This window comes from Hyperoodon ampullatus (genome assembly GCF_949752795.1).
Source record: "Hyperoodon ampullatus genome assembly, chromosome: 7".
In the NCBI taxonomy this organism is placed as follows: Eukaryota; Metazoa; Chordata; class Mammalia; order Artiodactyla; family Ziphiidae; genus Hyperoodon; species Hyperoodon ampullatus.
Genome location: NC_136920.1, coordinates 2,874,903 through 3,012,738, shown reverse-complemented (window position 1 = coordinate 3,012,738; position 137,836 = coordinate 2,874,903). Strand labels below are relative to the sequence as shown.

The 137,836-nt window shown below is 57.2% G+C and overlaps 6 protein-coding genes across 10 annotated transcripts; 4 read left to right on the top strand and 2 right to left on the bottom strand.

Moving 5' to 3' along the window:
- Positions 1-663: 663 nt before the first annotated feature.
- On the top strand, positions 664-3,629 carry HRAS (HRas proto-oncogene, GTPase). 4 transcript variants are annotated; one of them, XM_079708802.1, is made up of 6 exons: positions 664-787; positions 1,993-2,154; positions 2,322-2,500; positions 2,591-2,750; positions 2,841-2,922; positions 3,264-3,629. In XM_079708802.1, the coding sequence occupies exons 2-5, from the start codon at positions 2,044-2,046 to the stop codon at positions 2,901-2,903; spliced, it is 513 nt and encodes a 170-aa protein (XP_079564928.1). In that variant the 5' UTR covers positions 664-787; positions 1,993-2,043; the 3' UTR covers positions 2,904-2,922; positions 3,264-3,629. The 4 variants fall into 4 exon arrangements, with proteins under 4 accessions (XP_079564928.1, XP_079564926.1, XP_079564927.1 ...); XM_079708800.1 differs by lacking the exon at positions 2,841-2,922; XM_079708801.1 differs by lacking the exons at positions 664-787; positions 2,841-2,922 and adding an exon at positions 1,718-1,842.
- A 43,508-nt stretch (positions 3,630-47,137) lies between these two features.
- On the top strand, positions 47,138-55,145 carry RNH1 (ribonuclease/angiogenin inhibitor 1). Its single transcript, XM_079708511.1, has 10 exons — positions 47,138-47,164; positions 49,657-49,762; positions 52,346-52,516; positions 52,771-52,941; positions 53,390-53,560; positions 53,641-53,811; positions 53,904-54,074; positions 54,328-54,498; positions 54,678-54,848; positions 54,938-55,145. Exons 2-10 carry the CDS (start codon positions 49,677-49,679, stop codon positions 55,023-55,025), a joined length of 1,371 nt encoding a protein of 456 aa, XP_079564637.1. The 5' UTR covers positions 47,138-47,164; positions 49,657-49,676; the 3' UTR covers positions 55,026-55,145.
- Positions 55,146-56,646: 1,501 nt separating this feature from the next.
- On the bottom strand, positions 56,647-85,131 carry PTDSS2 (phosphatidylserine synthase 2; the record flags this gene model as incomplete). Of its 2 annotated transcripts, none has more annotated exons than XM_079708110.1 (12): positions 56,647-57,401; positions 57,522-57,707; positions 57,795-57,940; positions 58,014-58,128; positions 58,499-58,617; positions 58,740-58,853; positions 59,648-59,698; positions 59,939-60,091; positions 65,704-65,771; positions 70,011-70,093; positions 77,815-77,916; positions 84,950-85,131. In XM_079708110.1, the coding sequence occupies 12 exons, from the start codon at positions 85,129-85,131 to the stop codon at positions 57,242-57,244; spliced, it is 1,479 nt and encodes a 492-aa protein (XP_079564236.1). In that variant the 3' UTR covers positions 56,647-57,241. The 2 variants fall into 2 exon arrangements, with proteins under 2 accessions (XP_079564236.1, XP_079564235.1); XM_079708109.1 differs by having other exon boundaries at positions 59,939-60,073.
- A 13,398-nt stretch (positions 85,132-98,529) lies between these two features.
- On the top strand, positions 98,530-115,294 carry ANO9 (anoctamin 9; the record flags this gene model as incomplete). The annotated part of the gene is made up of 23 exons (XM_079709446.1): positions 98,530-98,637; positions 100,245-100,319; positions 100,427-100,552; positions 100,738-100,883; positions 102,051-102,097; positions 102,226-102,284; positions 102,366-102,439; positions 102,674-102,808; positions 103,480-103,576; positions 103,684-103,744; positions 103,831-103,913; positions 104,046-104,150; positions 104,240-104,401; positions 104,487-104,523; positions 104,755-104,866; positions 112,544-112,601; positions 112,702-112,799; positions 112,941-113,068; positions 113,143-113,295; positions 114,041-114,188; positions 114,763-114,864; positions 114,936-115,029; positions 115,151-115,294. The coding sequence occupies 23 exons, from the start codon at positions 98,530-98,532 to the stop codon at positions 115,292-115,294; spliced, it is 2,352 nt and encodes a 783-aa protein (XP_079565572.1).
- A 3,204-nt stretch (positions 115,295-118,498) lies between these two features.
- Positions 118,499-124,654, top strand: SIGIRR (single Ig and TIR domain containing). The gene is made up of 10 exons (XM_079708607.1): positions 118,499-118,680; positions 120,387-120,549; positions 121,438-121,636; positions 122,143-122,276; positions 122,375-122,515; positions 122,913-123,056; positions 123,346-123,448; positions 123,513-123,663; positions 123,847-124,036; positions 124,336-124,654. Exons 1-10 carry the CDS (start codon positions 118,630-118,632, stop codon positions 124,497-124,499), a joined length of 1,440 nt encoding a protein of 479 aa, XP_079564733.1. The 5' UTR covers positions 118,499-118,629; the 3' UTR covers positions 124,500-124,654.
- An 849-nt stretch (positions 124,655-125,503) lies between these two features.
- Positions 125,504-134,551, bottom strand: PKP3 (plakophilin 3; the record flags this gene model as incomplete). The annotated part of the gene is made up of 14 exons (XM_079708185.1): positions 125,504-125,886; positions 126,073-126,160; positions 126,262-126,454; positions 126,675-126,828; positions 127,124-127,309; positions 127,393-127,563; positions 127,638-127,755; positions 128,177-128,351; positions 128,641-128,845; positions 129,563-129,686; positions 129,775-130,406; positions 130,512-130,588; positions 132,751-132,946; positions 134,471-134,551. 14 exons carry the CDS (start codon positions 134,549-134,551, stop codon positions 125,851-125,853), a joined length of 2,436 nt encoding a protein of 811 aa, XP_079564311.1. The 3' UTR covers positions 125,504-125,850.
- Between the last annotated feature and the right edge of the window lie 3,285 nt (positions 134,552-137,836).

The following is a 137,836-nucleotide window of genomic DNA, read 5'->3' as shown; positions in this document are numbered from 1 at the left end:
TGGGAGCCGGGAGGAGCCCCTTCCGAAGCCACCTGCACCTGACCCTCGTCCCGGCAGCCCCTCCGCTTTTCCCCGGCCTCGGGTCCGGGGGAGTCTGCGGTGCTGACCCCGTGGGCTCCACCCTCCCTGAGGCTCAGCCCTCGGGCTGTCCCCTCCGCTCCGGAACCCCTATGGTGTGCTGCGCGGAACGGCGCAGGGACGGCCTAGGGGGGCGTGGGCGCAGCTGTGCGCGCCGTGAAGGTGCCCAGGGGCCCGGCGCTGGGCTCCAAGAGCGGCGCAGGGGCTCGAGTCGGACATCGGCGACCCCGCCCCAGTCCACACCCGGCCGCAGACCCGCTTCGCCGCGGGGTCTCTATCTCCCCGCGAGTCCCGCCTGTTCCCGGGAGAGTCCGGGCAGTCTCCGGATAAGTTATCTCCCCCGGACCCCATCCCTAGCGGAGCCAACCCCTCAGGCCACGGCCCACGAGGCCCAGCCGGGCGGGAACCGCCCTCCGCGCAGCTCCCGGAAGCCCCGCCCGGCCGAGGCCTCTGACGGGCGGGCCTCTCGGCCAACCGGGGTGGGGCAGAGCGGGGCCCGGCGCGCGCGGCCAATGGCAGGCTGTGCCGGGCTGACGGACGGCCGCGGGGCGGGGCGTGCGCGGCCCGGTCGGTTGTCCGCCGCCCGCAGCCCGAGCCGCACCCGCCGCGGACGGAGCCCATGCGCCGGGCGAGCCCAGTGCCCCGACCCCGGCCCCCGCCGCCGCCCCCGCCCCGGCCCCGGCCCCGGGGGCAGTCGTGCCAGTGAGCGGTGAGTGCGGCGGGGGTGGCGAGGGCCGGGCCGGGCGGGGGGCCTGCTGTCCTCGCAGGGCGCGCGGGGGCGCAGGTGAGCCGCGGGCGGCGGCGGCGGGCGGGGCGCTGCGGCGGGGGTTGCGGGCGGCGGCTGGTCCGCTCTGCCTCACCCAGGCCAACCCCTTCGGCTCCGTGTCCCGGGCCCTGCCTTCCGGGGCCCCACAAGTGCGCTGGGTGTCCCCGAGCGGAGGCCCGCCCGTCACCATGGCGCTAGGCGGGGTCTCCCACCCGCCAGAGACCCAAGGACCCCTGCGAAGAGCTCGGGCACCGGGCGGCCATCACATACACCAGACGAATCTGAGGTTTAGGAAGTCACTGCCCACTGTCCCCACAAGGGCATCCCTTCTTTAACGCTTTAAGCGTCACAAATTGAGGGCACCCCAGCTAGGGGCCTTGGCCCCAGGCCCTTTTCCTTTCTCACCTGTCTCCTTATTTCCACACCTCCTTTGGGTCTTTTCCTGTGATCAGCTTCTGCTTCCTGGAGCCCTGGCCCCCTGCCCGCCTCCTCACCTTCCTTATGCTCTCCAAAGTTCTTCTGGCAGTGGGGCCCCGTGGGTTTCCCTTTATTTTTCCTTTATGTGGATTTTTTTCTTTGGAGCGTAGCCCGAACCTGCCAAGGCAGGGGGACTTTCTGTCTGCTCGTCATCCTGTGCCTGGAGCAGTACCTGGCATGCAGTAGGTGCTCAGTGAATACTTGTCAAATGCACCAGCATGCCCGGGGGTGGGGGGCCCTGGAGCCGGTTGTCGGCTGCCACCAGCCTGTCCGGGCATGCTGCTGTGCCCGCCACTGTGGCAAGGCCTGTTCTCATGGGGGCGCTGGTAACCTCAGCCCACGGCGCTTCCAGTTCAGGCTTCTTGCCTACCCAGCAGCTTCTAATTCGGGTGCATGCTTGGGAGGCGCTCTCAGCTGTCAGCCCTGCCTCTGGGGCGCCGGCTCCCTGCTTCTCTCACACAGTCATTAAATGCAGCTGGAGGCAGGACCCCCATCCCACCTCTGGGCTGGAGGTGCCACAGGTGAGCGGCTGGACCACCATTCTGGCTGCCGCCCCTGTTACCTGGATGTCCGGGCCCAGAGGGCAGGCCGGGCCTGGGCAGGCTGGCCCAGGGAGCTCAGTGGGCCTGCCCTGTGTGGTCTGGCCGTGCTGAGTGCCGCTTCCTCGGCAGGTGGGACAGGCGACCACTGCAGTGCCTTGTGCTGTGGTCCTTTGAGGAGCAATGACGGAGTATAAGCTCGTGGTGGTGGGCGCTGGAGGCGTGGGGAAGAGCGCCCTGACCATCCAGCTCATCCAGAACCACTTTGTGGATGAGTACGATCCCACCATAGAGGTGAGCTGGCCTGGCCCCTGTCCACAGCCTGGCTCCTGACACGGGCTTGTCTTCTACCCGCTGTGCAGGAGGGGGTCTCTTCGTCATAGGTCTTGGGGGGCACGAGAGGAACGAGGGAGGGTCCCGTCCCCGGAGGGCCTGCTGTTTCTAAGCAGTGTCCTCCCCAGGACTCCTACCGGAAGCAAGTGGTCATCGATGGGGAGACGTGCCTGCTGGACATCCTGGACACAGCGGGCCAGGAGGAGTACAGCGCCATGCGGGACCAGTACATGCGCACCGGGGAGGGCTTCCTTTGTGTGTTTGCCATCAACAACGCCAAGTCCTTCGAGGACATCCACCAGTACAGGTGAGCTGCCCGCCAGCCCTCAGGGGCCTCCAGTCCTCCCTCAGGGGCCACGGGCAGCCTGCCCGCCGGCTCACGCCTTCCCCCTTGCAGGGAGCAGATCAAACGGGTGAAGGACTCGGACGATGTGCCCATGGTGCTGGTGGGGAACAAGTGTGACCTGGCCGCACGCACCGTGGAGTCTCGGCAGGCCCAGGACCTCGCCCGCAGCTACGGCATCCCCTACATCGAGACGTCGGCCAAGACGCGCCAGGTGAGCAGGTCCCCTGCCCCCGCAGCTAGCCAGGGCCCCGCCCCGCCCCGCCCGGGAGCCGCACTCACTGCCCCCTCTCCCTTGACGCAGGGCAGCCGCTCTGGCTCTGGCTCCAGCTCCGGGACCCTCCGGGACCCTCCGGGACCCCCGTGACCCAGCAGCCCCTCTCGCTGTAAGTCTCCCCGGATGGCAGGGCAGCGAGGGAGGCCAGGGCCCGGGTCTGGGCCGACACAGCTCCCGGGGGAGGTGGAGGTCCCTGGAGAGAGCTGCCCTGAGCCAGACCGGAGCGGTGACCCTGGGGCCCCCACCCCTGTGCCCCCAGATTGCCCCACGGGTCCTGGTCAGCGGGCCATGGGGGAGCTGCTGAGGACAGGCCTCTCAACGGGGTGGCCCCTGGGGCCAGAGAGGAGCAGGGTCCAACTCCCCATTTGCGGGGTGGGGTGGAGAAGGGGCTGGGGTTCTGCTCGAGGCCGAGGCAGTGGTCCCCCCCCTGAGCTGGCCTCTTCTTCCCAGGGCGTGGAGGACGCCTTCTACACGCTGGTGCGCGAGATCCGGCAGCACAAGGCGCGCAAGCTGAGCCCGCCTGACGAGGGTGGCCCGGGCTGCCTGAGCTGCAGGTGCCTGCTCTCCTGACAGCGGCGTGGGCGCGGGCCGTGGAGGTGCTGGCTGAGACGCGGGCTGAGGACGCAGGGAAGGAAGGAAGTGCTGCCAGAGCCTGGCCAGCCCAGGTCGGTGGACAGAGTGACCGCGGGCCTCCCGGGACGCTTTGCACAGACTGTCATGAACTGACGCCGGCGGCCCCCCGTTGTCACTCTCCTCCAGCCCCGTCCTGGCCCACTGGGCACAGGCTGAGTCGCAGTAAATTATTTCATGTCTTGACCCTGGCATTTGGCTGAGGCCGGGAGGCTGCGGTGCGAGTGACGCCCCAGGAGGCATGCGGGAACCTCAGCTTCGTGCATCCGGCAGCTTCTCTGCCTCTGGGGGCCCTGGGTGCGTCCTCCGGAGACCTCTGGGTGCTGCGAGAACCAACCCATCTACCACTTAGCACACGAAACTTTATTCACCTTTAACCGGCAAGGGGGGAAACTGAGACCAAAGACTGTCCCTTCCCTGGGAGGGAGGCCTTCATAGGGAATGGCTGGGGGGCGGGGAGCTTCTTCGGACTCCGGGAGGGGTCGTATCTCCTGAGTTTTGGGGACCCTGGAAGGCAGTAACTGACTTTGGCAGAGGGAGGGACACAGCCTGTCGGGTCCAGCGGCGCCCTCTGCTCTGCCCCGTGGGGACCAGGTGGCTGGCTGCGTGGGGTCTGGCGTCTGGCTGGCCCTGCCTCCTTACGTGTGTGAGGGTGGCCCGCTGGCCCCTGCCATCCCCTCGTTGGAGGTGGCCTGTTGCTCCCAGGGCCACCTCAGGTCACCAAAGCGGCCTGTGGGGCCCATCCAGGCCCCAGGTGGCCACATGCAGCTCCGAGAGGGCTCACCTTGCCTTGGGCAGAACTCTGGATGGGCCAGGGCGGCCCCTTTAGTCATCATCCCAACTGTCGGGGTGCTCACAGTGCCCTTGCCTTCCTGGGGCCCAAATCAGGCCAGGCCAGGCGCTTCTGGGTCAGGGCCCTGTGCTGTGTGAGGGGGTCCTGTCCTCGAGAAAGGCCAGCGTGAAGAAGTACGGCGTGTCACTGGCTTCCCAGGGCCTCGGGGTCACTGTGGTCACAGTCACCTTGTCCTCTGGAGGCCCCTGAATGTCCAGCTTTCTGGTGGACGCAGAGGTTGGGGGGGTTGTGGGGACGTGCGGGGCTTGCTTTCGGGGCACTGCCCCGGCTCCATCGTGGCCGTGCTGGTCACTGCCCCGGGAGGGGTGCTGGCTGCAGTTGCCACTGGGCAGGAGGGGTGTCGTGGGCCTAGCAGTGCCATCTTCAGTGGGCTGGGCAGAGCCAGTGGCTGGGACCTCAGTGGGCTTGCAGGGCCATGCCTGTCGTGTGGCCCTGGGGGTGGCCCAGGCAGGTGTTGAAGGGGAGAGGACCCAGCATTCCAGCTTAAAGCCGATGTCTGGGGGCCACTTGCCTGTGGCCTCATGGTTCACTGAGAGGCTTGGGAGGGAATCCCATCCCTGTGGCCGCAGCCGATCCTGAGGACTGTCCTGGGCTGGGGACAGGCAGGCCAGACCCGGGGCCTCCGGGGCCCCCAGCGGGAGGCCTGCGGCCGTGGCCCCCTCGTGCCGCTGCTCTTTGACCTTCAGGATGGCCAGGCCAGGCGAGGGGCCGGGCTGCTTGTGCTGGGTAGGTGGGCCAGGGAGGGCCAGCCCATCTTCTCCGGGGAGCGTCTTGATGCTGGGAGCGGTAAGGAGAGGCCTGGGGGCTGGGGCAGGTCGCTCCAGGCCCAGGGGCCTCGTGGGGAACTCTTCAGGTTTGCTGGAAATGAACAGATCAGGTCAGCTTCTCGACCAGGCCGTTCGGGCTGCGCAGGATGGGCCCGTGGGACCCTGCATGGCCGCCCCAGCGCAACACGGAGAACAGCTCTCCAGGCTGCTGACCCCTGGCTGTCCTGATGCCCAGCCCTGGCCTGGTCGGCCGAGTCTTAGAGCAGAAGAGCAGATGGACGGGGGTGAGGAGGAAGGCCTGGGGCTCGCCCCACCGCTCCCTGCCCAGAGGGGGGCTCAGGAGGAGACCGCTGCTGAGTGCACCTGGGGGAAGCAGGTCCCACTTCATCCTGCGTAGCTCGGCCGTCGAGGCCTGCAGCTGCCCGAGCACCGCGTCGTCCTCCGGGGCCCAGGCCCAGGAAAGCGTGTCCTGCAGGAACTCCTGCAGGCCTTCCAGGGGCAGCCTCAGGAGGTGTTCTGGGGTTGCGGATGCCATCAGGCCAGCGGGGGCCCCACTGGGAAGACTCAGCCCCCCACCCTGGGGCACCTCCCGTGGGCGGCGGCTATGTTCCGCTGGGCACCACACCGGGGGGTCTGCTGTGCCCGGGAGAGCCACGGGCAGGACCACTGCCAAGGGCGTGCTCCGGAGGGCGGCCTCTGGCCTCCTGTGCTGGCCGGCCTGCCTCCTCTGCGGCCTGCACTCCATGCTCGGGGACCTTGAGGGCTGTGTACACCATGGCCGTCGGCATGTGCTTGCTTTCCAGGATGTAGGCGTCCCAGAGCTTCAGGGTGAGCGAAAAGGGGGTCTGTGGGGACAGCAGGCCCAGGAGGGGCAGCTTGAGTTGGGCACGGTGGTGGTCCCAGCACAGGGTAAGAACCCGCCTCCGGCCTCCGGCCCCTGCAGTCGCCCAGGCTGCATCAGACAGGCTCCTGCAGCTCCTCGTCTGGCTGGGCTTGTCCCGGTGGGGCTGTGGCTCCTGGACTCAAGGTCCTGAGGGCCTGGCCAGCACGAACCCTAGTCTGGGGGCAACAGAGCCGGTCCCACGCTCGGTGGGAACACCTCAGTGGAGCAGAACGCTGGCTTGCCCACCCCCGGGCTGACCCAGCCTTCTGATGGGAGCCAGAGCAGAAACGGCTGGGACTTCGAGATGCCCTGCGCCCACCAGGAGGGCTCTGGGCTGCCCCCGGACGCCCCTTGGGAGGGGCATGGCATGTCTGGGGGGTGGGGCTGGGTCCTCCCCAGGCATCAGGAGGGGGTCAGGAAGCACCTCTGGGACTCAGCCTTCTGGGCAGCGTTGCCCAGTCGATGAAGCACTGCAGGAACCACTGGATGGTGTCAATGCCCGTGGACGTCTGTTCCTCGTCTTGATGGAGGGCACAGGGGCTCGGGGCCTGCATGCTCGGCTGGAAACCTCCCTATTTCGGGGTGCCGGGCAGCCGCCCTCAGGGCCCAGGTGGCCGTGCTGCCGTGAGCCTGCTCGGCCCGAGCTCGCTGCTGATCCCCCCACCGCAACTGCCCGGGAGAAGGAGAATGAAGCCTGCAGGAGGCCAGGCCCCCCCAGTGGCTGTGGGACAGCGCCTCTGTGGGGGGCGGGGGGCGATGCATCTACTCACCAGGTGTCGCTGCAGCTGGGGGAGGGCTCTGCCTAGAATGTTCTCTTCATGGACCTGGAGTCTCAGCAGTTTTGGGAACCCGGGGATGAAGAATCCCGAGGAGCCCCCGGACCCCCACAAGTCAGAGCCGTGTCCAGCGAGGGTGGAGTACCACAGGCGCCCCCGGTGGTGACCCCAGCGTGCAGGGCCCTCCCTATCCCTGGCTGGACACGCCCTTCCCAGGCAGGACAGCCTGAGAGGCCGGGGTGGCCAGGGCAGAGGCCCTGCTCCCGGAGGCCCAGCTCGGCTGGCGCCCTGGGCTGAGGGGTGGGCAGGCATCCGCCCTGGCACTTGCCCTGGCCGCAGCGGGGGATGGGGGACCCGGTACAGAGGGACAGGGAGTGCGGCCCACAGGGTGGGTGACGGGGGTGTGCCTGGCCCTCTCCTAGGCTTGGCAGCCAGGCTGGGGGCACGGGAGGGGGTGTTGCTGCCAGGGCTTCGTCTGGCCGTGGGCTCAGAGGACGCTGGGTGGTGGCAGGTGTGAGGCAGAAGGACCAGCAGGGAAGGGAGAGTTGCCTGGACGAGGCCAGGACTGAGGGCCGTGGCTCTAGGACCCGGAGGGCAGCACGGGGAGCCAGTGCCCTTCGCTGATGGGGACGTGGACTGGGCCCAGGTCCCCGCGAGCCCACTGCTGGGGGAGCTCTGCAGGGAGACCCCTGGCCCTGAGGCACTCCCAGCTGTCCTCGGTGGTCACCTCCATGCATGGCGTGTTTCTCGTCAGTCATCAGCTGGACCAGCGCCATCAGCAGGATGGCCATAACCTGGTTCATGCCCTGGCAGTAGCCTGCCTCTTGCAAGAGCCAGGTGTGCATGGAGGACCCACCCAGAGGCCCCCTCTCCCCCCACGCACACTACCACCTCAGCTCCTGGATGGGCTCCCGCCTGGCCGAGCCCACACTGCCCTGGAGGGGCCACCTGAGATGCCCTCTGGGCCGGAGAGCCCCTGAGCAAGCTCAGGCGCCAGCACCACAGCAGCCCCGTGCCTGAGGCTCTGGGCGCCGTCCTGGGTCCCCTTTCCCAGACGAGACGAGGGGGGCGACGGGGCCCGGCACAGTCTGGAGGTCCTGCCGTGAGGGCAGGCCTGGGGGGCCTGACCTGGGAGAGCACAAGGCCAGGGGGCTGGCCCAAGACCCCACTGTGGGCAGCCCGTGGAGTCCTCGCAGCTGGAGTTCGAGGGAATGTTCTGGAAAGAGCAGGTGGAGCAGAGCTGCCTCCTGGGGGCCCCACAAGAGTTCTGATTATTGGGAACCGTCGTCCCTGCCAAGTTTCTGATTAATAATACAGCATTTTTAGGATCAAAACTCAAGTTTCAAGGGGAAAGTCTACATGCAATGAAATATAAATATCCCAGGTATACAGTTCGACAAGTTTTTATTTTCTTTATTTTTTCAGTTTGCACACATTACAGTTCAGTCTCTGGGACGTACAGCCCCTTGGGTTTTCGCACACAGGCAGGGCCGCCGCATCCGTGCTCCAGCCTAAGATTCCACCCCGTTAGCCCTGGCAGCCACTGATCCTCACCCTCCCGGGGCTGTGCTTTTTCCAGAATGCCCTGTGAATGGAATCATATGTGGGTCTGGATTCCTTCACTTAGCAAAATATGTCTAAGACTCATCCATGCTGTTGAGTGAATCAATAGCTTGTTCCTTTGTGTCCCTGAATCAAAGTCCATCTCATGGAATCCCCCAGTTTACCCATTCCCCCGATGAAGATGATCTTGGTTGCTTCCAGTTTTTAACGATCACGAACGGAGCAGTGAATATTGCCTGCAGGTTTTATGTGGGTTTAAGTTTTCAGCTCATTTGGGTAGATACCAAGGAGCATCATTGCTGATCACATGGTGAGAGTATATGTAGTGGGTTTTTTTTGGCTGCATTGGGTCTTCATTGCTGCAGCATGTGGGCCCTAGAGCACATGGGCTTCAGTAGTTGTGGCTCATGGGCTCTAGAGTGCAGGCTCAGTAGTTGTGGCGCACGGGCTTAGTTGCTCCGCGGCATGTGGGATCTTCCCGGGCCAGGGATGGAACCCGTGTCCCTTGCATTGGCAGGTGGGTTCTTAACCACTGCGCCAGAAGGGAAGTCCCAGTATGTGTAGTTTTGTAAGAAACCGCCCAACTGTCCCCCACGGTGGCTGCACCATTTGCATCCCCACCGGTGCCGGATGAGAGTTCCTGTTGCTTCACGTCCTTGCCGGCACTTTGGTTCTTACTCTGCATGAGTCCTTAACTAGATATATGATTGGCAAATATTTTCTCCCACTCTGTAGCTTTTTCATTCTTTTAACAGTGTCTTTTGCAGAATGAAAGTTTTACATTTAGATACAGTTCTTTCTCTCATAGGTGTCCTCTCTCTCACCTGACCGGCCTCTTTCCCAGTGTCCATGGCCTCACCCCATCCTGGCGTTCTGGTTTTCTAATGCAACAAGTGAGTTGCCCTGCAAACAAGCCAGAGGTTTAAGATGGAACCAGAAGTTGGGACACAGCCATGTTTACTCGTTTGTGTATCCAGCAGGCTGTGTTCTCAGACAACAGTGGCTGGGCCTGAAGTCTAAGATATTTACAATCTGGTGCATTATAGGAAACCTCCCTGAGTTTGTGCCCAGGCCTGCAGATGGGCAGGGGTGGTGGGACGGCGGGGCCCACCAAGCTTATCCTCACACCCTGGGCTCCTGTCTGCGTGAGGCCTGCAGCCCGGTGGCTGTGGGGTGATGGAGGTTCTGAGGGCCAGCGGCGGCTGACTCGCCCTGGGCCCGGCCTTGGAGGTCAGCAGAGACACAGCCACACTCTGGGCCAAGGCAGGCATGGGGCCTCCCAGCTTCGGACCCGTGGAGTCCCCCCGGTAGAGGAATCTCGTCGTGAGAGGAGCATGGGAGGTCCAGGGCGACCACTCGGGCAGCACAGCCCACGCCTGCCTTGATGCTCCCAGCGCCGTCTTGGCCAGACCCCTCTTCTCTCCGGGGTTAGGGCTCTGAAGAGCATCTCTTGGTCCAGAGTGAGCTTGATCTGTTGGCTATTCATGTGCGCCCCGAACCTGTCACGGCAGAACCTGCTCTCCTGCCCACCCACAAGGTCTCCCCGGCCGGCAGGGTCTTTGCCCCATATACCCAGTTACCCAGATTGGAACAGGTTGTTCAGAAAGGAGTGAGGCGTTGGGAGACCCGATGTCAGGGCTCCCATTTGGGTTGGATGTCAGGGGATTACAGTAAATGCTTCAGGTGTAGCAACAGGGTCAAGGTCACGCATAAGAATCCCTGTGTCGTAATGTCCCGTCCCGCCCCGCAAAATCCCGCTCAGCTTTGGGATCTTAGTTCCCCAACCAGGGATCAAACCCTGGCGCTCGGCAGTGAAAGTGCCAAGTCCTAACCACTGGACCGCCAGGGAGTTCCCAAGAATCCCTGTTTTTTTCTGCGGTACGCGGGCCTCTCACTGCTGTGGCCTCTCCCGTTGCGGAGCACAGGCTCCGGACGCGCAGGCCCAGCGGCCATGGCTCACGGGCCCAGCCGCTCCGCGGCATGTGGGATCCTCCCGGACCGGAGCACGAACCCGCGTCCCCTGCATTGGCAGGCGGACTCAACCACTGCGCCACCAGGGAAGCCCAAGAATCCCTGTTTTTAACATGCATACTGAGAACCTAGGGACGGGGTGAGGCCAGACATCTTGGGTTCTCTGTAAAACACCTGTGCTGGTCAAGTGTGTGGTGAATGCAGGACACAGGACAGGACAGTGTCGCTAGTGTTGGACCCGGGGGATGGAATTTGGGGGTTCGTCACACTTAAAAAAAAATAAATGATGGAAATTGTCTAAAAGAGCAGAAATATAAACTAAAGACATCCAGATGGGGCGTCATGTTGACCCCGGCGACCCGCATTCGTTCCATTCGTTCCATCTGGGCTCGGGTCCAGCCTGGTCTCTGCTGCCTGGAGCCCCTCCCCTCCCGCGGGGCCCTCTGGGGCCTGTTGAGCCGGTCCAGACTCTCCCCTCGTGCCCCCCACCCCCACCCCGTGCCCCCCACCGCCGTCCTCGCTCCTTACGTGCCCCCTCGCGCCCCCTCGCGCCCCCTCGAGGCTCAGCCGGCACCGACAGGCCGGCGGTCGGGCACCCGCCATCCCAGCTTCAGACCCAGGTCCACGGCCTCCCCCCGCGGGGCCCCGGGGACCCACTTGATGCCGTAGCGCTCCCGGGACATGATGTGGTTTCGGAAGGTGCGGTTCCCATCCAGGTCGATCTGCTTTATGTCCTGGGAGTACAGCCGGGCCTGCTGCTTCGGGCTCTGTGGGCGGGGCCCAGGGGCGGGGCGGGCGTCAGGCGGAGCCCGGACCCACGGCCACCACCGCCGGACAGAGCGGGCGCTGCGAGGCCAGCGGAAACTGAGCTGTTTCTGCAGAAGCCTCGTTGTGCGCGTTTCTGAAGCCAGGGCGGGTCACGAGTGACGCCCACGTCCAAGGCCCAGACCCCCGCCCTTTAGGGAGGCACCGTCCACGCCAGCCGGACCCCTCCTCCGCCCGCTGCATGGGGCCTCCCAGGATGACAGCATCCCCGGGAGGCGGCTCCCAGGTACGTGGGGAGGCGGAGAGGGCGGTTGGGCCTCTGTTCCTTGACCCCCGCCGGAGTCCCACCGCCAACAGGCGGGGACACGAGGGGCGAGGCGGGGCAAGGCGAGGACAGTAAGGGCGGCTCACTGCCCTCCCCCCTGATCGTCACCCACTCCTTGTTTCCCAAGAGTGAATCTGGCACCACCCGACTCAGGGCCCCTGGGGACGGGGGCGGGAGGGCTGCTGGGGGCTCGGGCTCCCAACACCCAGACGCTAAAACAGACCAGGAGGAATGCAGAGCCCCGCGGCCCTGACACCCCCCTTCTCAGACCCCTGGTTAAGAAGGCGAAAAACATATCCTGGGGCTCCCCTTAGGCCTAACAGACACGCATGTTTCCCGTTTCAGAGCTTTTTTTTTTTTTCCCAACTTTTTTTTTTTTTTTATTAGTTTCTGCTTTATAACAAAGTGAATCAGTCATACATATATATCTGTTCCCACATCCCTTCCCTCATGCATCTCCCTCCCTCCCACCCTCCCTATCCCACCCCTCCAGGCGGTCACAAAGCACCGAGCTGATCTCCCTGTGCTCTGCGGCTGCTTCCCACTATCTATCTACCTTACGTTTGGTAGTGTATATATGTCCATGCCGCTCTTTCGCTTTATGTTCACACAGAGGGACATTCTTGACCTTCGCATATTATCTTCATCTCTGTATGTATCTGCCTGGTTTCCGGGGGCCCTTTGAGAGCTTCCAGGCTGAGCGTGACGCTGGCTGTGGTCCCACAGTTAGTGGGTGTCCACCACGTTCTTAGCCTCTTAGGTTACCCGTCCTGGGGTTGCCTGTGGAAGCATGACCACTGTCACATTTCCCCTGCTGGTCTTACTTGGTCTGGGCACACAGAGTGCCCTCCCCGGGCAATGTGACCTGGGGGTACCCTTGGTGGAGAGGGGTTGCTGAGCGGTGGAACAGGCCAGGTGTAGGGACCTCTCTGGGGTGAAAAGACCTGTTTCTTGTCCGGATTCAGTCCTTCTGTTCAACTGAATGCAGGCCTGTCGTTCATCTGGTTTGGCTTTGCTTTCTCCTTTCATGGCTCTGTGGGTGTCTCCTTGCTCTTCTCCCCCTGGTTTCCATCCCTTGCTGTGTGACTCTGTCCCCCCAGCTGTCTGGGAGGGCTTAGTTTGATTCCAGGTGGCATGTGTCCATATCTGGACCCAGTGTCTGCACTGGGCCAAGTGGGATGGGCAGCAGGGGGGTGGGTGGGGCCTTCCCGGCAGGCGGGCCCCGGGGCCTGCAAGCCTGGGAGGTGCTAGGAAAGCGCTGGGGATGGGCGAGGGGTCCGTGAGGCCCAGCCCCCCAAGCTCCTGGTGTCCTGGCCTGTTGGTGCTGCCCCCGCACAGGTGGAGGGGCCGTACCTGGTCATCCCTTTAAAAAAAAAAAATTATTTATTTATTTTTGGCTGCTTTGGGTCTTCGTTGCTGCGTGCAGGCTTTCTCTAGCTGTGGCGAGCGGGGTCTGCTCTTTGTTGTGGTGCGCGGGCTCCTCGTTGCAGTGGCTTCTCTTGTGGAGCACGGGCTGTAGGCGCACGGGCTTTAGTAGTTGTGGCATGCAGGCTCAGTAGTTGTGGCTCGCGGCTCTAGAGCGCAGGCTCAGTAGCTGTGGCGCACGGGCTTAGTTGCTCCGTGGCATGTGGGATCTTCCTGGACCAGGGCTTGAACCCATGTCCCCTGCATTGGCAGGCGGATTCTTAACCACTGCGCCACCAGGGTAGCCCTGGTATTTCTCTTTGTTCTCCGCCTTCACCTTCTCCATGTCCAACAGCAGAGACCATACCTGACTTCGCACCTGTGGGGGGATTCCTTTGTAGACCCACCGGCGCATCTCCGGGAGAGAAGCCAGCTGTGAGACAGGCGCAGGGGATGCCAAGGAGGAGAGAGTGAGAGGCGTCTGGAGGATGCTCCGGAGGGGCTGGGTCTCCCACAACTAAAAGCGGGCCGTGGCCCCACTGCTCCCTTCCTGCGGGGTCCCCGGCTGGGCTGGCTGTGGCCCTGGCATTGGATTCTCCCCGGGCCTTGTGGGGCACCCAGCCCAGCGCCCTTCAGGGTCAGGATGCTCAGCTTGCTACCTTCTCGCCTCCCCGGTATTTACTCCAGTTCCTCAGCATCTTCACCCACTTGTCAGCTCGCCCGATCTCCTGGGCTTTTTGCTGGAAAATGGTGGTTTTGGCCCAGCTGCCAGCTTCCTAGGTTGGCCCTGATGGGCGTGAACTCAAAGGGGCCAGGAAAGGCACAGACCCCTCAGCCTGAGGACCCCTCGATGGCTCTGGGGTCAGGGCAGCAGAGAACCGAAGCTGCACCCACAACGTCCTCCCCCCTCCCGCTGGTGCAGCATGGACGGCTCTTACCCTCACCGAGTGGGTGCTGCGGCCGCCAATGCTGAGGCCCTGGGTGCTGAGGCTACGTAGCTCCCCTGACTGGAAGGCAAGAGAAGCAGAGTGTGAGGACCTGCACCTGGCCGGGTGCCCAGAAGGCCCCACCTGCCCCCATCGACCCCCAGGTCTCAGCCCAGGAGGCTGCGGAGGGGAGGGCTGATCCCAGGAGGGAGCTGGCTCAGGGATGGGCTGCGTCCCCACAGCAGCCCCAGGATGTGCCCCTCCTCCTGCCGATGCGGGTCACCCGCTCTGTCCTGTGCCCTCCCGGCCCCTGCCCTGCCGGAGAGCAGAGGCCCCCGCTCAGTGCTCTCAGATGAGTCGCTCCCCAGGGCCTCACCCTGCTCCAGAGTGGACGCCTCTGTCCAGGAGCCCAGCACCCTTAGCCCTGCTGCAGGCCAGCTCCGTCCAGGTACATGCACGTCTTCTCCTCTCTCCCCCACCGTGGCCTGGCCTGGCCTTCTACCCTGTGTCTCCTCCCAGCCCCAGTCCGAGGGGTCAGGTCGTCTTCAGCTGCAAACTCCGCCTGCGTCTGTCACCTTCCCGTGAGCTTCTGAGGCCGGTCATGCCTACTCCCCCTGCCCGTCCCTCCAGCGCCTGAGGCCACACCTCTCACTGTCCTCCGGGCCCGGAGCCTCCGAGACCTATGGGCCAGGCGCCCCTCACCCTGTGGCCACGCTCTGCAGAGTCTGCTAACCAGGCTGAGCCTCCCTCTGACCTCGGAGGCAGAGGCCAGGGCCAGGCATGGAGGCCACGCGGCTGAGGCCCAGGCCTGGACCAGCGCCCAGCTCTGCCCCCGCCGCCTCCCCGAGTCCTCTCAGCTCCAGCCCAGTGCAGACCCTGACCCGCCGTGGCCACCAGGGGTCGAGGCCCTGAGCTGGGGTGATGGGTCCCGCCTCCAGAAAGGTCTCTCTGCAAAAGAAAACCTGCCCCGAGACGGGAAGGAGGGGCACCCTGATGCCTCATGGCAGAAAACCTAGCCTGTCGGCGACTTTGTACAGCGAGCAGTCAGCATCCTCCCCAGGTTCCACTGGAGCCCCTGCCTGGCCCTGAAACCCAGAGAGGCTAGAGGTGTAGCCAAAGGAGGGGCAGGACACCTCCCCTGCCCTGTGTCCCAGGAGCACAGCACGAGACTCACCTGCCCGAGTGGGAGCTGCCTGGGCCTCACCTGCTCGTAGCTGGCTAGGATCCTGCCTGGGCCACCTGGTCCCACTGGCTGTGACCCCCACCCAGGCCATACCCGCCCCTCCGGGTGAGGGCACCCACCTGGGTTCCGCCTTCTCAGCCTGGGCCGGGATCCCCGCCTGGAACATAACTGCTCCTGCTGCTGTGGTTCCCACTGGGCCGCACCTGCGCATACCTGGCGATGAGCCTCACCTGGGCCTCACCCGCCCCTCCTTGGCTCTTTTCCCACCAGGGACATATCCGCTCCTGCTGGCTCTGCTGGCTGTGCTGCCCCACCTGGGCCTCACCTGCTGCTGACTATGATCCCTACCGGGGCTGTACTTGCTCCGACTGGTGACGATACCCACTTGGGCCTCACCTGATCTACCTGCTCTGATCCCCGCCGGGCCTCACCTGCCTGTCCTTGGCTCTGGCACCTGCCTGGGCTGCACCTGCTCTTCGTGTTTACCATCTCTGCCGGGGTCTCACCTGCTTGTATTTGGCTGTTATTTCTGCTCGTTCCAGGGCCAGCAGGGTCTCCGGCTTCTCCATGTCCGACGCTGCAAGACAAAAAAAAAATCCAAATACTCCAGTGTGCTAAAGAGCTTCAGAGAGCCAGCAAGTTGAAGTTGGCTCCTCGTCGGCAGCTCCCGTCTGTCTGATCAGAGGGGAGAAAACCACGCCGCCTGGGTGGGTGGCATCCCGGTTGGCGGGTCATGGCTTGTACCCACACCTCCTAACACTTACTTCCACTTCCAGACTCCCCTCCAAGCCGCCTGGGAAATCCTGTCACAGTGAGCTGAGGAGGAGCAAGAAGGGGGCCAGGAGGCCCAGGCGAAGTGCTGAGCTGCGCGCGGTGAGCTGTGATCCTGGCCTTGGGCGCTGAGGAAAGGAGGGGGGGCTGCCGGCTGCAGAGGGGCTCCTGCGGCTTCTGGGAATCACATTTTGCTTAAGCATCAGAAGCACGAGCAACAGGGGACTTCCCTGGCGGTCCAGTGGTTAGGACTCTGTGCTTCTACTGCAGGGGGCACGGGTTCCATCCCTGGTCGGGGAACTAAGATCCCACACGCTGCATAGCATGGCCACAAAAAATAAAAATAAAAAAGCACGAGCAACAGAAAAAAATTGATAAACTGGACTTTATCAACACGAAAAACTTCTGTGCTTCAAATGACACCATCAAAAAAGTGAAAAGACAACCTACACAATGAATAAAAATATTTGTGAATCACCTATTTGATAAGGGGCCTAGTATACAGAATATATAAAAACTCCTAACTCAATAAAAAGAAGTAGACCAATTACAAAATGGACAGAGGACATGGATAGACCTTTCTCCAAAGTCTACCCAGCTTCAGAGACAAGGCCACAGGACACACCACTCCTCACCCACGGAATGGCTATTACCAGTAACACGAGGATGTGGAGAAATTAGAACCCTCCTGTACTGTGGACAGGAAATACTGATTCGGGCTACAACATGGATGGAGATGATGCTCAGTGAAAGAAATTGGATACAAGAGACCACAGTGATCCCATTGATCTGAAATGTCCAGCATCGCCAGATCCATAGAGACAGACACTCGATCAGTGGTCCCCAGGGCTGGGGGCGGGGTGAGGGGTTTCTCTGCTGATGGATACGAGACTGTTACGAGGTGGTGAAATGTGGACACAGTGGTGAAGGTTGCACAACTTTGTAAATACTCTAAAAACCACTGATTGGTGTACTTTTTTTTTTTTAATTGTATTAGTGCCAAGACTTTATTAATTTATTTTTTCTGTGTTGGGTCTTCGTTTTCTGTGCGAGGGCTTTCTCTAGTTGTGGCAAGCGGGGGCCACTCTTCATAGCGGTGCGCGGGCCTCTCACTATCGCGGCCTCTCTCGTTGCGGAGCACAGGCTCCAGACGCGCAGGCTCAGTAGCTGTGGCTCACGGGCCTAGTTGCTTCGCGGCACGTGGGATCCTCCCAGACCAGGGCTCGAACCCGTGTCCCCTGCATTAGCAGGCAGATTCTCAACCACTGCGCCACCAGGGAAGCCCTGATTGGTGTACTTTAACAGCTAAATTTGGTGATGTGTGAATTGAAGAAAAAGAGCTCTCTGAGCCCGATTCCCCAGTCTCAGCCCCAGGAGACCCTGAAGGTGGCAAGGGCGCTCCTGATCAAGGGCGGCCCTGGGCTCCTGCCTACTAGGCTCCTCCCAGGACCGGGCGCCCACCCAAGATGGCCCCACTCGGGAAGCAGAGCAGGGATTGGGGACTGGGGGTCTCTAGGACGAGATGCTCACACCTACTCCAGTTCACTGAACTCGCAGCTGGTTCTGGCTGGTGAATCAGCTCAGAGACACCGCAGCTGATCAGGAAGGTGTGGCTTGGAGAGAGGAGGACACGTTTGACCTCAGGCAGCCTCTGTGCTGCTGAGACCGTCTCTCGGTCCACAATTCTGAACAAGGCAATGGGGGAAGGGCCTCACTGTCCCCATTCACGCAGAAGGACCCCCTCGTTCCTGGACACTTGCAGAAGGCCCAGCCCATTGGGAACATGGCTGGGATGTGTTGGGCCAGTGACACGTCAAGAGGACTTGGGACAGGGCACTGCCCAGGATGAGGCCCTATATCCCAGCCTGGCCCACGGGCCGAACACAAACGTCCTCACCTGGCAGTGCCCCTGATCTGGGGCACGATGGACAGGGCACTTCGAGGACACAGGGCACAAGCACAGGGCTTGGAGAGGGTGCCGGGCTGTGGGGCTTCCGAAGCTCTGAGCACCTCCCCGCACCCTGCCCTGCTCCGCTCGCCTCCCCTCCATCCACACGCCTCCCCTCCCCTCCCTCGCACCCCTAGCCTTCACCCTTCACCTCCTCCTGCACCGTCCCCTCCTGCCCGCTTCTTGCATCCCTTCTCCATCCTTCCCCCTCCTCCATCAGCTGCTACACTGTCCCCACCGGCCACTTGCCTCCACCCGTCCTTCTCCTGCATTCTCCCCATTTCCCGACACCCAGACCGACCCCTCAGCCGCTCGGCCACCCTCCCCTACTGCTCCTGCGTCCCGCCGCCCTCCGCTGCTGCCGCCGGTCACCTGTCCTGTCCTTCCCCCTCTTCCTGTCTTAACCTCCTCCTCCCTCTGTCACCCTGCATGCATCTCCCCGCTGGCTCCGTCTTCTGTCCGTCTCCCCCTGCTCATCCTCCAGCATCCTCTCTACCCGCTCCTGCTCTCCCTGCTTCTCCTCCGGGCCAGGTGTCTAAGCCCTGACCTCGGGCTCCTCACATGGACACGGCACCTCTGGTAGCAGCCCTCCCCCCACAGACCGATTACGGGGCTGGATGCGCCCAGCCCATGGTCAATGCTGGGGGGTCAGCGTCATCTTGGCCGCATCCCAGGAAGGATGGAACCGCCCATCTGGTGACCTCTGCCCCCAACGTGGCCACAAGGGACGAGGGTGCAGGTGATGCTCACCTTTCTGGCCTCTCAACTGCTGGAGTGACGCCTGGTCTCTACAAATGGACTGGGGTCGGGTCGGGTGGGCTGGAGCAGGGCGGTCGGGCGAGGGTCACACGAGGGCTCCCAACTGCCTACGGACACGAAGCAGAGTGGGTGCCGGGCAGCAGGCAGAACTGCGGTGTCACTGCCCGGGTCAGAGGTCAGGATCAGGACCAAGCCCTTTGCCTCAAAGGTCTCTTGCCTTCGGAGGAGGGTCCTGTCACCATGCAGGTCTCACCCGGGAGGCCTGGCCGTCTCCCGCCATCCCTTGGCCCATCCTCACGGAGTCCAGCCAACCCGCCTCCAGATGGGTCCTGTATCACAATTGTCCACTCCCCCTCCCACAGCATCACTGAGTGTCTTTTTCACCAGTCTTTGAAATCTTCATGATTACCTTCAAGGTGTGTCTGTTGTTAACGGCTGTGAATGTGCATTTCATGGGTCCATCAGGATATTATTATTATTATTATTATTATTGCGGTACGCGGGCCTCTCACTGTTGTGGCCTCTCCCGTTGCGGAGCACAGGCTCCGGACGCGCAGGCTCAGCGGCCATGGCTCACGGGCCCAGCCGCTCCGCGGCATGTGGGATCTCCCCAGACCGGGGCACGAACCCGTGTCCCCTGCATCGGCAGGCGGACTCTCAACCACTGCGCCACCAGGGAAGCCCCATCAAGATATTATTAAAGTCCCTTCCTGACGGGCACTCATGCTTTTCTGATCTGGCAAATGCAGCCGGAGGGCTCCAAGCTCATGCTCTTCCCACCTGGAAACGATGCTGTCTGTCCCCTCCGTGCTCTTAGCTTTAACAGTGTGTTCATGGTGCCCACTCACCCCCATCCAGAGCCCTCTGAGATTCCTCGACCTGCAGACCTTCCCTCATAGCTGGGACCTGGATCACTGCTGAACTGAGAGGTGCACGGTGACATTGCTTTGGATTCAACCTCCATATCTCTTAGGAGTGAGATGAACAAGCATATTTGATCATTCTCTCCTTTTTATTGTGAACTATCTGTTCATATCATTTCCCATCTTTTTGCCATGTAAGAAATTGGTTTGTAGGGGCTTCCCTGGTGGCGCAGTGGTTGAGAGTCCGCCTGCCGATGCAGGGGACACGGGTTCGTGCCCCGGTCCGGGAAGATCCCACATGCCGCGGAGCAGCTGGGCCCGTGAGCCATGGCCGCTGAGCCTGCGCGTCCGGAGCCTGTGCTCCGCAACGGGAGAGGCCACAACAGTGAGAGGCCCGCACACCGCAAAAAAAAAAAAAAGAAATTGGTTTGTAGAAACTCCTCACCCGCTAAGGACATTAGAACTGGAAATATTTTCCCACAGTTTCATATTTTCTTTGAGTTTGATTGGGGTCCCCCCCCTGCCAGGCAGATACTTGATTTTCATGTGGTTGAATTTGTCCCTGTTTATAAGTGGCATCTAGGATTTTGTCTGACTTAGGCTTTTGGTAATTACGGCAGCACGAGAGTACACTTCACCTATGACTTGTAGCTGGTGTGGCTAGGCCCTCTCTCACACTTCTACAGGGTTTTCCCAGCTGTTCTTGTTCAGTTATTTTGCACGTGAGCTTTTGAATCAGCTTGTCTGAGTCCTGAGGCAGCTGACCGACGTTTTCCCTGGGCCCCTGCGTGTCGTCGACTCGGGGCGAGCGTGTCCTCACGGCGGGCCCCCGGCCCGGGGGTGGACAGGCCTGGCGTGGACGCGGATGGTGGCGGCCTCAGTGATTCCCCCCTGTAGCAGTGGGGAGGGGTCGGCAGGCTGGGCACATGGTCTTGTTCCTGCAGGGAGGCGGGCTTTGGGGGTCTGTAACTTATCGGACACTAAGAACCTGCTAAAGGAGAGCAGCATGAATAAGGCCCTGCGTGGGAGCCACGCCAGCCCCCGCGTGCTGTCGGCCTGGCTCCACCACGCCACCTGGTCCAGCTGTGGCTCCCGAGGAGGCCTGCGCGTGTGTGTGCGTGGTGGACGTCCTGGTCCTCCCCTGTGTCCGTGGCATCTCACACTGTTGCCCCACAGCATGAGGCCAGTGCTGGAGCTGGTGGGTGCTCCCTGGCGTCTGCCCTCTCCCTCCGCCTGGCTGGGGCTACAGACAGAGGCGCGGGGGCCCGGGCTCTTGGACTGCCCAGAAGGGCAGGAATCAACAGACCGTCCTGTCCCTCGCTCCTGCCTTCCGTCCCAGCGGGCGGGGCTCTGAGGCGGAACCCTCGTGACGGGAAGGGCTGGAGCCCAAGCTGGGGCACCGGGTGGACCAGGCCCAGGAGTGGAGCTGGTGGGGGGCTGGGCCATGAACTCCCCGCTCACCGTCAGCTTCTGCCCCGCAGTCAGGGGGTCAGGTGGGGCCCCACTGGAAAGGAAACGAGAGAACTGGGACTAACCGCGGCCTCGGCCGGTTCTGCGACCACGGCCCTCCCCCTGCGCAGCCCCGACCCACGGGGACTGGCCAGGCAGCCACGGCCCAGGTCCTTACCCCCCAGGGACAGGGATCAGGGGTGGCACCCCCAGGGCCCAGATCCTGCTCAGCCGGCCCCCTCCTGCCTCCTGTTCACGCCCTTGAACCCTTAGCCTGGCCCCAGCACAGCAGCCGCCTTGGCCTGGAGACCAAAATACATTCTAATTCCCCTGAGACTTCCTCTTTCACCTATGAACTATTTAGAAGTGAACAGGTTAATTTCTAAGTATTTGGAGAGTTTCATGGTATCTTTCTGTTAGCAATTTCTAGCTTAATACAATTATGTCATACTACATGTATGATTTCAATTCTTTTTTTTTTTTTTTTTTTTTTGCGCGGTATGCAGGTCTCTCACTGTTGTGGCCTCTCCCGTTGCGGAGCACAGGCTCTGGACGCGCAGGCTCAGCGGCCATAGCTCACGGGCCCAGCCGCTCCGCGGCATGTGGGATCTTCCTGGACCGGGGCACGAACCCGTGTCCCCTGCGTCGGCAGGCAGACTCTCAACCACTGCGCCACCAGGGAAGCCCGATTTCAATTCTTTTAAATCTACTTAAATTTGATTTATGACATAAGACAAGGTATAGCTTAGTGAATGTTTCATGTGCACTTGAAAAGAGTGTATGCTGGGTATGTGTATCTGTATTTATTTACACACACGTACATGCATATGGGTATGTGCATAGATACATATACATGTTTATGTGTATAGGTACATGTACTCGTGTCTGTACACACACAGTTGGTTGACATTGTTGTTCTGTTTATATCCTTCCTTATTTTCTCTCTACCCGTTTACCAGTCACGAAGACAGGAGCATTGAAATCTCCAACCATAATTGTGGGTTTGTCGAATTCTTCTTTAAATTCTATCAGATTTTGCTTCCAGGATTTTGAACCTCCAATGTCAGGTGCATACACACTTAGAACTGTCATGTCTTCTTGATAAATTGGCCCTTTTATCATTACATAATGTCCCTATTTATCTCTGGCAAAGTTCTTTGCTCTGAAGTTGACTTTGATATTAATACAGGCACTTTGGTTTTCTTCATTAGTGCTCACATAGTATATCCTCTTCCACCCTTTTACTTTTAAACTCACACTTGAAGTGAGTTTCTTGTAGACAGTACATAGTTGTTTTTTTCTTTTAAGTATTCTGGCAATCTCTGTATTTAGAGATTTTCCATGTATAGAGATAAACAGTTAGTGTTACTGCTGTAAGGCAACAGTATGCAGTTTTCAAAAGCAGGTGACAGTCTGTCAATTACTGTGTTCAGACCATCTGCACTCAATGTAATTATTGATATGTTTGCATTTAAGTCTATCATTTTATTATTTGTTTTCATTTGTGCCTCTGTTTCTTGTTTCTCTGCTTACTCCTTTCTGTCTTCTTTTGGGTTATGTGAACTGTTTTAGGTATCCCATTTTAATTGCATTTTTTATAATATCTCTTTGTATAAACATTTTAGTGGTGGCCCTAGGGATTACGATCTTGTATCTCTACTCTAGGCCATTCATACAACAATCAAATATAGGTGGGTTAAAATCCTAACTATAAAAAGCACACTTTAAAAATGTTTAGAAGCTGAATCCAACAACACATAAAAAGGTTCATACACTGTGATCAAGTTGGATTAATCCCAGGGTCACAAGAATGGTTCAACATCACAAATCAATCAATGTGATACACCACATCAGCAAAAGAAAAAACAAAAACCACATGATCATCTCAATAGATGCACATAAAGCATTTGATAAAATTCAACATCCACTCATGACAAAAACTCTCACTAAAGTGGGTATAGGGGAAACATATCTCAACATAATATAAGCTATTTATGAAAACCCACAGCCAACCTAATACTCAGTAGTGAAAAGCTGAAAGCCTTCCACTAAAATCTGGAGAAAGACAAGGATGCCCACTCTCACCACTTCCATTCAACATAGAATTGGAAGTCCTAGCCACAGCAATCAGACAAGAAAAATAAATAAAAGGCTTCCAGATTGAAAGGAAAGAGAGAAAACTGTCACTATATGCAGATGACATGACACATTATATAGAAAACCCTAAAGACTCCACACAAAAACTATTGGAACTGATAAATGAATTCAGCAAGGTAGCAGAATACAAGATTAATATACAGAAATCTGTTGCATTTCCTTACACTAACAATGAAATACCAGAAAGAGAAAGCAAAAAAATTCCATTCAAAATCATGTAAAAAAAAAAAACACCCCAAAACAAAAAACAAGGGACTTCCTTGGTGGTCCAGTGGTCAAGAATCCACCTTCCAATGCAGGGGATGTGGGTTCAATCCCTGGTTGGGGAACTAAGATCCCACATGCCGCGGGGCAATTAAGCCCGTGCGCCACAACAAAAGATCCCTTGTGCCGCAATTAAGACCTGACACGGCCAAAAAACAGACAAGAAAACAAAACCCAGGAATAAATCTGACCAAGGAGGTGAAAGACTTATATGCTGGGAACTATAAAACATTGTTAAAGGCAACTGAAGATGATGCAAAGAAATGGAGAGATATCCCATATATCCCATGCTCCTGCATTGGAAGAATTAATATTGTTAAAATGGCCATACTACCCAAAGCAATCTACAGAGTTAATGTGATCCCTATCAAGTTATCGATGACATTTTTCACACAACTAAAACAAATAATCCTAAAATTTATATGGAACCACAAAAGACCCAGAATTGCCAAAGCAATCCTGAGGAAAAAGAACAAAGCTGGAGGCATAATGCTCCCAGACTTTAGACAACACTACAAAGCTACAGTAATCAAAACAACGCAGTATTGGCACAAAAACAGACATACGGATCAATGGAACAGACAGAAGAGAGAGCCTAGAAATAAACCCACACACCTATGGCCAATTAATCTTTGACAAAGGAGGCAAGAATATACAATGGGAAAAAAGACAGTCTCTTCAGCAAATGGTGTTAGGAAAGCTGGAGAGCTACATGTAAATCCATGAAGTTAGACACTTCCTCACACCATACACAAAAATAAACTCAAAATGGCTTAAAGACTTAAACATAAGACATGACACCATAGAACTCCTATAAGAGAACAGAGGCAAAACATTATCTGACATAAATCATAGTAATGTTTTCTTAGATCAGTCTCCCAAGGCAGTAGAAATAAAAGAAAAAAAATAAACAAATGGGACCTAATCAAACTTATAAGCTTTTGCACAGCACAGGAAACCATAAACAAAATGAAAAGACAACCTACAGACTGGGAGAAAATATTTGCAAATGATGTGACTGACAAGTGCTTAATTTCCAAAATATACAAACAGCTCCTACAACTCAATATCAAAATAACAAAGAACACAATCACAAAATGGGCAAAAGACCTAAGCAGACATTTCTCCAAAGAAGACATATAGATGGCCAACAGGCGCGTGAAAAGATGGTCAACATCACTAATTATTAGACAAATGCAAATCAAAACTACGAGTCACCAACTCACTGTGGTCAGAATGGCCATCATCAAAAAGTCTACAAATAATAAATGTTGGAGAGGGTGTGGAGAAAAGGGAACCCTCTTGCACTGTTGGTGGGAATGCAAATTGGTGCAGCCACTGTGGAAAAGAGTATGGAGGTACTTTAAAAAACTAAAAAAAAAGAATTACCATATGATCTAGCAATCCCCCTCCTGGGCACATATCTGGAAAAGATGAAAACTATAATTTGAAAAGATACATGCACCTCAATGTTCATAGCAGCACTATTTACAACAGCCAAGACATGGAAGCAACCTAAGTGTCCATCAACAGATTAATGGATAAAGAAGATGTGGTACATAGATATACAATGGAATATTACTCAGCCATAAAAAAAAGAATTAAATAATGCCATTTGCAAGAACACGGATGGACCTAGAGATTATCATACTAAGTGAAGTAAGTCAGACAGAGAAAGACAAATAGTATATGATATCACTTATTTGTGGAATCTTAAAAATGATACAAGGGCTTCCCTGGTGGCGCAGTGGTTGAGAGTCCGCCTGCCGATGCAGGGGACACGGGTTTGTGCCTCGGTCTGGGAGGATCCCACATGCCGCAGAGCGGCTGGGCCCGTGAGCCATGGCCACTGGGCCTGTGCATCCGGAGCCTGTGCTCTGCAATGGGAGAGGCCACAACAGTGAGAGGCCCACGTATCTCAAAAAAAAAAAAAAAAAAAAAGATACAGATGAACTTACTTACAAAACAGAAACAGACTCACATAGAAAACAAACTTATGGCTACCAAAGGGGAAAGAGGGAATGGAGGAGTAAATTAGGAGTATGGGATTAACATATACACACTACTATATATAAAACAGATAACCAACAAGGACCTACTGTATAGCACAGGGACCTATATTCAATATCTTATAACGATCTATAATGGAAAAGAATCTGAAAAAGAATATATATGAAAATACCCTTAACCTCACCAACTGAACGCTGAAAAGATACCATTTCATATTCTTAAGACTTGGGTGGGTTGTACACTTGAAACTAACACAACATTGTAAATTAACTGTACTTCAATTAAAAAAACCCAAAAAAACAAAACTTGGGTTGTGGGAGACAGACTGTCAAACCAGTTACTGGTGAAACTCTGGAGCAGTGAGTAATCTTCCGCCCTAAGGTACAGGAGGTGGTTCTTACAACCACTCTAGAGGGTGACTGCACAAGACTGCTCACATTACGAGCCAGCAAAGCACCTCCCCCAGTGAGCAAGAGCACAAATGGTAGAATGCATCAAAGTGTGTTTGCAGAAGCACTATTTGCAACAGCAAGAAATCAGAAAGGACAGGTCAATGAGTAGGTAAATGTTGGTATATTCATGGAATGGAATACTCTGCAGCAGTTAAATGAATAAACTACATTGTATCAACATGGACAAATCACACCTCAGATTTGTGTTTTTTTTGTTTTGTTTTGTTTTGTTTTTTGCGGTACGTGGGCCTCTTACTGTTGTGGCCTCTCCCGTTGTGGAGCACAGGCTCCGGACGCGCAGGCTCAGTGGCCATGACTCACAGGCTCAGCCGCTCCGCGGCATGTGGGATCTTCCCGGACCGGGACACGAACCCGTGTCCCCTGCATCGGCAGGCGGACTCTCAACCACTGGGCCACCAGGGAAGCCCACGCCTCAAATTTTATTGAATGGAAAAAGCAACTTGCAGAAGGATACCCACCATATAAACTTTATACATTGTTTGAAATATGCAAAATAAGTCTCTATCTTTTAGGAATGTAAACTTCTGTCATTAAAATAATACATGGGAATAATGAACATTAAATTCAGGTTAGTGGTTACCGTTGGGGCAAGATTGCAGGATGGGACTGGAGAGGCGGTACAAGGGACTGCAAGCATATTTTTATTTATTTATTTATTTATTTGTGTGTGTGTGTGTGTGTGTGTGTGTGTGTGTGTGTTTATTTATTTATTTATTTATTTTGGCTGCTCTGGGTCTTAGTCGCGGCACGTGAGATCTTCCTTGTGGCATGCGGGATCTTTAGTTGTGGCATACAGGCTTCTTAGCTGCAGCATGCAGACTCAGTTGCTGCATGCATGTGGGATCTAATTACCCAAACAGGGATCGAACCCAGGCGCCCTGCACTGGGAGCCTGGAGTCCATGCAATCATATTTTTAAAGGTAGGGGGGTCAGTCATGAGTGTTCATTATTTTAAAACAATTGTATGTATGGAATATTCAATATTAAAACACATGTGTATGTTCATACAATACATATATATGTCATATATATATACATATATATATATATATATATATATGGAAACACCAAAATCTCAGGAATTTTTACTGCTGAGTAACAGGATGGCTGTGGGTGATTTTTACTTTTCTTGTTTACACTTGTATGCATTTTCTAAAAATATCTTCTAGAATGTTCATTATTCTGATTATCTGAAGACAATGTTTTTTGACTAAAGGAATGTTCTATCACAAACAGACATTATGTTTCCTTTTCTCCAGCACTGTAACCCTGGCTTCAGTTCACCACTCAGGGCCGAGCGATAGCTCAGCCGGTTTACAAAGGCTCTGCTCCTTCCATACAGCCTCCGCCTGTTTGCTGTGGTTTCTGCGCTTTCCACAACCAGATGGACCTGGGAAATGTTCCCAAGCGTTCCCGAATTCCCTGAGCAGTGGGCTGGGCCACACGCAGAACTTCCTGCTCACAAGGACCTGCCAGCCTGTGGCCAGAAGGGAGAGTGTGCAGGAGCCCTCAGCCCAGAAGAAAGAGGAGACAGTGCGACAGAGAACAGCTTCACTTCGTTATTGGTTACACCGGCTGCAGCTGCTTATGGTGTCTGTTTCCCCCAGTACGTAAGGCTATAATAGATCCTCTACACTTAAAACTAAACCAGCGTTTCACATGTGTGCTTGTACGCGTGTGCACACACACCAGGAGGAAGTCTAGACTGCTGTCTGACAGGGTGGCCAGGAGCCCTGCGGCCTTGAGCTCGCCTGTGCTTCCCTGAGCCGAGGCGTGCCATGAGCACAAATGCGAAGTGGATTTCAGAGACTTGGTGTGACTCAGGATGTAAACGATATCACTCATAACTTTCAAAATATTGATTACATGTTAAATGATGATAGTTTGGATATATTGGCTTAAATAAAATAATTGTCAAAATTAATTTCACCTGTTTCTTTTTATTTACATCTTTTCTTTTAAATGTTTCTTGTTATCAGATGTAATGTCACGTGTGTGGCTCATGTTCTAGTTCCACTGGACGGAGCTAGTCTGGAGTGTTAATAATAGTGCAAAGTGCCAGCAGGATCCCCTGTGGGTTGTAAGATCACAGGCTTTTGTTGATATTACCGTTTTGCTTCTCCGTATTTTCAACTATTTTACAACGAACTTTATTACTTAGAAAACAAAAGTAATGAAAACAAAAGAAAACCACTTTTGACAATTTCAGGAGAGGATTATTTCAACATAGCACCAGAAGGCTTGTGTCATGGAGTAGGTTCTGCTACGACGGGACAGGTTGGTTGAGGAGGCCACCTGGTCACTTGTGTCTCAAGACAGCCATTCCTGCTTTTCTGGCAGTGTGGCTGACTGAATGTTTTATTGCTGAGAGTGTAGTAAAGTTTCTTTTGGCTTCTCAAATTATTACTGTAATGGTATGTAAACTTTTAGGATTATAGTCAATCTGGGAAAATCTTAGTCAAGCTTCTTTCATCTCTGAGCTATAGTGTCTTAGGTTTCCCTGTGGCCTGGCCACCTTGGGTCACCTGGGAATGGGTGGGTCTCTGTGTGCATGGCCTCTGTCTGGCACATCACAAGATTCATGTCCTAGTGTCAGATCTGTGAAGAGCCTAACCCTGTCCCCAGCTCGCCCACGTGACTTGCTGGTCACCAAGCATCGTAAGTCCATTCACAGCTTCTCTTTGAAGTTTGCCTCTTCCTTTTAGTGAATTCTCTTGTGACGAGATGAGAAGAATTCTGTGACAAGTCACTTACTGATGCTGGGATAATTTCTCTTGATTCCACTGCTTAACTTTATTGCTTTTGTTTCATATTTGATTGATTTTTTTAATCTGAATTTTCTCACAATTCTTTAATAAATAAACTTAGATATAGTCAAAGAAGGTGCCCTTCATATTTGTCCAAATCAGCATGTGCAATATTTATCTTGCTTCAGTGGAACATTCCAAAAATGTCTTTCCAATTGCAATTAAAAATGGATATTCCTGGGGCTTCCCTGGTGGCACAGTGGTTAAGAATCTGCCTGACAATTCAGGGGACATGGGTTCGAGCCCTGGTCCGGGAAGATCCCACATGCCGCAGAACAATTAAATCCGTGCACCACAACTACTGAGCCTGCGCTTAGAGCCCGCGAGCCAAAACTACTGAAGCCTGAGTGCCCAGAGCCCATGCTCCACAACGAGAGAAGCCACCGCAATGAGAAGCCTGCGCACCTCAATTAAGAGCAGCCCCCGCTCGCCACAACTACAGAAAGCCTGAGTGCAGCAATGAAGACCCAATGCAGCCAAAAATAAATAAATAAAAATTTGAAAATTAAAAAAAAATTAAGTTGTTCCACATTCTGTATGTAGAGGGCAAAGCTGAAGAATTAAAAGGAAAAAAAAAAAACCAGCTCTGGAACAATTAAACACCTGTATGTAAAAAAGTGAAACTAGACATAGACTTTACACCTTACACAAAATTTTTTCAAAATGGATCTTAGACCTAAGTGTAAAATACAAAACTGTAAAACTTCTATAGGAAAACAAAGGTGGCCTTGGGTTTAGCAACGCATTTTAGATGCAACACCAAAAGCACAATTCCTGAGAGAAAAAAATCAATAAAAATTATTGACTTTATTAAATTATGGACTTTATTAAAATTAAATGCTTTTGCTCTGTGAAAGACATTGATAAAAGAAAGAAAAAAGTCACAATTAGGAGAAAATATATGCAAATCACATATGAGATAAATCACTTGTATCTGAAATATACAAATAACCCTTAAAACTCAACCAGGAGAAAATAAAACTCCCCAATTAAAAGATGGACAAAAGATCTGAACACACATCTCACCATAGAAGATGTACAGATGCAAAGATGAAAAGATGCCCAGCACCATATGATTAGGGAACTGCAAACTAAAACAACACCTGAGATGCCCTACGCAGCTGTTAGAATGGCTGAAATTTAAAAAACTGACAGCAACAAATTCTGAAAAGGATGTGGAGCAACAGGAACTCTCATCTGTCACTGGTGGGGATGCAAATGGTGCAGCCACTTCGGAATTCAGTTTGGTGGCTTCTTACAAAACTAAACATACTTTTACCATTCGATCCAGCAATCGCACTCCTTGTTTACCCAAAGGAGTTGAAAACTTATGTCCACACAAAAACCTGCACATGGATGTTTAGAGCAGCTTTGTTTATAATCATCAAGAACTGGAAGTCCTCAAGATATTTTCGCCAGGTCAATGGATAAACAACCTCTAGTACATCCCTAGGGTGGAATACTCTTCAGTGATAAAAAGGGATTTGTATGGAGGAATCTGAAATGCATCTCACTAAGTGAAAAGGCAAAACTACAGAGATGCCAAAGAGAGGAGCAGAGAGGGGCAGGACTGAGTAGTGAAGTACAGGGGATTTAAATTTATTTATTTATTCTTGGCTGCATTGGGCCTTCGTTGCTGCGCATGGGCTTTCTCTAGTTGCAGTGATCGGGTGCTACTCTTCGTTGTGGTGCTCGGGCTTCTCATTGTGGTAGCTTCTCTTGTTGCGGAGCATGGGTTCTAGGCACATGGGCTCAGTAGTTGTGGCTCAGGGGCTCTAGAGCGCAGGCTCAGTAGTTGTGGCTCACAGGCTTAGTTGTTTCATGGCATGTGGGATCTTCCTGGACAAGAGGTCGAACCCATGTCCCCTGCATTGGCAGGAAGATTCTTAACCACTGTGCCACCAGGGAAGTAACCAGAGGATTTTTAGGGCAGTGAAACTGTTCTGTATAACACTAGAATTGTGGTTATATGACACTATACATTTGTCAAAACCCATAGAGCTTTAATGTATGCAAATTAAAGAAAAATCATTTAGGAGGTGGAGGACCCCAGGAAGGAAGGCAGACTGTGACAGGAGAATGTACCTGCCTTACAGCGTGTGAAGCCCCCTCACGGAGGGGCCGGATGAAAGGTGCTGACCTCAGTCACTTTGGAAATGAGTGGGGTCTGTAGGCCTGAAGCCAAAGGATGTGCACACAGCTCTGGGCTCTAGTGGTGAAGTTGTTTCCCATGGGGCATGGGTCAACAACCGTGTCCCTGCTGTACACGTGCGCTGGGATTGAACAGGAAAGCACACGGATGGTGGGGGCCGGGAGTCTCACCCCGGAGGAGTGGGAGGTTACAGGCGACCAAGGGGAGAATGATCCGTGGATAACAGATGCTGGTTGGAGACATCAGTGAGAACTCACGTTCGTTTAATGTAGAGACAGGTGGTTACACACAGAAATATTTGTAACGTGTGTGTATGCAAGGTTGGCACGCACGTATCTTGTTGCTCTGTCGGCCGAGAGGGCCCAGAGGCTACAACACCCCAGCAACAAAAGCACACCCAGCTAGTTGGTCATCACGTAAACTCTGGTGTGAATAACAGACTCTCCTACTACCCAGAAGATGTAAGGATTTAGAGTCTCCATCGCAGGAATCCAGGACAAAGGCCAGTCAAATTCTTTATTATTCAGCAAACACAGGTGATAGAATTAATAGAGACACTCAAATCGTCATTTATAACTTCCAAATGGTCAGAAGAGAAGTAAACAGACACAGAATATGAGAGACCTAAGAGAAGCTTCTAGTGACAAACTAGAGTCTGAGGCGAATAATGCACTGAACAGGAGCCGGGGAGATTAGGCATTCCAGAAGAAAAGGTAAGTGGAGCATCGGGAACGGTAAGAAGCTGAGTACTTAAAAAAAAAAAAAAGTTTACTTATTCCTCTTAATTTCTTTGAAATACACAGTACTGTTTAAGATAAAAATTATTACATTTTCTCATGGAGTTTCTTATGTGTGTATATGTATTACCTATGACAACTAAAAGTCACAAAATGGGGGTAGACATAATCCTATACAGTTGTTAGTTTTCCACATTTTAAGTGACATGTTGAAATACGAACTCTGCAAATCTGAAAAAACTTAAAGATGCATATTTGAAACCATAGAGCAAACACTAAAAAAAGGAAAGACATATAATTAAAAGGCCATTACATAAATAAAAATGTAAAAAATATTTAAATAATCAAAGACAAGGCCAGAATAACAAATGAAAAATAAGAGCTTTATTAATTAAGCTATATCAATAATTACATTAAAACACAATTATTTTAGGCACGGTTTGGCTGAATTAATTTTTTTAAAAACCCACAATAATTGGGACTTCCCTGGTGGTCCAGGGGTTAAGACTTAGGCTTCCAATGCAGGGGGTGTGGGTTTGATCCCTGGTCAGGGAGCTAAGATCCCACATGCCTCACGGCCAAAAAACCAAAACATAAAACAGAAGCGATATTGTAACAAATTCAATAAAGACTTTAAAAAAATGGTCCACATCAAAAAAATCTTAAAATAAATAAGTAAATTAATTAATTTAAAAAAAAAAAGAAAAGGTAAGTGGACTTGAAGACATAGCAATAGAAACAACCAAGGATACGACATGGAGAGAAAAAATGGAGAGCGCACCAGTGAGGTGGAAAACAATTGCCAGTTACATGCACAATTGGAATCCCTGAAAAAATGCGGGGGTGGGGGGGTGGATTGCTTGAAGAAATAGCAGCCAAATTTTTCAAATTGATGAAAACTATAAACCCACAGATCCAAAGGTGCTCTTTCAACACCAAACACAAGAAAAGGAAAAAAAAAAAATGGCACTGAGGGCTTCCCTGGTGGCGCAGTGGTTGAGAGTCCGCCTGCCGATGCAGGGGACGCGGGTTCGTGCCCCGGTCCGGGAGGATCCCACATGCCGTGGAGCGGCTGGGCCCGTGAGCCATGGCCGCTGAGCCTGCGTGTCTGGAGCCTGTGCTCTGCAACGGGAGAGGCCACAACAGTGAGAGGCCCGCGTACCACACACAAAAAAAGACCCTGAGGCAATCATAATCAAATTGCTTAAAACCAGTGATAAACAGAAAATCTTAAAAGTGGCCAGAGAAGACACATTGCACACAGAGGCTGACAAGGAGGAAGGCAGATTTCCTGTTGGAGGGACAGTGGGCAACTTCTGTAAAGTATTGAATGAAGAACACTGCGTCACCCCAGAATTCTTTACTCAGCCAAAATGTCTTTCAAAAAGAAGGCAAAATAAAGATATTTTCAGATGAAAGCATTCATCACTAATAGATCTGCACCATGAGAAATGGTAAAGGGAGCCCTGCAAGTGGAAGAATCAGGTCCCAGGTGGACTCTGGGCCACAGCTCAAGGGGCATGACCTTGGCGGGGTGTGATCTCACGGGGGCAGGATCTCAGGGGGCATGCGCTGGGGGGGGGGGGGGGAGGGTGTCCACAGGCAGGGACAGGGGTGGCAGGAGCAGACGTGCTCCCTGGTTCCCCATGGGGGTGGGCGGGAAAGCACTCAGTCATCCCATGAGAACAACAGCACCTCCTGGCACAGCTCACGTCATTGTGCTTCTCAGTTATGGCGTTCCTCACAAATTGAAGGTCTGGGGTGACCCTGCACCCAGCAAGTCTATCAGTTTCATTTTCCGAGCAGCCTTTAATCACTTCATGTCTGTCGTCACATTTGGTAATTCTCACAGTGTTTCAGCCTTTCTCATTATTATTATGTTTGTTATGGTATCTGTCATCAGTGATCTTTGATGTCCCTACTACAACTTGTTGAAGGCTCAGAGGACGGTGAGCATTTGGGGGCAATAAAGTATTTGTTAAGTAAGTATGTATGTTGTTTTTTAGACATGATGCTATTGTACACTTAATATACTACAGTATAGTGTAAACATAACTTTTCTATGCACTGGGAAACCAAGAAATCTGTGTGACTCGCTTTATTGTGACCTTCGCTTTTTTTTTTTTTTTTTTTTGCGGTACGCGGGCCTCTCACCGCCGTGGTCTCTCCCGTTGCGGAGCACAGGCTCCAGACGCGCAGCCCCAGCGGCCATGGCTCACGGGCCCAGCCGCTCCACGGCATATGGGATCCTCCCAGACCAGGGCACGAACCCGCATCCCCTGCATCGGCAGGCGGACTCTCAACCACCGCGCCACCAGGGAGGCCCGTGACCTTCGCTTTAATGCGGGGTCTGGAACCAAAGCCGTAGTATCTCCGAGGTCTGCCTGTATAGGTTCTTTTTGTAAATGCCTTTTATTAGTTTGAGGAACTTCTATTCCTAGTTTGCTGGAGGTTTTAATAAGGTTGTTGGGTTTTGTCGAATGCCTTTTCTGAATCTATTGAAATGATTACATGTTTTTGTCTTTTAACTTGTGAATATGTATTACATTTCGTCATTTTAGATGTTGGACCAGCCTTGCATTCCTGGGTTAAATTTCAGTTGGCCATGATTTATTTATATTTACATTTGTGTCATGTGTCGTGTGTGTGTGTGTGTGTGTAAATGCAACACACCTAGAACAGCCTCGACAACTCTGAAAAAGAAGACTCAAGGGCCTCCCTGGTGGCGCAGTGGTTGAGAGTCCGCCTGCCGATGCAGGGGATACGGGTTCGTGCCCCGGTCTGGGAGGATCCCATATGCCGCGGAGCGGCTGGGCCCGTGAGCCATGGCTGCTGAGCCTGCGCGTCCGGAGCCTGTGCTCCGCAACGGGAGAGGCCACAACAGTGAGAGGCCCGCATACCACAAAAAAAAAAAAAAAAAAAAAAAGAAGACTCAAGTTAGAGGATTGCAATACCCGACTTCAAGACTTGTTATGAAGCTACAGGAATACAGACAGCATGGAGCTGGTGGAAGACGGAGACACAGGTCAGTGGAGCAGAACAGAGTCAGAAACAGATCCTCACACACACGTGCAGTTGATTTTTGACAAAGGTATAAAGCAAATTCAGTGAAGAAGGATAATTTTAGCAATAAATAGCACTGGAATGAGAGAATATCCACACCAAAAAATCTCCAAATCTGGCATCACCTACAAAAATTAATTCAAAATTTATCATAAACCAAAACGTACACCTAAAAGTATAAAAATTCTATAAGAAAAGAAAGGAGACTATCATCACGACTCTGGGTGAGACAAAGAATTCTTAGATAAACACCAAAAGTGTGGTACACAAAGGAAACAAGCCAATAAACGGGGCTTTATCCAGACGCGGAGCTTCCGCAGGTTGAGAGGAAGGGGCCGAGCCGCGGCTGGAGGGAGGTTGCAGCCGCACCTCAGGCACGGGCTGGCGCCCCTGCACCCACCTTGGTCCCGAGGGCACAGATGGGAGATACCCCCGCCCTACACGTCGGCCTTGTCTCAGAGTCACCCTCGAATGTCTTCCTCAGCCCACGGACCCCCATCTGCTCTGCCCACCCCCCAGGTCTGGGCCCCCAGGCCCTCTGGTCTCCTCAGGGGACACAGGGACGACAGCCCGGCCTCCCGTGACTGCAGCCTGCGCTCCCATCCTGGTGCCTCCCCATCGTCTCCCAGGGGACAGTGTGGGTGGCCCAGCACGGCCGGAGACCAAGCCTCGGAGCCAAGGAGGTGAAAGGGACAGCGGTCAGACCCAGGCACCTGCTCTCTGCCCTGCTGCTCCCAGAGCCAAGGCCCCCAGAAAGGCAGGCTGAGGCTTCGGAGTGGTGCTCAGGGGCTGCAGACCCGGCCCGAGGACCCCCTGATGGCCCGAGGAGCCTGCCAGCCTCTCAGGGTCCTGTTCCCTAAAAGCTAGCTTCCTCCATCGAGGCCTCTTCATGCAAAATCAGTAAGAAGAAAATGGATAAAAGAAAAATGAATCAACAGAAAGACAAGAAAATGGAACGAACAGTAAAGTATCTTTCTGGCCCACCTGAAAAAAAAACCCAAGGGACCTATTTGTTTCCGTCCCTCTGTCCCCGTGGATGGCGACACACAGTCACACGTGGGCCGAGTGCCCTGCGCGATCTCTGTGGGCGGCAAGGCCCTGGCAGGCGTCTGCGATCAGGGACCCAGACTTAGAGCAGAAACAGGGCTAAGTGTGCACACACCCGCAGGTACCTGCACTTGCACACACACACGCATGTACAGACACCTGCAGGTACCTGACAATTTGTAACAAGCACCACAGACAGGGGCTTAACAGCAGACGTTCAGCTCCCATTTGGGAGGCTGGCATCCCAGATCCAGCGCAGCTGGGAGGTTTCACTTGGGGGTCACTCCTCCCGGCTTTCAGGAGCTGCCAACCCACCCCACCCCAGCCTCTCTTCCCGTGAGGGCCTTCCTGACCTCATCTTACCCTCATCGCCTCCAAGGGGCCCTGCCTACAAACACCATAACATTGGGGGGCAGGGCTTCCACATATGAATTCTGGGGAGACACACGTGTGCTCACACATGCACATGCATGCCCACACGTATGCACCCTCCTACACTGACTGCTGTGTCCTCCTCCTAACAAATGACTGAGAACAAGCCCTTTCCTAAGAAATTCTATCTGGGTGCTATCACCACAGCTGAGCCTGGCCTTAGCCTCCAAAACGCTCCTGAACTTGCAAGAGACTGGGGTCATGTCAGGGTCTCATAAAAGGGGCAGAACGAACCAGCCTCCTTAACCTCCACGCGGACTCCTTGAAAGACAGGCTGCCTCCGCTGCGAGGGCGCAGACGCGACCCCCAACCCTCAGGCACCGTGTGGTCCTCCGTGACACGACACCCTCAGCCTAATTCGCCAGGAGCCCTTGCGTCCGATGACTGATTTCAGGACAACCGGAGCTGTGACCACAGCGGCAGGTGGCACTGTGACCTACCCCAGTCACAGGACAATTGTGGTCCTGAGCACACAAGCCACGCCGGCCACTCAGAAAACCACGAAGCATGGACCAGGGTCACAGCACACTCTTGAGTCAGAAACCAGTGTTTCTCAGATGAGATGGATTTCTGCAACAAAAGGCGAAAACTGACGCTGTGTTAACGTAAACGCAGCAGTCATGGCCCTGCCACTCAGCCTGCACGGGCTGGACCTCTGCCTGCTTTCCTCCCCTGTAGGCCTGAGGGCTCAGGAGGGCTCTCTGTGAGTGGAACGGGGGTGCAGCTTCAGGTGTAAAGAGCTCAACCAGCCAGAGGGAAGCGGGGGCGGTGGAGGGGCTGTGGGTGTGGACGGTGTGGGAGAAAGGTGTGTAGGGCAAGCAGGGCAGCTGGCAACCAGAAAGGACCTCTGGGGGCACCATACGCACAGGGTGCCTGCGTTGAGTTCCGCACACGCCCCGACCCTCTCCTCCATCTTTCGATAAGATCTGCATTCCTGGCCGAGAATAGAGTGCCCGACTCCAGCACAAAGGGGACCTTCCTGCCTGGGCCCAGTGTCGCCGTGGGCCCTCCTAGGCCTGCTCCGTAAGATGGGACAGAACGCCCTGTGGACTCTCCCAGATCTGAGGCCACCCACTCCCTTTGGCAGCCGAGCAGCGGTGCCTTTTGGGAGTGAGCAGACCAAGGATCCCTCCTCAGCAGAAGCCACAACAATAGAAAGCTTCTCAGTCTCAGAAGAAGAAAGGAAGATAGATGAGAGTTCTCGGAGGGAAGCTGACTGCAAACTGATGCAAAAATGGAAACCGATTTTTTTTTCTGATTATAAAAATCATAGGGCCTCCCTGGTGGCGCAGTGGTTGAGAGTCCGCCTGCCGATGCAGGGGATACGGGTTCGTGCCCCGGTCTGGGAGGATCCCATATGCCGCGGAGCGGCTGGGCCCGTGAGCCATGGCTGCTGAGCCTGCGCGTCCGGAGCCTGTGCTCCGCAACGGGAGAGGCCACGGCAGTGAGAGGCCCGCGTACCACAAAAAAAAAAAAAAAAAAAAAAAAAAAAAAAATCATACTATTACTTTACAAGAAAATCAAACAACTGATGAATAGGCTTGATTGCAGACAGAAATCAAGAGGACAGTCCAGGGCTGCCCCTGGCGTGTTCATCAGTTGGAACGAGACTATATCACAGGTGAGCTGAACATGCGTGGAGGTGGGCATTGTCAGCCTGCTAAGGAGTCAGACATTCTAGGAAAATAAATGAATAAATAAAATGAAAGAAGCTCCATGAAGGGAAAGTTTCACCCTTAAGGAAAAAGAACCCAACATACTTGGGATCTGAAAAAAATAAGACAATCCAAAAGGTAATGCCCCACTAAAGACAACCAGGTTAGTGGTCTGAGGCCGAGGCCGGGGTGCGTCTTCTCTGCGCACACGTGCAGCCCTCAGCCACGTGTGCCAGACTCGCAGTAAGTGCTCAGAGATACTCTATACAGACCCACAGGAAGGTGTATGCCTTCTGCCGAGGCAACTGGATTTAACACTTTTTTATATCATTGGCATTTATAACGTGTTATTGGTTATGCCCGTGCATTTTTGAATCATTGTAAATTTGGGAAGTGCTCTGTCAAGTTTCTTCCGTGTATGAGCTCCCACTTTCCTGTGAAGTGACGAGTCTTTGAAGATCTTCAAGGATCTGTGGACAAGGCGCTCTGAGCCATCAAGGCCGTCAAGGCCCTCGTGGTGCCACGGCCTCACTCCTCCTCACGATCGGATCTGGGAGGAAACCACCTCTCTTCTCTTATTCTCCCGTCTCCATTAATTGAATCACCTGACCATTCAAGAGCCTGTCCGTGACTCTGTTTGACATGCTCTCTTCCTCTTAATGAACGGGGTGATCTCAACATTCTTCTGCTGTATTTCGTGCCTCAATATCTGAATAATTTCTGTTGATTTCAACGCTCATCTCCAGCACTGTTGTTTCATATTTCATTATCTAAAATTTCCCCCAGTTCTTTAACAAGTAAATTCAAGGTGGGGGACTTCCCTGGCTGGTCCAGTGGTTAAGACTCTGTGCTTCCAATGCAGGGGGTGTGGGTTCGATCTCCGGTCGGGGAACTAATATCCCACATGCCACACAGCACAGCCAAACGATAAATAAATAAATAAATAAATAAATAAACAAACAAACAAATTTAAGGAGGCAAAAGTCGATGTCCTTCATATTTGTGCAAATCAGGAAAATATAATTTTTTACTTATATTGAAATATTGCAAAACATCTGTCCAAATGCAGTTAAGATGGCATATTCCTAACTCAGGTCTTCCACAGCCAGATGCCAGGTGATGCCCGCAGCTGCCTGTGCTCCTGGCCACAGGGGCGCATAATAGGGAGATACTGGAGTGGGAAGAGGCTGATTGAGTTAAAATGCTTTGTTTTGACAAATCTTACAACACATGTTGAAGAAACCCACTGCTAGGGTCCCTCCTGACGCCTGGAGGGGCTCAGGTGAGTGAGGGGTGCCGGGCTCCACACTAAATTGGCGCCCTCCCCCAGCCCCCGGACCCTCGGCAGCTGACCCTGACCCCTCAAGGAGCCTTCCATGGTTGACCATGAAGGTAGGGATCTGTCCAGAGTCGGCTCTGGTCCCCCTCCCCGCGGCTTTAAACACCCACCAGGTTGCCATGGCCTCCCTCCACCCAGGCATCTCAAAGCTGTCAATAAATCCCCGGGTGTCTCATGGGCACCCCCAAATCCACATGACTAAAATAACTCCTCCCGCTGCAAGGTGGTCTTTCCTCAGCCCACCCCCGCATAAGCTGCCCTACTGTGTGCTCAGCTACTGAGGCTGACGCTGGAGTGACCCTCCTCTCACACCAACAGCCAGCCTGTCACCACGCTCGTCAACTGTGCCTTCAGAGCACTGTGACTCCTGCCCTTCTCTTCCCACTGGACACCCTGGCCTGACCACCTCCATAATTACCCCTGATGGGTCTCCTGCTCTCGGGACAGAAACTAAGCCCTGCTCCAGGGGCCATGAGGCCATCCACACAACTTGCCGGAACTAAGGGGGCTCCCAGGTATTGGGGGCTCTGAGGGGATGGAGGACTGCAGGGGATGGGGGGGCTCCAAGGGGAGGAGGGAGCTCCAGGGGAACATGTGTGCGCCTCGAAGTCCGCGTCGGGGGGGATGCAAGAGAGGGAGTCTTGCTCCACTTGGCTACTCCTCCTTTCTGCCTTGGACCGTGGGCCTGTGGTGGAGCTTCCATGGCCATCCTACAGCTGCCCCAGCCCTGAGTCACTACGGCAGCATGGATGGTGTCCACCTCTGACCTAGAAGAGGATGCTAAACGCCCCTTTGGGTAAGCCTCTGTGCAGTGGGCATTCTGTGACGTTAGCCGCAGTTCAGGATCTGGCCAGTGTGAAGGCAGAACATGAGCCTCAGAGAGCACCGCCCCCCATTCTGCCAACGCCGCCGCACCACTAATTCCCTTGCGCTCAGACAGCCAGTCAATTTAGCCAATTCATCCTCTTCCCCCAGATGTGCTCCCTTGCCCCACGCTCCCCCCACCCCATCATGCGAGGGCTGCGGGTCATCCTGGACACTTCCTGCTCCTCCACCTCCGTCCCCTCCCACAGCGCCCCTTCCAGGGAGCCCCAGCCACCCCACGCCTGGCTCCCCTCCCTCCCCTCCTCCTTCCCACCCAATGCCAATTTGGGGGGCTGCCCTGATCCCCCACGTGGCCCCCTAAGTGACCTTCATCACGGCCATGCTGCACCTGGAGCCCAGGGTGGTCTCTGTGCCACTGAATAAGTGGGCAAGTGGTATCTCAGAGCATATCTCATTTCAGTTAAAAAAGTAAATCAGTGTAATATTTCTCACACATTGTGTGAGTTAAAATGCTTTGTTTTGACAAATCTTACAACACATGTTGAAGAAACCCACTGCTAGGGTCCCTCCTGACGCCTGGAGGGGCTTAGGTGAGTGAGGGGTGCCAGGCTCCACACTAAATTGGCACCGTCTCCCAGCCCCCGGCCCCTCGGCAGCTGACCCTGACCCCCCAAGGAGCTGTCATTAACAGCTAACTCCTGTTAATAAGGTGTCATTAACAGCTCCAGGAAATCCTTGTGTCTCTTTTCTAGTCTTCTCCCCAAGAGGGTGGGGTATTTCAGCCTGCATACCTGGTGTCTATTCTGAGTTGCTAACTCTAAATCAGTAACTCCTACATGCAAAGATAATGTGGTCATATCTATTCTCAGGAATATTTCTGTGCTTCCCAAGGGCTTGGAGTATAAGCCCAAGTACAGGTTGCATTTCATACTCTTGAAGAGGGAGGTGGCCCCATTTCCTGGGATGGTGGAATAGAGGGTTCAGGTCAACCCTCTGCTGAGAAATAAAGAGCCGGGAAGAGTATCAAGACAAAACCCATACACCTCTTAGAACTCCTACCAAGACAGTGAGGAATTGTGGGGCTAAGGCCCAGAAGAGGGCTCAGTCTGAGAGACGAGTCACCAGGAGTGTCTGTTGATTTGGAGACAGCAGCTGTGAGGCTGAGAAGCTGATCAAAACTTGCTACAGAGCCCAGGGGCTGTGGTAAGAAGGGTGGCCAGTGAACCCTTTAGGTTCGGGTTGGACCCTGGAAGAGCTACACACTAGAGCTAGAGTGAGCAGGAAAGAGATACGCCCCCGTAAGAAGCAAAGATCAGCTTCAAGCGATCCCAACCCCTGTCAGGATGAAGGTGACCTGACGATTGCCTGTGCTCCTAGCCTGGCAGTCTGCTCCAACAGAAGATAATATCATCAGTGTGTCATCCAATCATCAAGTTCTTTATGATTTCTTAAATATAAAATGTGCAACAGTCAATCAAAAGTAACCAGGCATTATCAGGAAATAAGATGTGATGAAGAAGAACAGGCAATAGAAACAGACCCAACAGAGGTGCAGATAATGGAGCTATTAGACAAGGACTTTAAAAGAAATACACTTGGACTTCCCTGGTGGTGCAGTGGTTAAGAATCCTCCTGACAATGCAGGGGACAAGGGTTTGAGCCCTGGTCCGGGAAGATTCCACATGCTGCGGAGCAACTAAGCCCATGTGCCAAAACTACTGAGCCTGCGAGCCACAACTACTGAGGCTGCATGCCACAATTACTGAAGCTTGCGTGCCTAGAGCCTGTGCTCTGCAACAAGAGAAGCCACCTCAATGAAGAGTAGCTCTCGTTCGCCACAACTAGAGAAAAGCCCGCACACAGCAACAAAGACCCAACACAGCCAAAAATAAATAAATAAATAAATAAATAAATAAATTTATTATTAAAAAAAAAAAGAAATACACTTAATGTACTCAAGGAGTGAAAGGCAAGATTAACAGATGCGGGGAGGGGGAGACCTGGAAACAAAAACAAACAAATGAAAATTCTAAAAGAAATAAATAGAATAACTAAATTCAAGGACTCAATGGATAGTTTTGACAGCAGATCTAAAGATAAAGAGAGAATCGGTGAACCAGAAGGCAGGTCAAAAGAAATTATGTAAATCGAAACAGAGTCAAAGGATATAAAATCTAATAAAAAGCATAAGAGACATGTGGGTACAGTGGAAAGATCAAGCATATTTATTTATTTATTTATTTATTTATTTATTTAAATAAATAAATTGGGTTGGGTCTTCATTGCTGCATGTGGGCTTTCTGTAGTTGCGGCGAGCGGGGGGCTACTTTTCATTGCGGTGCATGGGCTTCTCATCGTGGTGGCTTCTCTTGTTGTGGAGCATGGACTCTAGGCACGTGGGCGTCAGTAGTTGTGACATATGGGCTCAGTAGTTGTGGCACATGGGCTTAGTTGCTCTGTGGCATGTGGGATCTTCCTGGACCAGGGCTTGAACCCGTGTCCCCTGCATTGGCAAGCGGATTCTTAACCACTGCGCCACTAGGGAAGCCCTCAAGCATATTTTTAATTGTTTCTAGATGAAGATCAGAGAGTGAGGCATCCAAAATATCTGAAGAAATAAGAGCTGAGACTTTCCTGAAACTGATGAAAGATATCAAGCTACAGATTCTAGAAGCACAGTGAGCAACAAAAGGGATAAATACAGGGAAAAACACATCCAGGCACAATATAGTAAACCTGCTGACTGAGAATAAAGAGGAAAGCTTTAAAGTACCCAGGAAGACATGTCATCTTCAAAGGAGTGACAATAAGAGTGACAGAAAGTATGGAAACCAGAAGACAATGGAATAACATCCTCAGAATGCTAACAGAAATAAATGCCAACCTACACATCTATACCCTGTGAAAATGTCCCTGAAAAATAAAGAATGCACAGAAAAATTTCCAGAGAAACAAAACCTGGCAGAATCCAGTTTCCTGGATAGAAGTTTGAAAATGCTGGGATTGAAGAGGGACCAAGTTTGATCCCTGGTTGGAGAACTAAGATCCTGCAGCCATGCAGGAAAGAGAGAAAGAAAGGAAGGAAGGAAGGAAGGAAGGAAGCAAAGGACTCAACCAGGTGAATCAGGTAAGTTCAAAAATAACAAGAATGACATAACTTCCAGTGAATCCCAAAGGGCCCTCCACTGTGGCCAGCAGATGTATGGTGGTAACCTGCACCCTCAACTTTGTGGGGTGTCTTAAAATTGACAAATACGGGTGAGAAAATGAGGGGAAAGGCACTTCCAGACCTTCCTTCCCCTCCTCAGGTGTTTTATTCAGCTTTCAATTTTATGTCATTTGGCTGGGCACCACTTGTTTCATTCAGTCTGTGGACACCTGGCCACACCCCTCACCAGCTCCAGTCCCCGCAGGTAACCCTCTCTGGCCTGGCCTTCCCCTCCCGAGTTTCCCTCCATCAGGGATTTCTGTCTGTTCTACGCATTGTTGAATCCTCAGCACCTACAACACAGCCAGGCACACAGGAGTTAATAAATATTTACGAAGAAATGCATTTAGGTGAGGCACGAATTGTTAACATTCAATGACAATATTAGATGAATGAAACATCACCTATAGATTACAAACGTTGCCTTAATTAACAAAGTTGCCACTTCCGAAACCAACTGTCTGTGTCTGTGTCTGGCTCTCCAGCTCTAGTTGTCGGTGCTCGCAGAATCCCGACACTCAGACTTTGCTCCAAGTCAGAGAACCGACCCGCTGCCCGCCACGTTAATGTCACGGCCCGGGCCCTGCGAGACCTCATCCTCACCGGGTCCGACTTCCGAGGCCCACCTACGGCACGCGCGGGTCCGCCCATCAGTTCCAGCCGGGCTGGAGGCGGTGAGGGCACCTTGCGGACCACCGCTGGCCCCGCCCCACCCGCAGGCCCCGCCCCACCCGCAGGCCCGCCCCTGTCCGCCCGCCCACAGGCCCCGCCCCTAGAGGCCCCGCCCACCGCCTGCTGCCGCGCCGCAACGAGGCCCCGCCCCACCGCTGGTCCTGACACCGCCCCCCGGTCGGAAGTAGGCCGTCTCCCTCCCCGTCAACAGGACGGGGACGGTTCGTTGTCGTGTCTAGGTCAGTCACTCCCTAGGTGCGTCATCGCGTGGGCCAAACAGACGGCCGACCGGTCCGGGGTCAGTCCTTACCTGCGCCGGTCTTGGTCGGGCCGCGCGTGGACGCACGCCGGGTGCCACTGAGGCCACGCAGCCCGGGGAGACGCGCGCTCGCCAGCAGGGGGCGAGGGGTCCGCTGGGCCGGGGGCACCCCAACTCCGCGGGCCTGGGGGGCGGGGCCTGTCGGGGGCGGGTCCGGTGAGGCGGGTCCGCGCGGGCCGAGGCCGCGGCACCGCCCAGGGAACGTCGGCGCGCTCCGATGACGTCAGTGCCTCCGAGTTCGCCTCTGCGCGTGCGCGCCGCCGCCGGCCGTCCTCCCGGGGCACGCTGGGACCTCCGGCGCGGGGCGCTGGTTCTGCGCCAGCGTGGTCTGCGTCTTGGTGGTCCGCCCTTTGGCGCCGAGCAATCTACACCAGCAAGGGCTGGCTCAGCCAGACTTTCCTTCTCAAATTGAGTAACCCCCGACCTTATTCCCCAAAAGAACTGATCCCCAAGAAGGACAGACAGCCCTGGCAGAGAGCACTGGCCCGGGTGGCGCCCACAGGGTGCTGGGCCTTGGGATGGCCATGTGTCCGCCCTGCAGTCTGTCCCGCTAGGTCACCCGAGTGACCCGGGGGAGCTGGGTGGGCAGCTCCTGTGGGAAAGAGAAGGACATAAGTGGGACAGCACCTCGAGGGCCGCGAGGTCGGGTTGTCACAAGGTCTGGCTGAGACAGTCTAAATGTCAGCTTGTGGAGATTGGTTGAGTAGATTGAATACACTCGAACAGTGACACACAGTGTGCCCACTAAAAGTTAGCTTCCATACATATGTATTCACGTACGTGTATATTCGTGTATACATTGTATACATATCTATTCTTAGGTGAGAAATACAGCAGCTCCCTAATTCATTAGTTTCTTACTGCTACTGTAGTAAGTTGCTACAGACTAGATGTTTTACAATTCTGGAGGTCAGAAGTCAGAGATGGGCCTTAGGGGGTTAAAAATCAACGTATCCATAGAATGGTTCCTTCCAGAGGCTCCAGGGGAGAATCTAGTTCTTGACCTTTTCTAGCTTCTAGAGGCTGCCTGTCTCCATCTTCAAAGCGCAGCCACTCCAACCTCTGCTTCCATTGTCACTTCCTCTCTGATTTTGACCCTTCTGCCTCTCTTTTAAGGACCCTCAGGATTACATTGGGCCTATCCAAGTAATCAAGGACAGTACCCCCATCTCAAGATTCTTAACTTTGTCCTATCTGCAGAGACCCCTTTGCCATCTATGGTAACTATTGACAGGTTTGGAGATTAGGATGTGATCATCTTTGGGGGCCATTATTCTGCCTACTATTGCTTATATTTCATTTTTATTTTTAAAACTGTGTATTGTGTGTACAGGAGGAGTAGGGGCAGATACACAGGTGTCAGATCATTTGTCTCTGGAAGATGGGCATTCTTGGGCCTTTCATTTTTTTTTTCTCTCTCTTCTGGTTTTTCTACAGAAAGCACATACTGCTCCTGTGATGAAACTCATGTTAAAGTTGGTTGGCATGCTCTGCGGGAGCTCATGGTGTCGGGCGGGTGTGGGTGTCTGTGCCTTGGGGGCCCAAACCTGCGAAGCCACTGGTCTCTCCAGGACCCCTGGCCCCACGTTGGTGGCCCTGACCCCCTTACAAACTACACAAGCAAGGACTGGCCCCGCTGGATATTCTCCCCAAGTTGAGTAACCCTTCCTTTATTCCCACAACGAACCAGCCCCCAGGCAACTGGTCAGCTCCCTGAGGTTTCTTTGTTAAATTTAGAGATCTTGGTTGGTTTCAGTAACTGACCATCTGGGCCACATGTGCTTTTCTCTTCTGCTGTGAATTCCCGCTCTGATGTTTTAAATTTACCAGTAGTGAGCCTGCGAAACCCTAGGCCGCCAACCTTGACCCCAGTTAAAGCAGAAGCCTAGCCGCCTGCCCCCAACCCCCTGCCCCCTCCCCACCTTGCTCTGTGGCCCCAGGTATGCCATGTGCATTCCAACACATGTGAGTAATACACCTTTTTTTTTCCCCCCAAAGTTTCCTAAGGGTCTTTGTTGAAGGCTGCCTTGCAGTCACAAAGGCAAGTCCAGCCACGACACTGGTTATGGCTAGGCCAAGAGGGGCGCAAAACAGGTGTGTTATGAAGCTTTTAACCATCTTCCTACTGGTAGACATTTAGATTGTTTCCAGATCTGGACAGTTGCAAAATGCTGCAAAAAGACATTTTGAACATGTCTGCTAAGCTCATGCATGAATATTCCTCTTGATCGATACACAGAAATGCAGGGGTGTGTAGTGTTTTACATAAGCCAAATGCCATGCTTGTTACCCGAAAAACGTTTTGCTTTGTGGTGAGTGTTGAGCCAAAAGACACAGCCAAGCCAAAGATCTGGAGAAGGAAGGATTATTTCTTGCTGCAAGTAAGGGGAACACGGGATCTTCTCCAAAGCAGTGTCTCCCCGCAGAGTCCAGGGTTTATTTGACTGAAGTCAGGAGGGTCAGAAAAGGTCATCTTCACCCCTTAGATTCCGGTTGGTCTGGTGGTTGCGGCTTCAGGCTAATCGTCACCATTGAAACAGAACCGGGAGTCTTTACAACTGGTACATTATTTTTGCTGTTGTTACTTCTCTTGTCTGATTACAGTCGTTTGTTTCTGCGTTCTTTTGTTCCTTTAAGATCATCAATTACTGAGACCTGTTCAAGGGCAAGCATTGTGGCCCAGCTTAGATCACAAAACGGCTTAGGCCAAAAAATGGCTTCTGTTAAAGAAAGCCATGCCTGGTTCTCTCTCCCAGGAAACCTACCGTGTCTGCTTACACACTGACGCATTTCATCACAGCCAAGACAGATAGTTTCCATCTTTTCCTGTGTGGCAGCAGAACGAAGTGTCTCAGATATTCGATTTCTGTGCTTTAGGAAACTCCCACGTCCAGCCTGCTGGTGGGAGGGCATAGAGAAAGCCCCGACGGCCTCTGTCTCCTTGGGGGTGGTCGGGGCTCCCCGCGCCTGCGCCCGCATCTCCGCCTGGCGCCCCCTCCCCGCAAGGTGGCCTGCCCCCGTTCTGGGCGACAAAGTGGAAAATCAAACAGGGACGTCAACTTTTACCCCGGAGTTCAGCGGAAAGCGGCGAAGGCTTAACTGTGGGCGCAGGCTTGGCGCGCGTCTCAGAAAAAGACCCGGGGCCAAGCCGGGGAGGGATGGAGGGTTGGCGGGCGGGCCCCTCCCGGGGTCTAGTGTCTTCCAGCCGGGGTTCGGTGGGCGAGGGCGACCTGGCGCGGGGCTCTGGGCCCGCCCGGCCCCCACTCTCCAAGGCCCCGCCCCAGGACGTGACCCCACCCCCTGCCCGGGCGGAAGACGCAGCTCGGCCCTCTGGTCTGCGGTGGACGCCCCGGAGGTAGGTCCGGGGTCGGGGCAGAGCGGGAGCGGGCCGGGGAGGGGGGCGCGGCGGCCCCGCGGCGTTTTGGGGGTCCCCCAGCCGCTGACCGCGTGGCGGACGGTCCCCGGGCCCGAGAAACCGCGGGGGCCGGGGGCGCGGGGAGCCCTCTCCGCGCGGCATCTGAGCGGCCCGCCTCTCCCTGGAGAGGCCCCGGCCCGACCCCGCGCTGACCTCCGACCCCCGACCCCCGGACACATGCGGAGCCTTGGGCGGGCGTGGGGGGCGGCGGCGGCCCTGGGCGGCCCCGCGCGGACCCCGGCGCGCCCCTGCTCCCCGCCACCCCCCGCGCCTCGCAGAGGTAACCAAGCTGCGCTGGTAGCGGGGGGCGGGGCCGCGGGCGCCGCTCCAGGGAAGGAGAGACGAAGACGCACCTCCTGTCTTCCGGCACGGTCTTGCGCAGCGGCCTGTCCGGGCACTTGGAAGCATTAATTAGGGGCCGTTGTTGAGATCCTGGACCCGCGACTTGGGTCCTGGGGAGCAGCCCAGCTGGTGGGGGTCCTGATTGCCAGGGAGGCCGTGGGCCGGACATGTGCTTGTTCCTGTCCAGATCAGGCACCCTAACTGGGGGCTTGTGAGGAAGGCTATACACGCGGCATCTTTGCGGGATGTTAACACTTTTTCATGGGTTCTCAAAGGGATCCGTGTCCTCTGGAGGCTAAGACGCCCACAGGCCAACCAAAGGGATACTCTGTGTCTAGTCAAGTCTGGGGGCTTGGGGGGCGCAGCTGCCGGGTATCAGTTTCCTACTCTGGAGAGGCGAGTCCCCTAATGTCACACTGGATTCGGGGAGGGAACAGCCCGGGGAGCGGTGTCAGGGCCGGAGATCCTCAGGGGCCCCTCCCCCTGATCGCTCTCCCGCGATGACTGAGGGTTCTGAGTCAGGGTTTGGGTGGCCACACCCTGGGCTGGGGGTGGGTGGCAGGTCTGGTTTTGCTCACGTGCTCTGGCCAGTGGGCTGAGCGGCCTCTCCCTGGGATGGTCCCTCCCTGTGATGGTACGGGAAGTGGCCAGTTACCCGTGCCCTCGTCTCAGTTTCTTAGCAGGCCCCTCTGCTGGGACGTGCACACGTGAATCTGAATCTTACCTGATCCTTGGCCCCAGGGCCCTCCCAGAAGGAATGTAACTAGAGCCTTTGCCTGGGCTGGCCCTCCTCCCCGCTGTGGGCTCGAACCAGCGGGGGCCGGCAGGGGGCATGCCCTCTTCAGCAAGGCCGGGGCTGTGCCAGGCACGGACACAACAAACACGAGTGAAGCATTGTTCTCAGGAATCTGGGGGTTTCGGGGAACCGGGAACCTCACATGGGTCTGAGTCATCCTGTCTCCAGAGACCTGGAAAGGCATGGCTTCCAGGCGCGGGTGTTTACTGAACTTTCTGTTCCTCTTGACTGAAAGTCCGCTCCCTGCCCCACTCCCGGGCACCCCCCAGCTCATGGCTGCCGCTGAGTTCCTCTCCTGCTGGCCCCCCCTTCAGGGCCACAGTCGGCATCCGCCCGGGGCTCTGGTTACTCATTTGTTCAGGCTCTGTGTGTGGCCCTGGTGAGGTTTCAGGGCCTGTGACCTCCCATCCCAGACTTGCTGGCCAGAGGCCTCCCTCTTTTCTCAGCCTGCTTGGTGAGCTGGCTTCTTTGTGGGCTGGTCCCTGGGCTGAGCCGGGGTTGGGCAGAGGACATGCCCTGTCCAGAGTCCCAGCTCCCATAAGGGGCTCATGGAAGCAGGCACCCCGGGTGGCTACCCATGAATGCACCATCCAGAGCACAGGTCACTGGACCTGGGGTCCCCACCGCACCTTCTCTGTCCTGGCCAGGGCACTTGTGGCTGGCACCCCTCAGGAACTGCCAGCTGACCACCTGACTGGGCTGCTTCAGGGCAGTGAGGCCTCAGGTGCTGGCATCCTGGCCGGGTCTGGCTTTGTGGATGCCGGCCAGGTGGGGCTGTGCGCTGCCTTCCTGTTCTCGGAGGGGAGAAGTAGGCTGAGTCGGCAGGGGCAGTTACCGCAGCACGTCACAGATTGGGGCCCCTGCGCTCTCCTGGCTGGGGTCTGTACACCGTCCGGGCCCACAGGCGCCACCTCTGCCGCACCCCCACCCCCACCCCGTCCTTGCTGGCAAGGCAGAGGCAGGGCTTCGGGCGGTGAGCGCCGGTCTCCCCTTCCTCGGGTGGGAGGGGCCCGGGGGGCTGGGGGATGAGAGCAGCCTCTGTCCCCGCGGCCACATCCCCCAGCTCTGCGGTCCATGGCAGTGTTTGCCCGGGAGCCCTCTCCCATTTCTGCTCCTGGAGGCTGACATGGATAAAGGTGTTGAAGAAGGGAAACGAAGCAGGCGGTGAGGCTGTGGCTTCTGCTGGAATGTCCCCTGGGGTCCTGTTTGGACGTCTTCCGTCCACTGGGTCTCTGGCCTGTCAGACCTTGAGAGTTTGGCTGAAATCCTCTCCTTCTCCCCTGCCTGGGTCTAGGCAACACCTCGCCTCCCACCATGAAGCTCGACATCCAGTGTGAGCAGCTGAGTGACGCCCGGTGGACAGAGCTCCTGCCTCTGATCCAACAGTACGAGGTGGTCAGGTAGGAGGAGCCATGCCTGCGTCCCCGGGGTCATCACCCCGCAGGGGGTGAGGGCTGCTCCCAGGTCACTTCACTTACAGAAGCATGATGTAAATTTTGTATGATTTTCACGTGGCATAAAGTGTGACTCCTTTTGTATTTTTTTCCAACCGTTCAAATGTAAACCCATTCTGGCCCAGGCCTGGTGGGCAGAGCAACCTGGCCCAGGGTCTCCTCCGCTCGTCCCCTTCCCCTGGGCATGCAGTTGCCGCAGCCGGCTCGTGTGGGCACTGCCTGTCCTCTGCCCCTGCCGGGCTGTGGGCTGGGAATCCAAGTCCAGGCTGACTTCTGCTGTCGAGGCCCTCAAACCCGCAGGTTCCTCAGGGCTCACAAGCAAGAGATGAGTGCCTGCCGGCTTATCTTTTTTTTTTTTTTTTTTTGGATTTAAAAGTATTTTATTTTTGAATAGGTAAGACATATGGTACAAAATTCAAAAAGACACCAAAGGGAATACAGTGAAAAGTCTCTCAGTCCTGTGCCCAGTCCACTCTGTTGCCCTCTGCATCAACTACCCTTGTTTCTAAGAATTTAGCCCACAGGTATAATTCCGTAGATATAATGTGAAATAACATATGCACAAGAATGTTCATTACAGCATTATTTTTAATAGCAAAAGATAGGAAACAATGGAAATACCCATTCATAGGGGGCTGATTAAGTAAGTTATGATTTATCTGTTCAATGGAGAAGTATAAAGTTATAAAATAGAATGAGACAGCCCTTTATGTGCAAGTATGTATTAAGTAAAAAAAGTGCAGAACAGCATGCACAATATGCCATTTGTGTTTCTAATACAAGGAAGTATGTGTATATGCATGAATATCTTGGGAAGGGCGAGCAGGAAGGCGAGGGCTGGGAGGAAGAGCAGTGGGAACAGCGTTTAAGAAGGTGCAGTGCCCGAAGGGTACACTGAGGAATGGTGAGCTCTCCGAAGTACGGCGTGTGCGGCGGAGCGGCAAGGGCGGGGTTAGCAGATATCCAGTTCTTTTCCCCTCTGTGTCAGACAAATAGCAATAGCAGCGTAGGCTTCACTTTGTTGTATAACCTTCCTTTTTCCCTTAATCTATTTTGGAAATCTTACCCAGGCATTTAGAGCCACTTTTTTTTCTTATTAAGGCTCCATAGCAATTAATTGCTTCTAACCTTTTGCTATTACAAACAATGCTATAATAAATAACTTCTTACATGTGTCATTTTACTTTTTTTTTTTAACATCTTCATTGAAGTATAATTGCTTTACAGTGGTGTGTCAGTTTCTGCTTTGTAACAAAGTGAATCAGTTATACATATACATCTGTTCCCATATCTCTTCCCTCTTGCGTCTCCCTCCCTCCCACCCTCCCTATCCCACCCCTCTAGGTGGTCACAAAGCACCGAGCTGATCTCCCTGTGCTATGCGGCTGCTTCCCACTAGCTATCTAGTTTACGTTTGGTAGTGTGTATATGTCCATGCCACTCTCTCACTTCATCCCAGCTTATCCTTCCCCCTCCCCGTATCCTCAAGTCCCTGCTTATCTTTCTTCTTTTGAACTTATTTGAAATAGTTTTATGGAAGGTTTATGGAAGAGTCACAAAGACAGTGCAGGGTCCCCCGTGCCCCGTCGTCTGGGGCGCTGGTCGAAGCGAAGAGCCCAACACGGCTGCCTTGACTCATGTCACTGGCTTTTCTGTGCGTGTCCTCTCCTGTTCCCAGCTCGTGCGGGACCCCCCACGGCATCATGGCCACGTCTCCACGGCCCCTCCTGTCTGTGATGGTCCCTCCGTCCCTCCTTGTCCTTGGCCGCCTGACTCTGGGGTCTGCTCACTGGGGCTCAGGTGAAAGTGCCTCTGACGTCTTCTCAGGGTTGAGTCACACGTTTTGGCCAGACAACACAGAAATGACGTTGTGTCCTGCCTGGCGTATCGTATCGTGGGAGGTGTTGTCACAGCAGTGCCACGTGGTCACCCCTAATGGTCGCCGTGACCACCTGATGCGGGGTGCCTGCCACTTCTCAGGGTGACACCCCTTCAGACTCTGCTCATGTCCTGTTTCTCCTGGGACTTTTTGCCCGTTGATCTTCGCAGCTGTTGGTGGGTTTTTTGCCAGAAGTGTTCCTGGGACTCTGCCTCACTGGGGTGTTTACTTTTTTCATTCCTTCCACATTTATCACGTGTCATTCTCTGAGGAAGAGCTGGCTTTCCTTCCACCTGTATTGACTCAGTGGTTCACTTAATCGGTGGACGTGATCCTGGGTCAGGGTCTGGCACGTTCCACGCTGGCCTCTCCGAGCCTCTTCAGCTGGGCTCTGCCCTCGAGCTGCCGCCTCCAGGTTTGGTTTCTCTCCTGGGGGTGGAGGGGCACTTGTGCCCGCTGACCGTGTCCTGGGGACAATGCGGAGATACACGTCCGTATAGGTGCCAGTATCTTAACAGTTTTCATGAGACGACCCACGCGCTTTTTCTCTTTCGTTTTAAGATGTGTTGGTTGTGACCCACCTCGTCGAGTTCTTGGCCCAAGAACGGGTCACAACCTGCTGTGTGAAGTGACTGAGTGTCCGTCTGCAGGCTGGACGACTGTGGCCTCACGGAGGTGCGGTGCAAGGACATCGGTTCTGCGCTCCGGGCCAACCCCTCCCTGACGGAGCTCAGCCTCCGCACCAATGAGCTGGGCGACGGCGGCGTGCACCTGGTGCTCCAGGGCCTGCAGAGCCCCACCTGCAAGATCCAGAAGCTCAGGTGAGCCGTGCCGGCCACTCCTGGGCTCTGGGCCCTGAGGCACACCTGAGCCCTCTCGGGGCCCCCGCCTCACGGGCCCCGCCCCACCCCGCGTCCCCTCCTGCAAGGCCAGCTGCCTGGCCTCCCCGTGGGGGTGTGTGTGGTGGCAGCGGTTCTGTGTCCGCCTTGCTCGGGCTCTGGCAGACGGAGGGGTGGCTCGTCTTGCGTGGGAGCCGCAGCCGGCTCGTGGGGCCCGCTGACGGCCACGTGTCCAGCCTCCAGAACTGCTGCCTGACGGAGGCCGGCTGCGGGGTCCTGCCCGGCGTGCTGCGCTCCCTGCCCACCCTGCAGGAGCTGCACCTCAGCGACAACCCGCTGGGCGACGCCGGCCTGCAGCTGCTCTGCGAGGGGCTCCTGGACCCGCAGTGCCACCTGGAGAAGCTGCAGTGAGTGTGCACCCCACCCGGGGCCCCGAGGTGCCCGCGCCCACCCGTCCCCTGGGTTTCGGCTGTCTGCCCTGGGCAAGCCCCCTCCCCAGCTCATTGGCTGCAGGGAGCTTCGAGGCGGGGCTCTTCCCTGAGGCTGGGGCTGTGGCCTCTGAAAGCAGCTGGCAGCTGGCCTGTGACCCCAAGTGAGCACACAGATGGGGTCAGCCACAGAGGGAGGAAGCCGAGCCAGAAAGCCCCAGCTCGGGCTGGGTGTCTTCCTCCTGGGTCTCTGGGCACCCGCCACCTGGGGAGATGGCCCCTCGGCCACTGCCATGCTGTCACCGCCTGGCAGCCGTCTGGTCTCTGCAGGCCTCACGGCCGGGGTGGGAAAGGAGACCCAGACAGGTGCCCCCTGGGCCAGGCCGCGTTCCTGCAGCCGAGGGGCTGACTGCCCGCCCTCCCCCAGGCTGGAGTACTGCAACCTGACAGCCGCGGCCTGTGAGCCCCTGGCCGCGGTGCTCAGGGCCACACAGGACCTGAAGGAGCTCGTGGTGAGCAACAATGACATGGGCGAGGCTGGCATCCGGGCGCTGTGCCGGGGCCTGGCGGACTCTGCCTGCCAGCTGCAGACACTCAAGTAAGTTCCGGGCTGGGGCTGGGGGGGCAGGGCGGGGGCTAGGGGGGCGCCCCAGCTCCCAGCGCCTCTCGTGCCCCCAGGCTGGAGAACTGCGGCCTCACGCTGGCCAGCTGTAAGGACCTGTGTGGGATCGTGGCCTCCCAGGCCTCGCTGAACGAGCTGGACCTGGGCAGCAACCCGTTGGGCGATGCAGGCATCGCGGAGCTGTGCCCTGGGCTGCTGAGCCCCAGCTGCCAGCTCAAGACCCTCTGGTGAGCCGGCCTCCGGCCGGGCAGACAAAAACCTGGGGGCGGCAGGACACGTTGGGAGCCTCTCTGTGCTGACGGGGGACTCACCTCCGTAGGCTCTGGGAGTGTGACATCACCGCCAGTGGCTGCAGAGACCTCTGCCGCATCCTCCAGGCCAAGGAGACCCTGAAGGAGCTGAGTCTGGCGGGCAACAGTCTGGGTGACGAGAGCGCCCGGCTGCTGTGCGAGAGCCTGCTGCAGCCGGGCTGCCAGCTGGAGTCCCTGTGGTGAGGGGGCCGCGCGGCGCCAGGGGATGGGAGAGCCCGTGCAGAGGACCCTGGGTGGCCCGGGGGGGACAGCGCCGGGGGCTGGCGAGGTGCAGGTGCCCCCGGGGGGCGGGGGAGGGGGGTGCCAAGGTGGAGCCACCCAAGACGGGCAGAGACTCGGGGGAGGGGGCTGGCGCTCAGATCCCCAGGGGCCTCCCGGGGCACCCCAGAGGCGTGGGCCGTGGTGGCCCCAGTCCCCGTCTGCCGCCCGCAGGGTGAAGTCCTGCAGTCTCACGGCCGCCTGCTGCCACCACTTCGGCTCGATGCTGACCCAGAACAAGCATCTCCTGGAGCTGCAGCTGAGCAGCAACCAGCTGGGCGACTCGGGCGTCCAGGCACTGTGCCAGGCCTTGGGCCAGCCCGACACCACGCTGAGGGTGCTCTGGTGAGCCTGCTGGGTGGCGCCCCGTCCGCCCGGGCTGAGGGCGGGGACAGCTAAGACTCAAGCCCGCACCCCCACCCCCCCGCCCCCACGCTCCATGATCTGGCGGCGGCCTGGGCCCTGGTCGCACAGCCACCTGGGGGCGCACCCTCCGCCTGACCTCGGCCTTGCCCTCTGCCCAGGCTGGGGGACTGTGACGTGACGGACGACGCCTGCGGAGGCCTGGCCTCGCTCCTGCTGACCAATCGCAGCCTGCGCGAGCTGGACCTGAGCAACAATGGCCTGGGTGACCCCGGCGTCCTGCAGCTGCTGGGCAGCCTGGAGCAGTCCAGCTGCGGCCTGGAACAGCTGGTGTGAGTGGCCCTGGGGTGCGGGGGACAGGTGAGGCACACAGGGCGGGGTGGGGGGCGTGGCCGCTACCTCACCCCCTCCCTCCCTGCAGCCTGTACGACATCTACTGGACGGAGGCAGTGGAGGAGCGCCTGCGGGCCCTGGAGGGGAGCAAGCCCGGCCTGCGGATCATCTCCTGACGCCCATCCCCGGACGGCCCTCCTCCCCAGAGGAGTCCTGGCTTTAACCGAGAGAAGAGCTTAAATCAGCTCATTTTTGGGAGAGCATTTTAGGCACTTTATTAAAACGCTTTTCTGGCAGGAGGGGGTCTTTGTCCGTTCTCGTGGTCTCCACGAGGCTCTGGTGTCAAGGGGGTGATGTTTTCACGAGCACCCTGCTGCCCAGCGAGCACCACAGACGTAGCAGCCTTAGGCAAGTCAAGTCAGGGGTCCAGGCCTGGTGGCGGGTGTGCCCAGCGGGGTCCTCCGTGGGGGTCCGGTCTGAGCTCCCCAGGTGCTGGCGGGGTCCTGCTCCTTGCAGCCTTGGAGGCCACCCCATCCTACAGGCCTTCACTGCCTCAGGCATCCCGCCTGCACTAAGGGGCACCAGAACGCGGCCCCTGCCCTCGGGGCCTGGTTCACCTTGGCCAGCAGCGCGCTTGGGCCGCCTGTGTGTGGGCCGGAAACCCCGGCTGGGAGCTGCTCCCAGGGCCTGGCCGAGCCTGCCAACGGCTGGCTCCCAAGTGCTCTCCTGGTGGAGGCCGGAGCCCTGTGGACGTAAGGGCAGGGTCCACCCCATCTCGCTGGCCTCGTCTGGCCGTGGGCGGACAGCGTAGGGGTGACCTGCCCTGAGCAGCACAATCGAGGTGTACACACTGGGCAGCTTTCAGAGGGTTGGCGCCTGGGCAGTAACTTCCTGCCATCACGACAAAGCCCTCCAAGGTACCCAGGGCCCTGGCTTTGTAACACCTTCCTCCAGAAGAGAGCAGGCTCTGCGGAAGATTGGGTGGACCCACCCAGGTCTGGGCGGGAGACGCTCCAGGGGAACCTGCACCCGCTGTGGGTCAGAAACCACTCCCGGGGGCCACGCCTGGGACCAGTGAGCAACGCGGGCCTCCAGCCCTGCAGGGAGAGCGCAGGCCACAGGACGGAGGTAGTCTGGGACCAGAGCGACTGTGAACTCCGTGACGCCGAGAACCCCTGGTGGAGGTGGGCGGACAGGACGCTTGGTGTCTCCGCAGTGGTGGGACAGGCGTCGGCCCTAAACCCAGATCAAAGGTGACACTGGGACGGCAGCAGGTGGGGTGGGGCACACCGAGGCCCCGGGTCACACCTCTGACGTGAGGAAGCCCACGGAAGCCAGAGGCTGAGAAACTCAGCTCAAGGGCACAACACAAGAGCAGCAGGTGGGGCGGGGTAACAACCGCCCTAGGGTTGAAATTCTCCCCAGAAGTAGTTACGGGAAAATAAACTAAGGAAACAAGTCCGCCGAGGCCCTGGCGCTCTGAGAGGCCCTGCCCTTGGGAAGGTCGGGAGTGTCACCCTTGCCCGGAAGTCAGGGCGCTTCCCTTTGCCGGTGCGTGTGAAGCCTGAAGACAGTGCGCCATCACCCACACCCCGCCCACAACCAGCTCCCTCGGGCCGGCCCGAGGGGCGGATGCAGTAGGAGGCGCCAGGGGGGCCGGTGACCCTCGTGCCTGCTGGTCGTCTGCCAGGACAGGCGTCCAGCCCAAGTGGCTCCCAGCTGCCCTCCGGGCGGCACAGGGTAGGGCAGGGGCGAGGGGCCGTGAGGAGCTGCGGAGCCGCAGGCCGTCACCGTGGCTTTTATTTGTTCTGTTTGCTCGTGGGGGCGACCTCAACCCTGGGCCACAGAGACCCTCCCTCACGACCCGCCCTCCTGACGGCGGGCACCAGGCCTTGGAGTCTCTGACTCGATGTGCGGGCAGCCCTGTCCACGCACCCTCCAGGTTGGAGGGTCAGATGGAGGCTCCCGAGGAAGTGGATCTGCCCTTTCCCAGCCACGCCAGGGCGTCCCTGGACGACTGTCCTTCACACGTGCCGCCAGAAGGTCGTGGGGGACCGGCGGGGCCCAGGGAGCAGAGAGGGGCACCAAGACGCTGCTGCCTGGGCCGGGCCGTCTGGGCACCGAGGCTGGGGGTGGCCGAGGTGGCGGGCTGACTGCACAGAAGGGGGACCAGCCGGCCCAGGGTGAGCCCCAGAGCCTCAGGAGCACACATACACACACACACGCACCCACACGTGTGCACGCACCACACACACGCGCGCCCCACCCCACCGTGTACGCGGGAGAAAAGGGAGATAGAACCTCGAGGGCTGAGGCCTGCTGGAAGGCTCCTGGCGGGAATCCCAGAGGGTGGAGGGCGCCGGGCCTGGGCTCTGCAGGCCCAGCCGCAGCGTCAGTGCGGTGCTGGCACCCCCTCCCTCTCGGCCTCCTCGGACCCCGAGGGGTCGTCGGGCCCTGGTTGGCGCCCGTCCACGCTGCCGTCCGCCCTGCCCTGGTCGTCCCTGCCCTGCTGCTTCTGCCGCCGCGTCTCCTTGTACCTCAGGGTGATGTCCCTGGGGACAGCGGGGGCTGCGTCACCACCGGCCAGCCCACGGAGGTCCCTGGACGCTGCCCCGCAGGGGAGCTCAGAGCCGGGGGTGGGCAGGCAGGACCACCGGGGCCACAGCGCTCACCGCAGGAAGAAGCGCCAGACGGTCCAGGTGAGGGCGAGCACGGAGCCGAGTGTCCAGCACTGGGCGATGTAGAAGGGCAGGGACAGCGTGAGCGTGTGCGGGTCGTACTTCACCACGATGAGCAGCTCCGTGACGGTGATGGCCGCCACCAGCCAGGCCTGCTGGCCCAGCTTCTTGTGGAGCTTCCTGCAGAGGGAGGCGGGCGCAGGGGTGAGGCCCGAGAGCGCCCCGCCCCCGCCCCCTCCACGGCCCAGGCCCCGCCCCGGCCCTCACGGGTCGTCCATGAAGTCGTAGATCTCCCGCATGGCCACGCCGCCCACGTTGACGAAGAAGACTAGCCGCAGGAGGACCAGGTAGTGCTCGGGGGGCATCCACAGCACGAACTTCAGGTAGAAGGTGTTCAGCTCTGCCAAGAGAAACTGGGGGCAGAGGAGGGTGGAGGGCGCCCGGGGCAGGGAGGGGCGGGGGCGTGCAGGAGGCAACAGGCCTTACCACCAGGATGATGCCACACACGGCCAGCCAGCGGCGCAGGCTGGAGGCCGGCTTCCACTCGAAGCGGACCCAGCTGTAGGGCGTGAACTGGAAGACGATCCTCTTCATCTTGCCCCTGGAACCGCGGCCCCGTCAGCCCAGGGCAACGCCCGCTGGGCACACTCGCCCCCGGCCCGTGCCGCCCAGCCCCCGGCCCCCCAGGTCTTTTCCTGGACTGTTTCTCTACTTCTTCACAGAGGGAGGTGGCTGGGAAGGGACGATCCCGAGAAGGGCCAGCAGGGAGTAAGAGGAGCGGGCTGGATGGGGATGGGCTGATGTCCCGGCCGCCACGAGGGCAGCACCCAGGGTCACATCCTGGGTGGAGTTTACAGAGGCAAGACCCTCGCCTGTAGCACCTCACGAAAGGACCTCGGGGCGGGGGCGGCCCTGCAGGCCCCACACTGGGGTCAAGGCCTGCGCGGAGCAGGGCGGCTCTCCAGACGTACTTGTAGGTTGGGATGTTCCAGAGGCCCTGCCACTTGTACGTCTTTAGGGACAGCCACTCGAGGGTCTTCATGCCGCAGTAGATGCCCAGCCCGTTGCAGACGAGCACGTCCATGATCCACTGGGGGCGGGAGGGAGGTGGGTGCCACGGGTCCCCAGGTCGAACGGCCCTGGCTGAGGGGACCCCGTGCCGCCTGCTGCCCCCACGTTGTGGCCGGCCGGGACGCAGAGGGCGGCACTTACGTGGTCCCACCAGCACTCGCTGAAGTTGGGCAGTTGATGCTCCAGGCTGTATTCCAGGAACTCAAACATCACGCTCACGATTGTGCACATCCACCAGTCACGGATCATCAGGGTCTGCGGGCCGCCAGGGCATCAGGCCCCTGCGCGGGATCCCCCAAGGACATCCCGCCCCCTACCCCCGCCCCACTGCCCTCAGGTGGGGCACGGCGGCAGGGCAGCTGTGGCTCTGGCCGCCCCAAGTTAAGACTTTGAGGGCTTCCCTGGTGGCGCAGTGGTTAAGAATCTGCCTGCCAACGCAGGGGGCACGGGTTCGAGCCCTGGTACGGGAAGATCCCACATGCCGCGGAGCAACTAAGCCCGCGTGCCACAGCTACTGAGCCTGTGCTCTAGAGCCCGCGAGCCACAACTACTGAGCCCGCGAGCCACAACTACTGAAGCCCGCGTGCCTAGAGCCCGTGCTCTGCAACAAGAGAAGCTACCGCAACAAGAAGCCCGCGCACCGCAACGAAGAGCAGCCCCCGCTCGCCACAAATAGAGAAAGCCCGTGTGCAGCAACGAAGACCCAACGCAGCCAAAAATAAATAAATAAAATAAATAAATTTATTAAAAAAAAAAAAAAGACTTTGAGGCAACTTGCAGGTATGTCGACGACTCGTGTGTCCAGGCCTGAGGGTGCCCAGGGCTGGGTGGGATGGGGGCCAGGGGCCCCCCGTGGGTCTCTCCCCTTTGCTCTCCAGCGGCCACCGCAACGCCCAGGACACGCAAGGTCGGGTCAGGCCCCCCAGCTCGGCAGCTCGGCAGCCCGCCTGTCCTGCACCGCAGCCGCAACCCACCGCACGGCTGGAAAACGGCCCAGAGTTCAGGGCGGCTCCAAAACCAGGTACCCCGCCCAACGAGGAGGTGCCTACCTTCAGGTACCAGCCGATGAAGTGTGCGGGCACAAAGCCATCCAGCTTGTCCTGTGGGGCACAGAGGCAGGCCTCGCGCTCGGTCCACTGTCGTGAGCTGGGAAGGGGCCCCGCCGCAGCCAGAGGCATCCCCGCGTGTGGGCGGCATGGCCCCTGGTACCCTCACCCCATCCAGTCCAGAGTGACTCGGGTCCCAGAAACATCCATGCCTGGGGCAGCGCCGAGCTTCACGCGTGGGAGGTGGTGGGGCCCCCACGTCATGAGGCCGGCCAGCCCCCTCTGGGCACCTACCCAGACGTTGTGGAAGGGGTCGGTCTTGTTGTCTGCATCATAGATGAGGCAGTTTCCCCCGTAGTCCCTCTCTGGCAGCGGGACCCCCAACCTGGGGTCAACGTACTTCAGAAACTGGCGGCCGTCCTGGACGGTCTGCAAGGGCGGCGGCATGTCAGTGGGGCGGGGTTTGGGGTGAGCAGACAGCACCCGCCAACCGCGAGGGGAAGCACTGTCTCAGCATCACCCCCACTTCGGGCCGGGCAGAGCGGGGATGTCCCAAGTCTGAGGACGTCCTCACGCCCCCATGGGACCCCAGGACCATGCCACGTGGCGTCGCAGGGGCACCTCCCGTGGGAGGGCGCTCAGATCACCAGTCTCCCCACCTCTCCTCCCTACGTCCGGTTCGGGGTCCAGACCCCACACCGAGGAACAGCACTGTGGGACACGCTTCTTCACGCAGTGCCCAGAAAGCCTCTCCCAGACGCCAACGTTAGCCAAACAGTCCTCCAGCCTTGGCACAAAGTGGGCTTTTGGGGGCGTACCCTGGCAGAAGAGGACCCCCCCCATTCCTCCCTCCAGGCCCCCCGCTGGCCGCCAGCTGGGGCCTCTGGTCCACAGGAGGCACCCTGGGACACCCGTCATCAGGACCCTGTCCCCTCGCTCCTGCCCTGAGTACCAGCGAAAGGGCACAGCGGGGAAGAGGCTCTAGGCTGGGGTGCCGAGACGTGGTCCGTGGTGTGTGTGGACAGATGACACTCAGACCTGCATCTTGTCACATGACTGAGGTGACACCACGAACAACTGAAACCCTCCCCCACAACGTGTGCCCTGGTAACACGGGATCTGAGGGCCAGACAGCAGGGCAGAACCCGACACCACTGTGTTCCTGAGTCAGGATGGCCCCACGGGCTCTGCTCCAGAGCCAGGTCAGTAGGGGCTCAGATCCCTGGACACTCAACCCTCAGAGAAGTGAAAAACAGCACTGTAACAAGTCTCCGTCTCAGGGCATCTGAGGGCTGACATGACCCAAGGAAGTCAGCTCCGGTCCCAGCTGAGAGCTTGTCACCCAAGCCCAGAGGGCCAGACCATGAACCTCCACTCCAGCAAAGGCCAGGGAGGCCGACTGACCCCTCGTGACATGGCTCTGGGAGAGGACAGCAGCCTGGGCAGGGGGGCCTCCCAGAACCGGCCATTTATAAATCTGCAGACTCAGTGGTCAGGACCCACAGGGCTCCGCGCTGCTGGCCGAGAGAGCCCAGATCCTGGTTCCTAAGAGCATTCGTTCTCCAGTAAAGGAACCAGGCTCCCTGGAGAAATGGCAGATTTCAGGGCTGGGGCAGGGAACCCCCAAGATGGGCCTGGAATGTCTTCTAGCACCAGAAAGGAGGGAGGTGCTCAGAAACACAAAACAAAACACCAAGAACCCACGTACGTGGGGTATGGGAAAGCTCCCAGCAGCCAAGGCTGGAACAACTTGAGCAACGAATTAAGTACTGAACTGTAACCCGAAGTGTAACGCAGATACCTACCCACGAGTCTGCGCTGATGTAAGAAATGACTGAGCACATTATTGAGTCAGGGAGAAGAGACAAACCTCCTACACAGAAGGTTTCCCATTGGATTATGGAGCTGCTCTCTGCCCCGCTGCGCAGGGGGGCCTCCCTCCCGAGGGCGAGGCATGGAGGGGACCCGACAGACACACCTCTGCCAGGGGGTCGGGGTCAGCACCGACGGTCAGAATCATGCGTCAAATCACGACAGAAACACCAGACAAACCCCCAGCAACCCTGATACCAAAATCAGAAAAAGACATTCCAGGCAAACTACAGAGAGTGTCTCTTATGAATATGGATGCAACAATCCTCAACAGAATACTAGCAAAGTGAATCCAGCAGTATATACAAAAGGTCATACACCACGACCAAGTGGGCTTTATCCCAGGAATGCTAAGCTGGTTCAAAATGAGAAAATGAATCAACACAAAACATCATGTTAATAAAGGGAAAAAACCACATGATCATCTCACTTGATGCAGAAAAAGCATCCAACCAACAAAATCTAATACCCTCTCATGAAACAAACACTCAACAAATTAGGAAGAGTGGAGCTTCCTCCACTGACAAGGGGCATCTGGTGAGGGCTGAGGGCTCCCTGCTAAGAAGTGGGGGACGGTGTGAGGCCAGAGACGGACGGACAGACACTCAGGTTGGAAAGGAAGAAGTGAACTCCCCCTATTCCTGCACAGAGACCCCCTCAGGAACCCCCTGAACAGCAGAAGAGCTGTGGGAACGAATGAGCAGGCACAGAGGACCCAGACCGACAGAGCAACAGGCTGCGTTTCCAGATGCCAGGGACCAGCAGACCAACACGAAATCAAGACAGTCCCACTCAGGACAGCATCAGAAAGAGTGAGGTACTTAGGAATACATTTAACAAAGGAAGTGCAAAACATATACTCCGAAAACCACAAAATGTCGCTGAGAGAAATGAAAGACCCACGTAAGGGGAGGGTCCTGTGCTGCAGAGGAGGGGAAAACCTGAGAGAAAGTGTGGGCTTTAGTTAATAATGATTAATTGTAACAAATGTGTCATATTAGTGTAAGATGTTCATAACAGGAGACCCCGGGTGAAGAAACTCTCTGCACTAACTTCACAATCCTGTAAATGTGTCTTAAAATAAAAAGTTTATTTTAAATAAATAAAACAAAACATGAACCATTTAAAAAAATCAATCAGAACAAAAGCTGGTCTCCCAAAAAGACACACAAACATCCAACAAGCACATGAGCAGATGTTCAGCATCACCAGCAATCAGGGAAACGCAATCAAAACCACAGGAGAGGAACTTCCTGGTGGCGCAGCAAGTAAGAGTCCACCTGCCAACGCAGGGGACACGGGTTCGAGCCCCGGTCCGGGAAGATCCCACATGCCGCAGAGTGGCTGGGCCCGTGCGCCACAACTACTGAGCCTGCACTCTAGAGCCCGCGAGTAACAACTACTGAGCCCACATGCCACAAATACTGAGCCTGCGTGCCTAGAGCCCGTGCTCCGCAGCAAGAGAAGCCAGGGCAATGAGAAGCCCGCGCACCACAACGAAGAGTAGCCCCTGCTCGCCACAACCAGAGAAAGCCTGCTCACAGCAACAAAGACCCAATGCAGCCAAAAATAAATAAATTTATTTATTTAAAAAAAAAAAAAAAGGAAAACCACGAGATATTTTACCACTTCACCACCCTGCCCCCCCCAAAAAAAGGAAAATAACAAGTGTTGGTGAGAATATGGAGAAATTGGAAGCCTATGCACTGTTGGAGGGACTGTAAAATGCGTACAGCCGCTGTGGAGAATAGTCTGGCAGCCCCTCTAAAGGTTAAACAGAATTACTCAGCAATCCCACTTGTAGGCGTGTCCTCAAAGGAATGGAAAGCAGGGACTGGAACAGGTACTCACACGCCCACGTTCACAGGCACCAAAAGGTGGAGGCAACCCCAGTGTCCATCCATTTGAGTGGATACACAAAATGTGGTTTAAACACACAGTGGAACATTACTCAGCCTTAAAAAGGAAGGAACTTGTGACGCAGGCTACACAGGGTGAACCCTGAGGACATTACGCTCAGTGAAATAATCCAGTCACAGAAGGACAAAACCTGTCTGATTCCACCCACATGAGGTCCCTGGAGGAGTCACATCCACAGAGATAGAAAAGTAGACGGTGGGGCCCAGGGCTGGGGGAGGGGAGAGGGTGAGTGTTTCATGGGGACAGAGTGTCCATTTGGGAAGACGGAACGTTCTGGGGATGATGGTGGGGAAGGTAACACGACCATGTGAATGTGCTTCGTGCCCCGCCCTGTGCACCTAGAGATGACTGAGATGGTAAATTTTATGTTATGTGTTTTTTACTGTAGTTAAAAAATACTTTTAATTAAATACACTGCAATAAAACCAAAAAAATTGCACAGTATCCTACATACACACGTGTGTGTGCACACATGCTGTAAAACTGAACTGTGACAAACTCTGTGGAGTGCACTGATATCAATTTCCTGGTTTGATACTGTCTTATATATATATATATATATTTTTTTTTTTTTTAAATTAAAGTATAGTTGACTTACAATATTCTGTTAGTTTCAGGTACACATGCTGTCCTACATTTGTGCAAAATATTGAGGACCTGGGTGAAGGAACACAGGACCTACCTGTACAATTTGTTCACAACTTCCTGTGAATCTACAATCGTTCCAAAACAAAATGTAAAAAGAAATCAACATGAATAAGCAATCTCAGTGTAAAATATAAAACCAGGTAGGTTTTAAAAGAAAGTATAGGAGAAAATCTTAATAAATTGGTGTTGGACAAAGAAGTCTTAGATATGACATCAAAAACACAAAAAGAAAAGACATAAGGACCGCCACTGTTAAACAACGAAGGCCCAGCACATCCAGCAAAGGACCTTGTAACCAGGACTATATAAAAAGCTGTCATAACTCAACACTACAAAAACAAACCACCCGATTTTTAAAAAGGGCAAAAAATAAACACTTCACCGAGGAGGATGTTTGTTTCATGGCTCGTAAATGCAGGAGAAGTTGGTCAGCATCATCAGCCACTCTAGAAATGCAATGAAATCCATAAGACACTGGCTAAAATGAAAGATCCTGGTGATGGCAAGTACCGCCAAGGATGAGAGAGGGTGCGGGCGGGACACAGCTGCCCCGGGAGTGAGACACCTCACCTACGACGCAGGAGTCCCTCCTGAGTGTTCATCCGCAAGAAATGAAAGCTCAGGTCCACACAAGAGCCTGTACCTGAGGCTCAGAGCAGCTCCACGCACATCTGCCCCAAACCAGACACAACCCCAGTGTATGGACAGATGGCGGTCCCTCCACCAGGAACCCCATCCACGGTAAAGAGGACCGGCTGTAGGTGCGCACGGCTTGGCTGAGTTTCAGAGCCAGTGAAGGCCACGCTCTGCACAACTCCACTCACACGAGACTTTCCAAGAGACAAGTGGTGGTGATGCAGGGACAGATGGCAGCTGCGAGGCCACTGCGAGGCCAGGGCCACGGACGTGGCACCCGAGGGGGCCTGCGGCTCTGTGCCTAACTGTGGTGTCCACACAAGCACAAACAGGTGTTACAGCTCCCAGCCCTGCACGCCTACCCGAAATGCAAACCTTCCCACGCGATGATAAATCACTCAGCTGTCGCTGACTGTTTTGAGATTGTGAATCCTGAAGACCACCCTCAAAGGCGAGCCGATAAGTCCAGCAGAACAGGAGTATTAATCAGGCAGACGTTAGCAGCAACAAATCCTGATCCAAGATTTACTGAGGAGCTAAGTTTCCAACCTCCACCCCAACCCCCTTGCAGAACGTGTGCCAGAAGGGAGAAAAACACACAAAGCCACAGCGGGTCACCTGCAAAACCAGAAACAAGGCCCATGGCGACTGGTCCCGGGCCCACTGCCCACACTCAGAGCGCCTGTGCTGTGGGGTCAGGTGTGCCCCCTGCGAGGGCTCAGCCCTGCTCAGATCTGGAGCACCCGCCAGGCGTCCACGTCTGAACCCATCGTCCCCCGGCCACGTGGCAGCTGCGCCCAGAGGTCCAGGCCCGCTGAGAACAGAGACTCTGCCGCAGGCGATGGCTGGCGCCTTCCCACCCCTACAGCCCCTGCCCCCTTCGGGTGGGGTCCAGCCTCCTACCAGAGCCCTGGGGGCCAATGCGCAGAGCGTTCTGTGCCACCTCCACTTTCACAGTTCACCCAACCAACAGACCCGCTTACCTGGAAGAGTATAAAGATGAGCACCAGCTCGTAGACCACACTGACGCAGAGCCAAAACCTCCAGTAGGCTGTACAGACACGGAGAACACAGAGGCATCAGGGGGCGCCGCCCTGCGGCCCGCGGCCCCGCCCCACACAGCTCCCTCACGCACGGCCTCTGCTCGGGGCCCTCAGGTCCCTGGTAGAGACTTCAGAAGCAAGATCTAACTCAGGGCTGAGCACAGTTTCTCTCTGACTGTTCTTCCTCCCTTCTCTTCCATTCCCGTCCCTAATCTTTCCCGCAGCACAGAAGGCCCGCAAACCACCAGATACGAGCAGTGACAGCAAACATCCTTGTCTTGTGTTTCTTAGGGATGCTTCTAACCTTCATCATTAAGTAAGTTTGCAGGGTTTTGGTGGATACCTTTCGTCACGTTGAGAACCTTTTAATTCGAGTATGCTGTGTTTCTATCATGAATGAGTACAAAACTTTATTCTTCTGCATTTACGAGGATCAATTTTTTTCTTTAGTGTTAATGTGATGAATGAAATTAACACATTTCCCAACATTAAACCATCTCTGAATTCCTGGGATGATGATTTGTTTTAGGAAAGTGTCTTAAGTTCCAGTCAGCACTTCTGTCCCTCCGGGGACTACACTTGGCGGTTCTATGTTATATACTTTAATGTTGCTGAGAGAGTTGATCTTAAATGTTCGCACCATAAAAAAAAAAAAAAGTTGAGATTACATGAGATGACAGAGGGGTTAACTAACCATACTGGAGTTTTCAATACACATGTATCAAACCATCACACAGTACACCTTAAACTTATGTTACATGTCAATCTTATCTCAATAAAGCTGGAAAAAAGAACGAACGTGTCCCTCAGAACCCCTTTCACTGGCCGGGACTCCTCTCTCTCACCATCTGCTTTCCATACTCTCAAGTCCCTGCGGGATGAGATAACAGGAAGGGGAAGGTCTAGAACTGTCCTAAAAGCCAACGGTAACTTCTATCTTCCAAGAATCTTCAGAATCCCGTTTAATAAATGCCTAAGGGGAACTCCCTGGTGGCGCAGTGGTAAAGAATCTGCCTGCCAAGGGGACATGGGTTCGATCCCTGGTCCAGGAAGATCCCACATGCCGCAGAGCAACTGAGCCCGTGTGCCACAACTACTGAGGCTGTGCTCTAGAGCCCGCGAGCCACAACTACTGAAGCCCGCCCGCCCCAGAGCCCACGCGCCACAAATACTGAGCCCACGTGCTGCAACTACTGAAGCGCGCAGACCACAACTACTGAAGCCTGCGCGCCTAGAGCCCGTGCTCCGCAACGAGAAGCCCGCGCGCCGCAACGAAGAGTAGCCCCTGCTCGCCACAACTAGAGAAAGCCCGTGCACAGCAACGAAGACCCAACGCAGCTAAAAAACAAACAAATAAATAATAAAATAAAATAAATATATAATAAGACATCTGCTTCCCCTATGCTTATGTCTGTAAAGAAAAAAAAACCCCACCAGCCTACTTTTAAAAGCTAATTCACCTTGAATTAAAAAAATAAGCCGTGCTCACAAACTAGAGACACAAGGTTTGGCCACGGCTATTCCACAGCTATTCCAGGTCATCTGGGACAGCGCCACACGCTCTCCCGCCCCCGCTTCGGTGGGGACCCAGGGTACAGGCAGCCGGGCAGGTGAGTGGGAGGGGTGTGGGGCCTGTTGTGCCAGAAGAGGGTGAGAACTGTGCACACGCCAGGCTCTGGGGCCAGCCTGGCACCCTTAGGGCTTGGGCCTAACCCATTTGCCAGGGGAAAAACCGCCCCGGAGACTGACGAGAATCCAACCTCGCACGGGCAGGAAATACAAACGTGGTTGAGTTCATGGGAAGGTGGGCTAACATGTTCCGAGACAACGGACGTAAACAGCCGAGGTGACAGACTTATTCTTCGTGCCCTTGAAGATAGGAAAAACCTGGAAAATTCTCCCTGGTTCGAGGCTGCAGCAGCAGGTCGAGGGCTGCGGAGCAGGGATTTGGGGCGGCCGAGTGTGGCTGCCCAGCTGCGGGGACGGGCACCTCCTCCAATGAAGGCTGTGCTGTCCCTCCCCCGGCCACCCCCACTCGGCTCAGACTCCCCACCACTAGCACCCTGTAGAGCCCACCAGGACCCAGGCCTGCCCCCCACAAGTGGCCAGTGGGCCCTCGTCCCTCCCCACGGCCAGGGTCCCCACAGCCCGCCGCAGCTACGGCTCTCCGCGAGCCACCCCGGAGGCTCCTGGTCACGGGCTGCCCCGCTCCCAGACCCGCACCCGTATCTTCTTCCCGAGCACCAACTCCGGCCACCTCGGCAGCACCTGCAACGGCCTTGTCTACTCCAGCTTCTGCAGGGAGCCGCTCACGAGGCAAAGGGGCCCCTTCAGTGGCAGGCCCAGCTGGAGCTGCAGCCAACTCATTTCCAAATAAAGCAACGCCCCACACAGGTCGGCTGTCTGCTCCCCAAGTGGCTACCTGAGCTGGGCCCAGAGGAGGGCGGGAAGCACGCAGAGACCCCAGGGCACCTCCTTTGTGGAGTCCGTTCCTGCCAGCGTGCACACGTAACCTGATTTGAGAGGCTGAGGACTTCCTGCCACTACCAGGTGAACAAGCCATCTGGATGGTGCTCTGGGGCAGGTCCCCACGTGAACTAAGCCGAGACTGGCAGAGAAACAGGGTGTGCGCACAGCAACCAAACTAAGGAAAGGCAGAGCCACGCTCAGAACGTCAGCTCAGAAACTGCGGCACTGCTCGCTCCAGAGGGGCTCCGGCCTGACACTCACACCGCTCAGAGCCGCAGACGGAGCTTTCCTGAAGCTGAAGCCCCGGGATGACGCGGGCAGGGCCCCGTCTGTCCTGCTCGCGGCTTCGTCCAGTGCCGGGTGCCCATGAGAACTTCGCTGCGCCCTCACCCACCGACAGCCTCTGGGGAGTTTCTGGCAGCTCCTGTTCTCCCTTCCAAGTCTGTCGGACGAGCAATGAACACACCTGGTTTCTCACTGTGACTCTGGTGGTTGACACTTCAGCTCACTTTTCCGTTGCTCTGGTTAAGAGTCCACGCCCTTCTGAGGCAAGACTGGACGGGCCCACACCAGTGGAGACGGTGGAGAAGGCCCTGCAGCCCCTCCCCAACCCCCAGTGGGGGCCGTGCCCTTGGGCTCAGGAAGCTCACGCTGCCCCGGGGGCAGGGACCACACAGGCTTCACCCAGCACCAACGTCCCCGCCAGGCATTAAGGGGGCAGAGCCCCCGGGGGTCTCGCTCACAACCCCCGGCTCGCTGGCCCCTGGGCAGATACGCCCCTTCTAGGGGGCAACTGGGTAGCACCCATCAGGAGCCCCAAATGCTCATGCCCTTCATCTGCTACTTCCCCTGGACCTTTGGTCCCATGGATAATCAGACAGGTACACAAAGGTGTACATGTGGAAATTCACTACAGCCTGGTTTATTGCCACGAAATTGGAAACCCCCAAGTATACAATCATACAGGACTGGTTAAGTAAACTGTAGTACATTCAAATGATGATAACAAATGATGATAAACAAGGAGCCATCAAAAATCCAGTTCTCAAATGAAAAATTAACAAGGATGTGCATGTGTTAAGCCTGAGGTGAATACTGCCTGATACAAAACCACACATACAGTATGATGCCAACTTCTTGTTTTTACACCTGTGTACGTATACACACATACACAAGCATTAAATCTTAACGGTGGTTATTTTCGTGAGTGGTTTTTATTTTTATTTAAAAATACTTTTTGTATTTTCCAAATTTTCTACGATAAATACACACCCTTACTGAGACAGAAACTCGTTACTAAATTGAGACCCTTCAGGAAAACTGACCACCCCTGCCCCGGAGCCGGCCCCTCGGGGAGGCTGGAGCCCGGACAGGCTGGGGCCCCTCCAGCTGTGAGGGGACGTCCCAGGGGTTGCCAGAAGGCCCCACGACTCCAGCGGGGGGCTGCGAATGGCGCCCTGTGAGCCCCCCAACAGCGGGGGCACAACCACCAGCTCGAGGCCACGCCAAGCGCACTGGACGGCCCTGGGCGCCTCCGCCTGCAGGGAGCCCCCCGTGACTAGCACAGAGAGGGCAGGGATGGGGGAGGAGCGGGGGTGGGGGAGGGTCCCCGGGGGCTAGCGCCCAAAGAGGAGGGGCTTCGAGGTGGCAGTGAAGCCGGCCAGCCAGGAGGGGCCCCAGAGGGGACGGGACACTCACACGCAGCAGCACAGACACAGAGCGACCCTCAGAACAGCAGGGCCACACGGGCACACACGGAGAAAGAAATGGCAAGTTACCTGGATGAGGTCTGGAAAATGGCCCGTCTTTAGCTTGTGTGACTCCAAAACATAAGAAAACCAAAATACTGGCCACAATACCTCTGCAAATAAAGAACAAACAGCCCTCAGTGTGCGGAAGCGCCAAGCTCCGGTCGGCTCCTCCCCGGCGGGAGGTGGGAGGGACCCCCGGGCGCCCACCACGGGGACGGCCCCTGACCCTGTTAGGGCAGAGCCAAGGCTCGGCCGCAGAGAGGCTGGCGGCCCAGCACTGCCGCCCTGGCCCCAGGGGCAGCACCACCCCGGGGAGAAGGCCCTGTCACTGGGCTGGGTCACGTGTACCGTCAAGAGCCACATCACTAAGACGTGTGGCACGTTAAAAACACACAGACAAAAAACCCCTAAAATTCCATACAGGATGATCCAGAGCTCACTAAAACCCTGAGATGGAAAGGTATTATTAGGATCAAACGGCTTCCCGCTCCAACAAGGCTGGGGCCCCGCTAGTAGCTCTTTTGTCCTGTGGGGCCACTGTATCCAGTCCCAGCAGGAACCCACCAGGAGACAGAGTGAAAGCCATGCAGACACAAACGGCACCCCTGCCCACGACGGAGGAGCAAGGCGGGCCCAGCTCACCCCGCCCATGGGGGACTGTCATGCCACAAGGGTTCACAGTCTTGCGTTCGCAGGCCTGGGTGACTGCACATGAAGCTGCTGTGCACGGACGCACTTCTCACGGGACGCCCGAGGCCGCTGTCCCCAGGAGCAGGTCTGAGGACGTAAAGCCCTGTCTCTGGCACTCAGCGGTGGGGTGGGGTGCAGGCGAGGCTGCCCTGGGGGCAACGGTCACCCTTCCAGGGTCTGGTGAAAGGGCCGCTAGATACCCTCCCGCCCCAAAGGGATGATGTGGGAAAATCTGTCACCCAGAAGGACTTTTAGAGGAAAGCAAATAAATTACACTTTAAAATAATCTTTTAATTTTAGAACAGAAAAGTTACAAACATAGTACAGAATTTCCCACACTCTGTGAGCGTGGGACAGCTGTCACCGTCAGTGAACCAACACTGATACAGTAACTGAAGTCCACAGTTTTTTCCTTCAGATTTCTTTACTTTCTACCTAAAGTCCTTTTCCTATTCCAGGACCCCATCCAGGGCCCCACATGACAGTCCTCAAGTCTCCTTAGGCTCCTCTGGCCTGGGACAGGTTCTCAGACTGGCCCTGTTTTGATGGCCTGGACAGTTTTGAGGAACACTGGCCAGGTATTTTGTGGAATGCCCCTTAATGAAGGCTGTCTTTTTTATTAGATCAGGGCTGTAGGATTTTTGGAAGTGAGATCACAGATGTTAAGGACCATCTTCACATCAAATCAAGGGTATACGCCATCAACACGATTCTGATTGTCAGTGCTGACCCTGACCCCCTGGCAGAGGTAGGGTCCCCTCCACGCCTTGCCTTAGGGAGGGAGCCCCCCCACCCCACCGCACAGCTGGCAGGGAGCAGCTCTGCAACCTGATGGGAAACCTTCTGTGCAGGAGGTTTGTCTCTGCTCCCCGATTCACTAATGTGTTCGGTCATGTCTTACATCAGCCCAGATGTGTGGGTACCTACGTTACACACTGGGTTATAATTCAATACTTGACTGATTTCGCTGCTCAAATTATTCCAGCTTTGGCCGCAAGGAGCTTTCATTTGGCTCCTGTACTGCTCTGACACGCCCCATCTTTGTGGAGGTTTGTATTGTTGTTTCTGAGCACCTCCCTCCTTTCTGGTGCTAGAAGACGCTCCAGGCCCATCTTGGGGGTTCCCTGTCCCAGCCCTGCAACTGGCCATTTGTCCAGGGAACCTGGTTCCTTTACTGGAGAACAAATGCTCTTAGGAACCAAGATCTGGGGGCCCGTGTGCTCCTTGCCTCTGGGCCCTCTCGGCCGACAGAGCAACAAGATACGTGTGTGCCAACCTTGCATACACACACGTTACAAATATTTCTGTGTGTAACCACCTGTCTCTACATTAAACGAACGTGAGTTCTCACTGATGTCTCCAACCAGCATCTGTTATCCACGGATCATTCTCCCCTTGGTCGCCTGTAACCTCCCACTCCTCCGGGGTGAGACTCCCGGCCCCCACCATCCGTGTGCTTTCCTGTTCAATCCCAGCGCACGTGTACAGCAGGGACACGGTTGTTGACCCATGCCCCATGGGAAACAACTTCACCACTAGAGCCCAGTGCTGTGTGCATGTCCCTTGCCTTCAGGCCTACAGACCCCACTTGTTTCCAAAGTGACTCAGGTCAGCACCTTTTGTATGTTCTCCTGTCACAGTCTGCATTCCTTCCTGGGGTCCTCCACCTCTTAAACGACTTTTTTTTTTTTTTTTAATTTTTGGCTGGGGCTTCCCTGGTGGCGCAGTGGTTGAGAATCTGCCTGCTAATGCAGGGGACACGGGTTCGAGCCCTGGGCTGGGAGGATCCCACATGCCGCGGAGCAACTAGGCCCGTGAGCCACAACTACTGAGCCTCCGCGTCTGGAGCCTGTGCTCCGCAACAACAGAGGCCACGATAGTGAGAGGCCCGCGCACTGCGATGAAGAATGGCCCCCACTTGCCACAACTAGAGAAAGCCCTCGCACAGAAACGAAGACCCAACACAGCAAAAATAAATAAATAAATAAATAAATAAATAAATAAATAAACTCCTACCCCCAACATCTTCTTTAAAAAAAAAAAAAAAAAAAAAATTTTTGGCTGCATTGGGTCTTCGTTGCTGCACGAACGCTTTCTCTAGTTGCGGCAAGCGGGGGCTACTCTTCGTTGTGGTACGTGGGCTTCTAATTGCAGTGGCTTCTCTTGCTGCAGGGCACGAGTTCTAGGCGCGCAGGCTTCAGTAGTTGTGGCTTGCGGGCTCTAGAGCGCAGGCTCAGAAGTTGTGGCGCACAGGCTTAGTTGCTCCGCGGCATGTGTGATCTTCCCGGACCAGGGCTCGAACCCCTGTCCCCTGCATTGGCAGGAGGATTCTTAACCACTGCACCACCAGGGAAGCCCCTAAATGATTTTTAAGATTCGCATACTTAGGTTTACTCTTTGTGTTGTTCAGTCCTATGGGTTTTGACAAACACACAGGGTCCTGCATTCACCATTACAATATCAACAGAACAGTTTCAAGAGCCTAAACAAATCTCACACTCCATCTATTCATTCCCCCCCCTGCCCTGGGAAACCACTGATCTTTCTACCATCACATAGTTTTGCCTTTTCCAGAATGTCACAGCGTTGGACTCATACAGTATGTAGCCTTTTCAGGCTGGCTTCTTTCCCTCAACAATATGCATTTAAGCTTCGTCTCTGTCTCCATGGCTTGATAGCTCATTTCTGTTTATCACTTAATGATATTCCATTGCATGAAGGTACCAGTTTGTTTACCCACTCACCCACTAAGGACATTTTGGTGGCTTCCAAGTTTTGGTGATTGTGAACAAAGCTGCTACAAATGTCCATGTTTTGGTGTGGACTTAAGTTTTCAGCTCCTCTGGGTAACTACCAAGGCGCACAGCTGCTGGATTATGTTTAGTTCTCTGAGAGAGTCTCCAGCCATCTTCCAAAGCGGCTGCCCCGTTCATGTTCCTACCGTTGATGGATGAGAGCTCCTGTTGCTCAGATCCTCGCCAGCGCCCAGTGTTGCCGTGTTTTCAATCCTGGTCACTCGAGCAGGTGTGTAGTAGCATCTCCTCTCCAAGCTGATGCATGGTGTTGAGCGCGTCCTTTCACGCACCTGTGTCCTCTTTGGTGTCCGTCCAGACCTTCTGCCCGGTTTGTAACCGTGCTGCTGGTTTTCCTACCGCTGAGCTTCAAGAGTTCTTTGCACAGTGCATACAGATACTTCATCAGATGCGTATTTGGCAAATATTTCCCACCAGCCTGTGGCTTGTCTTTTCTTTGTCTCAGCAGTATGTTTTGCAGAGCAGAAGTTTTTAATTTTAATCAAGTCCGACTTATCAGTTTTTTCTTCTATGGATCATGCTTTTGGTGTTCTATCTAAAAAGTCATTGGGACTTCCCTGGCAGTCCAGTGGTTAAGACTCCACACTTCCACTGCAGGGAGCGCGGGTTCGATCTCTGGTCGGGGAACTAAGATCCCATGCGCCTCATGGCGAGGCCAAAAAAAACCGGCATCATCAAACTCAAGGTCACCAGATTTTCTCCCACGTTTTCTTCAAGAAGTTTTATAGTTTTCTATTTTATATTTAGGTCTATAATCCATTTTGAATTCATTATTGTGAAAAGTGTAAGGTCTGTATCTAGATTATTTTGTTGAAAATTCTCCTTTCTCCACTGACTTGCCTTTGCTCCTCTTTGTGTGGGGCTACTTCTGGGCTCTCTACTTGTCCAGCCTGCTGCCAGCACCACTGTCCTGACCACAACTGCACAGCTTTATGGTCAGGCTTGAAGCCAGGCAGCGTCAGTCCTCTGCCTCTGTTTTTCAGTATTGTGAATACATTATATTTCTACACATTACAAATATGCAAAATATGTTTATATTGTACATGTATTGATTTATTTACACATTTACACATGCATATGTGTATATATACGTAAACATCCCAATGTCACCAACAGATAATGGATCAAGGAACTGTGGCGTGTCCACACGGTGGACCACCCCGTGGCAATGGACCAGGATGACCGCTGACAGACACGGCAACGTGGGTGTCACAAAACCATCATGCCGAGTGGGAGGGGCCAGACAGAAGGGCGCACGCTGGGTGAGACTGTACAACAGGCAAGAAGGGCCTGTGGGGACGGATCGGTGGTGGCCTGTGGCCAGCAGTGCAGACTGACCGCGGCCCTCAGCGGAAACTCAGCGTGTACCTCCACCTAGTTGTGGCACGTAGATGAGCCGTACGTTTTAATTACGTGCATGTTATATTAAATGACACAACAATAAAGTTGGCCTAGGAAGAAAAATCTACTCCCTTAAAGTGACAGAACTTGTTAGATCCACAATGACACACAAGATGAAACTGAAAGCTTAAGGGGAACGAACCAATTTCCTAGATTTTTAACAATGTAAATATTAATAAAAAAAAATAAGCGTAACCTTTGAGAAGTATTTTACATATACAAAACCTTCCCCTGAGAGCATCAAAAGCTCTGACATAATAAAAATCAGCAGCCCCAGCGGCCTCCCGAGACCGGGGGTGGGGGACCTCATCACAGCCCAGGCAGATGTGCTGACGTGGGGGGCAGGCTGTGGGCCCCTCTGGGGTCCGCGGGGGTGAGAGTGGACTCAGCAGAAATGAACGCACACGCGTATGTGACTGTCCCTGGAAGAAGCCGCAGAGCCTCAGACAGGTGAGTGTGGGGCTCCAGGCTCCTAGGAGTAGGCTCCAGGCACCACCAGCAGGCGTACAGGGCCAGGAGAGCAGCTCCTCTGTGCCCCTGCAGTGGGCGGAGAGGGCCAGAGACGGTGGCTACGATGTCCTGTGTCCCCAGAGCACAGAGCTTCAGGGCAGAGCAGTGCCTAGGGCCCTCGAATTCCCACCCACCTGCCTTCCCCCGGCCCCGCCTTCAATGAAATCACACAGGGGACCCCAGGGAGAGGACCCAGGTGTCCCTCTTGGTGGCACCTTCTGGCTCACTGTGCCAACCTCTCTTGGGCAGAAACAGCTCAGGAGAAAGGCCAGTGCAGGAAGAAGAGGTGGGGAAGCACCCACCCGGGTCCACAGCTACTGTCCCGGACAAGGCCAACAAGCCCCCTCGACGTTGGGGGTCTGAGCCCCTGGGCACAGGGCAGGGCCCGGGGCAGCAAGTCTTTGTGACTCGCCTGGCAGGCGTCTGGTGAGTGAGACCCAACCCCTGCCTCGGGCGGCGTCCGGGACACGGCGCGTGGGCCCACTCTTGCTGGAGGGGGCGCCGCTCTTGCCGGGGGTGGCCCGCTCTGCCTCGTGACTAGTCTTGCCCTGTGACGTCATAACTGCTCATCTCTAGCCCAACTTCACAGCCACATGGGGACACCTCTTCAGTGTGACCAAGCTCTACTTTTTGGTTCTCCCTGCCTGGCTGTGCCCAGCAGACGCTGCAAACCCTCCATAACCACGTGCTGGCAAACAAATGCACAGGAAAGGACAAGTTCCAGCTGGAAACCCCCTTGAGGCAGACGTGGGGCTCCGTCTCCAGGTCCACAGGCCCAGCGTCCCCCTCAGAGACCCACCCAGAGGGGCCCAAAGAGCAGCCCAGCTCCCTCCTCTGCTCTGGGCTCCGCGACCCCTGCTGCCAGGCCTGCGGTGTGATCACACGGGGCTGGGCAGGGCTGGGCAGCCCGGGCGGGAGGCCTGCACCTTACAGGGGAGGGTGACACACACCTCCTGGTGTCCTGGACCCAGGCGTCTACACCACAGTCCAGGCGGAGGGTTAGACCCCTGGGTGAAGGTGTACGAGGCCAGCCCACCACCCAAAGCTGACCAACGGTCTCCTGCCACCTCTGTCCCTTCCTGGCCTCCTCTAGCGGTCCCACCAGAGCAGGTGGAGCCTGGGCCCCAGGATCAGAACAGCAACGGGGGCTTCGTGGCACCAGAGGGGGGAGAGGTGAGTCCGTCCAGCGTAGAAAATGCACAGAAACGAGTTCTGAAACCAGCTAGTTTTCCCCACGCACTTCTGAGACTGGCCCCAGAATCCATGGGATTCAGGCAAAGGACACAAACCTACCAGCTAGTCTATTTCTGGAGATAATGCTGGAAAGACAGTCTACCCACTTCCTGCCCTGCAGGATGAGATGGACCACCAGACTCCTAAAGCCAGTTTAAAACTTTCAAAAAGTCTTCTAATCAACAGAGTGTAGAAGAATGGTGCTAGCTGATGGGAACCACCCCTGGCCTCACAAAGAGCCCAGACACTCAAATTCACGGTCACTATGATATTGTGATTTATAGCAAGAAATACGTATTTGGTCTTCATCTGTTTCTGGCCAGAGCTCCTAAAACCCCTGGTATTGCCCAAGCGCTGAGGGCTACAAAGGTATCTTTTGTTATGTTAACGAGGTGACTTTTGGACCCCACCACGGATGGGAGCTGGTTGCAAGGGGGCCTAGCAGACAACTGGAGGGCTGGAACTCTCCGTCCTACCCCCAGACCCCTGGGGAGGGGTAAAGATTAAGTCAATCGTCAGTGGCCAGTGATTTAATCAATCAGGCCATGTGAGGAGGGCCTCCCTAAACCCCAGCAGCACGGGGGTTCAGAGCCTCCAGGCTGGTGACCGCGTGGACGCTCTGCATCCCATCCCCACACCTTGCCCTATGCGTCTCTCCCATCTAGCTGTTCCTCCATCTTTCTATGATAAACCTTTGATAATAAATAAGTAAAATGCTTCTCTGAGTTCTGTGAGCCGCCCTAGCAAATTAACTGCACCCAAGGAGGAGGCGGTGGGAACCTATGGTTTACAGCCCGGCAGGTGATGACCGCTCTTGCGACTGGAGTCTAAGTGGGGAGGGGATGCAGTCTGGCCGGACCGGGACCGTGGGGCCTGGCGCTGCCTGGGACGGTGTCAGAACTGAGCTGGCCTGCGGCACACTCAGGTGGGGCCTGGGGTGCTGAGGGTGGGATGTGTGGGGAAGCCGCCCCGTCGGAACTGACCTGAACCCCTTTAAACCCCTCCCTGGAGCCGCCACAGCACCTTCCGGTTTCTCGCGCGCAAATGCAGCGTGAGCAGCAGGTCCCACGGCAGCCGTGCTGTCGACCCCAGGGATGGGGACGGGCAGAAGAGGGGCTGAAAGTGCCACACAGCACCCAGGGACCCCACCAGCCGCGTGGAGCGAGGCTGGGCCGGGTCGGTACCTCTTGGTGTTGTAGGCCGTGTCCCGCGGTGTCTCTTCCAGCAGCGTCACGTAGCCCAGCACGCAGGTGAGGATGAAGAGCACGCTCAGGGTGTGGGCCCGCCTGCAACGCAAACAGCCCGCGTCGGTGCACGGAAAGCACGCGTGGGACCGCGGCGCGACGGGCCGCCAGAGGAGCGAGCTCGGCCCTCGACCTCCAGCTCAAAATCCCCAGAGTGCCAGCTACGGCTGCGTGACTCCCAGACGGTCCTGTGCCGGCACGGTGGCCCGTTCGGGCAGGGAGAGCGGACAGCGCATTGGCTCGAGGCGTCCCGGGCAGGCGGCTCTGGTTCAGAGGGACCAGGCAGCTAGTTAAGTGGGCTCCGGGCACCGAGCAAGATCGCCCCTAGACCAACCTCGTGATTCATGAAGTGCCCATGGCTGAGAGATTCGCCGGGATGACAGCGGAGCACTGGCGGCAGAGAGAGGCCCCAGGACCGGAGCGAGAAGGGCGCGGGCCGGCCACGGCCGCCTGCCCAGAAGACCGGGCAGAGGGACGGCTGCCCGGTGGGGGTGAGACGTGGGCTCCCCGCTTCCGCCTGCCCACCCTGGCTGGGCCTCCAGAGCTCCGATGTGGGAAGGGGGCGGCGCTCGGCAGGCAGCGGGCGGCCTCTCCTGGAACCAGCACCAGACCGCACGCCGCCCAGTCACATACCCGCCCGGGCCCCTCTGCCTGAACAACTACCTGCAGAGAGGGCAGAGGCCCAGCTTCCGTGTCCGTGGACGGACGATGCAGCCCTGCTTTTCTAAACGAGGGCACCTCCAGCCTTGAAGGGCACCCTGAAGACGAGTGAACAAACACGCAAAAAGCATCGAGCCCAGTACTGGCCTCCCGTCAGAACTCCGTGAAACACGCAGTGAAGAAACGAAAAAGCCAGCCACCAGCCGGGAGAAAACATTGATGACACATACACCCGACAAAGGCCTTTGTACCCAGAACACATAAAGAGCTCTTACAACTCAACGATAAAGACAATCTCCCGAAATACGAACAAAAGATTGAACACACACTTCAAAGAAAAAGATCAACAAATGGCCAATACCACACGAAAAGATGTGCAGCATCCCTGGTCGCCGTGGGAGCAGACATGCAGCACGGCAGTCAGCAGCGCCCGCCCCTGGGACGGGACCCCCTGGGACGGGACCACAGACGGCACAAGTGCCTTTGAGGAAGGGTCCTCACGAGGACGCGGAGCCACCAACACTCACACATTGCAGGTGGGGCTGCAAAAGGGTGCAGCCGCTTTGAAAAAACTTCCCAGTTTCTTACAAAGTTAAACAGAGTCTACCACCCAAGCCAGCCATTCCTTCCAAGTGTTTACTTGTGAAAAATGAAAGCATATGTCCATTCAAAGACTTGTATGTCGACGTTAACCCCATGCTGACAGCCAGGCATGAAAGCAACCCGCTGTCTGTTTCCACCGACAAGACTCACAGGAGGTGGCGATAGAGCATGGATGGCAGATTGGCGGGGGAGGTGCTGGGGCAGCAGCTTCCAGGATGAGGGAATGTCCTGCATCCCTACCCCAGTGGTGGGCACCATGTGCAAGGCGCTGGAGTGTGGATATGGACCCTCAAGTGGGTGTGTGTCATGGAAAGCAATCGTACCTTGATTCAAGTAATTTTCTAAAAAGCAGGAGTGGGGCTGCATGAGATTAGGCTGGCGCTAGAGACCTGGACCATAGCTAGAGCCCATCCCGACATCCGGCAGACCAGCCTTCTTCTCCATCCTGATTATTCTTGCATATTTACTCTCCCATCTTAACTGTGACATCAGTCTGACAGCTGCCACAAATAATTCTAGTAGGATTCTAATTGGAACTGCACTGAATTTATAAATTAGCCCAGGAAGAACCGATGAGTCACAACTAGATGAGAGTTCCCCACCCACAAGACACGGAATATCTCTCCATCTATTCAGGTGTCACGCCCTTCACTTAAGTTTTATTTTCTTTGTGAAAACAAAAACAAAAAGTCATGTTCAGATAAGTTAGCTCCAAGTAAAGAAAGCAGAGAGCACATTCTTTTGCCATACTTCACAATACTGGCATTTAAAACTATTAGAAGTGAACAAAACTCCTATTTTAACTATTTTCATACAATTCAATATTAATATATTCACATTTGAGTCCTAGGCCATGAGGGAACTTCAGGAAAATCTCAGCCTTTCCGCTGAACTCTGTATAGTAAACATTTCAGTGCCCGAGAGATCTGTAGAATAATTACAGCACACAGACTACATTATAAGGTCCTACTTTAGACCTTCACTCCTAAGGTTCTCCGGATGTGGTGACCCAGAAACTGATCCTCTGCCGGACATTAGCCAACACCTACACACAGAGGGACCCAGCTGCCTCTCCTGGGTCTAGGACATGGCCCAACCTTCCCGCCCCGGAGGGGACATCAGATTTTAGCAGGGAGAACAAGAGTCACTGAGAACCCACCAGGGACCGAGGGCATCTGGATTACGAGGGTGATAACGATAAGGCATGGGTCTCTCTGTCACCTTGGCCCCTGAGGCTGGTCAGAGCTGTAAATGGCAGTGTCAGGGTCATGCAGCTCGGTGATGAGGGTCTGGGGTCTGAGCCCTGCTCAGGATGCCTCTAGCCCACCTGTATCACCTCATAAACCCTCGCCGTAAGGCGATGAGACCCAGGGCCAGTGGGCCTGAGTGACACAGACACTAAGTGGCGCAGAGCAGCTACCAGGTGCCAACAAACCCCAATCCTGTCTCCCTGAGCTGTCGTTCCAACACAGCAAGACACACAGAGGTCTGGGTATGGGGACAATGGAACGGGGTGGGGTGGGGTGCAGAATTAGGGAGGGCCTCACGCAGGACACCTGGGGACGCAGGTCCAGGCCAGCAACGCGAGAGCAAAGGGTTGAGGGGCCACCGTGGCTGGAGGAGGGGGTCCTGCCCTGGGAGGCCCGGACTCACGTCGGTGGGGCAAGAGCCGCTGCAGAGCCGAGAGCAGATGGGGCTGCCTCGCGACCCTCCAGGGCGGGCAGGAGATGCTGGGAGTGGCTGGCCTGGATCTGCCCAGAAGGTACAGCTGACACTCTGGACGGGACGTGGAGCCCAAGCCGGCTGAGCGTGACTGAGCAGAACCGCTCAGGGCCGGCTGGGTTCAGCTCCAGGCCTGTGTAGACGTGCCTGCTGGGCCGTGGGCGGAGCCACGGGACAGCACCCTCGGCAGGCAGGCCGGCAGGCCGGCAGGCAGGCAGGTCCAGTCCCCTGAGCTCCAGAATGCCCACTGCCTGCCCCAGGGTCACGGTCATGCCTACCCTGGTGAGCATTTTCAGAGGAAAAAAGCAAAAAACAGGAATAAAGTCAGAAATCAAGATGTTAGAATTGGTCCCAAAGGTCCCTGCTTTTCAGCCGCTGCAGCACAGACTCCTCACCAGGCTTCTTTTCAGCTCAAACACCAAGTCTGAGCTCAGATTTCTCCTCAGAAACCATGGAGGCCAGAGGAAGTGGGACAAAATTTGTAAAGCAGTGAAAGAAAAGAAACGTTAAACCAGGATCCCCTGTCCAGCAAAAACATCCTTGAGGAACGAAGGTGAACTAAACATTCGTGGATGGAGGAAGAAATAGAGGAGCCGGTGCCGGCAGACCTGCTCCAAAAGAATCACTCACTCCAGGAAGGCCTCTAGACAGAAGGGAAGTAAGACTAGAAGGAAACTAGGTGGGCAGGAAGGAAGGCGGAGCTGCTGAGACGGGAAGGCTGGGCAGGTCAGGTACTGTCCTCATGAACACTGTGTGACGGGGGCCACCAGAGCCCAAGGGGAGAGGCCAGACGTACTGAGATGGACTTGATGTGGCAAAGCGAGGATGCTGGGGCTGGAAAAGCTCTGCATGTTCGCTGTGGCCACAGAGACGTGATAAAAACGACAGGTCGGTGGCGCAGGACAGCAGGGAAGACTCGGTGTCCCTCTCGGATGCCAGAGCTGGGCAACGACCTCTTGCTCCTAGCTCCCGGTGCCCAGGAAGACAAATGCACCATTTGGTTGAGTGACTAATAGATGACGTGGGGGATCCAGGCACAGGGAGAGATCGGCCGTAAATCCTGTGACTCCAGCCACTGGGCCAGGGTGAGGGCATGAAGACAGCAGGCTCCCTGCCAAGGCGAGCGGAAAATACCCAGTTGTCGGCCCCTGTCTAGAGATGACCGTACTCACATGCCGAGCGGGCAGGGAGGCAGACTGCCAGACCAATCAGAGACGGTGCGAAGATGTGGCTGTGAGACTGAGTGCACAGCGGCGGCTCGGCCAGGGAACGTCAGGACCAGAAGGCCTGTCCCAGGCCTGCGAGAGGCACCTGGGGCCACCGACCCTCCTGGCCTGCCGACCAGCAGGACCAAAAAGGCACCAGCTGGCAAGTCATGCTGCCCTGATGTGGGCGAAGCTGGCAAACCCTAACCCACACTGACTGAGGAACATGGGGCGTCTAAGATCTGCCCCGCAGATTCTCACAGCTACTGTGAGACGTGTTGCTGACGGCAGAGCCCGCGCTCACCAAACGCTCAATGTTGTAAGATGTGAGCATGCAGTGAGCATTTCCAAAATGTCACAACCATCCATCTTGTCCCTGACTCGAAGCTTGGTGACCCAACGGCGATTCACCTATCTTCCACCTATAGGTGGCTATGTCCAGAAGCACCCGTTGGGGCACTGGGTCTCCAAGAGCGTCCAGAACAATTTTCAGAAAAATCGAGCTGCCGCATCTTTGCACTGTGTCTGCCGTCCTGAACGTTTCCACCAGGTGTTCACCAATGAAGACAACCACGACTGGCAGAAGAGGTGGTGTCTGTGCCACCGCAGACCCCAGTGGTCCTCTTGCCCCTTCCCCGAGGTCCAGTTTGGGGCAGCCCAGCCTTGGGCTCCACGGCTGACTCCTAATTCCATACTCTGTGGCTGACAAGTAATAACAAAGAAACTCACAATCCTCATACATGGCCCCTAAGAAGCCCAAGCTCCTTTGGAAACGAAAACTGTAAAAACAAGGTTTTGAACATGCAAGAGTTCTTCCAAGTAATTTTGGAACATATAGGCGTTTCCACAAATACATACATTTTAGTCTTTATGTTAATTTTTTGGTAACATCCATTAATAAAATTCCCTAAAACTCAAAATAAAGAGTTTTTAAAATCCCAGCACAGCAAGTCAATGATGAGAGACTCAGAAGAAGGTAAGTGGCTGGGCCCTGCAAGTAAAAATAAGTCATTCTCGCCAGGTGAGCATCTGGTTACCTGCCTTGAGGAAACGTGAAGCTTCTTCCCCTGCACAGGTGAGGGCAGAGGCCCGGGACGCAGCAACAACCACACACGCCAGCACCCCACACACCTGCGGTGCGGAGGCTGCAGACACCCGCCCAGGAGGCCCAGGAGGCCGGTACCGGGAACTGGCTGCCCCGCGGCGCGCCCTCCTCGGAGCCTTCCTGGCTCTATCAGGCCTCCCCACAAGTGAGCGCAGCTACAGCAGGCCTTTCTGTGTCCCCATGGGCAGGGACCCGCGGGCCGCTGCTCTGTGCTTCTAAAGAAACCCGCACGTGCCCTCGTAACCCTCTGGTTTCTGTGAGCACTGCTCAGCACCCCCTCGGCCAACATGCTGAGCCTTCTGAGGCTCCAGTCTTGTGCCAGAACCTAAGTTTCTTGTTTAGTTCTCTGTTGTATCCCCTAGAACAGCAACTGGCACCCCCAAAATATGCACTGAACGAATGGGAAAGGAAAGCAAGCCTGGGCACCACTCCAGAACCTCAGTCTCCCTCCTGTGGTAACCAGCTGGGCTGTCGGAGGACGGTGCCCTCTGTCCTGAAGTCTGAAGGGGTCCTGTCCCCCGAGCAGGAGACGCCTGGTCCACTCACAGAATGTCTCTAGCTCTGGGGCCACACCCCCGCCGAGGAGGGCACCCCACCCCTCTCCCCCTGGCTCCAGGCCACCGGAGCACAGTATCTTCCCAGAGCAAGGCTGGGTGGCCACCCCCAGCAGCAGCTGCCCACACCCACAGGGAAGATCCCGACCTCGTTAGATGCAGGGATGCCTCCCCCACCACATCCGCTTCCCTGTCTCTCCCGAGTCAGATACAAGCAAGACACCAGTGGCCCCACGTGCACCTCCTGAGGTTTCCAGCTGTGCGGTACCTCGCCGACTGTCCAGTGGCTCCGTCAGGCTCTCCTCCTTTCCTGCTCGCATTTTCTCTGCGGTCCCAGGCTCCCTATCTGAGGAGCTGCTTCCACATGGCATCCTTGCTGCCTACACGTCTGTCTCTCCCATGAGCTCTCTTCGCACCAAAGCCACAAATGTCCCCAGGGCCTACCACGGGATACAACTTTAGGTGGCCATGAACTGAGTAGCATAGAACGGCCACAGCCCTCCTCTCAAGAAGCACACTTTCTAGCGTATGGGGTTTGTGCCCCTAAGAAGCAAGGAAAGAGATGCTCAGACTGGCGAAGGGTAGCCCAAGGTCACTGAGCCATCAGGTGCACGAGCCACACCTGGGACCTGTTGGTCCAAGACTGCTTTCCTGGACCCTCAAACGCAGAAGTGCCCAACTCGGCCTAAAGCAACATCATGAACTCTTCCAACTCTGCTCCTGGCGGCCCCTCCCTCCCTCCCTGACCCCCGCGAAGGGAGACTAGAGGACGGCCTGACCCCGAGGCTTGGCGGGGACCGAGCTGCACAGAGGTCAAAGGGCTGGCCTAGCGAGGAGCCACTAAAGAGAGGAAGAGCCTTCCTCTACACTAGTTCGCTCAGCCCCTGGCACGGAGTAAGGTGTCGATATTACCGCCACGTGCCGGGGGAGGAGACGATCATTTCACACGGAATCAGCACCGTCAGCGAAAGGGATCACGACGGAGGGCAGCGGGGGACTGTGGACAGGGAGGGCAGAAAAAGCCTTTCTGAGGTGACTTCGGAGCCAAGTCCTCCCAGGATAGGGGGCAGGGGTCAGAGATGAGGGGCTGGACCACCGGGGAGTCCGGGTCGGGGCTGCAGCGGCAAGGGGCCGGTCCCGGGGTCCTGCGGGCACCCCCAACCCGCACGACGTGGCCACGCCCCTCGCGACCCCAGCCGGCACTGAAGCGAACCACCGTCCCTCACCAGAAGAAGGTGTTGGTGCCGTCGTCGTAGACTTCTGACTCGGTGCTGCGGCGGCCGGCGGCCGGCCCGCTCGCTCGGCCCGTAGCCGCGCCGTCCAGCGGCTCCTCCAGCGAGGCCTTGCCCACGGGCACAGGGGACCCCGGCCGCGGCCCCTCGGCGCCCTTGCGCTCACCCCTCCGCATGACGCCCCGACCCCAGCAGCTCTGCCCCTCGCCTTGACCCCACGCACCAGAGTCACCGCGAGACCGCGCGAAGAGCGCCGGGAAGGGGTCGCGGCGCTCGCTCCGCAGGGTCTCCGGAGAGCAGAGGCGGGGGGCGGCAAGAAAAGGGCGGGCGGTGCATTGTGGGACTTGTAGTCCGAGCGCCTGGGCGCGAGGCATGCTGGGATTCGTAGTCCCCAATGTCGTGCGTTGGAAGCAGTGCTTGCTGGGAGGGATGCCGCCTGGTTGCTAGGTAACCAGCGCGGCAAAGTTGCGGGAAGCGCGAGGTTTCCCTATACTGCTGGGGCGCCCGGGCTGCCCCAGACCCTCCTCCCCCGCGGCCTGCCCCCCCGGCGCGCCACCAGCACTCCCCCGTTTCCCAATACCCTGAGCCCAGGCGTGTTCTCCCCAGTCTCCATTGGGAGCTCCAGACTCTAGCCTGTAGAGTCCTCTTCAGGGCCAGAGAGTAGTTCTTAAGAAAGTAGTAGACATGCTGATCTTGGTTGACTCAAATTATTAATGTAGACAGAGCCCCCAGCAAAAACATTTAGCTCTGACCCATTTGAAAAAGTCCGGCAGGACTTGCCTGGTGGCACAGTGGTTAAGAATCCGCCTGCCAATGCAGGGGACCCGGGTTCAAGCCCTGGTCTGGGAAGATCCCACATGCCGCACAGCAACTAAGCCCATGTGCCACAACTACTGAGGCTGCGCTCTAGAGCCCGCGAGCTACAACTACTGAAGCCCGCGAGCCCAGAGATTGTGCTCCGCAACGAGAAGCCACCACAAGGAGAATCCTGCTCACCGCAATGAAGACACTTGCCACTACTAGAGAAAGCCTGCGCGCAGCAACGAAGAACCAACGCAGCCAAAAAAAAAAAAAAAAAGTCCGGCAGCTGCTCAAAGGGTGAAACATAGTTACCATGTGACCCAGCAATTCGTATATACTCAAGAAATGAAAACATATGTCCATGCAGAACTGGATATTGTCACCTTTAATAATAAAGTAGCCAGTTATTTTACCAGCAAAGGCAGGCTTATTCGGGAATAGCAGAGGAATTGTAGCTCAGCATCTCTGAACCATGGTGAACCACTGGCAAACCAGAGAACAAGGAGGGGGAACGTGCTATTATAGGGAAAAAAGGGAGCTGGGAGGGGCTGTGATATCCAGCGCCCATTGGAGGAGCTGGGGGTCCAAAGTAAGGAGGCTTCCCATGGGCTGGGCCACTGCAGTCTCTGATTGGCTGGGCTGCCGTGGGAGGAGAGAAGTTTCCTTCGTCCGGCTGGGTGGTCCGTAGAGATAACTTCCTTTCGGAGGGCGGGGGGTGGGGGCGTGTCTTTTTCTGTTTGCATTTCCAATGAAAATAAATATACCATTCGTTTTGTTTAATTTTAGAACTGCAGTCCTCCAATTTAATCTTATGAAAAACGAGTTTGGGGAGATCAAAAGTTGCCCATAATGGCCATTGTAATTCTGGATTACTTTGGCCCACTTAGTTAAAAAATAGTCATGTAGGGCGGTCCCTAGATTTTAAACATGAAACCAGCTGGAGTCCCCAAAGGAGAGCTGCCCTCAGAGCATTTAGATGGCCAGGATCCCATTTCCCTAAGTCCTCCTGAAAACCCAAGAAAGTTGCTAGAGTCCTAACCCAGATTCCAAAGGGAATAAAACAAAACTCTTAGATCCCAATTAGCTCAGTCCCCAAAAGAGAACCTTGCTATCGTGCGCTCCAGAAAACAGCTGAGTACTCACCAAGGATGAAACCACACCCCTGAAAGGACAAAGCCTCTGTCCTGAATAAAGTTGTAGAGCTCAAAATGCAAGAAGAGCAGAGCTCAGAATCCGAGAGGAAACTCACCAAACCAAAAGCTGGTGGTGACTCACAGAAGCAATAAGCACAAAGGGCTTGGTGCAATGCCTCAGTCAATTTCATCCCTTGGGGTTTGCCTCCAGACCCCACTACTGACACCACATGTGTCCACTTCAATAATATAAATAGCAAAAGTGAGTTTATTCAGGAATAGCAGAGAAATTGCAATATGAGATACGTGAACCATGGTGGACCACAGGCAAATACAGAGAACAAGGAGAGGGAACTTGCTTTTATAGGGAAAAGGGGGATTGGAAGGGGCTTTGATAGTCAGAGTCCACTGGAGGAGCTGGGGGTCCAAAGTAGGGAGACTTCCCATAGTTGGGCCACTGCAGTCTCTGATTGGCTGCAATCAGAGTGAAGCAGAGAGAAGTTTTCTTCTTTCTGCTAGATAGTTAATAGAGATGCCTTCCTGTCAGAGGTGTAGGGGGACATCTCTTACTGTTTGGGGGTCATTGACGATGCATTGAGGGCATGAGAGCTTCCCCTACAGGCCTGTCCGCATTCCAGCTTTAGCTGGTTTCTTTAATTAGTTCCACAATGTTCATAGCAGCATAACTCATAATAACCAAAGGGGAAGCAACTTAATGTCCACCAACTGATGAATGCATGCAAAAAAATGTGGTATATCCATACAATGGAAAATTATTCAACTGTAAAAAGGAATGAAGTTTTGACACATGCTACAACATGGGTTGTACATTATGCTTGAAAACGTTGTGCTAAGTGAAAGAAGTCAGTCACAAAAGACTATATACTGGGCTTCCCTGGTGGCGCAGGGGCTAAGAATCCGCCTGCAAATGCAGGAGACACAGGTTCGAGCCCTGGTCCGGGAAGATCCCACATGCCGTGGAGCAACAAAGCCCGTGCACCACAACTACTGAGCCTGTGCTCTACAGCCCGTGCTCCGCAACAAGAGAAGCCACTGCAAAGAGAAGCCCGTGCACTGCAATGAAGAGTAAGTAGCCCCCCGCTCGCCACAACCAGAGAAAGCCCGCACGCAGCAACGAAGACCCAACGCAACCAAAAATAAACAAATTAATTAATTTTAAGAAAAAGACTATATACTATATGGTCCACTTATATGAGATGTCAATAGGCCAGAATAGGCAAATCATGGACACAGAATAGTGGTCACCACAGGCTGGGAAGGGAATGTGGACTGACTGCTCAAGGGTACTGGGTTTCTTTTCAGGGACATGAAAACATTCTAAAATTGACTGTGGTGATGGTTGCATGTATCTGCAAGTATACTAAAAACTACTGAACTGTTTACTCTAAATGCAGAGAGTTCCCAACAGCTTCACAAATGGTACCTGTTGTGATCTTTACACCCCCAGGTTCTATTTTTATCTCTGGCTTAGAAAGGCACAGAAAGGTTGGTAACCCACTGGCCCAGCCTCTTCTTCCCCCTGGAGCCTCTCCCCTGAACCCCTGCACTCTGCAGAGACCCCTGCACCTGCAGCTTTGCTCCTGGGGCCTGACATCTGGGTCTCACCTCCACCTAGTCCCTGACCTAACCACGACGCTTCACCCCCAGACACCTTGCAGCCCCCTCACCTCTCCCACTGCAAGACTTGGAGACAGGCCAGAGGGGGAGGGGCAGGGCATCTGCAAGGCCCACCACACTTTGTGGCCCAGGTGGCCAGGTGGCAGGTGTGAAAATTAACAAAGGGAAACCTCATTTAAAATGGAGTCGGGGGCTTCCCTGGTGGCGCAGTGGTTGAGAGTCTGCCTGCCGATGCAGGGGACACGGGTTCGTGCCCCGGTTCGGGAAGATCCCACATGCCGCGGAGCGGCTGGGCCCGTGAGCCATGGCCGCTGAGCCTGCGCGTCCGGAGCCTGCGCGTCCGGAGCCTGTGCTCCGCAACGGGAGAGGCCACAACAGTGAGAGGCCCGCGTACCGCAAAAAAAAAAAAAAAAAAAAAAAAAAAAAAAGAAAAGAAAATGGAGTCGGGAAACCCTGAAGGGGGAGCGCTCACACACACGTACCTTACTTTACATTCCTGGGCAGGAAGAAGCTTGCTTTACTACCCAGCAGAAGGAAGTTTTTCTCCTTGTCCAGCAATAGCCAGCCAGAGAGAAGCTACCACCACTCAGCACACGAGAACCCATCACCACCCTGCGCTTTTCTCCGTGGACTTCCGGTTCAAAGCAGCGCCTCCCAATATAACAGTTCCTCTCCTTTGTTCTCCAGACTTGCCTGTGGTTGGCCATAGTCTGTGTTTCCTGAACAGCAGTTCCCCTGCCATTCCCAAATAAACTCATTTTGCTAGTGAAATAACTGGCTATTTCGTTTTAAGGTTGACACAGGTGTGAGGAGTTAGCAGAACAGCTCTGAGGACGTGGCCCGCTGAGGTTCTGAGAACTTGTGGGGCTGCCCCTGGGACCCCATGTGGGGAGGGTCAGAGGCCGTGACCTTCCTCAGCCATGGCGGTGACTGTGGGAAGCCCCAGCGCACTGGAGCAATTCAGGGGCTTTGACGGTGGCTGATTCTGGCCTTGCTCAGGGATTGCTGGTGTCCCGAGACCACACCTCAAAGAACCAGGTCAAAGGTTACATGGGAGCGGCCTGGTCTCAGATCCCAAGGTTTCCTTAGGCCTGCAGGACACATTTATGGTGGTAAATGGTGAAAATGTTGGCAGAAATGCTTTCCAAAAACATTCTTGCAAGGAAGGCAGAGAAAAAGTTGTGAATTTGTAAAAGAACCATGACTATCATTTTCCACTGGAGTGGTAAACCTGCATAGGTGAAGGGTTCCATAGATCTCTGCCCGCCACTCGCACACCTGCCGCCTGGGAGTTTTCTCAGGGTTGATGGAAGGATTTGGGACAACAGGGCTGTAAACTCAGCGAAGAACGGCTCTCCGCTCCCTGAGAAAGAAAACAGGTGACTTCCCTGGTGGCGCAGTGGTTAAGACTCCGCGCTCCCAATGCAGGGGGCCCGGGTTGGATCCCTGGTCAGGGAACTAGATCCCACATGCATGCCACAACTAAGGAGCCTGTGAGCCTCAACTAAGGAGCCTGCAAGGCGCAACTAAGGAGCATGCCTGCTGCAACTAAGACCTGGTGCAACCAAATAAAAATAAATGAATAAATGAATAAATGGCATTCACTATTAAAAAGAAAGAAAGAAAACAGGAACTGCTGAAATTTAAGGCCCTGAGGCACTGGTGGGGAGCAGCAGGGAGACAGAAGTGTTCCTGGGGTGAGGACATCAGGGGCCTGGGTCCCCACCCCAATGCCATCCTGGTGTGACAGGCATGGGCCAGCTTCCCGCAGACCGGAGGAGCAGAGACCCAACCTGGGGGAGGGGTCCCTCCTGCAGGGGCCTGAGGCCAGCGAGGTCTATGGCCCAAGAGAGGCCCCGTCAGCCAGAGAAGCCAGAGAGGGGTGGGGTGCCTGGGGCCAGCCTGGAGAGGACTCGGGAGACCCCAACCTCAGCAGCCCTGCCTGTGCTGCCCCCGAGGAGCAGCCTCAGAAAGACCCCAGAGGGTCTTCGGCCACATCCAGGCCACTGGGGTTGGGAGGACAGATTCCCCCCGTGAGGATGAGCCTGGGGCACTCTTGGTAGACTTGTCATTCTGACCTCTTCCTGGGGGAGGCGCCCTAGAGACAGCAGGAATGGGGGGCCTGTGTCCTGCTGCACTTTGGCCCTCAGAGGGAGACGACAGGTGTGCAGGGTTCTCTGGAGGTGGAGGAGGAAGGAAAGGAGAGCAGGGTCCAGGGTTCACAGGGGAGGAGCCGGAGGCCCATGTGCACCTCGACTGGAGTTCTCCGCCCAAAACAGGGCGGGGTCAGCCTGCCAACAGCCCGGGTGGCCAGGCCACACTGCCTGAAGGGGTGCGGCTTCTTCACAAGATGTACTCAAAACCAAGGCAGAGAGTGAGGCTGAGTCTGAACAAAGTTCCTAATAATAGACTTTAATATGACAACAAAGTGCATTTAATAATATAAAGTTTATAAAAGTGATGTGTGTCAAAGAAAGCAAACTATAGGAAGAAAAGCACAATTCCACCGTCCACACGCAAATATAAATATCAAATATAAAAACTACTCTCCTGGTATTTTAATGCATTTTAACTTAGTTGAGATTAAAAACTTGTATATATGTTTACAATCTATGTTTTTTTTCACTTAACAGTATAACATAAGCATTTTCCTATGCTGTCATAAACTCTCTGAAAGCATCATTTTTAATGGTTGCTTAATCAGCATATGACTATACCGTGTTTGCTCAGACATTTCCCTATTATTGATAATCTAGGTGGTTTATAATTTTTGCCTCAAAGGACACAGTAATACATACTTTCAATATTTGGGAGTTTTTCTTAGGATAGTTTAGAAGAAGTTAATTAATGGACCAAAGTCTAAACAATTTTTAAGGCTTTAGATTCTTATTGCTGGACTGCTTTCCAAAAGGGCCGCACCCATTTCCTCTCCAGATAGGACTAGATGAGATCTGCCCTTTCCATCCTGCATTCAGAGTAGGGGAGCTTCCACTGTGGGGCGAGGCCGGGGCTCCTCTTCCTGCGCCCCTCCGCCCCCAGGCTGGAGATGCTACGCTGCCTGTGCCCAAGGGGCCACAGGTGCAGGCTCTTGAGCAGGAAGGCTGCTGGATATAATTTAGGTTCCCTCAGACCCTTGGAAGGTGGGAAAGAGAAGAAGAAGTGCTTCTGTGGCATTAAAATTGGGAATGCCAAATAAAGACATTGAAAAAGGGAGCAGCTGTGTAGACACTTGGGGGGAACTAGTGGACTCTTTTCACAGAATGAAAGTGTAAATGCAAACTGTCCTGAGCAGGTTGAGCTGGAGACTGGGGGGAGATGGAGAGTCCAGGAGATGGCTGGTAATAGGGGTCTTGAGTTTGGATTACTCATGCTCAAAATCTCTTGCTGACTCTGTTTCTTGAGCTCTAGCCCAGCATTTGAGGCTCTCTCACCTGTGGCAGAGGCTGCTGGGTGCCCCCAGGGTCCATCTACCTTCTCCCTTAGGAAAAATGATCATACATCCCATGCTTCCTTGCAGTAAGGTGTGGCCAGGTGACTGGCCAGGTGACTAACCACATGCAGGATGGAATACCCCTCCTTCATCCTTTGCGCTTCCTGCTGTCTGGAATGTGGATGTGACGTCTGGAGCTTGAGCAGCCATTTTGAACTATGTGATGGGTCCATGTGCTTTCGGTGACAGAGCAACAAGTTAATAACCAGGCATCTGGTAGGACCGCCTCCAGATGTCATTTATGGGAGAGAGAAGTAAACAGGCTTGTTTAAGCTGCTACTGTTTGGGGTTTTCCGTCACACCAACCTCAATGCATTTGTCCAGATTTGCTCCAGCAGAGTTGCACAGGTTCTGTGCTGCCAGTTCACTCTCTTGTCTTTGCCACTTCGTAGTTCAGTCCCCGCTGATGTCACAGACTGCCATGGGGTCCTGCAAACAGAAATGTGGGTGGGGCCATGTTATCCCTGGGGGAACCTAGAGCAAACATGTCAACCATGGGTCTACACTGCTGGGTTGCCTGGGCTGCACAATGCTGTATCGTGACATCGGGGTGCCCCCTGTGACACTACGGGTGCTCCCTGCTCTCCTCCAGCTGCCCCCATGCTGCTCAGTGTCTCCGCATGTCTTCCCTCCTGAGCTCCTGCCCTGTGTCCTCAGCTTCCCAGCAGCTGTCAGAGCCTGGATACCCCACCTCCCTATCCTGCAGGACAGTCCCTCTCAAGTGGTCCAGAGCCTCCTCCAGCTGCTGCCCCCCTGGACCACAGGATGTGGTAGAACTGCCCTCTCAGTCCTTCATTCCCCACCCAGCCCAGCCAGCCACCTGTCCTCAGGACCCCAAGCGCTCCGCCTCCCCGAGCTGGGGTCCACAGAGCAGGGGCTCAGGGAGCTGATTGTTTCTTTTTTTTTTTTTTTTTTTTTTTTTTTTTTTTTGCGGTACGCGGGCCTCTCACCGTTGTGGCCTCTCCCGTTGCGGAGCACAGGCTCCGGACGCGCAGGCCCAGCGGCCATGGCCCACGGGCCCAGCCGCTCCGCGGCACATGGGATCCTCCCAGACCGGGGCACGAACCCGCATCCCCCGCATCGGCAGGCGGACTCTCAACCACCGCGCCACCAGGGAGGCCCGAGCTGATTGTTTCTTGCTGGGGTTTGTCTCATCTTCAGTCCCCTAGGCCCGAGTTTCTCCTCTAAGGGAATCAACACTACACTTGAAAGGGTCAGAGGTTGGGTGCTCTGGAAGGGCCTGGGGAAGGTGCGTCCTGAGGTCGGGGAGAGTCAAGGCGAGCAGGGAGCTGCGGTCATCGGACAGGGCTCCGCCCTACCGGATGCCAGTTTAACCCCGTAGCGGAGGGGACACGCCCCTCTGCAGGTGAGGCTAAGAGCCTCGGGGCGGGGGCGAGGGCGGTGTCCCCAGGAAGGTGCCCCAGGCCTGGGGGACTGGGGAGAGGGGTGTGCCTTCTGGCCCGCGGGCCACTAGCTCCTCCCCGACGGCGCCGGGCGGCACAGGGACCTGAGGAGGAGGACGAGGAGGGAGGGGAGAGTCCCGCACGGAAGTCGGGAAGGAGCGCTGGGCGGCTTCGCAGCCACACTCGGGTTCCCACCGGCGCTGGGACTGCCGGTCCCTCCGACCCTCCGAGCCCGGCGCCCAGCACCGCCGCCAGCATGCGGGTGAGTCCGCTCCGAGGCCACGCCCACCCGGACAGGGTCCGAGCCGGGGCCCCTCCGGCCGGCCCTGCCCCCTCACCTGGAGGGTGCCTGGGGCGGCCGCGGGTGGGGTTCTGTCCAGCCCAGGCCGCGGGGAGGCTGGCCGGGCTGGGATTGCGGCGGGACCGAGGAGGGCGGCCCTTAGAGAGTGAAGGGTTTACACGGGGAGGGCAAGTCCACCCCCTGGGCCCCGAGCCGGGGTTCTTGGGTCCCTCCGGCCCGGCTCTCAGAGTGTGCGGGGAAGGCATATCCACCCCTGGGCCCTGAGCCAGGAGGAAGACCCCAGACCTGTCGCTCTGCCCTGAGGGGAGGGGGCTGTGGTCTCTAGGGTGGGCTGACCTGGGGATGGGGAGGCCCAGGGTGGCCAGCTGGGTCCTTGGCTCCCTGGGGGTTCTGCCTAGGCAGGGGTGGGAGCCCGCCGAGGGCTACTGGATTCTGATTCTGGGGGCAGAGCAGGAGGCTGTGGGGGCCCTGGGGAGGTAGGCGGGAGAACATCCTGGAAAGACTCCCTTTCTTCCCTCCGCCAGGGAAGAGGTCGGTCTCCGGGGCTGCGGCCAGCCCTTGGGCAGCTGGCGGGGACCCGTGCTGAAGTGGAGAACGAAAGCGGCCTCCCACTCAGCCCCCTCAGGGCGCTCCCAGGTGTGGGCCAAGCAGGCGGCCTCTCACCCTGCCCCTGCCCTTCCAGAGCCAGCTCTGGAGCCCCGGCTGCTAAGGCTGGCATGTGGGCATACGCTGGCCTGACCCCGAGCTGCCCTGGCTGCCCCCTCCTCCCACGCCAGCCCTGTGCTGGAGTGGAAGGGAGGCGGGGCTGGCAAGGGTGGGTGGGGAGGGGAGGAAGCCCCTGGTTTGACTGAGGCAAGAGAATCAACCCTTGAAAGAAGACTGATGCACACAGCAGAGAACTCTGTGGCCCCAGCTGGATCTCAGCACACCCTTCCCCTGCTCCAGTCCCTTCCATGGCTCCCTGCTGCCCCCAGCTGAAGTCCAGGCTCCGCAGCTGCTGAGAGGCCCTCTGTGGTCTGGCTTCTGCTAACCCCCAGTCTCACCTCCCGGCAGCTCCCTTCTTGCCCTTTATGCTTCTGCAGAGCTGAAGTGCTGAGTACTGAGTCCCTGGGAGGTAGCACCGAGCCCCTGGACACCAGTTGCCCGCTGCCCCTCAGGGCCTGTGCACACCACAAGGGCAAGCTCCCCTGCCAAGTAGGCACCTGCTCTCCGGGCCCGCGTCCACTTACACTACGCACTCCCCGTGAGGGCTGCACACAGAGCAAGCTGTGTCTGGGGGTGGATGACCGGACACATGAGACACGGGGATGGCAGAAGGGAGGGGGAAGGCAGATGACAGGACTCAGAAGAGGAGGAAGAGGAGGAAGCAGGGGCTTCCCCGGCGGTCCAGTGGTTAGGACTCCTTGCTTCCACTTCAGGGGTTGCGGGTTCAATCCCTGGTTGGGGAGCTAAGATCCCACATGCGAGGGGGCACGGCCAGGGGAAGGGGGCTGGGAAGGGAAGATGAGGAAGCAGAGCCAGCAGGTGGGGCATCCGCTGAGGGGTGGGGTCAGAGGCTGGGCGAGCGAGGGCGGGCCTCTCCCTGTTCATGCTGGGCAGTAGGGCAGGAGGGTGTGGAGTGCCAGCAGGGCTGTGGTGTGACTCCTGGCGTGAGACGGGCCGTGGAGAGTGAGGGAGGCCCACGTGTGCCACATGCAGCTGGGGTGATGTCACATGGGTGCTCCCCGTAGCCCGCAGGGCCAGGACTGCTGGGAGCTGGGTGGCAGTCGCATTCGCCCCTCTGGTGACCTGGAGGCTGGCCTGGGAAGGGACAGACAGGGGCAGGACTCGCCCAGCTCCGGCTCCCAAGGCTGGGAAGGTCTCCCGGGAGCTGCAGCGTCATAAGAAGTTTCCTCTTGCGGAGCCAGCGGGTGAGCCCGCTGGGACTCCAGTCTGTACCAAGCCCTGGGTGCATGGCCTGCAGGGGTGGGGGCTGGAAGGCCAAAGGGAGGACAACAGAGAGCCGGGTGCCCAGAGCCTGCCCCCCGTCCAAGTGCAGGGACTTGCCGGGGGTCTGCACATGGCAGGGCTGGGATCCCCGCGGCCGAGTGCCAAGGTAGCCCCTGTAGGAACCCTGCAGGAGCCCTGGGGATTGGGAGCCTGATGGGCACACATGGCTTCCTGGGGGTGGGGTCTGATAGACAGGGACGCAGGGGCCCCAGACACCTCGCTTCGGGTGCACCAAGCAGTCTGCTTGGCTGGAGGTGGGGGTGACTTCAGGTGAACCTGGTTCCCATCCGTGAAGGCCTCTTTCCCTGGAGGACAGATGGACAGATGGACAGCCTGATGCTGGAGGCCCAGAGAGGGGTGTTGCATGTGGCAGGTGGCCTGGGGATGGGGCTGGGGAGCCCAGAGTGTACAGGAAGCTGATGCTCAGGACCTGGCCCCTTTGCAGCTGTGGGGTGTGGGGTGGCTAGACCAGGGCTGGGCAGGGGAGACTCAGACCTGGCCGCTCCTGTGACTGCTCGCCCATTGCCCAGGGGTGACCAGGGCAACCCTGAGGGATGCATGTACCTTTGCCCTCGGTGGGGGGTGTCTAGTGGCCCGAATCAATAGTGGGGGTCAGTGCCTGTAGGACACCTCTGGTCCAGATCACACACCATCCTCCAGGGAAGGTTGAGTTCCCCTTTTCCAAGAGGCTCTGGGTAATGTCCCAAAGCTGTGTGATATCTCCGGGGAGGGAAGGGTGTCTGGGACCCCAGAGTGGCACCAAGTCCAGCAGCCTCATTTCTGGGGCTGCCTGAGGGCCAGCCTCCCGCTGCCGTCTTGGCGGGTCCCGCACAGACAGTCTTCCCCAGGCTCCCTCCGGCTGTATCCTGCCAGCCTGGCTTCCCTGTGCCGTCCCGCCCCACCCTGGGGTCCCGTCTTCCCGCTGCTTGTCCTGCCCATTCTTCAGCCTCAGGCCGGTGCTCGTGTGAGGGAGTCTCTCCTTTCAGCCTCTGTGGGACTGTCCACCGGGGACCCTCGAAGGGTCCTCCTGCAGGAGGTCCTGGGCCTGGGGAGAGATGGGGCGAGCCCTCATCTTGGATCTGAAGACAAGCACGTGAGGATCCGTTTCACTTACGAATTTGTCCAACATGACACTTAGCCCCTAAGACGGGCAAGTCACAGAACCGGCGACTGGTGACACAAATGTCCCTGGTCCCCATCTACTTGAGACTTTACTCTCTTCCCCGAGACAGAGGCTCCTCAGCCCAGGGCAACCCCCTCCCTGCAGATCTGTCTGAGAACTGAGAATGGCAGCTTTCTCCTCCGGCCCCAAACCTGAGTGCAGATCTGAGGGCTGAGGGTAGCTGGGGTTAGGAGGAGGCGGGGCTGCCAGAGGAGGGGTGACCACTCTCCAGGACAGTGGGGGCAGTGGGCCTGGCGAGCCCCGCGACCACCAGCGGCAGAATCTCAGTGCCCAGCGTGGGCTGCACCGTGGCACTGGGCCACGAAGACGATGACAGCACTAGCCCCACTAGCCCCGTCTCACTGTGACCTTAGCGCCTGATGCCCTAGAGCCTGCTGTTCTGTGGTTGCAACTGATGCATTTCTTTTTGATTGAGACACTCAAAAGCTTTTGTGATTGAGACAGAGGGGAAGGAGAGGGGGCAGACCCAGGCCTGGTCCTGGACCCAACACTTCCTGGTGTGTTTGCGGGCGGGGGGGTTGGAGTCGAGGTCCAGATTTAGCAAAACAAAAAACAGGCACCTAGTAAATTGACTGTCACATAAACAACAATTTTTTTTTTTTAGTATAAGTATGTCCCACGCAATAATTGGGACGTACTTATACTAAAAAGTATCTGTTGTTTTTCTGAAATTCAAATGTGACTGGGTGGCCTATATTTTAGCTGGCAGCCTTCAAGTGCAGCCTGGCTGGAGCAGTCCAGTAAGGCTTTCCTGAGGAGTCAGGAATGCGGTTGGGGAAGAGGAGGGGAAGCTGGTGGGGGGAGAAGCAGGGGCAAAGGCCCGGCGTGGGCAGGACGGAGAAAACCCGGGTCGGGTGAGGTGCAGTGGGAGACTGAAGGCTTGTGAGGCAGTAGAGGGGCTGGGCCACCCTGGGGCGGTAGTGAGTGGGTGGTGTGCTGGCAGTGAGGGCCATGGTGGGGTGGGTGGCACCCAAACCATTCAGGGCAAGGCAGGGTGCTCCAATGGACACAGCTCTCAGAGTGCTCCCCACACCCTTATCCCGGGGATGATGCAGGGTCCCTGTCCCTCTGGGGTCCCTGTGCTCCCTGGGGAGCTGCCAGCTGGGACACTGGCTGGGGTCCCTCTCACCGAGCACACAGGCTGGCCAGCCCTGTGCTGGGTCTACAGGGTGCTTCCCGCATGGCGTCAAGCCCCCTAAGGCTGGGGGATGTGGGATCTTGCCTGAGGTCATGCAGCCTTGGTACCCGCTGGGCTCTCGGCTCCAAAGCCAGAGTCTTCCCCCTCACGTCGGCCGCAGAGCTCCCCCTGCATGAACTGCGCCGACTGTCGGCCCTGGGCCCCCACCTCCTGCATCTCCCACCCGCTTCAGCCCAGTGGCTCTTCCAGAGAAGGGGCCCTGGGTCACTTTGTCTCAAGCCCTCAGAGCCTGCTGTTTGCTCACTGGGAGTAAATGAAGCCTAAAGACCCCCCTCCACTCCCCGCCCCCCCTTGCCAACCTGGATGCCAATCCCAGAACCCTCCACTCCACTTGTGCAGTTTTTACAGGTCTGTGAGTTTTCCTAAAGAGTCACAAAGACAGTGCAGGGTCCCCCGTGCCCCGTCGCCTGGGGCGCGGGTCAAAGCGAAGAGCCCGACATGGCCGCCTTGACTCATGTCACCGGCTTTTCCGTGCGTGTCCTCTCCTGTTCCCGGCTCGTGCGGGACCCCCCACGGCATCATGGCCACGTCTCCACGGCCCCTCCTGTCTGTGATGGTCCCTCCGTCCCTCCTTGTCCTTGGCCGCCTGACTCTGGGGTCCGCTCACTCGGGCTCAGGTGAAAGTGCCTCTGACGTCTTCTGCTGAGATGGGTCTAGGGGCTTTAGGGTGGGGATCACGTACTACCGCATCACATGCTGTCAGGAGGTCCCCGACATCTCAATTACATCTCCGTGACCTTGACCTTCATCACCTGGGTGGGGGGACGTCTGCCAGGTTTCTCCTCTGTAGGGTGACTCTTTTTCCCTTTCACGCTTTCTTCATTAGTCACTGAGTCCAGCCCACCCTCGAGAGGGAGGATTCTGCACCACCCCCCGGAGGCAGGAGCACAGAAGGATGTGTGAGGTTTGTTAATGCTGCCGCAACAGTTAACAAAGAATCAGGGAGACTCGGGGGCTTGGCACCATCCGCTTCCTCCTTAAGGTTCTGCCCGCTGGTTTTAGTGTCCATCCGTCTGTCCAGGACGTGCCTGCAGCAGTCGCTCCTGCACGGTTCTCACTGGACTTACTTTTAGGAAACTCAGTACCGTGTCACATTGGTCCCCAGCCCTGTGTGCAGTGGCGGCCCTCATGTTCCTGTTGCGTGTGGTCATGGCACAGTGTTTTCATCCATCTGCCTACCGATGGGAATTTGGGTTATTTCCACAATTCTGATATGAAATATGCTGCTGTGAGCACCCTTGTCTGTCTCCAAAGGTGGCCGGCCTGGGGTGTAGTGTCTGGGATGGTCAACTTAGTTTCCCAAATTCCTGCACCAATGTGTGAGCCACAGCAACACATGGGGATTCTGCTGAGTCACCCGGGCTTTTTTTTTTGACGTATAGTTGATTTACAACATTATATTAGTTTCAGGTGATTTACAATATTATATTACATTCAGTATTTTTATAGATCACCTGGGCTTTTTTTAAAAAAAATATTTATTTATTTATTATTTATTTTGGCTGCTCCGGGTCTTAGTTGCAGCAGATGGGATCTTCATTGCGGCATGCACGTGGGCTCTAGTTCCCGGAGCAGGGGTCAGATCTGGGCCCCCTGCGCTGGGAGCGTGGAGTCTTAGCCACTGGACCACCAGGGAAGTCCCACCCAGGCTTTTTTTTTGGGGGGGGGCGCACCAAGCGGCATTCGGGATCTCAGGGATCCCCGACCAGGGATTGAACCTGGGCCACGGCTGTGAAAGCACTGCATCCTAAACACTAGACAGCCAGGGAACTCCCACACCTGTGTTTTTAGAGCTGTGTGGCCGTAAAATGTTTGCTACCAAATGGTGGAAGGTGGTGCCTCCTTGGTCACCTGGCCTGCGTTTTCCAGATGGTTCCCTAGCTCCATGTTTTCACCTTCTGAGTGCCCCTCTTTTGTGAAGTGCGCATTTGCATCTCTGGCCCATTTTAAACTGGGCTGTCTGCCTTTTCTTATGAATTCTGGGAGCTCTTTGTATATGTTTCCAAACAAACCTCTGCTGGCCATTTGTGCTGTAGCCTCAGTGCATGCACTTAGCCCCACCCGGAACTACCCCTTTGGTACCAGAGCACCCAGCCCAGGAGGTGCTTGTCTGCTGCAATGAGCCCCATCCTCTGTCTGCTCTTCACCCCCAGGGAGAAGAGAGCCTCCGGATCCTGGTGGGGACCAAAGGGGACAGCCCCCTGCAGATGGACATCAATACCACTGAGGTGAGCCTCTGCTCGAATCTCTCCGGCTTGGTCCCACCTACTGCCCCACGCCCCGCACCTGGCCCGCCCTGGTCCCCAGTCCCAGTCCCCACACCTCCTTCTTCTAGACCGAGGCCTCTGAGCCATGGGACTATGTCCTTGTGGCTGATCGTTGCACCCAGAGAAACCCCAGGCAGGTCCAGCGGCAGCAGCAGTTCCTGGAAGAGCTCGAGAGGAAGGGCTTCTGCTACAAGGTGGGCGGGCTGAGGGCCTCGCCTGGGCGCAGGGGTCACGGGGGACTGGGCGGATCCCGGGGAGTTGTCTGGGGAGGTGGGCTGAGGCCTCGTGCAGGACTTGGAGGGGATAGGCCATTGGCTTTGGATGAAGGGGGCGGGTCCCAATGTGGAGTAGAGGGTCCCATGCTGCCCCCCACCCTCAGGCGAGGGAGGACCAGGCGAAGGTTTTCTTTGGGATCCGAGCTGACAACTGGGTCTTTGACCAGTACCGCAGACTTCTCATGGAGCCTGAGGCTACCGCCCCCAGAGGGGAGCTGGCCAGGCCAACTTCCATCCCAGCCACCACCAGGTGAGAGGCTGGCCCCGAGTGGGTCCAGGAGGATCCACGCCCGCCCACATGCCAGTCCAGACAGGCAGCAAGACTCCCAGGAGTGGTCCCAGGGTGGAGGGGCCCAGGGGGCAAGGGTCTGTGAGTCAGTTTCCATGTCTGTAATACGGGAAAATGACAGTTCTCACCTCTTGGAGTGTTTGAAGGTTACATGTGACTATGTCCCCCGGATGCAGAATAGAAACCAGCCTTAAAGGGTGGGCAGAATTTGGAGAGGCTGAGAGGATCCTCCTAGCTGTCCCTCCTAGGCTCTGAGGTCATCTCCCTGGATTCACGTCCTGACTTCTTTCCTCCAGACCAAATGCCCCTCCCTGGACATCTATCCCCTGCTTCCCAGGCACCCAACACGTCCTCTCTCTCCAAGCACCTGCTTCTCCACACCCCAATCCTCTAGGCCTCCAAGCCAGCCCACCTTCCCTCCCCACAGCCCTCCTCCATCATCTTCCTGGCCCCAGCCCCGGCCCCCTGAACTCATCTGGGGCCCGATCAGGGAGACTAGCGAAGAACACTCCTGGAATTTGGATACGAGGCAGTGGAGAAAGGACTGGCTGGTCTTGGGAGGACACATGAGTAGAGGCATCTTGATGGGGCCTGAGAGGAGCAGGCTGTGGGGAGTGCCCTGGGACACTCAGGGGGCCGTGTCTCATAGGAGGATGTTCCAGAGGAGCAGGACTGTATAGTCAGATGCCCGAATGTGCTGCTTCCTGGCCGTGTGGCCTTGACCAAATTACTCACCCTCTCTGAGCTTCAGTCACCCCATAGGCAAAATGGCTCACAGGGGTGCAAAGAGGATTCGTGCACATAAAGAGTGTGCTCTCGACGTGTGGGGGCTCCAGGTGGGACGGGTGATTGGAGGTGGGAGGTCTGGGAGGGATCTGGGAGAGACTATTGCAGGGCTGAGCATCGGGGCCCTGGGAAGAGAGAGACCACCCTGAGGGAGGCCCACCTTGGAACCATGGCACAGCTAGACCCTGGGAGGATTTAAGGAGGTGGGCTCCCAGATGAGTCCTGGATTCTGGGCTCTGGTCAGGTGGTCAGGGCAGGTGGTCTGGGGGCTCTGCTAGGACACAGAGGGGCCTGGGACCTGGCCAGATAGAGGGCCATCCTGAGCCAGCTCTTGTGTTCCAGAATCCAAGTTGTCAACTTTGTGCTGAACAGCAAGATGGCAGCTGGTGGTAAGGACTGGATGGGCAGGTGGCCTGTGCAGCAGCCCACCAGGAGGGGCAGTCACACGGGGAGAACGGCACAGGGTCCTCCCTCACCCCTCACCCCCTTCTGACCCGAGAATCCCTGTGACCACCAGACACGCTCCAGGATTTGGTGAAGGATGGGGTCTTTGAGGCCGGGTTTCCCCTACACAAGGTGAGTGGAGGGCCAGCTGGGAGAGGACCTGAGGGCAGGACCTGAGGCAAGAAGCTCTCACTGTCTGTCGCCTCTGCTCAGGGGGAGGAAGACCTAAAGAAGAAATGGGCCCGGTGGAGAAACATGTTCCAAACGCAGCCAATTGGTGACATCAGGTACTACTGTCCGCCGCGGACACACCTGCGGCCCCGCAGGCAGGCTGCGCCCCCCGCGGTTACACCCACGCCTCCAGCAAACTGCTGTGCGGGCTCCCATTTAGACGCACATTTAGATGCCCTCAGTACTGACGCTCCTTGCCCGCCCCCGCATGTGGCATGCTTCACCCCGGCGTTGGCGCTGGACGGTCACCCCTGGTGGGAGTGGCCCTGACGGGCCGGCTGTGCCCCTAGGAACTACTTCGGTGAGAAGGTGGCCCTGTACTTCGCCTGGCTCGGCTGGTACACCTACATGCTGGTGCCCGCCGCGGTGGTGGGCCTCATCATCTTCCTGAGCGGGTTTGCCCATTTCGAAGCCAGCCAGATCAGGTGGGGCGGAGTCAGGCAAGGGACGGGACTGGGGGGTCAGGGAAGGGGCAGGACCGGGGTGGGGGAGGTCACGGAAGGGGCGGGGTTAGGGCGGGGTCGTGAAAGGGAGTGACTGAGGGTGGGGACGAGTCAGGGAATGAGCGGGACTGGGGTGTGTAAGGTCATGGAGGGGGCGGGGTTTGGGCGGGGTCGTGAAAGGGAGTGACTGAGGGTGGGGACGAGTCAGGGAATGAGCGGGACTGGGGTGTGTAAGGTCATGGAGGGGGCGGGGTTTGGGCGGAGTCAGGGAAGGGGGTGGGACTGAGGGGGCTGGGTGGAGTCAGAAAGGGGGCATGACTGGGGTGGGGTCGTGGAGGGGCGGGGTCGTGAAGGGGCGGGACTGGGGCGTGGTGGGTCACGGAAGGGGCGGGACTGGGGTGTGTAGAGTCACAGTAGGGGCAGGGTTGGGGTGGTATTGTGAAGGGGGTGGGACTGAGGGTGGGTGGAGTCAGGGAAGGGGCGGGACTGGGGTGGGGTCATGGAGGGGCGGCGGGGTTGGGGCGGGGTCGTGAAGGGGCGGGACTGAGGGTGGGGCGGAGTCAGGGAAGGGGCGGCCTGGGGCGGGGTCCCCCAGGGGCCACAGGAGGGGCCACAGGAAAGCGCCACCGACAACCCGGTCCCTGCACCCCCAGCAGGGAGATCTGTGAGGCCCACGACGTCTACATGTGCCCTCGCGGCGACCACAACCCCAGGTACCAGCGGCTCTCAGAAACCTGCGCCTTCGCCAAGGTTTGCGCCTGGGGGGCACTACGGCCGCTCGCCCGCGGGGAGGAGGGCCCAGGGGGTCCTCCCAGGGAAGTGAAGGCCGCCCCAGCCCCACGCGCCACTCTCCCCAGCTCACTCACCTCTTCGACAACGAGGGCACCGTGCTGTTCGCCATGTTCATGGCGCTGTGGGGTGAGTCGCTGCGGCACCTGGGGGGCAGCCGAGCTCCACACGCAGCGGGGACACACCGTGAGGCCTCTGCTTTCTCCCGGCTGCAGCCACCGTGTTCCTGGAGTTGTGGAAGCGGGAGCGAGCCCGTGTGGTCCTGCAATGGGACCTGTACGGGTGGGACGAGGACCAGGTGAGGCTGAGCCAGGTGACCAGGTCCAGGGTCCACAAGAGTCTGCTGTGTCTGAGAGGGTCCCCATGTATAAGGCATGGTTCCCGTGGGTGAGGGGTCCCGTGTCTCAGGCGTGTCCGGTGCCGTCCACAGGAGGAAATGGCGCTGGGGCTCATTGCCTGCCCTGACTACCAGCCCCGGCTGCACCAGCACTCCTACATGCGGAGTACCGTCATCCTCCTGCTGTCTCTGTTGATGGTACTCCTGGGGCGCCCCTGGTGGGGCTGGAGAGCAGGTGGGGCAGCCCCCTGAGGCCTACCCATCCTGGCCTCCCCGACCCCCGCCAGATCTGCCTGATGATAGGCATGGCCCACATTCTGGTGATCTACCGCGTCCTGGCCGCTGCCCTTTTCAGCTCCGCCTTGCCCTTCCTGGGGGAGCAGGTGACCACGGCCGTGGTGGTGACCGGGGCCCTGGTTCACTATGTGAGCATCCTCGTCATGACCAAGGTAGGGGTCGGGGCAGGGCGAGGGTGCCGGTGGGGGTGAGGCTCTGCTGAGGTCCGAGGTGAGCCCTCCGTCTCCCCTCCCACAGATCAACAAATATGTGGCACTGAAGCTTTGTGACTTTGGTGAGAGGAGGGCCCCCCTGAGCCCTTCTCTGGCTACTGGAGGGAGGATTCAGGGTGGGCATCTTGGAGCCCTGGGGTGGGGGAAGGGGGCCCATGAGAGGGCAGGGGCTCGCACCTGGGAGACAGATGGGGGTCTCAGGTGTCCCTGAGTTTTCAGGATAGGGACAGGCTGGGCGTGGGCTGTCATCGGGGTGAAGGATGGGGGAGGGACGGCCCCACATCTCATTCCAGAGAAGCCCAGGACCTTCTCAGAGCGAGAGAGCAAGTTCACCATCAAGTTCTTCACTCTGCAGTTCTTTGCTCACTTCTCCTCCCTTATCTACATCGCCTTCATCCTGGGCAGGTAAGGGCCACCTGCTCCCACATGCCTCCCTCTAACTCCTTTCTCCCCACCTTGAAAATGGAAATACCTGTTCTTTTTAATTTTTAAAATAAATCATGCTCAGAACACGTGGAAACCCAGTATAGAAATATGTGAAGGAAGCCCACAGCGACCCCCCAGCTGACCAATCCTTGTCCTCAGAGATGACACTGTAACTGCTTGTTGGGTCTTCCCAAACTTTTTTACACATTTAAGTACACACACATACACCTATTGACATGAGTGATTTTGTCGTGTAAATAATTGTATCTGCCTTACACTGAAAATGTACTATGGGCATTTTCCGTGTCTGCATGGGTGGTGAGGCTTTGTTTTTAAAAGCATACTATGAGCATTCTTTTGTGGGACGTCCTTGAATTTATTCAACCACTTCAACTGGTGGACATTCGGGTTAATTCCAGTTTTGAGGTTTATAAATAAAGCTGCAGTGGGCATCCCATGTAACACACATGCACATGCATATGCACACACATGCACACACTTCCCCTCAATCAACATATCTTTTCTTGTCTTTTCTGAAGAAAATAATTCCTCTATGTGTTCTCTGTGTTTGTTCAAATGTTGTAAGTTACACACATACTGCCAATTAATCCCAAACTCTCTAGCAGAACTTCATTTATTTATTTATTTGCACAATTTGTTTATTCATTTATTTATTTATTTTTGCTGCGTTGGGTCTTCAATGCCGCATGCGGGCTTTCTCTAGTTGTGGCGAGTGGGGGCTACCCTTCGTTGAGGTGCGCAGGCTTCTCATTTCTCATTGCGGTGGCTTCTCTTGTTGCTGAGCATGGGCTCTAGGCGCGCGGGCTTCAGTAGTTGCGGCACACGGGCTCGGTAGTTGTGGCTCGCGGGCTCTAGAGCGCAGGCTCAGTAGTTGTGGCACATGGGCTTAGTCGCTCCATGGCATGTGGGATCTTCCCGGACTAGGGCTCGAACCAGTGTCCCCGGCACTGGCAGGCCGATTTTTAACCACTGCGCCACCAGGGAAGTCCCTCTAGAAGAACTTTAGAAGAAACCAACTCCTGCCAGTATGTTCAAAGACATCATGAGGTCCTTGGAGATGCCCTCGTGGCATCTGTCCCCTTCTCTTGGGGCTGTGCTTGGCCCTTTCATCCTGGGAAGCCCCTTACTCTCTGCTGTGTAGGATCCCAAGTTTTCCAGTGGCTTCCTGTGAAAGGGTACATGGGGAATCATGTGTGCTGAGTTTCCTCTTTACTGGGGGCCTGACTGAGCGTCTACTGGAGAAATAATTCTAAGTTGGATACGGTTTTCCTCAGACTTCCGAAGGATATTTTGGTTTCTGGCTTCCAGTGTTCTACTCCACAAGTCTGGCATTAATGTTCTTCCAGCTCTCTGTGCATCTTCTCACTGTCCCCCATCTTCTGAAGTTTCTCAGCCGTGTGACTTGTTGGCTCTTTTTCATTCGACATGCTTCTCTCCTCCACACGCCAGCTTTCCTCTCTCTGCTGGATGATTTCCACCATCACACAAACATGCTGTCACAGTTCTTTCCGAAAGTCTTCTCATCGGCGTATCTGGTTTCTGGTTCTCCCGCCTCGCGCTTCTCCCTCCCCGGTACTCTCACTGCCTCCTGGCGCTGACCTTTGCTCTCCTGCTGACCTTTGCTCTCCTGCTGGCCCAGAACCCTGGTCCCTCAGACTCCGCTCTTCCCTTGCTCCCCCTCCATAGCCGTCGCCACCCAGGACGTGCCGCACATTTATTTGTTCACTGTCTCTCTCAGAAATGGCAGCTCCCCAGGGCGGAGAGCAGGGCGCTTGTCCTTTGCTGAATGCTCAGCTCCTGCAGCCGGCCAGGTGTGCAGAATCAGTGCTGGTCAAAACCGGGTGCTCACTGGGCCTGGAGCCTCAGGGCCTTCAGTTTTGAGAGATTTTCTCATGTATCTGATAGCCTCCTGCTTCGGCTCCCTCTCCTCCCTTCTGAGGAATTCTTTTTGTTTGGAAATTGGGCCTTCTGAATTGATCATCTACTTTTCTTCGCTTTTTTTCTCCCATTCTTGTTCCAGTTTTTTGGAGTTTTTCTCAACTGTTTTCCAACCCTTCTACTGAACGTTTCGCTTCTGCTTATGTTCTTAATTTCAGAGCACTCTTTTTGACATTTGCAGATTCTTCACAGCCTCCTCTTCATGTCACCTGGACACCAGGGCTTTTCTTGTCTGAGGATGTGGCCTCTTTTTTCCCCTTCTACTCTGGTATTTCTTCTGTTCCTTTCGAGTTTCTTTTATGCTCTTTCTTTGATTGGTCTCTGATTCTGGTGTTAGAGGCACCCGCCTTAGATGTCTTTTATTCTTGGCCACCTGTCTGTAATTGAGAAAGGCATGTGCCAGTGGCTTTGCTCTGGACCATGTGTCTCCTGTCGGGACCTCTTGCTGTGTCGGTTCCTGAAGGGGAATCCCTGGTCTCCTGCCTGGAGGCAGAAGGATGCCCGTCAGTATGCTGGGAGCCCAGCTGGGGAAGGGACAGTGTGGGGTCTCAGTGTCCACTGGCCCAACCCTGCGATCTGAATCTTTGGTTGTTCAACCCCCTAGAAATGTCTTTGTCTTCTTGTGTGTGTGTGTCTTGTGTGTGTGTGTGTGTGGGGGTGGATTAGGGGTTGGCTAGGAGGCCTAGGGGTTCAGCCGGGCCTGCATCCCATCCAGTGGGTGCCCCCAAGCTACCAGAGGTGCCCAAGTCCTGCGGTGTTCCAGGCTCTTGGGCAGGGTTGTGTTGCTGTTCAGATGTCTTCCCTGCAGGCTTAGATCCAGGTTGATGTCTCAAGTGGGCTGCAGGCCTCTCCAGTTCCCTTCCATCTCCGAGGTGATGCCTGGCAGTGGGTGTGAGCAGCCAGCCATTTTAACTGGGAGTCGGCAGTGCACATTTAAATTGAGAGACATTGCTAAAGCACCCTCCAAAAATGCTGTGCTGACTCACAAAGCCACACAGTGTGTATGTGACCACACACTCCATGTTGGTCTGATGAACAAAGACTTTTCATCCTTAAAGGTGCGTTATTAAAACCTATTAGTGAGAATTCAGCATCTTTCCAGATATTTTTTGGCCATTAAATTTCTTTTCCTATAAGTTGTTCATATCATCTGAGCATTTTTATAACATCAAGGTCAAGTGGATTCTCTTCTGACTCTATCAGTTTCTTAAAATCATGTCATATTTTACTTTGCTTCTTATTTGACCATTTCTTTGTTGTACAGCTCTTTATTTTTCCTGTTGTTTTTAATTGCCTTTTTTTCCGCCTTGCATGTCTTTATCTTATCAAGGTTATCCAGCCTCTCCATGTCAAACTGTCTATTGCATGGAATCTCTTTTCTCCCAGAGACCCTCCATTCTCCCCACACTGGGCTCGTGGCTCTCTGTGCCTCCTGCGTACCTGTCTCCCTGGGACTTCAATCTGCTGCCTTCCTGGGTTAGGACCATCATTTCCTGGACTCCCAAGCCTCCTTCTTTCTTGATTTTTGCTTTCATTTATTTTGAGAAGGTATATCGGAGAGGTAAACTCTCTGAATTCATGTATGTCTAAAGGTGTCATGTTCTACTGTTGCACAAGATTGACATGGCTGGGTATAGAAATCTAACTTCAAAACAATTTTCCCTTCTAGAACTTTAAAGACATTGCTCCGTTGTCTTTGAACATGCAAAATAGATAATAAGAAGTGTGCAGAAAATCTGATTTTTGTTTCTTCCTAGTTGACCTAGAAGCTTTAGGATCTTCTCTTTAAACAGGGGAACAATCTAGGGTGGGTCTTTTCTTCATGCACTGTGCTGGGCAATTGTTGGCACCTTCCAATGCAAAAGCCCATGTCCTACTTAGGCTCACTACATTTTCTTCTCCTTTTTTTTTTTTTTTTTTTTTTGCAGTACGCGGGCCTCTCACTGTTGTGGCCTCTCCCGTTGCGGAGCACAGGCTCTGGACGCGCAGGCTCAGCGGCCATGGCTCACAGGCCCAGCCGCTCCGCAGCATGTGGGATCTTCCCGGACCGGGGCACAAACCTGTGTCCCCTGCATCGGCAGGCGGACTCTTAACCACTGCGCCACCAGGGAAGCCCCATTTTCTTCTTTTTTTCCTTAGGCTTTTTTTTTTTTTTTTAATTTTTATTGGAGTGTGGTTGCTTTACAATGTTGTGTTAGCCTCCACTGCACAACAAAATGAATCAGCCATACACATACAGATACCCCTTCCCTTTTGGACTTCCCTCACATTTAGGTCACCACAGTGCATTAGGTAGAGTTCCCTGTGCTATACAGTATGTTCCCATCAGCTGTCTATTTTATACATAGTGTCAGTAATGTATATGTGTCAGTCCCAGTCTCCCAATTTCTCCCACTCCACCCCTTTCCCCCTTGGTATCCATACATTTGTTCTCTACGTCTGTGTCTCTGTTTCTGCTTTGCATATAAGATCATCTATACCATTTTTCTAGATTCCACATATATGTGTTATTATATGATATTTTTCTCTTTCTGACTTACTTCACTCTGTATGCCACTCTCTAGGTCCATCCACGTCTCCACAAATGACCACATTTCATTCCTTTTTATGGCTGAGTACTTTTCCATTGTATATATGTACCACATCTTCTTTATCCATTCCTCTGTTGATGGACATTTAGGTTGCTTCCGTGTCCTGGCTATTGTAAATAGAGCTGCTGTGAACATTGGGTTGCATGTGTTTTTTTGAATTGTGGTTTTCTCTGGGTATATGCCCAGTAGTGGGATTGTTGGTTCAGGTGGTAGTTCTATTTTTAGTTTTTTGTGTTTGTTTTCCTTAGGTTTTTAAAATTATTTTTTTCCCCTCTGCTCTCTATGGAACGCCTTGTCCTCTTGGGTTTCTTATCTTTTTCTCTCATATATTCCATCTCTGTGTCTTTACATTCCACATCTGGAGAGATTTCCTCCACTTTGTCTTTTTGCCTTTTTTTTTTAAATGTTTATTTATTTACTTACTTGGCTGCACTGGGTCTTAGTTGTGGCACGTGGGATCTTTAGTTGCAGCATGCGAACTCTTAGTTGCGGCAAGTGGGATCTAGTTCCCTGACCAGGGATCGAACCCAGGGCCCCTGCATTGGGAATGTGGAGTCTTAGCCACTGGACCACCAGGGAAGTCCCTGTTTTCTTTTTTTAAGTTTAACAGTTAAAGTCTTAATTTCCAAGAGGGTTTTTATTTTTTTAATCCTTTTTTTTTATAGTGTCCTTTTCTTGTTTCCATAGATACAGTACTTTCTTGATGATATCAATGTTCTTTTTTCCTCTTAAGTTCTCATCTGTTTCCTCATTATCTCATTTCCTAAAGGGTCCATCTTCCTGTTCCTTTATCGTAGTCTTTCTCTTTTGTACAGCTGGTTTTCCTCGTGCCTGAAGATTTGTAGCTGTCCGTTCATACTGAAGAACGAAAGACTGAGTTGGTTTTCCCTGGCAGGATGGGATATGTCTTTATAATAACTCACGTCTGCTGACACTCACCCATTCTATCCTAAGGGCCTCACATTTATCAGCTCTAATCTGCACAACAGCCCTATGGGGTAGGGACTCTCTAAACCCCATTTCACAGATGAGTAGACCGAGGCACAGAAAGGTTAAGAAACTATCTCAGGATTGCAGTCAGCAGGTGGTGAGGCAGATAGAAGCCTGAGTCTGGCGCCTTCTGTGTACTGCCCCTGCATGTGGCATCCCTGGGAAAAGAAGGCAAAAGCCTATGCAGTCACTCGTGTTTCTCTGGAGACGGTTTCCTTTTTGTCATGAAGGTTATCAGTGTGTCTCTTTATAGTTCCTGTTTTTCATGCCGTGCTCAAAACGGCCTCCCCTCCTCAACATTAAAAACATGTTCAGCTGTGATTTCCCTTAGATGCTTATGGTTTCAACATTTTAAATATTTAAATCTTTGATTCACAACGAATTTGTTTTGCTGCAGGCGGCAAAGGAGGGAAGCCTGTTTTGTTGTTTTCCAAGTGAGAGCCAGTTGTCCCCAAACCATTTGTTGACTGTTCCATCGCCACCACCACCCTCCTGTCACACACCAGGTTCCATCATTCACTTGAATGTTTTGGTGTCTCGTGGACTCTGATGATTCTGGTCCAGTTCCTTTCTGTGTAATTATTACTGCTATGCTTTCCTTCAGATAGGTCTAGCACTAATTTTCTTTTTCTCTTCTTTTTCACTTTTCCTTTTTTGTAGTTATTTACATGTTTATTCTTCTAGGTGAACTTTAAAATAATGTTTGTCAAACTCCATCAAAATTCTGTGGGATCCATGCCGCGGAGCGGCTGGGCCCGTGAGCCATGGCCGCTGGGCCTGTGCGTCTGGAGCCTGTGCTCCGCAACGGGAGAGGCCACAACAGTGAGAGGCCCACATACCGCAAAAAAAAAAAAATAAATAAATAAAAAAAAATTCTGTGGGATTTAGTTTAAGATTGCAGTGAAATTATACATTCTTTTAGGGAGAATTGACATAGATACTGTATTTTCTATTGCTGACCACAACTTAGTGGCTTTAAACAACACACATTACATACAGTTCTCGAGGCCAAGAGTCCAAAATAGGTCTCACTGGGCTAAAATCAAGGTGTCAGCAGGGCTGTGTTCTGTCTGCAGGCCCTCGGGGAGAGTCCATACTCTTGTTTTTCTCAGCTTCTAGAGGCTGCCTGGCCCGCTTCCTCCTGTGTCTGCAATGCCAGTGGTGTCAGGCTGAGTCCTTCTCATCCTGCCATCTCTCTGGCTCTCATTTAAGGACTCTGGTGATTACAATGGGCACACCCAGATAATCCAGGATTATCTCTCCATTTTAAGGTCAGCTGATAGCAACCTTAATACCAGCTGCCATGTCAGATAACATAGTCACAGGTTCCAGGAATTAGGATGTGGTATCTTTGGGGGCCTGACATTCCATCTGTCACAAAAATACAAGCTTAAGTTTTTCTATCGAAGAACAAGGTCTCTCTATTCAAGTCTTGTTTTAATGTTCTTTAGCTGTGTTACAGTTTCCTTCTTATGGGTTCCCCATACTTCCTGTGAATTTCACTCTATTTTATAGTTTTTGCTGCTATCTGCAACAGATATTTCCTCCTGCTACATTTCTCAGTGGTTTTGTTGCACCTAGGAAAGCAAAAGGGAGTTGAGCTTGATATCAATTTTATATCCACTCTGAGCATTTTTCAGTAGATTTATCTGCCCAATCGTTCAGTTGATTTATTTTGGTTTCCCAGATATATGATCGTATTTTCTACAACAAGTTTTTCCTTTGCAAAGTTACGCTGTCCTGGAATAGTAGTTGTCATGAACTGTAACAGGAGCGCTTGCAGGATTTCACCATTGAGCGTGAGCCCAACGTCTGGTTAAATACACCTTTTTTATCATGGAAGTCAGGTGACTTAAACACACAGTAGCCCTGTGTGCACAGTTACCTTGGGGAGAAACTGAGGCCCCTCCTCACGGCCTTTTCTGAGCCTGTGAACAGTTGAGAGGTCCCCTGTGGTCCTGCGCACCTGCAGGCCTGTCTGGGTACAAACTGTGCGTCCAGCACCCAGCCTCTGCTCGCCTGCAGGGCGGGTCTCCTTCCTTCCCCTCCGGGCCCCACTGCTCCCCGACTCCCACTCCTGTCCTGCCCCCTCTCTCAGCCTCGCTGCCCTTCCCAGGATCAACGGTAACCCCGGGAAGTCCGTGCGCCTGGCAGGGCTGTGGAAGCTGGAGGAGGTCAGTCTGTCCGGAGGTCTTACTGCCCTCTTCCTGAACTGCCCCAACCCCCTGGTCACCCCCAGGCCCCGTGCCTGACCTCTCACCCTTGCCCCCACAGTGCCATCTCAGCGGCTGCATGATGGACCTGTTCGTGCAGATGGCCATTATCATGGGTCTGAAACAAACGCTCAGCAACTGCATGGAGTACCTGGGCCCGTGAGGACCACCCTCCCTCCCGGGGCGCCACCCTCACCACAGGCAGCACCCGACCCCGCAGGACCCCACCTCCCAGAGCCAGCAGTCCCGAGGGGCCCTCACCCCCCTCCCCGTCCCCCACCCGGTCCTCCTCGCCCGCAGGTGGCTGGCCCACAAGTGTCGCTCGATGCGAGCCACGTCCCAGGACCCCGAACTGAGGCACTGGCAGCTCAACTACCGCCTGAACCCGGTCAACACCTTCAGCCTGTTCGAGGAGTTCATGGAGATGAGTACGCGGCGCAGGGCCGGTGGGCGGAGGGGCGGGCGCCGCGCGGGGGCCCGCGGTGACGACCCCCACCCGCAGTGATCCAGTACGGCTTCACCACCGTCTTCGTGGCCGCCTTCCCGCTCGCCCCGCTGCTGGCGCTCTTCAGCAACCTCGTGGAGATCCGCCTGGACGCCATCAAGATGGTCCGGCTGCAGCGGCGCCTGGTGCCCCGCAAGGCCAAGGACATCGGTCAGGGGCCCGACGGGGCGGCCTGAGGGCGGGCGCTCCAGCCAGCCCCAGCCAGGGGACGGGAGCAGCGAGGCGCGCTGGGGCCACGCCAGTCCCCTTGAAACCACCGCTCTAGGCCATGGGGGCAGGGCTCAGGCCCCAGGAAGAGGCGGGGCTGGCAGGCACCTCGCCGGCCGCTCCCCCTCAGGGGTCCCACTGAAGGGCCAGCAGCCGCCCTGCGGGGGCTGTGCAGAACGGCTTGGCTCTCAGGGAGCTGAGGGAGAGGGGTCCAGCAGCTGGGGACAGGGACTGAGAGCAGGTGGCCTTAGTCACCTAGACCGGCCTCGCTGAGGTGGACAGGTGTCAGGGATGAAGCAAGGAGGTGCAGCGTTGGACATAGGCACTGGGAGAGAGAAGTGTGAGGGAGGCCTCAGTCTTGGGACCAGTTAAGGGGGTGTGCCCTGGGGAGGGGACCCGGGAGGTGGAGCAGGCCTGGGGGCAGCTGAAAGGTTCAGGCATAAGATGGGGGGCAGAGACCTGAGCCCCTCCCTGTCCGTGTCAAGAAGAGGGGTGCAGGAGAGCGGAGGCCGCTCTCTGTTGGCCTTGGTCCAGGTCTTCCTCATCAGGGACCTGGCCCTGCGGCTGCCACAAGCAGAGGCATGATGAGGCCCTTGACCATCCAGGCTCCCAGCTTTGGGGGATCAACAGAGGTGGGGGGGCGGGGGGCGGGGAGACAGTGCAGGCCTCACCCCCTGCCGTGGCCCAGGGACCTGGCTGCAGGTGCTGGAGATAATCGGCATGCTGGCGGTCATCGCCAACGGGATGGTTATCGCCTTCACATCTGAGTTCATCCCCCGAGTGGTGTACAAGTACCGCTATGGCCCGTGCCGACAGGGGGCCCACCCTGCAGTCGAGTAAGGGGACACTGCCACACAGCCCCTGGGGGAGCCTCAAACTGTCCAGAGACCCCTGGGAAACTGGCCCAACCGTGGCCCAGCCCCAGGGGACCCCAGGGAAGGGCTCGATGCTAACGGTATTGCCTGGGGTGGGCTGCCCTCCCACAGCAACCTGCAGACCCTGGGTGGACCCCGGGAGTGTTGACTGGGACCCCAGTAGGGGATTAACGTCCCAGAACCAGCTGTTTTCTGAGCAAGTGATACTGGAATGGCTCCCCTTCCAAAGGCAGACCCTTAGTGCTCGGCATGCTGTCCTCATCCAGTTCCTCCAGCCCTGCAGGGGGGTAGGTCTCCAGGGGTCTCCCCCAGGAAGGCTGGCAAGGAAGCCTTGGCCCCTGGCAAGGAAGGCAGGTGGTGGCACCTGCAAGTCCCTTCATCCTCCCCCAGGGGCCCCTCTCCCGTGTACAGAGATGAAGGAGGGGGTTTGCACTGTGACCCACCCTGATGGCCCCCACCGGGCAGGGGTCGGTTACAAGCCAGCACCCCAGAAGCCTGAAGGGACCACACCAAACTCCTCTCCCCCTCCCCCCAGCTGCCTCACGGGCTACGTCAACCACAGTCTGTCCGTGTTCTACACCAAGGACTTCCAGAATCCTGCTGAAATAGAGGGCTCAGAGAACGTGACCGAGTGCAGGTTTGGACCCCCATCCCCTGTGAGCACCCTCTGAACTCCTGACCCCTGACCTCAGGTGCTCCCCACCCCAGGTACCGGGACTATGGCACCGCTCAGAACTCCAACTTCACTGAGCAGTCCTGGTTCCTCCTGGCCATCCGTCTGGCCTTCCTCATCCTCTTCGAGGTGAGCCAACACTGGGGACCGGCCCCAGGGCAGGGCAGCTCTCTCCAGCCCTCCCTGGGCCCCTGCCCCTAAAGTCCCTGCCCAGCGCATCTTGACCTCCCCACTCTGGCCCTCCTCCCAGCACGTGGCCTTATGCGTCAAGCTCATTGCTGCCTGGTTTGTGCCTGATGTGCCTCAGTCGGTGAAGAATGAAGTCCTGAAGAAGAAGCACCAGAGACTTGGGGTGGCGGGGCTGCCGGGGCCTGGGGGTGGGGCCTGGTCCTGAGTCCCGAAGTACCAGAGACTCCGGCCTGACAGCACAGACGTGGAGTGGGCCCGGGGCCGGTCAAGAGGCCAAGACACAGAGCTGCTGCCACCACCGCCCACACCAGCCCTGGCTGTGTGTGTGGGGGGGGCGGGCTTTAATTAGACCCGCGTATATGTGGGGGTCCTGGGAGCCCCTGTATGTTTGGGGTGTCTGTGAGGCCTGTTCCACCTGTGAGGGCTCAGGCTTGGTACTGCCTGACTTGAACTCTGAGTGACCCCTGCCACCCAGAGAACTGGGGCGGGGTTGGGGGGGGAGCGGGTCTTCTCATGCCAGTCTCGACAGGAAAACTGGCCCAGTTTCCTGGGCCCCAGATCCTGCCCCACCCCACTGGCTCCCCTCAACCAGCAGAGTTTTCTCTAATAAAATAAAACTTCTTTGTGTTAATTTCTGGGCTTCTGGCCGATTACGTCTGCCCTCAGGGCTAGCTGGGAAACTGAGGCCGTGATGGGGAGAGGCCCGGAATGTGGTAGCCTCCGCCCTCCTCTGGTTTTCCGTGGGCTTCCAAGTGAGGGGTGACTTACAGAGGTCTTACCCTCCCTGCACCTCGGGTTTAGGAGCGGGAGTCAAGGCAGGCTTCCTAGAGGAAGACAAAGAGCTTGGGAGGAGGGGCAGAACCGCACCAGGTGCTCCTGGGGACGGTGGAATTTCCGAGGAGTTCCTGGGGCACCGAGACTCTCGGGGCTGGTTGGGCCGGTTTGGCCTCTGCCCCCAGGCGCGGCGGCCGCGGCTCCAGGGCGCCGAGCGCAGGACCGTCTTGAACTCCAGCCTGAGGCTCGAAGCAGGACAGTTGGGTCCGCCCTCGCCCCGGCTGCTGGGCGGGGCTGCACCTGCCATCGTCGCTGGGGCTGTCGCTGCTGCGCACCTGGCCCAGGTGAGCCGCTCCACCCTCGCGGCCGCGCAAGCCCCGGGTCTTGGCAGCAGGTGAGTGGCGATCGCGACTCCTACCTGCGGAGGTGAGTGGAGGTCGCCGGCTCCCGGGAGCCAGAACCGGGCCTGGAGCTTGGGGGGCCGAGGCGCCCTTTGCCCCAGGGAGCCTCTGGGCCGTGGCGGGTGCGGTTCCGCAGGAAGCGCCTCGGAGCCGAGCCCGCTGCCCGCGTCGCCGGAAGCCCGAGCTCACCCTCGTTCCGGCCCCTCCGGCCTTGCGGGGGCGAGGGCCGCTCTTCCCGCTCCGCCCGACTTGGCCCTCGGCCAGGAGAGGGAAGAGGAGCGCCGAGGTGCGGAGGGACCCCGCCTCCGCCCCAAAGTCGGAGTCCAGGCCCGAGGCCTCCCAGGGCGCCGGGGGCGGACGGAGCAACCGCCTGGAGCCGCTGCGCACCTGTGTCCGGGCGGAGCTACAGCCGTCCGCGCGCCCCGCCCTTCCGTGCGCGCCCTGCCCGGCTCACCCCACCCGGAGGGCGGGGGTACTAACGCCCCTCCGGGAAGGCGGAGCGCGGGTGTGGGGTATGTGGCGGGCCCGGGGGTGCAGGAGGGGGCCTCTCGGCTCGCGGGGCCACAGCGCTTTGTGCAAGTTCCTTCTTTCGGGACAGACGTCCAGGGATGAAGCACGCGCCAGGCGCAGAGGGGCCGCCGGTCCCAGATGAGGGGGAGTCGCTCAGAGACTGGGGTGCTGAGCAGCAAATCAGACGGCTGGGCGCCTGGGGACAAGGCGCGGGCGCGCGCCCGGCGGCCAAGCCGACGCCGATGCTCCGGGGAGGCGGAGGGCCAGCGTGAGGCCGGAGGGTGGGAGGGGCTAGGGCTTCCTAGGAACCGCGCGGGTGCGGCCGAGCGCGGTGGGCGGTGCAGGGGGCGGGCTCGGATTCGGAAGGGCTGTTCTCGAGAGTGCCTGAGGCGACGTGGGGTTTCCTGCTCACTTTGTGGAGTGGGCCTGGGGGACAAGGGAGGGTGAGGTTGGACGTTAGCAAAGGGGTGGGGGAGCCCAGTCGCGGCTGTGAGGTGGCGGTGCGGGTGGGCTTGCAGAACGGCAGGCAGTCTGGCAGGAGCTTTGAGAGGCAGCAAAGCAGGTGGTGACATCAGGGAGAACCTAGCTAGCTCTTCGCCTCCTGCCTGGGTGCTCCCGGGCAGGTCACTGACTGCTGGCGGCCACTAGCCTGCCCATCAGGTGCTTATGCTACTCACTCAGCCTCAGGGCCCACCGGGGCACCTTGGAGGAGCTGCGGCTCGGTGGGGAAGGGGTGCAGTCAGGACTTCTTCCAGTTCTATTGGACCCTGAGCCCAAGATGCACCATCGTCCAAGGGTCTTGGAGGCCACGGGTGGGGGGCCGTTGAGCAGGGGCCCTTGGACAGGGTCAGATTAAGGATGTAGGAAAGCTGATGCTGCAGTGAGGTTGCTCTGCCCCTGGGGGGTGGGGGCAGGGACAGGGACCACAGGGGACCCTGCCTGATTGCTATGAGCAGCGCCATCAGCCACCAGTGCTGGGCCCTGAGTTCCAGGTCAGTCCGGGTTGGTGGTGCGGGGGAGTCTGTTGTGACTTCAGGAGATGTCGGCTCTCCCCCACCTGGGCTCAGAGCTGGGAGCCTTGCTAAGGCCTCCTGTTTGCTTCCTTATCTAGAAGAGGGGGCTTAAGGTCCATGTGATACCCCAGCCCCCTTGTAACTGCTCACCATTTGGGGGCTACACCTGGGAGGTGGACAGGGAGGGGGCCAGAGAGCCCTGCTCAAGGGCCCGTTATTGGTGAGAGTTTCCACAGGAGCCCTACCCATCACCCTGGCAGGTCAGAGGTCAGAGATACATCGGGGCTGCTCACTGGGGCCAGGGGAGCTACGTGGACCCCGCCCCCCCGCCCACCGTCTGGGACCGTGGGGAGTGTCGGGGAAGCAGGCCGTACTGCCCAGCTCCTCAGGCGTGTGCAGGACGGCCCTGACTGGGGGTCCGCTGGCCAGGACCCCCACATATCACCGTGGCCCCCCCAGCCCTTCCGCCACCTCCCCGCTTGCCCAGGCCTAGCCTTGGGAAGGGAAGGACGGTGCCGGTGCCGGGGTGGGCTGGGGCGGGCCCTAGAGGAAGGAGCCGCTTGACTCAGAGTTACAGGAAGAGTGGGGCAGGCGGGGCTGGCGGGGAGAACCACCAACTGCCCGCCAGCCCGCTGGGGAGGAGGGTGGGTGCCTGGGTGGGGTTTAGGTTGAGGAGAGGATGTGACTGCAAAGCCAGGAAGCTACGGGGAAAGTTCTTATTAAAACGCACAAACAAAAGCCAGGTCCTTGCCGTGCTTGGCGATGCATCTGGGGCAGCCGTGGTGATTTGGACTGGGCCGGGGGCCCAGCCGAGCAGGGAGTTTGCTCCCAAGCACACGTGAATGACCTCAGTGACGGACATCCCCTCCTCAGGAGGAAAGAGCTGGAACCAGGTGACTTCGTGTCCTCGCTGCTCAGCGTGAGCCTGTGTTCTCGTCCTTGGAAGCCTTTTCCGGCCTGAGCCCTCTCCTCGAAATCAGGCCTGGCTGACGGGAGGCCCGCAAAGCACGTGGCTTGTGTGTGCACGTGTGTACGTGGTGCGTGTGTGCCAGTGAGAGAGCGAGGGGTGATGGGAGGCTGAGGGTGGGTGTGAGGTGCGGTGTGTGTGGTGTGGGGTGTGCGCAGATGCTCATGGTTGTGTGCCAGGTGTGTGGACTGCCAGAGTGTCGGAGGTGTGGGGAGTGTGCACGTGTGCACGGGGACCAAGAGCTTAGTGCAGGCATGTTTGGGGCGTGCAGGGGGCGGGTGTACAACACAGAGACTATACAGAGGACAGGGAGGGTTGCAGCGGTGGGTGTGCAGGGGGACACCTGTTGCCTGGCCATGTGGTTTGGCCTGAATTTCCAGGAGGGTCCAAGGTTGCCTTTCCAGGGGTAGGAGGTCTTCTGAGGTTACAGAGGCCAAGGGGCCACTGTAGGAGTTGCCCTGGGACCTGCTGGGCTGGGCGGGGGGGTGGTGCGAGCCGCCCAGCCTCCCATAGCCCTCAGTGGGCTTGTCCTCCTGCTTCAAGGGCCTTCCCGGGACTGCCCTCCACTCCAAAGGACTTCTGGAAGGACCCTCTGCACCAGCCCCCCGGGAATGAGCCTGATGCTCCACCGATTTCTGAGGAAATTCCAGCCCAGCCAAACCAGGGGCTTCCAGCTGATCACGGGTCCACATCGGGTCACCCATGCCGAAGGAATGGGGGGCAGGCTAAGACTCATCTCTGCAAAGCCTCAGGGGCCCCACGGGTCGGGGGAGGGCCTGAAGGAGCCGGGGCCCTGGTGTGTCCACTTAGCAGGGAGGAGGGGGAGGACTAGGCGCCCGGTAAATACCCGCCGGGCACCAGGGAGGAGGTGCCCAAGGCCCGGCTGCCAAGGAGTCTTCCTCAAAGGCTCTGACACTGGGGCTTCGTGCCCCGCCTTTCAGCCCAGGTCACTGGAGAGCTTTTTGGGTCAAGAGGCGTGTGGCTGCTGCCAGTCTGGCCGGGAGTGGTCCCAGACCCCGCGTAGGAGAGAAAGGTCACCTGTGGGCGGGTGGGGGCTTCCCTTGGACAACTAGATGGACAGCGTGGACAAAAGTGTCTGGGTCTGAAGATGACAAATGGGTGGAGGCGCCAGCACAGGACCCAGAAGGAGGGCTGCCCCGTGAGACCAGCCTGACCCCCCGCTCGTCCCTCCTGCCTCGACACCTCGGCCCAGTGCAGCCTCAAGTGCTGGGTTCACGCGTGCGTGGTGCACCCAGGACGGCGTCCAGAACAAAACCCCATGGCTGGGAGTGAGGCTCAGTCAGGCAGCCCAGCACTCGAGAACCCCGAGCCCCCCGGAGCCTCGGTACAGGCCGAGTGCAGCTGTACTGCAGCCCCCCTGCCTGTATGTGGCAGCCCTGTCCCCGGGGATCTTGGAACGAGGCCAACTCCCAGGCTCACGAGGGATGCCGGGAGTGCTGTCCCACCCTGGGCTGTCATGGTGTCCCTGGGGCAGATGACATGCAGTCTAGGCTGTGCCTGGTGCTCTGTGGCCTCCACGCGGCAGCTGGGGCAGAGGCAGTGCTTCAGTGGCCAGAGTTACACGTTAACTTATCCTGTTCTTGTTTAACTTGCTCCCGGGGATGGCGGCAGCCTCTGACCCGTCCCGGTGCTCTGACTGACTGGCCACAAGGACAGAGAGTGAATCCTGCCCAGCCCTTGAGGGAGCAGTCTGCTCGGCCAAGGAGCCCCGGGGAGCCGTGGGTGGCACCAGTGTCCAGCCTGCCTCGAGGAGGCCCCGGCCAGACCATGGCAGGTAGACGGTCAGAGAGGGATGGGCACGGGCTCCACTCCCACCTCCTGCCCCTCAGGCTGGCTCCACGCTGCAGTGTGGCCTGGCCTCTCTGCTTGGCCTCAAGCCAGGGGTACAAAGACCTGTTTGCCCCTCCCCTATGGCCCAGGGTCCTGACCCCATGGTTAGGATGGGCCCGCACCTTCTCCTGCCCAAGGCCTCTAGACCAGGCTCGTGGGGGTCAGTAAAGCCCAGGGATACTGGGAGTGGGCGCTGGTGGGGGGCCATTGGGGGCAGGCTGCTGGGAGACCACACTACCAAGATGATGGCGGTCTTTTATGACCACCGGCTCCGGCTCATCACCCCAATTTAAAGATGAGAAAGTTCAGATCCTGGGGAGGTGAGAAGGCTTGCCTGTAGCCAGGAGTAGAGGGTCCTGGAACCCCCAGCTCCCATACCAGGTGGAAGGTACTGACGCCCAACCCCTGACTCCCCCAAACCACTGGTGTCCAGCAGAGGGGCCGGGGCCTGGGCATCAGAGCAGCGGGCGACAGGTGCACACAGGAAATGTGTGCTGGCTCACGTCCTGGGTAGACAGGCAGCTAGGCAGGCCCTGCTGAGCTGGGGGGCGGTGCTGGGTCAGCTCAGCCATGACTCCATGCCAACATCTTCTCTGAGGACTGGCAGCCACATCCAGGGCAGGCAGAACACATAAGGACCAGCTGCTGCTGGGGTAAGATGTGCCAGATGCCAGGCCCTGTCCCGCATGGGACTTGTGGACAGACATGGTGTGGTTACCAAGCAGCACATGCCACTGGCCACCTTGGTTTTTTCCTGGCCCACAGACCATCTGTGGACAGTGGGAGGCTGGCATCGTGGGCACAGCTAACCCACTTGGTCCTCTCTCTGCAGGAGCCTGCGACAGGGCCCCTGACTTCCTCTCCCCATCTGGAAACCAGGTCCTGTGGCCTGCCCTGGGCAGTGTGGTCACTCTGAACTGCACGGCCTCGGTGGTCTCTGGGCCCCACTGCCCCTTGCCCTCGGTCCAGTGGCTGAAAGATGGGGTGCTGCTGGGCAATGGAAGCCACTATGACCTCCATGAGGACTCCTGGTAAGAGATGAGGGTGTCCAGGGTCAGGTGACCACGCTGGATATACCCACCCCCAGTGGCCTCTCTGACCTACACCCTGGTCTGTAATCACCTGGACATGGGCTGGGGAGTGACTGGCCAGACATGACACGGGCAGAGTGCCACTCTGGATGCACACTAAGAGTCAGTGACTGCAGAATCGGGTGGCCCCTCTAGACACTCACCTTGTAGACCACCCAGGGCCATGGGTGCCAGCAGAGTCCTACAGCCTGAATTACTCATTGACCGTCGGGCCAAGCCTAGGATCTGAGGACCCCCAGGACCCAGACCCAGGATTAGGATGACTGTTCCAAAAGAGATCCACACCCCCTTCATGTTCTGGCCATTTCTCTTAGCTTATGGCCCAAGGACTGCCCAGGAGGCCCAAATCTGCAGCCCCTCTGGGTGAGTCCCAGACAAGTGGGGCTCTGGGGCATCCAGTGATGCTATCGGGCCCCAGGTGAGGGGGTGGGGCCTGGTCTCCCCAGGGTCAAGGCCAACCGGTCAGAGGTGCTTGTGTCCAGTGTCCTGGGGGTCAACCTGACCAGTACTGAAGACTTCAGGACCTTCACCTGCTCCGTCCAGAACATCAGCTCCTCATCCTTCACTCTTTGGAGGGCTGGTGAGTGGGGTCCAGTGGGTAGAAGGTAGGAGGGAGGCCTGGGGAGCCTTTAGGCTTGGAGGCTGCTGGGGTGGCTCAGTCAGTGGCTCTGTCCCCAGGCCTGGCTGGACATGTGGCCGCGGTGCTGGCCTCACTTCTGGTCCTGCTGGTCCTGCTCCTGGCAGCGCTGCTATACGTGAAGTGTCGACTCAATGTACTGCTCTGGTACCAAGACACGTATGGGGAGGTGGAGATGAACGGTGCGTGGGGTGCGGATGGATGGGGAGGCGGAGTCAGCCACGGGGCCTCCCTAGGCTCAGCTCTGGGTGGGGGGGATTGGCTCTGCAGGTGGGGGCGAGGAGGCATCCGTCCCTGGAGGGCACTGGCGAGATCCCAGTCCAGGGAAGGGGGGTGTCTCTGTGCAGCCCAGGAGGGCACAGGGCCGGCAGAAGGGAGCCACGGTAGCCTGGTTCCACGGCTCCACTCGGAATCCTGTGCTGAGGAGGGGCCTAAGCGGGGCCCGGAGCCGAGATCTGCTGGGTCTGCGTCTGGGGGGCTGGCCTGGCCCCTGGGGCATAAGGGGGGAGATTTAGGGGGCCCCGAGGGTGGCAAGCCTAGGCCTGGAAAGCGGCCGCGCTGACCCGCCGCCGTCCGCAGACGGGAAGCTCTACGACGCCTACGTCTCCTACAGCGACAGCCCCGAGGACCGGAAGTTCGTGAACTTCATCCTGAAGCCGCAGCTGGAGCGGCGTCGGGGTTACAAGCTCTTTCTGGACGACCGCGACCTCCTGCCGCGCGCGGGTACCGCGGCGTCCTGCCCCTTTCCCCTCGGGCCCAGCCCCGATCCGGGGCGCAGGCCCCGCCCCTGTTCCGGCCCAGACCCCGCCTTTCCAGGGCCGCGCCCATCAATGACCCTACTCCTCCCCGTCCAGGGCCCAGCCGCATCTCTACTCGGGCCCCGCCCCTGTTCCGCCCAGATCCCGCCTTCCCAGGGCCACGCCCCCTCGGGTCCTCCTCAGGCCCAGGCTAGGGCCCCGCCCCTTCTAGGGCCCCGTCCGCACGGCCCCCGCCGATGACCGGGTTCCCGCAGAGCCGTCGGCCGACCTCCTGGTGAACCTGAGCCGCTGCCGGCGCCTCGTCGTGGTGTTGTCCGACGCCTTCCTGGGCCGGACCTGGTGCAGTCACAGCTTCCGGTGGGTCCCGCGCGGGGCTGGGTGGGCCCCAACTGCGCCCCCCCTGACGGTGCCGCCCTCGCAGGGAGGGCCTGTGCCGGCTGCTGGAGCTCACGCGCAGACCCATCTTCATCACTTTCGAGGGCCAGCGGCGCGACCCCGCACACCCTGCGCTCCGCCTGCTGCGCCAGCATCGCCACCTGGTGACCCTGCTGCTCTGGAGGCCCGGTTCCGTGGTGCGGAGGGGCAGGGGGCGGGGAGGGAGGGGGCTTGTAGATGGGGGCCCGTGGGTGGAGGTGCCATGGTCAGCCACCCAGGGGAGTGGGCTCTTTGGGGCCAAGGAGACCAGGGTCTTTCCGTGTTGGCACCCCCCCCCCCCGATTGTTCACGCTCGCTAACTGCCCCACCTTGGCCTCCAGACACCTTCCTCCGATTTTTGGAAAGAGCTACAGTTGGCGTTGCCTCGGAAGGTGCAGTACAGAGCGATGCAGGGAGACCCCCAGACCCGGCTGCAGGACGACAAGGACCCCATGCTGATTGTGCGAGGCCGGGTCCCAGAGGGTCGGACCCTGGACCCGGAGCTGGACCCTGACCCTGAGGGGGACCTGGGTATGCCCGCCGGCCCCACCCCTGACCCTGAGAAGCTCAGCCTGAGTTGGAGGGGGGCTGCATAAGGTGGAGCCCCAGAAAAGGTCCAGGTGGCAGGGAGTGCTCCCTGCAGCCCGTGGATGGGCTTAATTCCCAGCACCTCCCACTGCCTCTTTCCATGAAGGTGGTCGGGCTCGGGGCCTGACTGGGAACCTCCAGGACCTCAAATGACACCATGCAGGAGGGGCAGCAGGGAGTGACCCTGGCAGAAGGCAGGCTGTGGGCAGCCCAGCCTCAGGCCTGGCGGTACCCCTCCCCAGGTGTACGAGGGCCTGTCTTTGGGGAGCCAGCAGCTCCACCGCATGCAAGTGGGGTCTCGCTTGGAGAGGGCCAAGGCAGTGAAGTGGATGTGTCGGACCTTGGCTCCCGAAACTACAGTGCCCGCACGGACTTCTATTGCCTGGTGTCGGAGGATGACGTGTAGCCCCTGCCCCCTGGAGCAGCAGGATCGCCAGGGACAGCTGGGGGCAGGGCTGGGGTGGGTTTTTTCCCACTCAGCAGGACCATGAGCCCTGTCTGCCTGCAGCCCTGGGACCTCGGGGAGGGAGAGTGGCAGAAATAAAGTCCTTTGGAATCCTGCCCAGGTCTCGGCCTCTCCTCCCCCGGGGCAGGAAGCGGGTATGCAGTGTCCTGAGCAGAACACCCCACCCCTCACTTACGTCTCAGGCACTCCAGGGCCCTGGATCCCTCCCTTTTCTTGCTCCATGGCCACCTGGTCACCGCACCTGGGTGTCCACTCAAGCCCACTCTCTCCCCATCTTCATCCTGAGCCAGCTCAGGCGTGTCTCTTGCAGCGGCCTCCTCAGGTCTCCCTGCTTGGGGCCGTGACTATTCCCAGTCCCACTCTGATCCAGACAGTCCCTGGGGGGCAGTCCCCTTAGAGACTTCAGGTTCTGAGCTTTGCAGAAAAAGCCTGTTGTAAAAATATCAGTGGGAACTTTACAACCAAAGGGCCTGGCTTGGTGAGATGGAGAGAGGTCCCAGAACCTACTGGACCCCAAGCCTCAGACAGCATGAGTATACCTGTCAGGGCACCTCCAGGCCCAGGAAGGCAGGGCAGGGAGAGGTGTTGGATGCATCTGTCACGTGAGCACAGCCCGGTAGGGCAGCACCGAGGCCAGTAGGAGTCACAGCTGCCCCAGAAGTGCTCGTTCCTCTGCACACAAGGTCCCCAGCTCTGCTGCTTCTGCGTCTCACTTAGCTTGCGGCTGCCTCTGCTGTCTGCCCCATCTCCTCCACTCTCTCTGCCAGCTCTCCTGCTGAACACGCCCTCCTCCCTGTCCTGGGTCCCCTGACCTGGAGAGGCCTGTGTATGGGCCCAGGGGGGAGTGTCCTAAGGGGCAGGCATGGTTGCTCTTGGGGACATTGCTGAGTCCTTGGGTCCGACCCCCAAGTCTGACCAACCAAAGAAGCATGAGGGGCTGTGGCTGCTGTGTTCACGGCCACCTTTATTCCCATTGCTGGCTGTCCCGAGGCACTGCTGGGCTACAGCCAGTGCCACCTCTGCCAGTGTGACCTGGCCACCACCCCATGCATCAGAGCAGCCTCAAGCCCTGCCCCACCCCCTGCCCTGCAGAAGCCAATTCCCCAGCCGCAAGCCCCTGTCCCCTCCCCCGTGGCCCAGGCCTTCAAGTTGCACGTGGATGGGGCTCCAGCGAGAGCCCCTGGGCCATCATCAACCTTCTCCTCCAGGCCAGCTGGCGAGCAGCCCTGAGCTGAGCCCTTCCCTCGGAGGCGGGTCACATCGCATTCTCCTTCTCCAAGGGAGGCTTCGCCTACGGGCCCAGGAAGTCCTCCTTTCGGTAGCCCTTCTGCAGTGGAGAGGGGCCTGGAGTCAGGGCGCTGCTGCTCCACATCCCGTCCCCCTGGGTGTGCCGGAAGTGGGCCCCTGGTCTTACGGGTGCCCTGGGCCACGTGGGTTTCCATGTCCTTCCCTGCCGTCCTGTGCCCACGTCCCACACTCACAGCCCCGCCTGCCCTGGACCGTGGGAACATACCGCCCGGAAGTCTCGGTGGAGCTTGCTGTACTGCCACAGGTTGGCCAAGAGGCTGGAGGCTGCCCGGGAGGACTTCTCACTGTCAGGGCTGGGGCGGGGGTAGAGGGCAGGGGTCAGTGGGGTGACGGGCTTGGCCAGAAGGCAGGGCAAGCTGGGGGGGCAGGGTGGGCACGGGGCTCGGGCCCTGACCTGTCCCGCTTCTTCTTGATGAAGAACAGCTTGTGGAGCCCGTCGAAGTAGAGCAGGTCTCGGGCGGCCACGGGACTGGCCACCACCAAGTTGTTGAGGACGGCTATGATGTTCACCAGCACATCGGCGGGGGGAGTGCACTCAGCCGGGCTGCCAGGCAGCTTCTCGATCAGGTGGCTCACCACCTTGGTGGCTGCCAGCAGGTTGGGGCGGTCAGTCTCCATTGCCCGCCCCCTGCCCCGCCCCCTCGGCACCCGCCATCCCCTGCTCCCCCAGGGAGCTGGTGCGCCTGTCTGTCCACCAGCTCTGGCTTCCCAGAAGCGGGCCGGAGGAGCAGCAGCACAGGCAGAGTCCAGGCCCGCGCCCGGCCCCCAGGGGAGGCAGAACCCAGGCTTCGGGACGGCTGGACTCACACAGCTCATCCTTGTTTCTGGCGTTCCGAGACAGGTTTCGGATGAGGCCGGTCAGTGAGCGCAGCTGGTGGTGGTCAGCGGTCCGAACTCGGTCCAGCAGCGGGTTCAGGATGCGTTCCTGCTCCAGAGCCAGCCGGCTCAGCACGCCCGCCCACTGCCGGCAGGAGAGGGGCTGGTGAGAACGGTGCTGGCGCCCCGTGGAGGCCCCAGGTCTGCTCCCTCCTGGCCCAGCCCTCCCGGCACCTTCCTTAAACTCAGTGCAGACCCCGGGGGCCGGAGGTGGCATCCGCCAGCCGCATCCCGCCTGCCTTCCTCTCTCGCTCTGAAGTTCTGGCCCCCCGATGCACCGTAAAGTCCGGGAGAGCAGGCTCCTGTCCCCTGTTCACCCCTTGTGTCCCCAGTGCCTCGCGCCCCAGTGCGTGGCCAGGTGTGGTCCCAGGCCACCTCACCCTGCGGTCGCCTGCGGTGATGTTCTGCAGCGCGCCGGCTGCCGCTTCCGTCGTGTGCCGGTTGAGCTCACAGCGCTGCAGCAGCCGGTTGTACAGCGCCACGACCTGGGGGCTCCACAGCCACTCCAGGCCCTTGGGGTCCTTAGACACCTCGGCGAAGGTGAGCGCGTCGGCCGTGAGGGACAGCTGGGCAGGAGGGCGTGGAGGGTCAGCCGAGGTCACCCGGGATCCCTGCTTCCGCCTGCCCCCCTGCCCAGGCCCGCACCCACCTCTCGGAGCCGCCGGCTCTGTGGCGTGAAGCAGCCCACTGCCTCGCCTGGCAGCGCCCCTGCCGTATCCCGGCGGCCTCGGCCCTCCAGCCGCTGCAGGGCCGACGGTGGCATCTCGTCGTACAGGCGGTAGGACAGGTTCCTGAGCACGCACACGGCGTTCTCCACGCTCTGTGGAAAGAGGGCAGACCTTGGTCAGAGCAGGCTGGAGCCCCTCGGGCCCCGGGGCGCTGGCTGACCCTCACCTTGTCCTCGCACTTGCCCACGTCCAGGGCATGGTTGATATAGGTGACCAGGGAGTCCACCAGCCCGTGGCACTCACGCATCTTCTGGCGAGTGGCCTGGGAGGCCGAGCTGAGGTTCCTTTGGATGGAGGTAGATCAGAGACCCCCGCTGGGACCGCAGGCAGAGCCCACCCCACAGGGACCCACCCAAGGCTGAGATCCTGAGCACCAACCCCCTCGTCCCCCGAGCTGAGCTCTGCCCCTCGGCACCTCCACGTGCCCATCCCCCATCCACTTCTCAAAGTGTCCGGGGCTCCGGGGAGGTTATAAATATCAGATCAAATCCCTGATTTAAAGAAATCTGAGCCTGCAGCCCCCAGTCTGTTGACATCTGGCCGGGGGCCACACCTGGCGGCCCGTTCCACTCCCGCGTCAGCGCCTCTGCCTCGCTGTCCACTTCTCCCAGACACGCCCCCCACCCCGGCGGCCCCGCCTTGCCATTCAGACCTCAGAGCCTAACGCCCCTTCTCTGGGCCTCCCCTGCCTGCTGCCCGTCGCACCTGAGGAAGCCCGTGGCGTTGTAGAAGATCTCCGCTTCCGAGGCATTCTGCTGGGTGAGGGGCGGTCCCCCGGCCCCTGAGAAGGGGCCCAGCACCAGGTCTGTGAGCTGCTCCAGCGTGTCTCGGGCCAGGCGGTCCTTCAGGTGGTCACTGGAGGACAAGTTCCACAGGATCCCTGTGGCAGGTGGGCCGAGGCCGTGGTCAGGGACGGCCCTCCAGCCCCTCCGCCTCTTCCGGGGATGGTACCCAGAGCCCTGCCTGGCGCTTCGAGCCTCACCCAAGAGCCTCGCTGGGGAGAGCCTGAGTGTGACGTGTAGGGTCACGGGGCTGCAACAGCGCAGAGAGGAGGACGTGTGGGGACACGGGGCCCGGGGCCGGAGTCCAGCTCCAAAGAGACATGCCACAGGGATGGCCGTGGGGACCGAGGGAAGGGGGGCAGAGCGGCGGCTGGGGAGCAGGGCCACCTGTGACATTCTTGCGCAGCTCGTCGTCCTGCTCACGCAGCGAACGCAGCAGCTCGAAGATGCCGTTCTCCTCCACCAGGGCCAGCTTGTTGTCCGCGTTGTCGTAGACAAGGTTGCGCATGGCGCCTGTGGCGTGGCGCTGCACCTCCTGGTTGGCGTGGTTGAAGAGCTGCACCAGCCTAGCCACAGCCTGCAGGCTGCGGGCCTGTGGGCATAGCCACACGGGTGTTAGCGCTTGTGCACACGCTGCATAGGTATGTGTAAACGTATGCAGGTGTATATGGATGTGTGAGTACATAGGCAGGTGTATGGAGATGTGTGCAGGTGTGTGCAGAGGTGTGCAGAAACATGCAGATGTGTGCAACTGTGTGCAGGTATGTGCAGGTATATAGAGACGTGTGCATACACATACAGGTGTATGGAGGTGTATGCAGGTGTGTGAAGATGTGTGCAAATGTGTGCAGAAGCCTGCAGGTGTATAGAGACGTGTGCATACTCATGCAGGTGTATGGAGATGTGTGCAGATGCATGCAAAGGTGTGCAAAGGTGTGCAGGTGTGTGCAGGTACATAGAGACATGTGCATAGGCATACAGATGTATGGAGATGTATGCAGGTGTGTGAAGATGTGTGCAAATGTGTGCAGAAGCCTGCAGGTGTATAGAGACGTGTGCATACTCATGCAGGTGTATGGGGATGTGTGCCGAGGTGTGCAGATGCGTGCAAATGTGTGCAGAAGCGTGGTGTGTGCAGGTGTATTCAGATTTGTGCAAGTCAGTCCCTCCTGCTCCTCCTCTGCTGAGGAGGCCCTGGGCAGATGGGGTCTGCCCAGGCAGCTTGGGGATCAGTGAGGGGTGGTCAGGGACCAGACAGAGGACAGTGAGTGAAGGGGGGCCCATGAGGGTGGTAAGCAGGGGTGGTCACCTGCTTCTTGGCTGCTGTGTCACTGTAGCACTTGTGCTGAATGTAGGCTGCTCCCAGCACCTGCAGGTTGGGATCTGAGGCCATGAGGTACTTGACTGCCGAGGGCAGGTCAATGTCATCAAAGCTGCAGAGAAAAGAGACAGGTCAGGCTGAGCCTGGGGACAGACCAGGGTTATGGCAGAAGCCCTCTCCCCAAGCCAGGCCCAGCTCACCCGCTGCTGAGCCTCTGCAAAGTGCGGTGGCCACCGTAGCTGTCCAGCCCACGCGTGTCCGGCAGGTGGCCCGAGTCGCCCAGGCTGAGGCTGAGGCTGCGCACAGATGGCGCCTGGGTCACGGGCTCCAGGACGCCCCCTGGCACTCCCCCAGCCCCCACACGGCTGCGGTGGCCGCCCTGGAACCGCTGCAGGGTCCGCATGGCGGGGGCACGGATGATCCGGCTGGGCGGCTCCTCGGCAGCCTCCGGCCAGCCCAGGCCCCCAGCCCGGCTAGAGCTGGAGCTGGCCTGGCGCTCAGAGGCAGAGGCCCTGTAGGCGGAGGTGGCCGCCGGCTCCAGCCACTCCTCCACCACTCCGTAGCGGTCATCCGGGCCCCCGGCCCCCAGGCTGAGTGAGCGCAGGGACAAGGTGTCGTGATCCGCCCGGCTCCCCACCCCGCCACGCTCGTGGAAGGACGTAGGCCGGGTGGGCGGGGGCGCGGCGGGCCGGGCACCCCCATACCCTGCGGCTCCAAGGGCACTGCCCCCGCTCTGGGCTGAGCTCAGCCTTCGACCGGAGCTCAGGTCCATGACTGAGCGGGAGGACCAGGAGACAGGGCCGTAGGTGGGCCTGGCGATGCGCCGGAAGGTCTGTGGGGCAGAGAGGGGCGGGCAGTGAGGGCCGCTGGGCTTCCTGACGCTGGAGTCCCCAGAGCCCCCAGAACCTCCCTCACGGGACTCCAGGCTGTCACTCACCGAGGTGTCCCCGCTCCGGCCCTGGGAGCGGGAGCTGAAACCGGCCTGCAAGGTGTGGTACTGAGCCCGGCACGCGCCTGCAGACAGGGACAGAGCAGCCTGGCTGGGCCAATGGCAAGGCACTGGCCTCCTGCCTCCCTTCCTGCCCTGAGCCCTGGTGGGGAGGCCAGTGGACTCTGGGGCAGGTGCCTTGGCTGCTGGCCCCTGCCGTCGCCTTGTCATCCCTCCCACAGCCCCCGTCCCTTCCAGCTGTGCACCTCAGCGGGGGACGGATGTGCTCACCCTGCTGACTTCCCGGCTACCTAGTGTGCCAGGGCCTCCTTCCTCAGCTCCCCGATCCCTGCCGGGGCACAACGCCTGGCCACCGCCCCCAAGGAAGCCACACTGACCTCCTGGGAGCCCATCCTGTGCTGTTGGTCACTCGCCGCAGACACACAGTCTCCCGAGCCACACCCACCCTTAGCCACACACAAACCGGGGGCACCGGCGCCAGCCCACCTGCATGGCAAGTGGACAGACGGGCAGGTGGGTGGAGGGTGGAGGGTGGAGACATGGGGGGAGGGCGGGTTGGACCATTGGAAGGATGGGTGGTTGGAGGAACAGACCGACCGGTGTGTGAAGGGGTATCTAAGCCGGGAGGATGGAGGGACGGATGGATGCTGAAGGGACAACTGCATGAATATGTGGATGACAGGTGGCACGGTGTGGTTGGTCAGGTGTATAGGAAGAGCTGAGAACACCCGGAGAAGAGTTGGGCAAAGGTCAAACCAAGGCAGAGCAGTGGGAACAGACTGGGGGGGCATCACCTGGGCAATGCCAGGGGCGGGGTCTTTGGGTGGGGAGGGTATTCCTGGAGTGGTCAGCCTCTGCTGGAGTCCCTGCTGTGGCCACATCTGGAGGGGGAAGAGTCCCATCCCCCGAAGGCCAGGGTAGAGTGACTTGGCTGAAGGGATTCAGGGTGAGGGTGAAGGGAAGGGGGGGCCTTGGACCCTCCCACAACCTCTGCCTCAGTTAGGTCTGGGGGGACTCCCCCACCCAGCACGCTCCCCAGACAGGCCCTGGTTGATGAGGCTTCTGGGCAGGGGCTATTAACCCTTTGACGCTAGTGAGGCCCAGCCTTGGGGGGGGCACGGCCCCCTCCCCCAAATTATAATCCTCTTTCCCCTAATTGTCAGGGTAGCCAGGGTGGTAATTAACCCCTCCCTGCTCCCTCCTCTACCCCGTGACCCCTGGGCACCCAACTTGGCCACCAGCAAGGCTGAGGCCCAGGGAGGGGAGGATGCAGGAATCCAGGCAGCCCTGGCGGCCCCTGTACTGGCTGACCCGCTTATCCCCCGACCAGCAGCTGGCGGCCAGCACTGGGAAAGGCCCTCTGAAGGTCACGCGAGCCACTGTGGAGCGGGGTCTTGACCCCTGACATCCTGGAGGCTCCTCTTACTGTCTGACCTTGGTTCCTCTGGCTGCAGCTGGCAAGGGAGGAAATTTCTAGAAGTGCCCTGAACTTGCGCACACTCATGCACACGCACACACACACTCACGTACACCCGTGCACGTGCCCCATGCACAAACCGGGGTTCCTACACAGGGGGCTGCCTGGCCCCGAGGGGCGTTCCCCCACCCGCTACTCCCACGGTGAGTAGCCGGGTCACCCCAGCAGGGCCCCCCCACCCCGCAATCCCGCAGGGAGACCCTGGCCCAGACAGGCCGTGGCTCTCCTCCAGGAGTTCCAGACCCCGCCCCTCACCTTTCTGTCTGCTCATTCCCGTGGGGCATGGGGGCTGGACGCTAGAGTCTGGGCGTCTGTGTCTCTGTGTTTGTGTCTCCAGGGGAGTGACGTGTGTGTGTCTGCGTGTCTCTGAGACCGTGTGTGAGCCCCTGGGATGTGGGACCGGACGCGTGCGTGTTCCGGGTTTGCCCGCAGAGACGGACCCGGCCGGCCACGTGCCACTTCTCCCGTGCCCCCCCCTGGGGGGGATGGGAGGCTCAGGGCCCGGTGGGCAGGTGAGGCCCAACCCGACTGGCAGGGAGGACCCCGGGGTCCCTGCCAGGAGATGGAGGCCTCACCCCTGGCTTCTCCTACGCCTGGAGGGGTAGGGTGGTGACTCAAGGCGGGCCTGGGTGAGTCAGGGAGCTGAGTCCGGAGTGGCCCCACCGCGGCCTCTGGCCCTCACACCACCACGCCCACCGGGGCCACCTCCACCCACCACCCACCGTGGGCACCCGGCCAGCGTCTGCCTACCTGTGGCCGCCCTGGCCGCGCCGTCGGGCTGGGCCGGCCCGTTCTGCCAAGGCTGCTGACCCAGCTGCAGGAGGCGAGCGCGGACCTGCTCCTGGACACGAGCTGCACGCAGCCTCTCGGCCTCCGGCCCTTCGGTGCCCCGGCGGTCCAGCTGCAGGTCCGAGGGCAGCGCCAGGGAGCACACACCCATCTCGGGCTGCAGGGCCGACAGCAGGAAGTTACCGTCCTGCATGGCGGCGGGCACGGGGGCCGGATCTGCCTGGCCTGGGCCCGGTCGCCACCTCCAGCGCGATTTGTCTCTGCTGTCTCTTCCCGCGCGGCCCTGTCCCTGAAGTCCCTCCCCGCTGGCCTCACCCAGGGCTGGCCCGGAGACCGACGCCGCCCAGCCCTGAGCTCAGCTAGGGGCGGGGACACCTGGGCCAGGTGGGAGGGAGGGGCTACCGCCCGCTTAAGGTGGAATTTGGGCGGAAGAACAGGCCCTGCGTGTTCCCCCTCCTGCCCATCCCAGGACAGGGCAGAAGGGGTCCGGGCCCTTCTTTGTTCCCAGCCTGTCCTTTGGGATAGGCCACAGCTGCTCCTTTGGGCCTACTGTTCCGAGCATTAGGGAAAGGTGGAGGGAGGCCACCTCGGGGAGTCTGAGGGTGGGAGCTCCCCCTCCCTGGGGAGCTGGGGGCTCCAGCTAACTCCAAGGACCAGGCACTGCAGCCATGAGGTTGGAGTGAGGCCTAGCAGGGGTCAGGTGCTAAGGGACAGAGTTGAGGATAAAAGGCTTGGAGTGGAGCTTTAGGGTGGAAGGGGGGGCTCTATGAGGCCCTCGTCCCTGGTCCTTGGTGCCCAAGAGACCCCAGAAGCAAGAGGCGAGACGGGCCCACCCCAGGCTCATGACCCTCCAGATCTCCATCCTGCAGACTCTGGAAGTGCCCCCAGCCCCCCGCCTCTGCAGAGGCCTCCAAAGGGCTGGCTCGCCCTCCTGGGCTCCCGCCCCCCACCAGGCTGTGGAGGTGGGAGGCCTCTTCCAACCCATGAGTCAAGGCTCAGCTCAGCAGAGGCAGGCGGGGCTGCCCCAGGGGGTTGACTCAGAGGGGCCCTCCTGCCCTGGCTGGGGGCACAGGATCTGACGTGCTCCAGGGAGAACCAGGAGTCCAGGCAAGCAGGGTCGGAGTTGTGTGGGGAGGGAGGCCCAGCAGTCGGAGGTGGGGGCGGCAGGGCCAGGCTTAGCAGCGCTCGTCCCAAGATGGTCTCCCTGGAGCGCCACTGCCAGCTGGACCAGCACGCTCCAAGGCCTCCCGTGTAGGCCTGGCTTGGATCCAGGACAGGCCCCTGGCGGACTGAGTCGGGGCTGAGCCCAGGAGGGCCGGAGTCCTGCGGGCTGAGTGGCCTCATGTACCTCCCTGGGTTCCCCTGGAAAAGTCGCCCTGGGGCCACGCTCACAGGCCTTCTCTCCCATGGGAGGCCCTGGTCCCAGGCCCTGGCCCCCCTGAAGGCAGGGGACGTGAGCCCAGGTGGGAATGGTGGCTGGGGGCAGTGGCCTGGGGGCGAGGCGGGGTCAGGGTCAGAAGGCAGCCCTAGGGGTGAGGTCAGGGCTGGGGAGGGGACTGGGAGTGGGAGTCAGAGGTCAACGTTGGGGGTGAGAGAGGGAGGGGAGGGTCCCCGGAAAGGACACGGTGAACCCTGGGGTGGAGCCTCCCGGCACAGGGAATGTGCACAGTGGGCGACCTACCCTGCTGGTGGTCCAGATACTGCCGGCCCCCGGGCCCATCCCAGAGGCCTCTGCTGCCGGCTGAGGAGTCCTGGGCTGCATCCCGGGCCCAGCACTGCCGTCAGGGCCTCAGTGTGGGACGGGACTGCTGGGGCACCGGGAGGGCGGGGTGGGAACGCCCGCACGCTCAGCGAGCTCATCAGACCGGTTGCTTCCCTGAGAGACGTGTTTTGTGTGGAAAAATCCCGGGATACAAGTTTGTACAGCGCTGAGCGCGCCTGGAGGCCCGCCCTTCACTCGAGTCTGCCTGGGCCCACCTGGCAGGGCAGCAGGCCTCGAGGGGCAGACTGCAGGTGGGGTCCAGAGGCCCTGGGTGGTGGGACAGGGCCGCAGAGGGATGGACGGGGCTTTAGTGGGGTCGGAGCCACGGGATGGAGAGGAGGCGCCAGGCAGATACCCCCTAGGTCCGGTTTTCCACAGCTTGCAGGGTCCTCAGTGCCAGTTCTGCGGGGCTTCCCCCTCCTCTTGGCGGGGAGGGCTGCGGGGGCCCCCAGGCTGTGCAGCGCCTCCCTGAGGACCTGTGGACCCCTCCACCTCCCCACCTTGGATCTCCTGCCTTTGTGGCTCAGTGTCCAGGGAAACCCTGGGGATCCCGGGTGAGACTTCTCTAACCACTGCAGGGCCTGAGGGACTGGCTGTGGCTTGAAACCTGTGTCCACCGGAAGCTCAGAGCCCAGTCCAGCCCCTGTGGCCACGTCCTCCCTGAGAGCCCCCGCTTCCTGGAGCCAGTGTGTAGGGAGAGAGCACGAGAAGGATTCTGTGCCGGCTTAAGGGTGAACTTCCTGGGGGCGGGGACTCTGTGGCAGATGGGGGAAGATTCACCCAGGGAGCTTAGAAAACAGGCGGTAGGTCCTGGGAGTCTGCGTTGGTGCACTTTCGGGTTTGAGATCCCGGGACCTGAGGGCCTGCAAGGGTGAGTGATGCTCTTACTTGGGAGGTGGGGGGATGGGGGAGCCTGGACTCTGCCCTGGGGCATGGGAAGGAAGGGCTATGGGGGCCCACGAGGGGCAGGTTAGCATTTACAACCCTGACAGCTTAGAGGTCGGGCTGGGGTGATTACTGGAGGAGGGGGACCCCAGGCCGTTGTTACACAAGTCTCTGGAGGAGGTGTAGGGGATGGGGGGGCGATATGGGGTGGTTTTCAGGGACGAGGGCCAGAGCAGGGGGCGGGTGGAAGGACGGACGCCCCCCTAGTGCTGGCTTTGGTGACCCGGGAGGCACTCACTGTGAAGGCCTTGGCTAGGGGCTGCCCGGTGTGTGCGGCCGGGGCTGGAGGAGGGGTACAGAGGGCGCCCCACCCCACCTCGGTGGGGAGTCTGGAGGGGGGCTATTAGGGGGCAGGAATGGAGGAGAAAAGCTTGAAGATGTGGACAGCAAAATAATATTCCAAACAAGATTCAGGAGCGCGCTGGAGCACAGAGAAATTATAGGTAGATCGCCCGGGGCCACGGAGCCTGCAGGGGGCGTGATGGATCAGCGCTAGGTGGCGCGCCAGGCGTGAGGGCGCGGCGCGGCGCGGCGGCGGGGGCCGGGGAGATGCGGCTCTTGCTGCTCGGGCTCCAGCCGTGCGCGTCCCGGCGCTTCCTGCCAGCAAACTCGCGAACCTTCCCACGTCCCGAGGGCTGGGCTCCCGCCAAACCCAGCCCAGCCCAGCCCAGGGTTAGGGTTAGGGTTAGGGTTAGGGTCCCTCCTCCATGAAGCCTACCTGGACTTGCGCATCGGGCGCTGCCCCGGATCCCCCTGGGGCGGGGCATCCTCTGCGCCCCCTGGCGCCTCGCCCCTTTGGCGGGGAAGGTCGCCAAGGGTTACAGCCCCACCGCCACCCGTCCACCCCCTCCCCTCAGGTCGTCCGTCCACCTTACCGGTTCTGCGCTCTTCCATGCGCTCGCTGGCGCTGCTCTGGGGCAGGTGTGTGACCAAGACAGACGCAGCTTCTCGCGGGAGCGCTCCTTCTGGGGTCAGGGGGGACACAGACACAGCGGTCCGCACGCAATGATGCTGGTCTGGATGGCGGGGCAGCTGGGAGCCTCTGGGACAGAGGGGGCACCTTGCAGAGGCCCCAGAGAGGACCCTAAAGGGAACGGGGTGGCCGGAGCCCATGGTTGGGGGGGGTGCTCCAGCAGGGGAGGAGGATGAATTGACTAAGGGGGACTGGGGAGGTGGTGGCGGGTCCCCTGGTGGCCTGGACCAGGAGGGCCCCAGGGCAGGGAGGCGGAGAGAATGCTGCGTCCCGTCCCTGGAGGGGTGCGGGCTGGTGCTTCCTCCCTCCTGAGGCCTGTCTCGGGTCCTGGAGAAACTCGTCACCACTCATGGGCACTGTCTGCGAGGGCTCGGCGGTGGAGGCTGGGTGGTGGGCGCTCTGTTTGCATTCTGTCCTAATCTTCACAGGAGCGCTGGGAGGCAGAGCTGCGATGTGGCTCCGTTTTACAGACCGGCAAACAGGTTCCCCGGGCTAAATAAGTTTCCACAAGTTACGAAGCAAGTGAGGGTGTGTAGGGAAAGGTCTCCCTGAGCGGGACAGGGCTGAGCTTGGGGACTGGCGCTGGCTGGTGGGTGGGTGTCTTGGTAGTCCCCCAGCTAGGTCTGGGCCGCTTTCTCCACTGAGGTTAAGAGGGGGATTTGTTTGCCTTCCTCCCGGTGGTTTAGCTTTAGTCTTGTTCTCAAAGGGGTTCCCGCTCCCCTGGGCCCTTTCCCATCGCTGCCCGAGGAGCCCTTTGCTCTCACCATCTGCTCGGCTCCGAGAACCTGCTGTTGCCTTTTTGGCTGAACAGCATCAGAACTGGGTAACCTTTCAGGCTCCAGCTTCCTTTCCCGAAGGACCTCCGTCCCCTGGAGCTGTCAGAGCCGGCCCAACCCGGGGGCCGTGGGTGTGGTGGGGGGCAACCAGGGATCTTGTCAGTGTCTGGATTTTGGCCATTCTTATAGGTGTGTAGAGGTATCTCGTTCTTTTATCATATGCATTTCTCCGATGACACAGGATGTGCAGCATCTTTTCATGTGCTCATTTGCCATCTGTATATCTTCTCTGGGGAGGGGTCTATTAAGGTCATTTGACCATTTTGCAGTTGGGTTACTCATTTTATTGTTGAGTTTTAAGAGTTCTTTCTATATTTTGGGTAACAGTCATTTCTCAGATGTGTCGTTTGCAAATATTTTCTCCTAGTCTGTGATTTATCTTCTCATTCTTTTGACATTGTCTTTTGCAGAGAAGAAGTTTTTCATTTTAATGAAGTTCTGCTTATCAGTTCTTTCTTTCATGGATCAGCCTTTGGTGTTGTGTCCACAGAGTCATCACCACACCGAAGGTCATCTAGGTTTTCTCCTGTG

Excerpts from the sequence above, each read along its gene's own strand:
- HRAS (XM_079708800.1), top strand. The coding sequence starts at position 2,044 with ATGACGGAGTATAAGCTCGTGGTGGTGGGCGCTGGAGGCGTGGGGAAG. Across the intron at positions 2,155-2,321 it reads AGTACGATCCCACCATAGAG|GACTCCTACCGGAAGCAAGT; the intron begins GTGAGCTGGCCT and ends TGTCCTCCCCAG. Across the intron at positions 2,501-2,590 it reads GAGGACATCCACCAGTACAG|GGAGCAGATCAAACGGGTGA; the intron begins GTGAGCTGCCCG and ends TCCCCCTTGCAG.
- RNH1 (XM_079708511.1), top strand. The coding sequence starts at position 49,677 with ATGAAGCTCGACATCCAGTGTGAGCAGCTGAGTGACGCCCGGTGGACA. Across the intron at positions 52,942-53,389 it reads TGCCACCTGGAGAAGCTGCA|GCTGGAGTACTGCAACCTGA; the intron begins GTGAGTGTGCAC and ends GCCCTCCCCCAG. Across the intron at positions 54,849-54,937 it reads TGCGGCCTGGAACAGCTGGT|CCTGTACGACATCTACTGGA; the intron begins GTGAGTGGCCCT and ends CCCTCCCTGCAG.
- SIGIRR (XM_079708607.1), top strand. The coding sequence starts at position 118,630 with ATGACCTCAGTGACGGACATCCCCTCCTCAGGAGGAAAGAGCTGGAAC. Across the intron at positions 121,637-122,142 it reads GACCTCCATGAGGACTCCTG|GGTCAAGGCCAACCGGTCAG; the intron begins GTAAGAGATGAG and ends TGGTCTCCCCAG. Across the intron at positions 122,516-122,912 it reads TGGGGAGGTGGAGATGAACG|ACGGGAAGCTCTACGACGCC; the intron begins GTGCGTGGGGTG and ends CGCCGTCCGCAG.